The 144179-nt window shown below is 40.7% G+C and overlaps 1 protein-coding gene across 1 annotated transcript; it reads right to left on the bottom strand.

Moving 5' to 3' along the window:
• Positions 1-81508: 81508 nt before the first annotated feature.
• On the bottom strand, positions 81509-81931 carry LOC145049719 (uncharacterized). Its single transcript, XM_078998089.1, has one exon. The coding sequence runs from the start codon at positions 81929-81931 to the stop codon at positions 81509-81511; it is 423 nt and encodes a 140-aa protein (XP_078854215.1).
• Between the last annotated feature and the right edge of the window lie 62248 nt (positions 81932-144179).

Genomic DNA, 144179 nt, shown 5'->3' with positions numbered 1-144179 from the left:
TAAGACAAAATAAGGATGGAATTTTTATCCATCAAGAAAAATACACGAAGAATCTGCTCGAGAAGTTTGGAATGACAAACAGTTGAAAGCTTAGAGTGCCAATGGCAGTGGGAACAAGACTAACTCCTTCGTTAGATGCTCCTGCTGTTGATCTAACACTTTATCAAAGCATGATAGGGTCTTTATTGTACTTAACTGCAAGTAGGCCCGATATTATGTTTTCAGTTTGTAATTGTGCCAGGTATCAAGCAAATCCCAGAGAGCCCCACTTAACTGCAGTGAATAACATTTTTCGCTATCTTAAGGGGACAATTTCGTTAGGGCTCTGGTATCCTTCGAATTCGGGATTTTTCATTCAAGATTTTTCGGATGCTGGCCTAGGGGATGTACTTTGGATTGAAAAAGTACAAGTGGTGGATGTCAACTTTCGGATGGGAAGCTGGTGAGTTGGCAATCGAAGAAGCAAACTTGTGTTGCTATCTCCACTGCTGAAGCTGAATATATTTCGGATGCTGCCTGTACTTCTCAAATTATTTGGATCCAAAGTCAACCTCGTGATTATGCTATAAATATGAAAAAGAATCCCTTGTACTGTGATTCTCAAACTGCGATTCGCATTTGTCACAATCCTGTACAACACTCAAAGACAAAACACATTGCTCTTCGATATCACTTTATAAAAGATCATGTAGTAGAAGGGAATATCGAAGTACATTTTTTTAAGACTACTGAACAACTTGCTGATATTTTTACTAAAGCTCTTGATGAAAAATCATTTGTGAGTATTTTAGCAGGTTTAGGAATGCTCGATGCGAATTCAGTGCCAAATAATATCACTCAAGGATGAAAGAAGTTTGTCAAGTAAAGAAATGTTCATTCAGCAGATCTGAGTCGGAATCATTCATAAGTTACTGTGCGTTAAGTGGCTTCACTATGTTTCACATTCGCATTTTGGGTAACTTGAATTCGTTTTACTTCTTTTCTTTAAAGCATTGAGAAAACACGGAAAAAAAAACAACAACAAAATACAAAAACAACAAAAAGATTTTCTTTTGCTTTGTCTTTCATTTTCTAAAAATATAAAATTCCAAAAAGATTTTCTTAAATTTGTATTATTTTCTTAAATTTGTTTTGATTTTTTTTGTTTGAAAAATATAAAATCACAATAATATTTTTGTTTCTTTTCAAAAATATAAAAACACAAAAAGATTTTTGTTCTTTTAATTTTGTTCTTTTAGATTTGTGTTTTTCAGTACTAGTGGAGCAAAATTCGAAGAGGCCATGCTTAGGTTTCTATGGGAAGGTATCATTTCTTTGAACTATATAGTAGTTAGGGTGTCCCTAGAAGCACGCTGTTGCATGTCGACCTAAGCCTCAAATGAATCTATGTGTATCAAACGAAAGCCTTAATGAAATTTTCATACGAAAGTTTCTTCCCAATTAGGATCACATTCGCATAAGTCTAACAAGATACCTTACTCTTCTCACATGAGTTAAGAGTATTCTGTTTGGTCCAAAAATAACAGAGGTACATTCGATCTAACAACTAATCTGTTTCATCACAAAATTTCTTAACACGACGCACACACGACGACACATGTCCTTGAGGTCACTTGATCAAAACAATCATGATTTAGACATGTCATCAATCTGCGTTAATGATCTTATTTCATGAGTCCGTGAAGTAAGTAAAACCCAAAACCTTCACACATTAAGGAATTGACGGGGAACCATGTTCCAGAATTATACGAAACATTTGTTTTTGTACCTGGTATTTCATATACTCCAAATCATATTCATTCGTATGAGTGATCCTGATCAAATGTTCGAAGCCCAGGATGTTTGTTTCCCAACAGGATCCAACACTTAATTTTTTTTATATGAATATGATTTCCGTGTGAGTATATATCTGAATCCATTGTCACTTTTCAAAATAATCCAAAGCAATCTTGTCCCCGATCAAAACGATCAAACAAGTAATTTCGGTTACAATTACTCACCTTATGTTTAGGTTGATATGTAACGAAATTCGCATAACCACCAAATTAAGCCTATAAAAGAAGCCCTTCGATACTTCTCTACACGTAGTCGATTGTATATCACAGGAACACACAAAAGCAATTGATTACCTCTCTTGGTAATTAACGAAGTAAACTTTGCCCGGGGTTTCACTACTTCGTGTCAATAAAATTTGACATCATAGAATTCCAATTTTTTTTTTTTAAATTGCTTCTTATCTCATTCGTTTGAATCACATGCACTCACGAAATCCTTGAGGTTCTAAGTACTACCAACTTAGGCTGAAAATTTCACAAGTCTGGCATATGATTTCATTTAACATCCCATAAACGAAAGAGCCTAACCTCGAAAACGAAGTGTCCGTTTTTTTTAACAGCTGTGATCGTGAAGGGTTTAAAGTAACCGTTGGCCCTAGTTTCAAGGCATTTAATAGGGCATGATCATTACAACGGCTAGTGATTACGAGCATTCAGGAACACATAACCTAGTCTATAATTCTTTAACGGTTCAACTTTGGGGAAATATATAAAAAAGGGAATTTTTCACTGCAATCTTTACGCTATTCATAACTCTCAGACGAACAAAAACCCTAGAATTCTTCTCTCAAGATGTTCCCAATTTTTCAACAATTGCAGCCAATCAATCCAACACTAAAGACATTGTCTCACAACCTCTGATGAAAATCCAAAGGACAAATTATCAGGTTGAAGCTGTTGTGTCAACATATCCAGAGGAGTTGAAGATGTTAATTGTTGCACTGAAATGATCACCTTTAGCCACGGTGATGTTTAACTCTTTTTCTGTTCTGATGACCTGGTTATCAATGGCGGCTTCCACAACGTCATACAAAAAAGCAACATACATCATCACTTTCAACTTGGTGGATGATAGAAGGGTTCGATTGACAAAGTCAATGTTCATTAGTTACTTGGAGATTCCTAACTCAACGTCCCTCTTCAAACCTCACAATGCACAGATTGTTCATATGTTCAATGAGATGGGGCATCAACCACAGTTGGACAAAATCAGTGATTTCCGAAAGTCAGGCTTGCCTTGTATGTGAAATTTTCTCTTTAGAATTTTCCTCAGGTGTTTAACAGGTCGAAGTGTAGGTCTTGACAGAGGTAGGATGGAAGTATATGGTATGGTCATGGGATTATATTACGATCTAAGTGTCGATTATAGGACTCAATTATGGAAGGAATTTATTAAGAGCCTTTAAAATACGACTGTTGAAAAGGGGATTTCGTGTGCTCGTTATTGGATCTTGATTCTTCAAAAAGTTTATGAAAAAGCAGGCATACAGGTTCCTGAAGGTGCAGAGGTTGCAGAATTTACCAAGTACCAATGCCCTAAGGTAGTGGAGGATGATGAAAATATCTTTATGAAGATTGTGAGAATTCCTGATACATGCTTCGCAAAGTAAATTCTTCTGATGAGGTGCTCATCAGATATATGAAGTCTATCAATCCAGATGTTCAAACTGGAGTTTTGTTAAATGTTGAAGGTGAGTCTTCCAAGCAAGCTAAGAAGTCAAAAAATGAGGAGCAAACAAAGACTGAATTAACTAAGTCTTCAGTAGGGGAAGATATTCAGAAGGTGGCTGGATCTGACAAGCCTGCGAAGGAACTTATGCCTTCAAAATCAGCTGTTTTAAAGAAGCTTCGCAAAATGTCTCACAAGCAGACTTCTTCTGATGATTCTCCAACCATTCTCAAAACACAAGTGAATAGTAAGGGAATTGTTATTAGAGAAATTCCTGCACCTACTTCTCCAATGTCCAAGAAAAAGCGAGCTCATGATGTTACGAAGCACATTACTGAGAAATTGTATAAGAAAAGGAAGCTTGTTGTTCGCGGTGGCTCTTCAGAAGATGAAGTTGCTCCTGAAACTCCGATTGTTTCGACTTCAACAATGGTAACAACTTAACTTATATCTTCAAATATAACTTCGCATGTTTTTACCACAACCAAATTTTCCACTCGAAGTAGTCTCTATTGAATCATTTTATGAGGAGGTACCTACTTCTGATATGGTTGTCAACGTATCAGATACGGGAGCACCTATCACGAGTGTCGAAACATCATTACCTATTATTTTGTCCACTTCGTTACCGATCTTATCTGAAAGCCTAAATACTTCGTTACCACCATTTCCCATTCTAAACACATGTGTTACAACTTCACCCATATTTGATCATGTTTTGAAACATCCTTTCACGACTCTATTCCCATCTCAATCCCCTGAGGATCCTCAACCAATAACTTCTCAAGCTCATTCCGATGATGAAACAGAAGGAGGTGGTTTCGAAGGAACATTTGAAGAACTTCATTTTGATTCAGAGGAGGAGGAGATACCTGACCACATGCTTATGTCGGGTAAACAATTTAAAATCCTGAATCGCAAGTTAAATACCATCCTTCAGCCACAAGCTGACTCTGGTGCGAAGCATTCGCTTTTTGGTACGGTGGTTGATGCGATGATAAAAGCAGCTGAAAGAAGACTTCTTAAGAAGATAGATGGTCATGATCAAAACAATGAGCTTCAGCTTAAAGCTCAAGGGAAAAACTTTGATGGTGCCTTACATGAACTGAAAAATGTTACAAAAGAACGCCATGTTCTTTTTGTCCAAGATGTCAAGAAAGTAAGGGAGGACGTGAACTTGAAAGTCGAAGAATTGAAGCAAGAGAATGCAAAAGAGCTTTAACAGCTTACTTCACAAAATTCGATAGTGCAAATATGTGTTGATATTGTGGCTGATGCAGTCACAAAGTTTGTTAAAGACTATCAATCAACTGCGCCAACTATCGAAGCGAAGAGCAAAGATGACAAGTGTCACACCCCCGAACCAGACGGCGGAAACGTCCGGGGGCTGTCGTGACTCAATTGAATACCATAACATTGAATATATATGAAACATAACAACATTTGTCACCGTGCATTAATATAGTACAACCAGTAGCGTTTACATGTCATACATTGTTTAAACATTACATTCCCAAAAATAAATTGTTCGATTCGTACACCAATACACTGCAAGCCATCACTAAATATGATTTCCTTTGGTTCACTGGTTCCCTGAGAATACAAGTATTTTGAAAAACGTCAACATATGAAATGTTGGTGAGTTCATAAGTAGTGTTTGAAATCCAATGTTTGTATTGTTTGAAAACCACCAGAAAATCCGATATTTTCTGAAATGAAAAGCCTTCGAAAATGTTTGTGAAGATCCATAGGTATGCTTGTTTGTTTCTATACTTAAAAAAAAATTGTTCGTTAAAATTGTATGCATTTCAAATCTGTATGTATTGAAAACCCTAGGAAAACCCGATGTTAATTCCTTGAATTACATGAAGTTACATTGAAACCATTGCATAGCGTATAGTGTCAGTCCCAGGCGACGTTGGATTATTTTTGAGCATGATTAATTACTACAAACCCGCATTACACAAACGCCCAGTTTATAGCTATACTAACGATCCCGAAGGCGTCGTCCGTACTAATCACGTTATCCAGCCGGCCTGACTACGTGTAGTCCCACATCCGAAGAGAAAGAGGACACGAAGACCTCGATGACTCCATTAACCGGTTGGGGATAAAAATGTACGAGGGTTCCCCGACCCGCCTCGCAAAATGTAGACTTTACTAGCAATACCAAAGGACCCTTGGGGACCAGTAGTATACAAGCCATTGAAAGTCCCTCTACGTTGTGCCAAGTCGGTGAAACCCAACACTTCGTAGAAAAAATAAATGTCTTCGGGCCTTAAGATCAGGTCATTGGGCTAGCTAGGCCCAACAAACAAGATTTTACACTTTTGGGGCCCAAAGATGGTGCGTAGATGTCTGTGCACACTCGCATGTAAGTTGAGTTCCCAAACGTTATTTGTATGAATCGTAGTGTCGTCGTGTTAGTAGTTTCGGATTTTCATTGGTTCGAGACCGAACCAATTCGTTTTACAACGATTTTGGTATTGTAGTGTATTGTATTTCGTCGATAGTCGCGGTACCATTATTTGGTCAAATTGCATGCATTGAATTAGTCTTGAAAATTTTCTGTTTTCAGCCCCTCCTTGTTTGTAAAATTTACTTTTTTCAACCCTTTACTTAAATACTTTCCGGTTTGGTCCTTAAATTTTCTTGACATTTTAACACCAAAAATTATTGAAATTAATATTTTTCAGCATATTTATCAATGAAAACAGTTTAAGTCCCTGAAATTTCAGTTTTCTCGGTTATAACCCTTCTTTTTCGCAACTTTGACAATTTTGGCCCAAATTGTAAGATTTTTGCAACTTTGGTCCTTTTTAAATTTAAAAAGCATTTTAAACCTTTGAAAAGGATTTGGAACACTTATAGTCCACTGTTTTACAGAAAAAGATAGTTTTGGCCCTCCAAAACAGAAAAATTCGCATAATGGGCCTCATTGGGCCGAAAATGTCATTTTTAGCCCATTAAGCTTGAAATTTATGTTTTTAATCCTCTAATTGAGTAAATTTCCAGAAATTGTTTTATTGAAACTGTTTTGACACACCTCATCCATCAGAATTCGTGATATGTCAATTTGGGCCCTTAATTTTGTATTTTTCACATTTTAGGCCCAAAATTTGTGTTTTTAACCCAAAGAAAATTGTTACTAAACCACTTAACCATTTTTCTTGAAACACTTTGTATTTAGAAATATATTTGAAGCTAAAATCATTTAACACAAGATATATCTCGGTTTTGAGGGGTTTTATGGCTAGATCCAACATTATAACACACAAATGCATACATAAAAAGTCGAAGGAGGAGAAGAACGCTGAAATTGATGCTGAGATAGAGAAACAAAGGCATATTCAAAGCATTCTGAGGCTAAGAGAAAATGACCCACCAACAATGATGTTGGGGAATGTAAATGCTCCACAAATAATGATTGATAGTTAGGTTATATTTTCCCTTTATTGTATTTATGGTGTAAATACTCTCCCTCCTATATAAAGGGAGAGTTGGGCATTTTTAAGTTATGCGACAACCCGATATTTCAACTCTTTGTAATGACCTAAAAAGTCAAGTAATGTAACCAATTTTGAGTTAATAAAATTAACTTTGATAATAAAATGTCCAAAAAGTTCTATTTAAATTCCTTCTATGTTTAAATGTCATTAAACCATGATCATACGTAAAAAGAGCGCCCAAATCCGACTTTGTATATTGAAGTTAAGATTTTTCCAAGTTCGGCTTAGCATCAGACAACTAAAAACTCGAATCAGAGATCGAGCGACTTTTGGCCGGAATGACCTAAATGAGAATCGAAGGTCTCGACAATGGTATTTCAGCGGTGAAAAGTCTGGCAAAAACCGACGTCAGATAAAGAAGTTAGGAATTTTTAAAGAAATTCCTTTATCACGTCATTTTATAATTAAATAATAAAAATAATTTCAAAATTTGCCAACAGAATCTAAACGAAAGTTGTAGAGCGTAGTCTCACCTACGCGTGGATATAAAGAACATCGAAAACGGAGTTCATATGAAGGAGATATGAATTTTAGAAGTTTATTTAAAATAAATATAAATTTAAACATAAAGTCTTGGTAATATCCGAAGGGGAGTCAGCAGATAGGACCGGAGTACGCCCTGCGTACCCTCGTACGCCCCGCGTACTCGAATCAAGGGCCTCAGATCGTCCACATCGCCCCTACTCCTCTATGCTCTCCCATCCGAAGTGCGTAAGCGATGACGTCCCAGTACGCGCTGCGTACCCTCGTACACCCAGCGTACCGAGGCGGTTCAGCACCCCTATAAAAGGGATGCGAGGGTTTCCGAAAAACTTGCCCATTTCTTCTCTTTTCTCTTACGTTTTGCCTCGTTTTCCGTGCCCGTTCAAACCCAAAGCTCTGGTCTTTTTGCTCAAGTTCTGAGGGTCGATTTTACTCCCGAGATTCCTGAGAATCCCGAGAAAAATCCGTTTCCCAAGACGAAACTCTGCCCGGTTTTCCATCTCGCTATCTTTAAACTTTCAAGTGAGTTCATACCCCTTTAATCAACCTTTGAAATGATTTTTAAATGTTTTAAATACTTATGGGGGGATACAAGTTAAAGACTTATAGTTATTGCTTCAATCACACGTGGTTGCATTAATCACATGTGATTAATAACTAGGGAAACCAGTGATTTTATCACTGTTCAAACTGTCTATCAAACTGTTTTACTTCAAAATGTTTTACAAACCCTTTTACTTTTCAGACTTATTTACAAATGTGATTCAAACAAATGTTCCTTATACTTAAACTGTTTTATCAAACCTATGCCTTCAAATTGTTTTATAGATTGACATCAAGTCGATCTTTTCTTAAAATAATACTTATGTTTCAAATGTCTTACAAAAACTTATTTATGCTTTTATATTATAAATTGCATGCCCATATATGTATAGATGTATAAATAATGTTTAAAGGGCTTAGGAAGGCCATCCGCCCTATTTCCTTTTTCTCGATTTGGATGTGGTCTGGTGGGATTTCGGGTGACCATCCGAAGGTCGTTTCAATATTAATTATATATCAAATATACATATATAGACATAAAAGTACTTCCATATTCATACGTACTAGACACACCATTAGTAAGTTACCATCGGGGTAACCCAGGATCATACCATTACAACTGCTAGATCAATGAGTCAGTTCATTCATGAGTCCATATACAACTATACTATGAGAACATATACAACTATACTAGGAAGAGAACATATACAACTATACTAGAACGAGAAACATTACCCTTACATTAATACGTTAACAATTGTGATCCACTGTATCGGAGCATGCCTTAAATGTCATGGCCCGAGTTGTAGCCAGAATTCTCTTGGAGGGAGAGCGTGAGTTTGCATATAGATCTATACTGGATTGACTATCCTACACCTTGCTGCTAGCTACAGCCGGACCTGCAGGTCTGCGGGTGCCAAACGTCATTCCATTATTACGACCATTCGTATGTCGTTGTTACCAGTCGATAGCATGGTGCAATTATCACATTTTACCTTAATATAAATCCGGTTTAAGGTAGTTAGTACAGCAGTAGTTACTATAAAACTATGCTACAGTACTACAATGATTTACCCATTACATATTTTTAGTGATAACCTCACTTGAACTTTAATGTACAAACTATATTTTGTTAAAAGATAGTTGCACTTGGGAAATTACACACTTTTACAACAAACGAACATACAAAACAGTTAAGCCTTGGTAGAAGGCTACTTTAATAGAAAATATAGGTTTTTCTGAGAGATTCAAACTTTTACAAACTCTTACATACATTTTACAAACTTATACTTGAGACACGTTCAAACGTTTTTGATAACAAACACCGACACAAAAATACTTATGAACTCACCAGCTTAATTCTGATAAACTCTTTCAAAATAACTTGTATTCTCAGGTCATCAGTAGACAGGTACCGATGCCAGCTTTTGAGAAGATGGAGCGCATTCAAGACTCATCATATTATTATTTTGATTTACCTTATATTTTTGGTGTCTAAAACTGTACAGAACACACTTGTATTAAAATTATATATTTAATGCAATGGATGATGTTGTTTGCTTATTTACATTTACTGTGTTGTGATACTTTACATGACGTCCTCCGCCCCAGAACGTTTCCGCCGTTCTTGGTTTTGGGGTGTGACAAATTAGCTAGCTCATTTTCTCATTTTTCTTAGAAGAGTTACAATTCTCAAAATGTAATTCTAGAGAGAGAAAGTGGTGGGTTCTCCCCACCTAGGGAGAGTTTCTCTCCCATCATGTTCTTCATGCTTCATCAATAGTATTATCTCTTATTCTTAGTTTATTTTTATGAACTCATATTATGTTCTTCGTGTTCATACTTCCAAAAACACGATTAATCTCGAGATATCTTTCTTCCGCATTCACCGTTCATTATAAAAATGGGTCTCTACAATTGGTATCAGAGTCGTACCTTGAAGATCTCACGATTAGTTCAAGGGAACGACTCCCGTTCGGTGATTATCTTGTAATTTTTCGGTGTTTCTGCAAGAAAAAAAATTTCGGGTTGCAAACCGGAATTTTTTTATGATGTTCTTTCTTATTTCTATCTTTTGGGTGATTCTATCTTTGAAAAAATAAAAGTTGTTGCTGCTGATCGTTCTATTATTGCTGGAAAAATTGATGTTCTTCATGTTCTAAGTATTTTTCTGTTGAAGAATTGAAGCAAATGGGAAGAGAAATTATTTTTGTGGTCTCCAATTTGTTGAAGAATTTGCTCCAGGCATTTTATTTATGCCTTGGAAATGAGAAGACACAATTATGGGCTTATTTTCATTGAAGTGGTGCTCTTTTTTTTTTACCCAACAGCTTGAAATCTTCTTGAGGTATGAAGACTTTTACTCTTCCTGTAGATCCTTAATTGAAGAACATTGGACGTAAATTGAGTTTGTGAAAAGCATATTGTCCTTTTTGCTCTTTTGGGTAAAGAGTAATTCACTTATATTTGCCTTCCCAAGCAAAAACCATGTGACATAGTCCAATCCTATCACCTTTTGTCCCCTAAAAACCCCCTGTACACTCCTCTTTTTGCCTTCTCAAGACCCACTTGTTGACTTAAATGCTTTATAAAAAGATTCCCTTAGTAAAATATGAATAAATGGCCTTTGCGGTACCATTTTTCATGAAAAAAGAGCATTTTTCATCACCTGTTCAACCCCTTCCGGACCCCCAAACCGTAGCCAAAAACTGCCTACCGGAGTCCCCTTAGAAGCCTACCCGCAACCCTTCTCAGCCTTTGATCCGAGGTCCTCAATGTCCCTATCCGCAGCCTCGGTCAGTAGCCTGAGAACCGTAACCAAAAACCTTCAGTTTCCCTCGGTTCGGATCGCTTCTTACTTCTAACCGAAGTCTTCCATCGGACCGCAGCTTCGGATTCCCTTCTTGGCTCGGACCGCACACACTCCTACTGCAGTTCGAACCGTGGCTAGCTTACCTCCTTGGCACCGCATCGCAGCTACTGCAGTCATGCCTTTCATGCGTCCGCACCCAAGCCAGCTCCATCTGTAGCCTACTCGTCCGCACTCAACCCTTCATCCGCAATGCACCTCGACTAACCATGACTCCACCCAACCACAACCAGCCTAGCCTCCCACCGCACCTAGCCTACACCCACAACCAGACCACTCCTACTGCAATCACCCTCCATAAGCAGACTTCAGATCTCCCTTCTCCACCTCTCTCCAACGACCCCCCTTCTCCTTTCCTCCCTCCTCCTTCTCATCCTCCCTCCTTCTTCCTTCTTTTTCCTCCCCTCCCCTCCTTTTTTTTTCCTTTTTTTTAAAACCCTTTTTTTTCTTGTATATTTTTTTATTATTCAGATTTTTTTTACATTATTTTTTTTAATTAATTAATCTTTTTTCAGCCAAATTTTTTTTAGCCAATTTTTTTTAACACCATTTTTTCTATTTAGCCATTTTTTTATTAAAATCAATTTTTTTAACACCAATTTTCGCCACCACCTACCCATGGATTGTCACATTGGTTACTTCATGCCGATTATTATTATTGGAAGAATATTCCTATCGCAGTCGGACTTCATATTATCTTTTTGTGATGCTTGCACCGCAACGACGATTGATCAAAAAAGTTGTTTCGCATTCTTCACTTTATGGGATATTATGACTTGACGCTCTTGATTTTTGGTTGACGAATCATGTATCTTGAGCATGTGGACTTTATTCTCTATTGAAGACCACTTCAAGTGTTCCGGCACCGCATTTTGGATATTTGGATATATTTTTGGCACAACAGATTTTCTCAGCACAGTTTCAGCAACTATGTCACCCGCTTTCTCATGACCGCAAGAGTATTTATTTTACTCTTTCTCATTTCTTATTGAGACCCTTCATACATCTAGGGAGAGCTTCTCTTAGCTCTTGGTATCCGACACTCTCCATCCGGTGATTTGTTGATTTTTGATATCCGGTCATTGGTTATCAAAAATAGGGAGAGAATATCATCCGGATTTGGTTATTATTGTTTGAGTTTAGATTCTTGAATACTTCTGAAGACGATTATTTATTTAGTGATGCGATGTCGCACTTATTTTTGGTCTTTACGAATCAAATTTTTGGCATTACTCGATGTTTTCCGATTCAGATTATTTATTATTCGGACTCTACCACAGGATGATTTTGTGTTCGCATCTGGTTCAGTTTTTACGGTTTCACGGGTTTGGATTTATGGTATGTTGAAGACGAAGATTATTTTAGCGATGTGACGTGGCACTTATTTTTGATCCTTGGATCAAATTTTTGGCATTGCTGGACCATGTTTTTGGACTCACATTATTTTTATCCGGACTACATTTTATGGATGCTTCACATTTTTAGCAGGTTATTCTTTAAAGAATTTTTGGTGTATTATGATTCAAGAACTCGAGATGTTTTTCAGACTTTTGAAGACGAAGTGTTTCTTTTATTGGATCTTCTACTTGCTCATGGTGACCTCCTTATTCGGGTGATTATGACTGGTTTGAAGATTTGGATCTTATTTTTTCTGCTTCATTGGTTGTGCTTTGAAGCTGAAGACCTTCATTTCAGAGATTCATGGCCAGCTTCAAACTTCACAGACACTTCAGAGTTTCAGAGATATTTCAGCACTTGATTCCATTTTATTACCACACTTGCTAGTCGGATTACTGTATTATAGCCTTGTATCACTTATTATATCTCTCATCATCTGTAAGCATTTAGGGAGAGAATGTTGGGGCATGTAAATGCTCCATAAATAATGAGTGATAGTTAGGTTATATTTTTCCTTTATTGTATTTATGGTGTAAATACTCTCCCTCCTATATAAAGGGAGAGTTGGTCATTTTTAAAGTTAGCTAGCTCATTTTCTCATTTTTCTTAGAAGAGTTACAATTTTCAAAATGTAATTCTAGAGAGCAGCAAGTGGTGGGTTCTCCCCACCTACGGAGAGTTTCTCTCCCACCATGTTCTTCATGCTTCATCAATAGTATTCTCTCTTATTCTTAGTTTATTTTTATGAACTCATATTATGTTCTTCGTGTTCATACTTCCAAAAACACGATTAATCTCGAGATATCTTTCTTCCGTATTCACCGTTCGTTATAAAAATGGGTCTCTACAAATGAACAAAGGAGATCCTGCAAAGTTATACTCATTCGAAACAATTGAATCCAGAGTATTGGGGAACCACATGTATGCATTTGAGAAAAAGCCAAGGAGAAGCTATGCCACTTCAAACTCAGACATGTGCCGACTTCCCAATTAATGAAATGATGTTTATCACTGCATAGTACAAGGTCAGTGAAAGATTCAAGGATCCTGACGAGTAAACATACTTGAAAATTCGATTTCATGTTGTACTTGGGAAAAATCAAGATGAAGTTTGGTCCCTAGTAAAGATAAAAAGACTCACGGCTATCAAGAAAGATGTAATGTTCGAGAATCTGCTTCAGAACTTTCGTTACTTTGTGGTTCGAACAGACAATAAACCATTTGATTTTTCAATTGCTGACTTTCCTTTGATGAATCTCAATGATCTCATTCAAGTGGCCCTAATTTTCAAGGATATGGAAGAAACCCAACTGAAGGAAACTGATTTAGATGTGTTTAGACTTGGTTTGGGGCATATCAAGATATTCATAGATAATTACTATGATTGCTTCGCCTTAACTGATGAAGAGCTTGCTTCAGGTCTTGGAAGAAAGGTTAATGTTTCTATGGAACCTACGAAGCCTCAACAGGAGTTGATGAAATATGTTGATGGTGAAATTTGTCTCAAACCATTTGGCATGGTATTCGTAGGGAAAGACACAAAGGGAAAGGCAAAGAGATTCTTGTTTCAAGTTGCTGAGATCGAAAGATATACAACTTCACAATATACGGACTTTATTGTTCGTATGAATAACTACACAAGGAACAATGATGGAGACAAGAAGGAACTGAAGAAGATAATCACTTGGTACTCAGAAATTCGAAGGACAATGCACTCAGTTGCTCGAGTTCTCACTAATTGAGTGACTTCGACTGTTTACAAAGGGGGAGAATGTTGAGTCATTTAGTTGTAAAAGTTGAAGCATTGTCTATTCTATTTCGCATGTTTTATTTACTAAGTCATTTTATGTCAAAGCCTAATGTCTAGACTTAATATTTTTTGTAGACTCATGATTCCTATAAATAAGGGCTGAGGATAGAAGTAGAGAAAGAGTATTTCTGCTTATTTTTTAATCAGTATTGTATTAGAATTCTCTATTCAATATAAACTTGCTGATTAATATTTACATTTGGTGTTCATATCATTCATTACTCATTCATCTAGATCATGATTGCTTACTAAATCTCGATTACAATTCTCATCAAATTCAAGAATGGATATCCAGAATGGAAGCTATGGTGAAACAAGCTCAAACTCTTCAAGGTGGTGTTGGTCCATCTCAGCCACCTAACGCTGAGAACCATGACTCCAACGATGATGGCACCGCAATCGATATTAGTTCAAGTCTGATGTTTGGACTTGATGATCTAGATATTGATGAAAGAGATCAGCCTGCTCACTCAGATGACTTTGTGATGATCTTTGATGAAGAAGAAGAGTCAAGTGGATCCTAACATTCCACCTCAAAGCCCAAGGAGAAAAAGAAAAAGAAGAAGATGGTTGTATCCCGAAAAGAATTTCTCTCCCTACAATCTAAGGTCGACCATATTATGGCCGCAGTGACAACTCCTCAACCGCAACAATCAGAAATTGTTGGACCGCAGTCCCTGGCAGAGCGTGTGGAAAGGTTAGAAGCCAGAGAACGTCTGGCTGCAGAGATAATCTCATTGAAGGTTGAGATAGGTATTTGAGCCCTTAACAATGCTCATACTGCGGATCATAAATAATTCCTTTCAACTGCTGAAACTCTTACCCAAGAAGTGACAATAATCAAAGAAGAGATCAAGTCCACTCTTGACCATCAAGCTACGAACTCTCAAAATCTTTTCCAAGAAACACACAATGCATATGAATCCGCCCTGGTTGTGCTTCAATTAAGCATCAATAGCCTGATACGTTCTCTCACGGCTAACTCCAGTATAGACGAGATCTTGCGGTTAACCAAAGAAATTTACAACTCGCTGTTCATTGTTAACGTTCCTTCCAATGCTCAAATCTCTGACCTGATCAAGTCTCAGTTTGATCAAAAAATTTCTAAGATTGATGGCCTCAGACAGTCGTTTGAGGAGCCAAATTGTTACTTCCTCAAAAGGGAGAAGTGAACACTTGGATCCTCAATAACATCAATCTACAATAGTAATTCCTATTCCAAACTTTGGTCTATCCCACTTTGGTACATCTCAGCAAAGGATCAAAACTCAACAACCATGTGACAACCCGAAGTTATTCCGTCGCCGTAACCCGTTCCGCCCGTAAAACCCGTCTTTATCAATTCATTCCGATTTCATTTTTGGGCTAAGTTATTTAAATTTGTATGTTTATTATAATCTCTTGAGTGTCCAAACTCCTTAGAAACTCATGTAAATGGCCCAAATTATTAATTTGAAAATTTTTAGAATCGGTCCCACCGGGTTACGACAACTTAATTGGGTGCGACCAAAAGCCCCGTTTAACGTCGGTATCGGGTAAAATTCCACCGTGTCCCAAACCCGAACCATATATAAAGTTGATTAAGCTTCATTTGAATATTTTTCACTCTCTCTCTAACCTCTCTCCTCAAATCCAATCTAAAGGATCCAAAATCATCAAATTCAGGCTCCAAATCACCAAGGTAACTACCCTAACTCATAGATTAGCATCTTTAACCTTCAATTTTGAGTTCAAATCATGGAATAGGACCATAAACATGTGTTTACAGCCCTGTAACATTCTTGGGCCATGAACACATATAAGTGGGGTTTTTGAGCCTTAAAACCCTTCCAATCCACCTTTGGAGCTTAGATATGGCTTATAGACTTAATGGAATGGACTTAGAACACCTTAAACTCATTATTAGAGGAGTAAACATGAGCTTACTGCCCAAGAACATGCTTGGGCCGTAAACACCCATTCATGGATAGTAAACTCCTTCTAAGGTGTTAAATTGCCACTTACACACCTCCTAAGCCTTGAACTAAAATCAAGAAGCAACCACAAACGAATTAGAAGCCTTAAACTTGATGAAAACCCTTCCTTTAGGAGTTCACGGCCGTAAACCCCCCATGAATGGGTTCCTGGGCCGTAAACTCCTATAAATGGGTTAAATGGTGCCCTAAATTCACCCCTTGGCTTGTAAAATGACTTGAAATCATATGTGATTGACTTAGGACCACCAAAACACTTTGTGAATGGGTACATAAGAGTTTATGGACGTAAACTTCTCAAATGGTCCTTAAAATGCCCAAACCACTTTCCAATGCCTTAGAACCCAAACTAGCATCACCCCTCACTTGATACAAGACCATTTAGCACCCTAGAACACCCCACCATGAGTTTACGGCCGTAAACTCATGGGGAGTGAGTCATTAGGGCCGAAAACTGTCTTGAGAGTTTACTCTTGAAGATTAAACTCCATATCCAAGCTATATGTGTCCATAGATATCACCCGGGTCCCTCCAAACACTTGTAATGAAGTGTTTTCGCGACTAGAAGTGTATATCCCCAAATAATTAATAATTCAAAGCCTAATTAGATAAAAATGTGTATCTTTTCATAATACATAGGAATCTTATGCGTTTGCAAGCCCCGAACTGACGTTTAGGATCCAAACCGACGCGTTCCTCAACCGGTGAGTTCATACCCCTACCTTTTTTTCGGTGTTTTTCAAATGTTTTCAGGGGGGAATACAAGCAAAAATTACAAGGAAATCTTGTACTTAAACTTATTATTTTCAGTTCAAATGTTTCATAAATTGTATGCTTTTATTATCAAAAATCGTATTAACCAATGGTTTGAATTGCAGAGTAAATTTTCAGACTAAATGTAGATTCTTTTATAAAGTGTTATAATCTATATTACATATTATAATTTGCAAAGGAATCATACTAATCATAAATTAAGATTAATACTAATAAAATACGCCCTAGAATAGTAACAGAATGAATACGAAAGTACGACTAGGAACATAACGAATACGAAAGTACAACTAGGAACAGAACGAATACGAAACGAATAGGATAGAACGAATATGAAAGTACAGTTAGGATAGGACGAATACAAAAGTACTGTTAGGATAGAACGAATACGAAAGTGCCATTAGGATAGAACGAATACGAATATGAAATAACGCCTTTGGATGATGCCAAGACTTCGGAAATACAGTTAGTGTACGCCTTGAGTGTCACCAGAGTTTCGGAAATAATTTTGAATGTACGCCTCTGGACATCGACTGAGTTTCGAAAACACACACCTTTGGATGTCGACAGAGTTTCGGAGATACGTCTAATGTACTCTTTTGGAAGTCACCAGAACATCGAATATACAGTTAATGTACGTTTCTGAGTGCATCCAAATATTCGAAAATACAACTTAGTATAGTAGATAATCGACATTCGAGTGTAGGATAACAAAGATATCAGAATACCTAACTGATACTATAAGTATGGTAGATACTAGTACATCGAAATCTAAACTAAGAACTAACCACAACGCTTAGGAAAATATGGGATTTTTCTGGGATAACATAACAACTCGTAAATGAATTAAGTAACGAATGGATAACTAAACTGTTTTTATATAAGAAAACATGAGATTTTCTTGAATAACGTCTTTTTCAGAAAACCAAAGGAAACTCATTCTTTTCAAAACTAAACCGCTTATGAACTCACCAGCTTTATGCTAATTTTCAAACTGCTTGTATTCTCAGGTCAGCATTAGACAGGTACACCTCCATCTTTTGGAGAAGACGGAGCGTTTAGAAGACTCGTCTTTACTTTTGTTCATATCATATATGTGTATAACACTTGTATAACTTTACTTTCAAACAAATGTAGATTATTCTATGTAATGTAATGTTTTGTGTTTACTATGCTTACTATGTACATTGGTTGCGATATTCATGATATCCTCCGCCCCGGAACGTTTCCGCCCTAGGTTTCGGGGTGTGACAAACCAACACTGCAACCTTCACCACAACAGACAACTATGGTTTATTCTCCACTTAACCAATAAACCCCACCAACTACGGTTCCAAACAAGCCTCCAACTTTAGTACAATCTCATCACTTTCCACCGCAACTATTGGGAATAAAACCCTAATTGTGATTTGATGAACAAGATGCGGAAAATAAGATCAAACATAAATATGAAGATATGTCGAATGATCACTCGATTTATTCAATTATGAGGAACATATTACACTTTAAGGAATAAGAATCTAACTCTTCAAGAAACCTCACAACGTGGCGGCTGCATTTTTCCTCACTTTTAACCCTAATAATGAATAATACATGACTATTTAATGGGAAAAGACAAGTCTTGGGCTTTTAACCTACACTTGATTAAGGGGGGCCATTGACATTATCCATGGAGTACTTTGAAACCCTACAATCCCCCCTCAAAGTATGGAGCGGATGAAAATGCTTCAACTTCCAAAACAAGCATCTAGCAAATAAGAAATGATCTTGCAACGAGGAGTATTTGAAGCAATCCATGAATCTTGATTCTTTAGTAGTCTTCAAAAACGAGCTCTAGGATATTTAAACCAAGCACTGAAGTAATGTCTTTAAAATTCATTTTCGAATGTAATCCCAAAAATCTTCAATAAAGCCAAACCCACCATAAAAACCCATTTCATAACAAAGAAACCGAATCACTTCTTGTCTTTGAAGAGCTCCCCCTCCAACTCACAATGATCTTCAAATAAGCTAATGATATAAGCCAACAAAAATTATCATGTAACAATCCAAATTTTAAGATTCGTAACGCCACTTGATCGAGAAAATACTAGAAGTCAGAGATATAACATATACTTAGAAGAGCTCGATGAAGAACTGCTACTGTAAAGGATACTTTTCCATAAAAGCTTTAGAAGAGCTCGATGAAGAACTGCTACTATAAAAGCTACCTTCATAATTCTACCACAAGCTTTATCAAAAATCTTTAAATTTGAAAAGTCACAAATTCAATTTCGAATGGCCATACCAAATTCTCCACCAATTTATAATAAAAAACATGATTATAAAGCCTTAAATTGGTCATGAGAATGATCTTGAACGGATAAATAATTACTATGCTCCCGCGTGACAAAATGATATACACAATGAAGTATAAAATCCCCAAAAGTCGTGAAAATTTTTCGTTATCACGAACAACGACTTTACGAACTGCCAAGACTTGATGGAATCTTTATTTTGCTGTTCATGAAAAAAATATGTGTGTTGAAAAATCCAAAACTGTTCACCAGCCCTCAAATTTGTAAACTTTTCGAAAAATGGGCTGAAATTGTCAATTTGAAGAAATTTTGGGACTGAAAGTGTAACTCTGCATGGATTTCCCTTTTAATAGTAACAATTTCTGGGAATGGTCCAAAACTGCCAAGTCATGAAAAGTATAGGGACTAGATCGTCAAATTCTTGAAGTTGCAGGGACCAAGTGTGAAACTTTGAGTTATCTTCTTCCTTATTTAGACTTTGACTAAAAGAACACGACTACATCATGCTCCAGTCTTTCAATGGCGACCAAACGAGATGCGAAACCTCAAAATGTTCGTAAACGAAATCCAAAAATATGAATTTCATCTACTTTCGTTCCGAGCACACCAAACCAAAGCGAATCCAAGTTCGTTCCAAGTCCGTTGATACAAAAATGAAACGGAGCATCACGATGCGAACAAAAGCGAAACCTTAGCCAAACAGAATCCAATCACATGTTCACTTTCCCCTCTTTATTTCCAAGGCTAACAAACGAACCCAAGTTCGTTCCAAGTTCGTTTTAAGCACAATCCTTCATACCGAGCCCTGATTTCTGAATGCCAAGTATCACACCCAAAGCGAACCAATTTCAAACATGGACTGAATCACAGGTTCGCTTGTGAATCATAGTCAACGAATGTTTGTGGGTGAAGAACGAGCCTAGTTTCATTCGTTCGCAGTCTGGCATTCACAAATCATCAATTTTGACTTTTTGATTTTGACCATTGTTCATACAGATGAGATCGATTCGTTCTTCATCCAGATGAGAACGAACCTAGTTTCGATTTTCATAGCAATTTTGACTTAACAGTTTGACCAATGTTTAACCTAATAGAAATTTGATTCGTTCGCATTCAAACTAATTTCCTTGGTTCGCAGTGAGATCGTTCGTACCATGAGATACACAAATTTGTTTTTGACCTTTTCCTTAACTGGCAATTGCAAACTTATGATCATAATATTCCGATTAACCCCAATCATTCCAGACGCAGGCTTGTTTCCAATTGCATTCGCAGGAGAAACAATCATTCCAATTTTGATAATCAGCTTTGACCATTAAAATCAAAACTCAGTTTTGTTCATCCAATCTTCGTCTCTTCATCACTGATGGACGAAATACCAATATAACATCCATCCAATCACTCTTTCAAAATCGATTTGCAGATTCAGTTAGTTAGACAACCTTGATACAATCATTGATGTCTGTTCTTGATGTTCGTCAAAGCACTCATGATCAATGACCCACGAAAGTCGTTTTTCAAATCAATCTATTGTAACAAATAGGGCATTCAACCATAATATTGTACAACAACTAACTCGATTTATCAAGTATTGATGACTAAATGAATCAAAAATGAGAAAAACTCTACAAAACAAACTCGATAATTAAATCGATTGCAAGAGTTTGTAATCGAACCTATGGAAAACACAAACTTAATTCTGAATCGATTAAAATACAGGAACATTTAATCGACATGTAGATGAACACATCATTTGAATAAAGAGTTTGATTTTTGAATCCAGACTTTGCGATATCAACACTGATATAATTTCTCGATGATGAATAGTGGATGAAAGATTGGGCTAGAGAGAAAAGAATGAACAAAAAAAGAATCAGATCTAAGGCCCAAAAACTAATGGATTTAATTCACGAAACGAACAATTTATTTTAGACAAGCAATGATCAGATGTGGCTAAGAGAATGAATAGACACAACAAGAAAAATAAATATCCCAGATGAATAGAGAAATACTATAAACCTTCATGAGCAGTAGAACGAACAAGAACTTTGATTCCATACCGCCAAAACACCGATAATCTTCAATAACTCGTGCAGAAAATCATCAAATCAAGAACCCATACTTCAAAAATCAATAGATCTTCAAAGACCCGCTCTGGTACCACTTGTTGGGAATAAAACCCTAATTGTGATTTGATAAACAAGATGCGGAAAATAAGAACAAACATAAATATGAAGATATGTCGAATGATCACTCGATTCATTCAATTATGAGGAACATATTACAATTTAAGGAATAAGAATCTAACTCTACAAGAAACCTCACAATGTGGCGGCTACATTTTGCCTCACTCTTAATCCTAATAATGAATAATACATGACTATTTATAGGGAAAAGACAGGTCATGGGCTTTTAACCTACACTTCATCAAGGGGGCCCATTGACATCATCCATGGAGTACTTTGAAACCCTATAGCAACAACAACACTCACTGCATCAAGAAGGTCAACATCCATCTCCTTGTTAAGAAACTCCACAACAGTTCAAGAATCTGGAACAAACTATGTCTTCCGAACACTCCAATGACTCTCCTGCCACTCTTCAAATGAAACAAGACTGGAGATCTGCAAAGTTTGCAAAACATATATGGATAGACCATGGCTTTGACACGACTGTGGATGAAACCATAATTAACTTCTGGGTTAATCCTACAAGAAGATTGCTCGATGAAGACTTTAGGCCACTCCTGACATATACAGAACCCCCTTCGAATGGATATTGGGATATCCTGATTTCTCCCAATGCCAAATTCTTCACTTTCTTTGAACCCTTCGACCGTAGTCTTCCTGATGACCAAAGGCCGCCTCTTGAATTTGAACGATTATACAGATTCCACGCCAAGCATGGATCTACCTTTGAAAGCATACGATCTAATGATACACCCTCCGCAATCAAGAGTCACAAGATAAGGAGATTCATGAAGACATAATTCATCCAGTACACATTGACAAGAAGAAGCGATGATTACATTAGGACACAAGCAAATTTTCCCTGCATGAACCCTGAGGAAGTATTTTTGATCGCTAGGTTATTTCAGATCAAGTCGGAGAAACATCCGAAGATGAAAATTAAGAGACATGAGTAAGAGACTAATTGGATTGAAACAAGCACCTCGTAGATGAAACAAGCACCTCGTAGATGGAATCTTTGTTTCGATGAGAAAGTCAAATAGTTTGGTTTCTCAAGGAGCGAAGATGAGTCATGTGTATATGTCAAGGCTAGTGGAAGTATAGTTAGCTTTTTGGTACTGTATGTGGATGAAATACTACTCATAGGTAATGACATCCCAACTCTGCAGGAAGTGAAGTCATGGCTTGAGAAGTGTTTCGCTATGAAGGACCTTGGAGAAGCTGCCTATATCCTAGGGATAAGAATTTTGAGAGACATGAGTAAGAGACTAATTGGACTTAGTTAGAGTACCTACTTGGATAATGTGTTGAGTAGGTTCATCATGCAGGATTCCAAGAAAGGAGAGTTACCGATCCAGAGCAATGGCAAACTGAGTTAGACTCAAAGCCTGAGTACCGATGCTGAGATAGAAGAGGTGAGTCGAGTACCATATGCTTCCGCTGTAGGCTCGATCATGTATGCTATCACTTGTACTTGTCCTGATGTGGCCTTTTCTTTGAGCATGGTGAACAGATATCAGGGGAACCCTGGCAAGGCTCACTGGACTGCGGTAAAGAACATTCTCAAGTACATGCAGAGGACTAAGGACACGGTCCTTACCCTCAATGGGAGTGATGACTTGAGAGTAGTAGGGTATAGTCATGCTAGCTTCCAGACTGATAGGGATAATTTTCGATCCCAATCAGGCTGGGTCTTTACCTTATACGGAGGAGCAATTACCTGGAAAAGTTCCAAGCAGGAGACAGTAGCTAATTCAACTTGCAAATCAGAGTACATAGCAGCAGACGAGGCAACAAAGGAGGCAATATTGCTGAAGAAGGACTCCTCGTGGCAAAGAGGGTATCATCAGATGAGAACCCAAAAGATCCCCTCACGAAGGGACTGGGTAGGGTTAAGCATCTTCAACATGCAAGGCGTATTGGGCTAAAGGATGATATTAGTTTTACAAATAAGATAGCTTTTGAAATTTGTAAAGTGAAATTGACATTTGATGATAAAGAAAAGTTGTTGTTTATTTATAAGTAAAGTGTTGCTATCTTCTGTCAATCGTTTACTATCATTTCGTTTTTTCATGTTTTGACTTCCAGAATAATTATGTTATGGTATGTCATATTATTCAAACCATCCACAGTCAATCATACTGTTAGGTCAAAGTTATGGTTTATACTTTGCTTTTCTAGACAACTGTATTTTTCTATAGTTTAATAGTGTCTGTAGCTTGTTGTGTGGATGTGTACGGCCGAACACGTGTGTACGACCATACGCCCTGTGTACGACTATACACGTGTGTGCGGCTATACACTCATGTACTGCTGGGAGTGCTATAAATAGAGGAGTGCAGGGCTAGACAAGGAGTGGAGCATATTGTAGAGAGAGAAAGTTAGAGAGAAGAATAGTGTGTGAGAAAGAATCATATGTGTTGGAGCATCACTCATATCATTAAATACATCATAGATTCAAGTTATTCTTCTTCTCCTTCTCTTATATCTTAATCTGACATCATCCAATTAATTGGGATTCTGCACCATCAATTGGATCTGATTGATACACAAGCAGATTGGGGAGTTATAATTGTTATCAGATCTTGGAGTGTATCAACCAATTATGTTAGATATAGAGCTTACATGATCTTATTTTTGAAAGATTTTTGCGTTTTTGGATAGATATGGGCAAAATAAGGTGGGTTTGTTCCTCGTGTTTTTCCTAAAAACGAGTTTTTGATCGAGTTTTGGAGCAAAAAGGGTGAAAACGTCGTTTTTTCTTCGCATCTGTTGAAGTTATGCGGCTGGTTGAAGGTGTACGGCCTGAAGTGTGTGGCTCGGAGTGTATGGATCGGCAGTTTGCGGCTTGGACGTGTGTGGCTCGGATGTGTACGGCTTCGCGGGTTAGGCTCGACAACATCCGTCTCGCACGCGCATCTAATAAAAATTAAGAAGCGTTTTGAGGGTGCCGGGAATCGAACTCGTGTCTCTTCCAAACTCAACCAGCTCCCCTTCCAATTCATCTAGGTTGTGAGATGATATCCTGCTTTCGTTTTTAATTCTTAAGGATTCGCTTTCTCGGTTCCTCTTTCGCATTTTTGACACTTTTAACCTCAAAATCAATTTCTTCTTAATTTTAAATTTCATTTTCAATCCAAAAATTTTAATTTTTGACTTTTTCCTTAAAATTTGACTTTGACTTGGAAGTTTGACCTTTGACTTTTTCCTTAAAATTTAAAAATCAATGTCAATGAAATTTCCTTGGAGAATTTATGTGAACATTATGAATTATTATGAAAAGAGAACGAGGAACTAAAAGACAAAGGATACCAACTTAGGAAAGGCCAGAAACCATTGAAATAACAACTAGAGGGCAAAACTAAGGACTTCAGGAAATTACAGGCAGAGTATAGTGACAAGTGTGTCCATTATAAATATCTTCAGAAAGAACTTGCTGCTGTCATTGAGGAACTTGAAAAATGGAAAATACATTTTGAAAATGCCGATTTCAACTTTAAAAAATTCGATGTGTCAATTGACAAAGTGGCAACAATGATTGAAAAACTAATGAAATGGTAGGACCAAAAGCATGTAGGAATAGGTTATGAGGGTGTCCCTCCCCCATTCAATCACAACTACATTGCCAAACCTTTGACTCAGGAAGAGATTGAACGAGAACTATTTATGGTATACGGTAAACAAGTTGCTGAACAGGCAACTGAGGGTGTTGAGATGAAAGATACTAATGATTCTACTTCCTGTGCAGGTAAAGTAGTAGAGGATGAGAACAAGGAAAAAACTATTGAACAATCCAATGACTCCTTGAACTCTGAATCTGTTGCTTCTAATTCTGTTACTCCTAACAAGCCCGCTGTTGAGAAATATAGACCATCAACACAAGTTAAACAGAGTGCATGTTGCAATTGTGCTTGTAGGAAAAACAAGAGACAATGCATGGATACGCCACCTCGGGCAGGAAGAAACAACTTCCCAGTGAAGAAAAGGACATGTTTTCACTGTGGCACACCTGGTCACATTGCAAAAATTGTTTTAATCGTGCATACGTTTCTTACTACGCACAAGGCTGGCAGAACGCGCAAAGTGGGAGATTCTACAAAAGAACTCATCCGAGGCCAAGTTTAAACAATGATGACTGGAATGCGCAGAAGGCCAAGAATCAAACCCACAAGGCCTAGAATCCAACTCCCAAGAATAAGAAAGGAATGGCAGCCAAGAAGTCTAATCCAATAGATGCTCCAGTGAAATCAAGACGAGTTAGGTCAAAGTCAACTCGACGATCGGTTTCAAGTTCAAAATCAAGTACCAAGGCACCCATCGGATCGAAAAATAAATGGGTTAAACCCGACTATAGATGGCTTTCAAAGGCTCAATCTCCCAAATCACCTAATGAATCTAATATTTCTTCATCTTCTGTTTGTGATAAACAGGATATGTCATGGGAGAGAGTACCGTGAAAGGATGAAAAATGTCAACCCAGTTTCAAAATCGACTGCGTTCCAAAGACCAACTGATCATGCTCTATGTCGGAGCAGCTATGGAGGCATATCATCAGACTTCGGTTTGTTGGTAGTGCCTGTTCCAGGCACATGATAGGGGACATCTCTCAAATGTACAACACTCAGAACATTGTTTGAGAGTATATGTCCTTTGTGGGAAAGGAAGAAAGGAGGGGATCACTCATGGGTTTTGTGCTTAACAATGTGAAAATTTTTCGGATCTGTTCTGAGATTATGTGTGCTGTTCTCAGACCTTCTGGATGCAAATTCAATCAGTGACTTACGGTTTGAGTTTTCTTCTTAATACTCTTGAGTTTCACTTTAATTGATTCATTTTAAAGACAATTTTCTTTATTTTCCTATAGTTTTTCATTAGTTTTGTTTATCGGGAAGTGATATCAAGAAAGTGATAACGGATAGTCTAAACCAGTGTAAGGGACTGAATCTGAATGGTCTAGACTCTGTGTTCAATGTGCTGGTAGGCACGAAGGATTTGACAGTATGGATTTAGATAGGATTGTTTGGACTGACCATACGATTCTTGGGTAGATTGATCCATGAGATAAACACGGTAACCTACGGGTTACACTAAATTAATATGCTTCTAGAACTGTGGCTTAACTTTTCCTTGATGTACGGACTTATGTCCTTAATGCTGGTTCTGATAGGGTACATGGGGGGTTATGATAAAGTAGGTCTGTAGGAAATTATTTTCTTGCTTTATATCTGTCAGTTGTATGTTGTTTCCTCTACGTGATTGGAAAAGATCCGACCTAGATTGCAACATATGCAACTCTAATTCTATGCACCTCCTTATCTATGAAATTCTTTCTATCCATTAGCCATATGTTGTCCCCTCTGCGTGATCGGAAGATCCGACCTGGGACACATCATATGCAACATTCTACCTCTCAATCCCTCTATATCTGTTAGTCATATGTTATCCCCTCTGCGTGATTGAAAGAGATCCGACCTGGGACACAACATATGCATCTATCTCTAAATATGTCTTCCTCTTTAATAATTGTTTACTCACCTAAAGTAAGGAGTTCTTTGGAAGTTCTTGATAACTAGGGTATATCAGGAAGTGGGGAACACGTTCTAGTGCAACTAAAATTGAACCATTTAAAAGGTTGTGTGTAGATATCGCTGCTTAGTATAAGTAGACAACAATACCAGTGGTCATTGTCAACTAAATGGTATATTTGAAAAGTTTGTCACATATTCTTCGTGTTTAAGTGGACCAAAATACCGGCAATTGACCAGATCTATTCATGAAGGTGAAGGTTCTGATAAACAAAGTTAAGACTGTCTCACAACTTTGATCCCAAATATTTTTGTTTTTGTTAAATTTGTTCATAGTTTTCCTCTATGTAAAAAATTTAGGGGGAGAATTAAAAATTTCAAAAATCAAACAAAAATCAGAAAAATAAAAAATCCAAAAATAGTGTTATTTCTGTTTTATTTCTTGTTCAGAAAAATCAGAAAATACAAAAAAATATTTTTGTTTATGTTTTATTTTTTTTTCCAGAAAATATGAAAAATCCAAAAATAGTTTGTGCTAAATTTTCTTTTAGTTTTGTTTTGTCTTGAAAAGTGAATTCAGATGTAGATGAGACTCATGGAGACTGTATCGATATTTTTTGAGCCGAGGCTTCATCCGTGAGCATCGAAGAATTCTCATTCGAAGGAGCAAGAAATGAAGATTATTCTTCCAACATTCAATCCTTCAACCCCAGACGCAAGGTCAAGTTGTACTTGAAGATTATGTGACAGATTGCATTGAAGCCTCCTCAATCAATTTGCTACTATCTATGAACCTGCTAAAGTGATCCAGAAGATTTGTTCTCTCTGATATTCTCTCTGTAGATTCTCAAGCTGAAAGCGCTGTCTTTCAAAATCTTTTCAAGAAGCCTACTCACCCAATGTGCGTTTAATGTCAAATTCTGAAGAAAATCCCAACTACTCAAGATGAAGTCATTTATTGAAGATTCATATGTTCATCTTAATGCTGTGAAGAAATTGAAGATTAATGCTGAATCCAAGCTCCCAATGAAGATTAACAAGAAAATCCAGTTACCTTTTTAGGGGGAGTTTGTTGGGTCAGTTAGAAAAGAAAGCTATAAACCAAGGGGGAGATTTCTGGGTTAAAGTTATGGTTTATACTTTGAATTTCTAGACAACTGTATTTTTCTATAGTGTAATAGTGTTTGTAGCTTGTTGTGTGGCTATGTACGGCCGGACACGTATGTACGGCCGTACACCCTGTGTACGGCTGTACACGTGTGTGCGGCTAGGAATGCTACAAATGGAGGAGTGCATGTGAGGAGTGCAAGGCTAGATAATGAGTGGAGCATATTATAGAGAGAGAAAGTTAGAGAGAATAATAGTGTGTGAGAGAGAATCTTATGTGTTGGACCATCATTCATATCATTGAATACATCATAGATTCAAGTTATTCTTCTTCTCATTCTCTTCTATTTTGATCTGACATCATCCAATTGATTGGGATTCCACACCATCAATTGGATCTGATTGATACACAAGCAGATTGGGGACTTACACATACTTTGGAAGTAGGTAATGAGGCAAGACTATCATGAAGGGTCTGCAGTTTGTGTGGGACTAAGGGGCTGCAGTGTTCATGAGTACTCCTAAAATAGCGATTCGACTATTAGATTCAACCCACGCTCACTTGTATCACTTCATGGAATTTATCTCAAGTGATCGTGAGACGTTAACATCAAATATGTCTTCAAACCTAGAGATATGAGTTGTTGACTATGAGTTGGTTATACATTGATTGTACGAAAACACATTGGTAACTCGATGTTATAAAATGTACCTTTGTGTATGATTCAACAAGTAGTAGAACAAGCATATGAGTCAATGTTTATCTGCTCCTTCTAGTCCTTGGAGGATTAGAAGCGATATTGTTGGGCCCCTCGATGATTTTTGTTGACCTATGTACCCGGCCAGGTTAGAACTAAATTAATGTGTTCGATTAAGTTCTATGTCAAACAAATCGGAAATTAGGACACAAACTGCCGGACAATAAGTACGACATTGTTCCATGTATTTGTCCGGCTGATATCTTAAGAGCAGAGGATTATATGATCACTTATCTTAAATGGCATGTCATCTTAGTTCCGCGAGACTTTAAAAGAGCAACGATTGTTGATCGGTTTCTGAAGTCATACTTGCATTTATAGTTATTAGACTTATCCAAGTGGGAGACTGTTGGATAACGTGTCTAAGTCCATAACTATTTCTGGTATTTACTTGACTCGGTTGGCATGGTCCATTTGGGTTGCATGGCATCATGACACTTGGATAGACAAAATGAGAAAATGACACTTATGGTTTATTAATATATTATAAGTTCTAATATATTAATAATATTATTTAACTAGTATTGATCAAGAATTAATTTGGTGATCAAAAAGAGACTAATTAAATATATGGGGTTGATTGTGTAAATCATCCATTCTTATATAGTGGGCTAATGATCCATGTTTATTGAATTGGGCTAAAACCCATAGGGTGCTCTATGGATGGTCCATGGAGGTTAAAACCCATGGATCATGGAGGAAATGAAAAGCCATGTCAATTAGGGTTTACATGGTGTAATCCTACTTGTGACACAACTATAAAAGGACCCCATGGGCTACCAAAATCAGCACTAAGTAAAGAACAAAAGGGCTAGCCAATTTTGAGAGTGTGTGTACTTATCTCAAAGTTATTTCAAGAGTTGTGGTGTTGTGTGAAACACTTGAGGCATCACATTTGGGATGCTAGGCTCACAAAGTTCTTAAGGAATCCAAGCAACAAGAAAGGTAAGTTCTTCCACTAGCTTTTATGTTTCAAGTTCCCCATGCCATGCTAGTTATGTTAAGAACATTGGAAAAAATCAAATTTGCATGTATCTTAGTAAAACATAGATCCAAGGTTTCTAGGGTTGCATGTACACCTTAGGAGTGTTAAAATGCTCAAAACCCTATATATATAACTTGTACTAACGTTTGTTCAAGTGTTTCTCAATTTTTTTTTCTTAACACCAATTATTTTTTTAAAAACCAATTATTTTTTTAACATCAATTTTTGCCACAGCCCAACCTTGGATAGTCACTACTTCATGCCAATTATTTTGGAAGAATTTTATTCTTTCCATAAGGATTACTCCATACTGCAACTGGACTTCATATTATTCTTTGTGACGTTTGCACCGCAACGGCGCCTAATCAACAGAGTTGTTTCGCATTCTTCACTTTATGATATTTTCCTGTCTTGTCTCTCTTGATCTTCGGTTGATGAATCTTGTATCTTGACCATGTGGAGTTTATTTTTTGTTGAAGACCACTTCGATAGTTCCAACACCATAGTTTGGGTATATCGGTCAGCATAGTAGAGATTTTTTTTTCATGCAGAGTTATTCTCTTTTCTTTGGTATTTGTTCGAGCAGTTTTCAGAATCTGAATCACCCAACTACAGATGAACGCAAAGTATCTCTTTTACTCTCTTTCTCGTGTCTTATCAAGATCCTTCCTACATTTAGGGAGAGAAACTCTCCATCCCGATGATATATTTATTTTTGATATCCGGTCTTTGGTTATCAAATAGGGAGAGAATTTTATGATATCATCCGGATATGGTTTTTATGATTGTTTGAGTTTGGATTTTTGAAGACTTCTAAAGACGATGATTTATTTAGTGATTCGATGTGACACTTATTTTTGGTCTTCACAAATCAAATTTTTGGCATTAATTGATGTTTCCTGGTTCCATATTATTTATTATTCAGACTCCACCATAGGATGATTATTTTGTGTTTGCATCCGATTCAGATCTTATGATTTCTCGAGTTTGGATTTGTGATATTTTGAAGAAGAAGAATATTTTGGTGATGTGACGTGGCACTTATTTTTGATCTTCTGATCAAATTTTTGGCATTGCTAGACCATGTCTTTGGACTCACATTATTTATTGTCCAAACTTCATTTTTCGGATGATTCACATTTTTAGTAGGTTATTCTTTGAAGATTTGGTGTATTATGATTCGAGAACTAGATATGTTTTTTAGAATTTTTGAAGCCAAAATGTTTCCTTTATTGGATCTTCTACTTGCTCATGGTCAGTTTCAGAGACATTTCAGCATTTGGTTTTCATTATGTTTCATTTTATTAGCACACTTGCTAGTTAGATTACTGTATTATAGCCTTTTATCACTTCATATGTATCCATAATCATTTGTAAGCATTTAGGCAGAGAATGTTGGAGCATGGAAATGCTCTAAAAATAATGAGTGATAGTTAGCTTATTTATTTCCCTTTAATGTATTATTGGTATTTCTCTTTCTCCTATATATAGTGAGAGATGGTCATTGTAAAAAAAAAGTGTGCACAATGTAGCTTTTCTAGTGAGAGAAAAATTGGTGGGATCTTTCCCACCTAGGGAGAGTTTTCTCTCCCACCAATGTTCTTCATGTGTAATATTTTATCTCTCTTTTCTATTCTATGGAATTTCTCATCATATGTTCTTCATGTTCTTCATTTTTATATCCGTTAAATCTCGAGATATTATTCTTCCGCATCTACCGATCGTCAAAATGGGTTTCAACAATAGTAATCTTTGCGAAGATACATCTGGGCCTTGACGCAAGAAATGATTTGAAGGTTCGTACAAGGTTTTTCGCCATAGATAACGAGAGATTCGTTACTTGGCAGATTAAGATGAATGGCTTTTCCACAACATAGGATACCAGCACGATGAAGACTTAACAAATCTATGTCCATGATAATGTCGAAGCTTTTAACTGACACGGGCATAAGGTCAATTCGGAAAGAATGGTTGTTTAGAGTAAGTGTGCATTCTATGTTTATGTCATTTGTGCTCTCAGTCTTTCCGTTTTCCATCTCTAATGCAAATGTGTCGTTTAATGTTTGGGGATTTTGTTTTAGTAGATGTTTGAATTTATGGCTCATAAAGCTTTTCTCCGCACCACTATAAAAAAGAATGCATGCGTAAGAATTGTTGAGCAGAAACATACTGGTAACCACGGTAGGGTCTGCTATCACTTCCTCATGGCTAATTGCCAAAAATCTTCCTACACCACCAACATTCTTTGTCTTTGGGCAGTTTCTCTTGAAGTGCCTAATTTCGCCACATTCATAACAAGCTTTACTTACTCCCGTGGCGGGGACTTCATAGATGGGTTGTGATGGCGCTATACAGAAGTGGGCAATGTGCCCCTTCTTGTTGCAGTTTCTACAGTGCATTTCCTTGCAAACTCCTATATGATGGAAGTTGCACTTATTGCACTTTGGCGAAGTTCCAACATATCGACTCGGGGTTGCTGGAGTAGCAGAAACAGTGGTAGGAGTAGAAGTAGGGACAACAGCGGGAACAATAGCAGTATGAATTGCCACAGTTTGTTGCTTCTTAGAAGGCTCTTGTGATGATTTCCCCTTTTGTTTATTCCAAAACTTCTTTTTGCTGCCTCTTTCTTTAGGCTTTTCAGAAACGACTGGCATGGAGCCTTGATGAACTCCATGATCTATAAGCGTCTGAGCCAGACACTTGACACTATCGAATGTAAGTGGATTGGCGGCAATAACGTTTCCTTGAGTCGGGGGATTTAACCCCCATATATATCTCTCCACCTTCTAACTCTCCGAGGTGACCATCCCGGGGCACAGTAAAGCCAGGTCATTGAATCTGGCAGTATAAGCAGGAATATCAGAGTCCTTGAAGTCTTCCCAGCTCATGGCATTGGCGACTGAGAGAGATAATGACTTGACATAGCCGTTCCACCAAGAAAAGGCTCTATCCAAGAAAGTGCATGCTACAAATTTTAATTTGCTTGTTTCAGGGCATGCACAAATTTCAAACACTAATTCAGTTTTCTCGAACCAGCGTGTCAGAGCAATGACACCTTCGGTGCCATCAAAGGATTTGGGTTTTGCATTCGTGAAGTCTTTATATGAACACTCCCTAGGGTGTCCAACACTTTCCCCGTGATTAGAGTTGTGTGCACTACTACCGGCTCCACTAGTACCACTGGCGTTAATTTGCGTCATGGCGGCAACCACTACGGTAGTTACTGCTGCTTGGAAGATAATAAGATCATATTGTGGAGGTGGTGGCAGTGGTGGAATTGGTGGATTGTTGTTGAAACGCCTATTTGATTTGTGTGGGGACATCTTTTTCTTCAAAGTTTAAAGAGGAAAAGATTTTAAGCTCTTTATAGTAGTTACATGTCAGGTGTTATTGAACAAGATATATCTTAGTTCTAAACGCATCATATCCTGACTTTCATAGTGTTCAGTGATTTACAATAGAAGTCTACTAATATAAGTAAACAATCGTTGATGCCATTATACCAACACTTGTAGCAAATTTGTATAGTGTTTCCATACCAGGTCTCTCTAAAATTACAATAAGTAATCATAGATTACCATAAGTAACTAAAATGTAATCACAAAGTCATGAAATAGGTGTTAACTAAAATGCTTGTCATTTTCTTTGATATATTTGATACATAGTGTTTTGGAAAATTTGACCTTGATACTTGTCTATAATACATCAAAGTTTAATGGAAAAATCTTGACAGCATTACGATTCCCTGAAATAGTGTAAACACCTAGACACAGGGTTGAGTTTATATGTAGATAAGGTAGTATCTAACGCATATTCGCAGTCCTAGTTTTTGTGTGGACAAGTGTGAATGGATTGTCATTGATAATGACTTTACTCGATGGCCCTAGTATTCCTTTCTGCTCGGGGCATTTGCTACTAGATTGGCCTTGCGTGGATGATAGAAAATCTCATACTCGTAGTCATTTAGTAGTTCTAGTTACATTCCTACAATTTATATGCACATATATAAATTTCGCACTTTTTTGGACTATTGTCGATGTTTCTGCTAACATTCCTGAGATGGAGTTATGGTATTGGGTAGAAGTAGGTTTTGATGACTATTAAGTTTGTCCATCCTAGTACTATTCTCGCCCAAGCACGCTTAACTATGAACTTCCGTTGGGATCTGGTGCATTAGCGCTGGTATGATCGCACCCTATAGGTCCACGAAAAAGGCACCATTCAACCACAATGTTTAAAAAAGGGAGATGATAAGGAGTCTTTAGAAATGGCTATATGTCGTGAGTTATCTAACTAAGTTTATCTTAGTTCTAAGTGTATCGTGTTCTGATTTTTATGGTGTTCTGAAAACAATTCATAATGAAAGTCTATATATAATTAATTTATGAATTTTTAGTAGTACTGTTCCAAATGAAATCCTATAACTTGATCCATACCAGGTTCTTCCTACCACCACTTGATGTACACTTAGTTATATATAATTAAGACTTAATACACCTTCGAATCTAATGGTTCTGCCCTAAGCCCACAACAAAACAAGGAACATGATCTAAGGCGGACACACCATTTCTGATTCAATAGACTCTTAACTATATATAACTTTATTGTATGCACCATGTAATGGTAGACTAACCCTTAGTAACGACAAACATTGTTATGAATCTAGTGGTAGTGCTCCCAATGAAATAATATGCATGCCCATTTCATTAAGATGATTCCAGTATATATAGTTTTAGGGAAAATTTGACATTGATGCAGGTCTAAATCACATCAATGCAAGGAAAAGTTATGACAGCAAATAAATCCCTCGACTAGTGTAATCACTAAATCGCAGGGTTCAGCCTACACATGGAGGAGAGTAGCACCAAAGCATTTATAGCTTTGACAACATTAGAAATGGAAGTGTCATGCTCCTTGACAAAGGTTGCCAACAGAGCCTTGATTGCAGCTTCAGAGTATGCCTCACTTGGATTAGAAGAGGAAGAAGAAAGCAATTGGTCAAGCTTGTCATTCAAATTATTTAAATGCCTCTTTGTGACAGGAGCTTCATCATCATCATCATCATCGCTCTGAACTCGATATGGGCTAATACACATAATCAAACTCCATTTCTGCTCTTCCAAGAACAGTGTCAGATTCATGTAAGGGGTGGGGATAGAGGTTTTGAGGTAATTGGGGGTTCAAATTCTGAAGTAGGTGCCGCCACATCAGATACGTTGACACGAACTTGAGGTTCGATTGTATTAGTAGTGGTTATGGTAACTTCGGTGAATAAAGGGGTGGGAATTGGAATTTAGGTTGTAGTTGAGGATGAGATGGGAGGAGGGCACAAAGCAATGGTAATAGGAACCGATTGTGTAGGAGAAGGAGGAGATGAGGTTCGGTTACCTTCATAAGCTGGTGAGGGTAGAGGCGAATTACCTCGAAGCGAACTCTCGTGCTGAGAAACATCATCATCACTAAACTCTGGTTCGGGTTGTTGGTCAGATAGAATGTAGTCAGAATCACTTGAAGAAGGAGCCTTCGACTTGTGTGCCTTCTTCTTGGTCTTGCATTTCTTTGGAGAAGAAGGAGCTGCTTGTTCAGACTTTCGCTTCTTGGGAGTAGAAACTTTAGAGGATTGACCTTCCTTCTCCACTTTTCTTTCAGGCTTCTTTACTGGGTTTGCTGGTTTATCTGTTGCGTCTAGCGAGCTTTACATTTCGGGAGTAAGCTGCCTTGGTCCTGAAGGAGGTTGCTTCTTGTACTCATTCATCAATTTGCTTTCATTGGAAACACACCTGTACGTGGATTCCGGAACCGAACCAATAAACATAAACTTCGCTGGATCAAAAACTATTATCTTCATCGTGTGGAAGGTAGCAATAGATGACATCAATGAGTCCTCCATTGTTGGAACACTAAGCTTCTTTATCGCCCATTGAGTAACAAGATTCCAAAACCTAGCGTAAGAGATTTCAGAGTAGCGAGAAGTAGAAATGAGACTTTGAACCAGTTGAGACCATAAGATAGACCCAAAGTCCATGTTGACCCCATGGTAAACACCGTAGGGAAGGGTCATGAACGCCTTGCTCGCCCCATCAAACACTGCAACCCTCTCCGAAAAACCCTTGAAGAGGAGGGTAACAAGACCATTCCACTGAGGAGGAAGGCATGATTTCTTGAACTTTGTGACAGTGGTGAGAACCTCAGTGTTCCCCATATCATAGAACATTCTGAAGAGTTGAGTGATGGTAATGGAATCAGGGTTGATCATGGAGTCGTCGATAGCAATCCTTAGCAACAAGCAAAATCTAGCTTTTGAAATCGACGACTATTAATTTAAGATTTCAAAGAAAATTCTCTCCTTGTCCTTATCGTAGACAACAGTTGAGTAGACCTGAGAAAGTAGCAACATGGGAACATACTCCACCTTAGTTAGGGCAACTACAAGTGGTGAATATTTGAGGCATTCAACCACTTGCAGCATGTAGGGATCATTCTAGAAAGGTGAGAGATCAACGCTGAAGTTTTGATTTGTTTTAATGGTGAGAAGAGAGGACTGGGCACCGTGTTCATGAATAGAAGAGGAATTCGCCATTGATGAACCTTAAAGAAAAAGATGAACAGTAGAGAGAGAATTCGCTGTATAGTGCTTGAGAGGATTTGTAAATCGTAAGAGCATAAAAGGAAGTTGAGAATTCCCTTTATACGATTACCAGGAGAGAGAAAAAATCGGAGGGATGATTGTACGATCCGCTGATGTAACAACTGAAAAAGCGCAATTTGACAATTGTTACCCCGAAAAGTGTGTCAAGCGTGTCAGGCGGCGTGAGAAAGGAAACGATTCAAATTCACGTGACTTTAAAATCTTATCCTTTCATCTTCTCTTGAATTTTAAAAGGATCCAAATTCCCGTTGAAATGTCGTGTCATCCTTTCGCTTCATATGAAATTGCCCTTCGCTCCCAACATAGTGTACCACTTCTGCATATTGCACGGAATGATGTATCTGAGAAATAGAAATTAGTACCACGATCAATACTTGTGGAAAATCATAAAGATCTTCGTGTAAGAGTGTTCCAAAGAAAAAGAAATAAAGAAAATAATTTGTGGGATTTAAGTGATGTAAATTAAGACACAAAACTGTGGATCTCGGGCACGAATCTCTTCCTTCAAAGTCTAGAGAGACTTAGAAGTGTATGTGCGGTTTTCTATTGAAATACGATCAAATGCTTATTAAGAAACATTGAAAGGCATCTTTTAGTTATATGGCTAATAGGGTGGCTTTCGCTTCATTCAAACAACGAAACTTGATATAAGACTGAAAGTTTAATGAAGTACTTGTGAGACCAATGTACTCTATAAAACAAGTAGGTTTGATCAATTTTTTGTGACTTGATGATTTTTTTAGAAATCTCAAAAACAAAAATAAATTGGATCATATGGGTAGAAAAGCATTGGTGTCAGACAATTTCATAAAGATCGCACAAAAATTAAAAAGAGATTTCTTGGTACCTTCCACTAAAGTGGTTTCGTTAATACTTGGGTGAAAACTAGAACGTTTGATTGTTCACCGTCAATACGTTATAGGTATTGGATTTTGGGTTTCACTTAGCATGTGGTGAAACGAAGCTAAGATCATTAACACAAATGTTGTGTAACCATAAACCTCAGTGGTAAATTCTGAGAGTCTGAAGGGTTACGATTATTTACCGAAGTGTGATGGAGAAAAGTGATAAGGAGGTTAAAGAACCGAAAGTACCTCGGCGATATAGTAAGGACTGAGTAGATAACTCTTAACTCAATGTGAGACGAGTAAGGTAGCTCATGACATAAGTGATTTTATCAGCCTGATTGTAACAACGTAAATTTTCAAAACAATTTTTTTCATTTCAAAATATCATAAAATTCATATGTAATATCAAAATCCATATATCAACATCATCTCGATAAACAAATCCCAAGATCTCAGTGTAAATAAAACTCCATCTGTGTGTACGGTCATGTCGACGCCTTCCAGCGATCCTCATTGGTACCTAAAACACATAACACACAACACAGTAAGCATAAATTCTTAGTGAGTTCCCCAAAATACCACAACACATACGCCACTCGAGGCTATAGTACGAACCTCGAGTCGATGTGTCTCAATGGGACCCTCTAGTCCCGTAGCTCGTTGGACCCTCTGGTCCAGTCATAGCTCGTTGGACCTTTCAGTCCGGTCTGTATAGTTGGACCCTTCGGTCCGGTCGATATTGTTGGACCCTCCGGTCCGGTCTATACAACACAAAGCATACATATATCACAATGCACATAATCTCATACATACACATAACACACAAGACCCTCCGGTCTACACATAGATATCACTCTAGGTAATGTATAGTGAGAAGACTCACCTCGGGTAACTCGGATAATCTCATACACAAAAATATTGCTCTAGCCCCTGCCTAATCATATACACAATATCCTCAAATAAATAATGGCTCTCAAAGGCTAGATTAAATCCCTTTCTATAATCCCACAGAAGGGAAAAATACCACTTTACCCCTCCTTGACCCAAAAGTCCAAATATTGACTAAAACCCTGAAAGTCAATGAAAGTCAACAAGGGGCAATATGCGGCGCGTACCAGCTCTTGTACGTAGAGGCTCTTGTACGCGGAGTGTACTCCGACGATCCAGAAATGGGGTCTCAGACCTTTACGCTGCATGTATTGAGATTTACGCCCAGCGTAAGTGTCAGTTTCATGCATTTATGGATTTTTGGTCTTAAACGGTTAAGACATATACTCAAACTCCAGATCCGACTTTTCTAAGGTCACTTAATCCATAAAGTTGAAACCTTTAAGCCTTTGCATGGATGTAAAGGTCACCAATCACTCTAAACACCTTTCCTCTTTCCTCATTAAGCCAATATATCATGCATGGCATAATATTTACGTCCAAGATTGGATTTTTATGAACCTACAACTCATATTACTCTGAAATATGGCAGATCTAAGCTTATGGAGACCATTTGCTCATAAAGTCTCCACCTTGGGACCAAAAACCCTAAAAATTGGTCCATGAAGCATAAATCAAAAATAACAAGGAAAGCTTTGATCTTTTTACCTCTAAAAGAAGCTCCAACCTTTGTAGAACTTGGATCTAATCTTGTCCACCAACTTCTAGCTCCTATAATGGCCTCCTCTTCTCCTTCACCACCTTGAAATGGCACTTTAAAGCTTAAGAACACACACACAAGCTTATAATGGGTCTTTTCTCTCTTTGGGTTTCAATCACTGAAGTATGGTAGCTAGGGTAAAGGTCTTATTGTTCCTTTTATAGTGCACAAGCCACAATTAGGGTTTGCATCTGGGCCTGTTATGCCCATCGTAACCCTGGGTACATCAAGCATACCTAGGCGAGTCCACGTCCAATGTAAGCGCATGAGTACGCACAACGTACTCTTCAGTACACCCAGCATACTCAATGGCCATATTTTCCCTTTAGGGGCTACACTTGACAACTTGGAAAGGAAGAAGGGTTAAATAGATATACCTGAATTTCGGGATGTTACACTGATTAGGAAGACTTGATTTATGTATATCAAATCAGTAAGGATTCACTTGAAGTCTTTGAGGCTTTGGTCAACATACATCAGCATGCTTCTAGGGACACTTAGCTAGTACGAAGATAAAGAGATTTATACTTGTCCCAGCTCCATCATTTGAATTGTCCGTCATACCTTTCAGCAATATTTTTGATATTTTGATTTTGATAATAAACAATAAATACAAAACAAAAAAAATATTTTTGGATTTTTTGAATTTTCTGAAAAAAGAAATAAAAACAAAAAAATATATATTTGAATTTTACGAAATAAAATGAATTGGGAGAAGATATACAAAGTGTACATAGTATACAATCGAAACTTCACCTAGAAGTAGTGAAGCGAAATGGACCGAGCGTTCGGTTCATTTCGGTTCCCAAAAAATCCGAAGCCGAAATAGACCGAGCGTTCACTTTATTTCTCTTGTCCAATTTTAATGAGGCGAAAAGGGTTTCGGTACAGATTCAGCTTCCATCATTCCTAAGCATTGGAGTATTTTATTAAAACTAACTTCATGTAAGGCTTTCGTGAAGATGTTAGCTAGTTGATCAACAAATCTAACAAAGTGGATTTCCACATTACCATCTTCAATGTGATCTTTGATGAAGTGGTATCTTAGTGCTATATGCTTTGTTTTGGAGTGTTGCACTGGATTGTGACATATCCGAATAGCGCTTTCTGAGTCACAATATAGTGGAATCTTCTTCATGTTTAGGCCATAGTCTCTAAGCTGACTTTGTATCCAGATGACATGTGAAGTACAAGATGTTGCAGCTATGTATTCAGCCTCTGCTGTGGAAAGAGACACACATGTTTGCTTCTTAGATTGCCAGCTAACGAGTTTTCCATCAAGGAATTGACACCCGCCAACTGTGCTCTTTCTGTCTAAACCGCATCCTCCAAGATCAGCATCAGAGAATGCTTGAACAAAGAAGCCAAATTTCGCCAGGTACCAAAGATCGAGAGATGAGGTTCACTTCAAATACTGGAAGTTATTTTTCACAGCCACCATATGAGGTTCTCGTGGATTAGCTTGGAACTTGGCACAATAGCAGACTATTAAATATAATATCTGGTCTACTAGCTATTAAATCCATAAGAGATCCTATCATTTGACGATAGAGTGTCATATCAGCAGTCAGTTTCTCCAGAGATGGTAATAGCTTCATTCTAAATTCCATTGGAACCTTCACTTTAGAATCTCCCAACACACCGAACTTTGCTAGTAGAGTCTTCATATAAGCCTCCTGATTAATGAATATACCTTCAGGTCCCTGTCTTATGTTCAGTCCAAGGAAAAAGTTAATCGGACCCATTGAGCTTATCTCAAATTTAGTCTCCATCGACTTCTGAAATTCAGCTGTTAAGCTAGGATTCGTGGAACCGAAGATGATGTCATCGACATAAATTTGGATGATCATTAGGTGTTCACCTTCTTTCTTACGAAAGAAGGTTGGGTCAAACGAACCTTGTTTGAATTTAGAGTTTCATACCAGGCTCTTGGGGCTTTTTTCAGACTGTAAACTGCCTTGTCCAGAATGTAGCAATGATTGGGAAACTTCTCGTTTATAAACCCAGGTGGTTGCTTAACATACATTCTCTCTTCTAGTTCTCCATTCAAGAACTCACATTTGACGTCCATTTGAAAACTTCGGAATTCTTGTGAGCAATGTATGTCAGAAAGATCCGAACGGATTCTAACCTTGCAACAGGAGCGAAGGTTTCTTCGTAATCTATACCTTCTTCTTGACAATATCCCTTAACTACCAGCCTTGCCTTGTTGCGTATCACATTCCCTTCTTTATCCATCTTGTTCCTGAATACCCATTTCAATCCAACCACAGATGCATCCTTTGGTGCGGGAATCAGCCTCCGGACTCGATTTCGCTCAAACTCATTGAGTTCATCTTGCATAGCCTGTACCCAATCTGAGTGATCAAGTGCAATATTCACTATTTTCAGCTTAATCTTGGAAACAAACGAATTAAACATGCAAAATTCTAACTGAGAGAATAAAGTAGTTTGCTTTGTTTTTTTAAGTTGAGAGCGTGTGAGAACTCCCTCAGATGATTCGCTAATAACTTGGGTTTTTGGATGATCGCGTGTCCATTTTACTAGTGGAGGATAATTTGGATCATAAGCAGGATCCAATTCAACATTTATTTCTTCTTCGAATTTTGATTGAGAATCTTCGTCATTTGTATTGTTATTCTCCCCATCGAATAACGAAACAGTTTCAACATCCGGTTCCGACTTCTCCCCCTCGATTGGACTTTCATGGGTCATTTTGAAGATGGGTTCTCCCCCTGGAATGGCAAGTTAGGTCGCTTTGGTGTGGATGATCTCTCCCCCTCAAATGTGATGCGGTAATTTGTGGGTTCGCTTGGACCTTTAGATTCGTTTGGTCCCTGAGATTGGCTAGAATGAGTTTCGCTTTCCATGGCTTTTGCCTCTTCACTGATTATCTTCTTTAGATCGTTGATCTTATTATTTGTTGCTTTATCTTCAGAGAGAATGGATTTCTATGGTTCATCAAAGATCAATATGTATTCGTCAAACAAATTTGATATAGGAGTTGTGACTTGGCCTTCTGAGGAAGAATTTCTTCTAGTGGAGTTTCACTTGATTGAAGTTTCTTCACGTAATTGTCATCGAATGTGACGTAGTAGGTTTCTTCAATCTTTTTTGACCTTTTATTCAGAACCCTATATGCCTTGGAGGTAAGAGAGTAGCCAAGAAAGATCCCTTCGTCAGCCTTCACATCAAACTTGTTTCGGTTCTCTTTAGAATTAAAGATAAAACACCTGGAACTGAAAACATGGAAAAATTTAATGTTAGGCTTACAATTATGCAGTATTTCATAGAATGTAATGGAAAATCTCTTATTGAGGAATGTTCGATTCTGGGTATAGCAGGCAGCTGCAATTGCATCAGCCCAGAAGTAAAAAGGTAGAGAAGCGAAACTGAGGATGGTTCGGGCCGCCTCACACAACGAATGGTTTCGCCTTTCAACTACGCCATTTTTTTGTGGAGTATAGGGAGTAGAGAAGTTGTGAGATACTCCTTTTTCAGGAATAAATTCTTCAAACTCTTGGTTTTTGAATTCCAACACATTGTCACTGCGGACATTTTTAACCACCTTTTGTAGTTGAAGCTCCACTTGCTTAATAAAGTTCTTAAGATTTGGAGTCGCCTCTGATTTCTGTTTAAGAAAGAAAACCCAGGTGATGCATGAAAAATCATCAACTATAACGAGAATGTACTTACTACCACCAATGCTTTCTATGGCCGAAGGACCACATATATCGATGTGTAGAAGCTCAAGAGGTTCGATGATCTTTGTGTTGACAATTTTGGGATGACTTTTTCAGCTTTGATTTCCCATTTCACATGCAACACATAGATGTTCCTTGTCAAACTTTAGAAGTGGCAGTCCTCGCACATGATCACCAAGAGCTAACTTGTTGATGTCTTTGAAGTTAAGGTGCGAAATTCGTCGATTCCACAACCAGCTTTCATCAGAATGAGCTTTCGTTAGAAGACATATAGTAGGCCTTCCACGTATCATGTTTAGATTTAATGGATACATTTCGCCTTTACGTTGTGATTTCAGCATATGTCACAACTGGAAATTTTGTGTCATGTAATCTATACATTCAAGCTAATGTGAATCAAAAACTTCAATCAAATACATCATACAAGTACTACAAATAGTCATCAAACAATTGGGAACACTAGAAGTTCTTATTTAGGTCCATTTTGGACTAGAACTTCCTTATTGGACCTAATGGACCAATAAACTTCCAATTTGACTATCTTGGGTTTAGAACCCTAAATGGGCTCTAATTGGACCCACATCTAATTTATTTCAACATTTTGGGCCATATTGGGCCTAGAATGAAATGAATTGAAAGCTTTGATCCATGAATACCCTAAACTAGTTCAACAAAAATGGAAAAATCATACTACATTCTTTTAGGTATAAAACACACCCTAACTAACTCTAATTTTGGGCTTAAGGGAAAAAGCCCAAAATTTTCTTTTCCCTTTCAAATTCTCGGCCCACGGCCCAAGCCCAAGGAGAAATGGAAGAGTTGACTATTTGCTTGCCACCTCATTATTACCCAACATGTTTCCATGCACCTTAGTCCATATCTCCATGCATATCACTTCAAAAGTCATTTCTTCTTCTCTTCTCTCTCACTCTCGGCCACAAGCACACACACACACCACAAAAATCTCTCAAAACCCTCTCAAGAACACTCAAGAACATCCCTCCCTCTCCACTCAAAAATCTCGAGTTTTAGGAAGCATTCAAGAGGAAATTTCCACAAAATTCTTCATCTAAGGTAAGATTATGCTTGGACCTATGACTTAGATTCTTTTTGTTATCAAAATCCTTTCCTAATCCATGCAAAAATCATGATCTTACCTCTTAGAAGCATACCAAACTCGAGATCTACCAAGGAAAGGTGCTAAGGCCAAAAATCATCAAGTTTTCCTCCATCTTTTCTTCCAAAAACCGAAACCACACCCAAGGTGAGCTTCATACCCCCTATTTTCTGTTTTTATGAGTTTTTTTTTGGGGGGGGGGGAATACAAGTGAAAGTGTAGATCTATATGTGTTTTGTATGCCTTGTGTGATTTCCATGCTTATATGTATGCATTTGTGTGTTATAATGTTGGATCTAGCCATAAAACCCCTCAAAACCGAGATATATCTTGTGTTAAATGATTTTAGCTTCAAATATATTTCTAAATACAAAGTGTTTCAAGAAAAATGGTTAAGTGGTTTAGTAACAATTTTCTTTGGGTTAAAAACACAAATTTTGGGCCTAAAATGTGGAAAAATACAAAATTAAGGGCCCAAATTGACATATCACGAATTCTGATGGATGAGGTGTGCCAAAACAGTTTCAATAAAACAATTTCTGGAAATTTACTCATTTAGAGGATTAAAAACACAAATTTCAAGCTTAATGGGCTAAAAATGACATTTTCGGCCCAATGAGGCCCATTATGCGAGATTTTCTGTTTTGGAGGGTCAAAACTGTATTTTTCTGTAAAACAGTGGACTATAATTGTTCCAAGTCCTTTTCAAAGGTTTAAAATGCTTTTAAATTTAAAAAGGACCAAAATTGCAAAAATCTTACAATTTGGGCCAAAATTGTCAAAGTTGCGAAAAAGAAGGGTTATAACCGAGAAAATTGCATTTTCTGGGACTTAAACTGTTTTCTATGAAAAATATGCTGAAAAATATTAATTTCAATAATTTTTGGTGTTAAAATGTCAAGAAAATTGATTTAAGGACCAAACCGGAAAGTATTCAATTAAAGGGGTGAAAAAGTAAATTTTACAAACAATGAGGGGCTGAAACGGAAAAATTTCAAGGCTAATTCAATACATGCAATTTGATCAAACAATGGTACCGCGACTATCGACGAAATACAATACACTACAATACCAAAATCGTTGTGAAACGAATTGGTTCGGTCTCGAACCAATGAAAATCCGAAACTACTAACACGACGACACTACGATTCATACAAATAACGTTTGGGAACTCAATTTACATGCGAGTGTGCACAGACGTCTACGCACCATCTTTGGGCCCCAAAAGTGTAAAATCTTGTTTGTTGGGCCTAGCTAGCCCAATGACCTGATCTTAAGGCCCGAAGACATTTTTTTTCTACGAAGTGTTGGGTTTCACCGACTTGGCACAACGTAGAGGGACTTTCAATGGCTTGTATACTACTGGTCCCCAAGGGTCCTTTGGTATTGCTAGTAAAGTCTACATTTTGCGAGGCGGGTCGGGGACCCCTCGTACACATTTTATCCCCAACCGGCTATTAGAGTCATCGAGGTCTTCGTGCCCTCTTTCTCTTCGGATGTGGGACGACACATAGTCAGGGCGGCTGGATAACGTGATTAGTACAGACGACGCCTTCGGGATTGTTAGTATAGCTATAAACTGGGCGTTTGTGTAATGCGGGTTTGTAGTAATTAATCATGCTAAAAAATAATCCAACGTCGCCTGGGACTGACACTATACGCTATGCAATGGTTTCAATGTAACTTCATGTAATTCAAGGAATTAGGAAAACATCGGGTTTTCCTAGGGTTTTCAATACATACAGATTTGAAATGCATACAACTTCAATGAACAATTTTTTTTTACAAGTATAGAAACAAACAAGCATACCTATGGATCTTCACAAACGTTTTCAAAAGCTTTTTCTTTTCAGAAAATATCGGATTTTCTGGTGGTTTTCAAACAATACAAACATTGGATTTCAAACACTACTTATGAACTCACCAACATTTCATATGTTGACGTTTTTCAAAATACTTGTATTCTCAGGGAACCAGTGAACCAAAGGAAATCGTATTCAGTGATGGCTTGCAGTGTATTGGTGTACGAATCGAACAATTTATTTTTGGGAATGTAATGTTTAAACAATATACTTCATGTAAATTCTACTGGTTGTACTATATTAATGCATGGTGACGAATGTTGTTATGTTTCATATATTCAATGTTATGGTATTCAATTGAGTCACGACAGCCCCCGGACGTTTCCGCCGTCTGGTTCGGGGGTGTGACAGCATAACCGTCTTAGTTTTCTTCTCAATGATCTTTGATCCTTCATCATCAAACGAGACCTTCAAGCCAGTCCCTACAACCAATTGCGAGACACTGATGAGATTGTGTTGCAATCCTTCCATGTATACCACCTTTCGAATCGAAAAATCCCCTTTTATGATCATTCCATAGCCTTTTATTGTGCCATATGAGTTGTTACCATATTTGACACATCCACCATCTTTTAGAGCCCGAAACTCCCTCATCTCTTCCCTTTTTCCTGTCGTGTGACGCGAGCAGCCACTATCTATGTACCATTCGTCGTCGAACTGCTCGTCACTGATAACCTGCAAAAATCAAGCAAATTTAGGAACCCAAAGTTGCTTGGGTCCACGTGAGTCTTTTACAAAACAGGGAATAGCAATTGAAAGATCAACCATATAAGTTCTTTTTATTAGAGTGGTTTTATCTTTCCTTTTGATGGTAAAGACCTTGATTTTGTTATCTTTTGGTTTGTTTAGGTCAGGTTGAGTATTTTTATTTTGATTCTTAACAAACTTGTTTTCGTGTTTCCTAGGGTTAGTTGACGTCTTCTTTGTTTGCGTTTTGTCTTCAGAGACGAGCTTCCCTTTTCCCTTGCCATCCTTGACATCCTTGTTAGGATTCTGCTTTGGTCGAGAATGAGGAGGATGGCATTTAGGACCGAAGTTGGCTTTCGGTTCTTGCCACCACTTGATCTGGGACCGAAACTTCTTTTTTGGTTCATCTTACTGCAAGATTGGCAATGAGTGCATGGACCAGAATTATCCTTTGATCCTGATTTCGCCTTGAGTGTTGACTCCTTTTCTGTCCGAACATAATTGGAGTTTTGGGATTGCCAAAACTGCTTCCTTTCATTGAGATTCTTTTGATATCTCCTGTTTCGCTGGCGTTTCTGTTCTGCCAGTTGCTTTTGAGATTTGTGAATATTTGCTTTTGGCCTTGGTTTTTCTGTGTGAGTTTCGCTCTTTATTGAAGAGGATTCGCTTGCAACCTTTTCCGGTTTGCCAGGACTCTCTTTAGTACCACTTGTGCTTGGTACTTCAAAGCTTGTAGGCTTATTGAGTGGTTTTGCCACATATCTGCCTTTAACCCGCCATGTGGTTCTCTCTGATAGACCAACAGTCTCATCTGCATTGTCGATTGGAGCAGACCAAAAATGATCATCACAGCCACCGACGTTGTCTTTGTTCACCAAGGCTGTGAGTTCAGCTGTCTTTTTCTGAGTGACCCCTGTTGTGGTGTAAACCTAATTAGGTACAGTTTGTATCTTTTGATATACCATAGCCTTCTGTTTTAGAATCTTGGACTTATCTTGGGACATTCGAGCGAACTCAACCGAATTTTCAGATATCAGACCTTTGGTAGGTTCGGTTTCGCTTTTGACAAACTCTGAACAGTCAACTTCATCCTCTACGGATGAAAGGTCAAAGTATATCGTCTGGGCTAGGCAATACATGTATAGATGAGTTAGGGCATTTGAGATTGTTATTTGGAGTCTTTTTGGTATTTTTGGTGTTTTCGATCTAGGAAGGTTCTCGGTTAGGGTGTGACCGAAAACTTGTTTTCGGTCATGTAACATCCAGATTCCCAGGTATATTATGTTATTCTTTTATATTGAATTTTGGAGAGAAACTCGACGAGTAGGAGCCCCGACTCGCCGATTTGGATCGCGTTTGGAGTGGTCTGATTAATGAGGGACTCGGTGAGTCCATGAGTGGACTCGGCGGTCCACGCTGTTTAATGAAATCCTAATTTCTCGGGTTTGCACCCTATTTAAAGGCCTTTATGGCCATCATTTGTGGCCACCAGTCCATTCAAAGAAACCCTAGAGTGATGGAGCATTTTGAGAGAGAAAAGAAGCCATTCTTGACCTTTGTGATGTTGTTTAGCAAGAAGAAAGAGGTTCTAGCCAAGGGAAAGCAAAGGAGGTTGCTAATATGAGGATTTTAAGCTAAGACCATTTCATTTGAGGTATTACTTCGACTCTTCTTCTGTTTTGGGAAGGATTTATGGTTTTAGGGTTTCTTGTGCCTTTGTCTAAGTCGATTGGAGGTCTAAATAGACCCTTCTGGTGATGAGACTTTAGATCTGGATCCATAGAGGTACAGAGAGCCTTATCCTTCAACCTTTATGAAGAACAATGGAGGTCATGACCTTGGGTTAAGGTATTTGGGGCTAAATCATCATATGTGGTCATATGGTTGTTGCATGTGCATCAAGATTGAGACTTTACGTGATTATAGTGCTTGAAAAAGGCATATCTATGGATTAGAGGAACAGATCTGACCTTGGAAGGTCATTTGAGTGTGTGCATGGCATGTACTCGTCGAGTCCATGAGAGGACTCGACGAGTTGAGTCGGGTTGCCCCGCGACTCGCGATCTATGACGACCCATGGAAATTAGGGTTGAATCAGTGAGTCAAGAGAGAACCAGGGGCGAAGAGGACAAGCGCGTACTTGCCGATTCACCTTAGTCCACTCGGCGAGTAGGGTCAGCTGTGATCGTTGACTTTCGTTGACTTTTAGGATTTCAGTCAACAGTTGGACTTTTGAGTCGAGGAGGGTTAAAATGGTCCTTTACCCTTCTAAAGGATCATAGAAGGGGTTTAATCTAGCCTTTGAGAGCTGTTATTTATTAAGGATATTTGTATGCGATTAGGCGGGGGCTAGACCAGTAGTTTCGTGTGGGAGATCATCCAAGATACCCTAGGTGAGTCTTCTCACTATACATTACCTAGTGTGGTAACCATGAACAGACCGGAGGGTCTTATATGTTATGTTCTATTTGTGTATATGCGTTTGTGATATATGTATGCTATGTGATATAGACCGGTCCGGATGGTCCAATGATATAGACCGGGCCGGAGGGTCCAACGAGACAGACCGGGTCGGAGGGCCCAACGATATGGAACTGGAGGGTTCTGCTGAGACACATCGACCAGAGGGTCATATTGTAGCCTTGAGTGGCTTATGTGTTGTATGTGGTATTTTGGGGAACTCACTAAGTATTTTTACTTACCGTGTTGTGTGAAATGTGTTTCAGGTACCAGCGAGGATCGCGGGAAGGCGCCAGCTTGATTGTACACATTGCTGGAGTATTTTGATGAGATTCTGGGGAAATGTTTTGGATACTTATATTTTGAGCTCGATGTTTATGATTTGAGATACATTTTGATTTTTATTATGAATTATTATGATTTTGAAAAGTGAAAAATTGGTTGAATTTTTACGGCGTTACAAGTTGGTATCAGAGCCTTGGTTTGAGGGATTCGAATTCACCTGCGGATGTATTTGAACTCAAACTGGGGATTTGAGAACAATTATATAAAACAAACATTTTTTCTAAAGGTGAAGGAATATGAAAGAGATGGAAAGAAGCAGTGTGTACAATCAGCAAGCGCCCGAACAGTGATTTCCCAAAATACCCTTACATTTTATATTATGAGATATTATGTGATGAGTTATACATGCTAGAGTAGGCTACGTAATCATATTAGGACTAGTGTGGCCTGAGTTGTGATGCCTTAGCCTAGGAGATTTCTGCTGCTAAGAGAGTACTTGTGAGTTAGTAGGTAGCTATGAGGAGCTTATGAGAGGCTGATTAGGGTATAGCCGGTATGTGGGATGCTTGTGATTTGGAACTCTGGGGAGAAGACTGGGAGTGAGTATTGATACGATGTGGAAGGTAGTATAGGGCCCGTACTACTGGAAACATCAGATTGGTAATCAGTCCGAATAAGATTCCTTAGGAAACCAAAGAATCAAGTAAGGTGAGTGATCGAGTGTGAGTGATCTCGATTGAGTCTCTGATTGTCCTGTGATTATATTTCAGAGACAGCATGGTGGTTACGAGACGACATGATGGGAACACTGGTACCAGTGGTACCAGTGATGAGGAGATTCGGAGGATCATTCATGAAGAGGTAGCTGCGGCAATTCGGGCGGAGATTCCCGAGATGTTTGGGTCTATTAGGACCACATTGATTGAGACGTTTGACGAGCGTTATGTTGCTTTGACTGATGTTGCTGTTGCTGCAACCACTGTAGTTGTTGCTGCTGCGAGACCCCAGGGTGGTGATTTGTTGCTGTACCGAGAGTTCAGCAAGACGAAACCACTAGAGTTCGATGGTACGCAGGATCTGATCGCTGCGATGAGGTGGATTTCAGACATTGAGGGATGTTTCTATACGTGTTCGTGTCCGAAGCACTTGAGCGTTCGGTTCGGGCTGAACCAGCTTCGCTTGGGGGCGAAGGACTGGTGGAAGTTTGTGACGGCGGACTTTTCGATGGCAGAGCTGACTGCAGTGACCTGGGAGAGGTTTACTGCGATGTTCCGTGATGAGTAAGTTCCCCCGGTTGAGAGGGAACGTCTAGCCCAGGAGTTTCTGACCCTCAAGCAGGGGACTAAGTCGGTGACAGTGATTACGAGGATGTTCCATGAGCGGGCGTTGTTTTGCCCTGAGCAGGTGTCTATCGAGCAGGCTCGTATGAGCCATTATCTGAGCATACTGAGGAGGGATATCTGTGAGTTCGTGGCAAACTCGACTTACTGGACATTTGCTGAGCCCCAGGCAAATGCCCGAAAGAGGGAGATCGAGCTAGAGACTCAGGAGAGGGAGGAGGTTGAGTCTTAGAGGGGTGATCGGCGACCGGCACCGTCGTACGCCCGCTGATTTGAGGTTTGGTGGTCCGAAGGGCCGCACTTGTGGGAAGTGCGGCAAGAGCCATGATGGAGTGTGCAAGACGGGGGTGTGTTACAAGTGTGGGAAGGAAGGTCACTATGCGAGGGATTGCCCTAAGGGGTTCTCAGTTTGCTTTCATTACAACCAGACCGGCTATCGGAAGGCCGAGTTTCCCCAGCTTCAGAGATTAGCGCAGGGATCTGCACCTGCTGCTCGAGTTACTGAGACCTGGCCAGTGAAGGCCGAAGCACCAAAGGCTAGGGGGAGAGCCTTCCAGTTGACTGCGGAGGAGATCCACGCAGCGGCTGACATTGTGGCAAGTATGTATTCTTTCATGTATTTAATTTTATGTTGAGATATTATGCTAATATTATGATACGCATAGGTACTTTTCTTGTGAGTTTTGTACCTGCCTTGGTGTTATTTGACTTGGGTGCGAGTCGGTCTTTTGTATCTTTGGCTTTCAGTCAGCACATCATTATTAGTAGAGAGACGTTGAGTCGGCCTCTAAGAGTTTCCATAGCTGACGAGAGAACGGTGTATGCCACAGAGGTGATTCGAGGTTGTGTACTCGATATTTTCGGAGTGGAGTTTCCGATTAACTTAGTCCCTATCGTGATGGGAGATGTTTGTCATTGTGGGAAAGGACTGGTTGAGCAGATTTGGAGCGGTCATCGACTGCGAGCGATAGCTGGTGACCATACGAGACCCAAGTGGGGGAGTTCTTAGGGTGTACAGCGAGGGTACACATTCTGGGTCAACATTTTGTTCAGCCGCTAGACCGAGACAGAGTCTACAGGAGGGTTGTAAGGGATTTGTAGCGTATGTGATGGATACGAGGGTTGATTCAGAGAGATTGAGTTCAGTTGATGAGGTTCCGGTAGTGCGTGAGTTCCCGGATGTATTTTCGGAGGAGTTACCGGGTGTGCCTCCCGAGAGGCAGGTTGAGTTCAGTATCGATTTGGTTCCGGGGGCTACGCCTATCGCCTTGCGCCTCTAGAGATGCGGGAGTTATCCTCACAGTTTTAGGAGCTGCTGGGGAAGGGGTTTATTCGGCCGAGCAGTTCGCCGTGGGGAGCACCTATCCTTTTTGTTAAGAAAAAGGATGGTTCACGTCGGATGTGCATTGATTACCGGGAGTTGAACAAGTTGAAGGTCAAGAACCGTTACCCGTTGCCGAGGATCGACGATTTGTTCGATCAGTTACAGGGAGCATCTTGGTTCTCCAAGATTGATTTGAGGTCTAGATATCATCAAGTGAGGGTGCGAGATGAGTATATCCAGAAGACAACGTTCGGGACTCGTTACGGGCATTATGAGTTCGTGGTGATGCCTTTCGGGCTCACCAATGCACCGGCGGTGCTCATGGACCTCATGAATAGAGTGTGCCGACCGATGTTGGATCGCTCGGTGATCGTGTTCATCGACGACATATTGGTGTATTCAAGATCCAGAGAGAGAAAAAATCGGAGGGATGAAAAATCGGAGGGATGATTGTACGATCCACTGATGTAACACCTAAAAAAGCGCAATTTGACAATTGTTACCCCGAAAAGTGTGTCAAGCGTGTCAGGCGGCGTGAGAAAGGAAACGATTCAAATTCACGTGACTTTAAAATCTTATCCTTTCATCTTCTCTTGAATTTTAAAACGATCCAAATTCCCGTTGAAATGTCGTGTCATCCTTTCGCTCCCAACATAGTGTACCACTTCTGCATATTGAACGGAATGATGTATCTGAGAAATAGAAATTAGTACCATGATCAATACTTGTGGAAAATCATAAAGATCTTCATGTAAGAGTGTTCCAAAGAAAAAGAAATAAAGAAAATAATTTGTGGGATTTAAGTGATGTAAATTAAGACACAAAACTGTGGATCTCGGGCACGAATCTCTTCCTTCAAAGTCTAGAGAGACTTAGAAGTGTCTGTGCGGTTTTCTATTGAAATACGATCAAATGCTTATTAAGAAACATTGAAAGGCATCTTTTAGTTATATGGCTAATAGGGTGGCTTTCGCTTCATTCAAACAACGAAACTTGATATAAGACTGAAAGTTTAATGAAGTACTTGTGAGACCAATGTACTCTATAAAACAAGTAGGTTTGATCAATTTTTTGTGACTTGATGATTTTTTTAGAAATCTCAAAAACAAAAATAAATTGGATCATATGGGTAGAAAAGCATTGGTGTCAGACAATTTCATAAAGATCGCACAAAAATTAAAAAGAGATTTCTTGGTACCTTCCACTAAAGTGGTTTCGTTAATACTTGGGTGAAAACTAGAACGTTTGATTGTTCACCGTCAATACGTTATAGGTATTGGATTTTGGGTTTCACTTAACATGTGGTGAAACGAAGCTAAGATCATTAACACAAATGTTGTGTAACCATAAACCTCAGTGGTAAATTCTGAGAGTCTGAAGGGTTACGATTATTTACCGAAGTGTGATGGAGAAAAGAGATAAGGAGGTTAAAGAACCGAAAGTACCTCGGCTATATAGTAAGGACTGAGTAGATAACTCTTAACTCAATGTGAGACGAGTAAGGTAGCTCATGACATAAGTGATTTTATCAGCCTGATTGTAACAACGTAAATTTTCAAAACAATTTTTTTCATTTCAAATTATCATAAAATTCATATGTAATATCAAAATCCATATATCAACATCATCTCGATAAACAAATCCCAAGATCTCAGTGTAAATAAAACTCCATCTGTGTGTGTACGGTCATGTCGACGCCTTCCAGCGATCCTCATTGGTACCTAAAACACATAACACACAACACAGTAAGCATAAATGCTTAGTGAGTTCCCCAAAATACCACAACACATACGCCACTCGAGGCTATAGTACGAACCTCGAGTCGATGTGTCTCAATGGGACCCTCTAGTCACGTAGCTCGTTGGACCCTCTGGTCCAATGATAGCTCGTTGGACCTTTCAGTCCGGTCTGTATCGTTGGACCCTTCGGTCCGGTCGATATTGTTGGACCCTCCGGTCCGGTCTATACAACACAAAGCATACATATATCACAATGCACATAATCTCATACATACACATAACACACAAGACCCTCCGGTCTACACATAGATATCACTCTAGGTAATGTATAGTGAGAAGACTCACCTCGGGTAACTCGGATAATCTCATACACAAATATATTGCTCTAGCCCCTGCCTAATCATATACACAATATCCTCAAATAAATAATGGCTCTCAAAGGCTAGATTAAATCCCTTTCTATAATCCCACATAAGGGAAAAATACCACTTTACCCCTCCTTGACCCAAAAGTCCAAATATTGACTAAAACCCTGAAAGTCAAAGATTGGATTTTTATGAACCTACAACTCATATTACTCTGAAATATGGCAGATCTAAGCTTATGGAGACCATTTGCTCATAAAGTCTCCACCTTGGGACCAAAAACCCTAAAAATTGGTCCATGAAGCATAAATCAAAAATAACAAGGAAAGCTTTGATCTTTTTACCTCTAAAAGAAGCTCCAACCTTTGTAGAACTTGGATCTAATCTTGTCCACCAACTTCTAGCTCCTATAATGGCCTCCTCTTCTCCACCACCTTGAAATGGCACTTTAAAGCTTAAGAACACACACACAAGCTTATAATGGGTCTTTTCTCTCTTTGGGTTTCAATCACTGAAGTATGGTAGCTAGGGTAAAGGTCTTATTGTTCCTTTTATAGTGCACAAGCCACAATTAGGGTTTGCATCTGGGCCTGCTATGCCCATCGTAACCCTGGGTACATCCAGCATACCTAGGCGAGTCCATGTCCAATGTAAGCGCATGAGTACGCGCAACGTACTCTTCAGTACACCCAGCGTACTCAATGGCCATATTTTCCCTTTAGGGGCTACACTTGACAACTTGGAAAGGAAAAAGGGTTAAATAGATATACCTGAATTTTGGGATGTTACACTGATTAGGAAGACTTGATTTATGTATATCAAATCAGTAAGGATTCACTTGAAGTCTTTGAGGCTTTGGTCAACATACATCAGCATGCTTCTAGGGACACTTAGCTAGTACGAAGATAAAGAGATTTATACTTGTCCCAGCTCCATCATTTGAATTGTCCGTGATACCTTTCAGCAATATTTTTGATATTTTGATTTTGATAATAAACAATAAATACGAAACAAAAAAAAATATTTTTGGATTTTATGAATTTTCTGAAAAAAGAAATAAAAACAAAAAAATATATATATTTGAATTTTATGAAATAAAATGAATTGGGAGAAGATATACAAAGTGTACATAGTATACAATCGAAACTTCACCTAGAAGTAGTGAAGCGAAATGGACCGAGCGTTCGGTTCATTTCGGTTCCCAAAAACTCCGAAGCCGAAATAGACCGAGCGTTCACTTTATTTCTCTTGTCCAATTTTAATGAGGCGAAAAGGGTTTCGGTACAGATTCAGCTTCCATCATTCCTAAGCATTGCAGTATTTTATTAAAACTAACTTCATGTAAGGCTTTCGTGAAGATGTTAGCTAGTTGATCAACAAATCTAACAAAGTGGATTTCCACATTACCATCTTCAATGTGATCTTTGATGAAGTGGTATCTTAGTGCTATATGCTTTGTTTTGGAGTGTTGCACTGGATTGTGACATATCCGAATAGCGCTTTCTGAGTCACAATATAGTGGAATCTTCTTCATGTTTAGGCCATAGTCTCTAAGCTGACTTTGTATCCAGATGACATGTGAAGTACAAGATGTTGCAGCTATGTATTCAGCCTCTGCTGTGGAAAGAGACACACATGTTTGCTTCTTAGATTGCCAGCTAACGAGTTTTCCATCAAGGAATTGACACCCGCCAGCTGTGCTCTTTCGGTCTAAACCGCATCCTCCAAGATCAGCATCAGAGAATGCTTGAACAAAGAAGCCAAATTTTGCCGGGTACTAAAGATCGAGAGATGAGGTTCACTTCAAATACTGGAAGTTATTTTTCACAGCCACCATATGAGGTTCTCGTGGATTAGCTTGGAACTTGGCACAATAGCAGACTATTAAATATAATATCTGGTCTACTAGCTATTAAATCCATAAGAGATCCTATCATTTGACGATAGAGTGTCATATCAGCAGTCAGTTTCTCCAGAGATGGTAATAGCTTCATTCCAAATTCCATTGGAACCTTCACTTTAGAATCTCCCAACACACCGAACTTTGCTAGTAGAGTCTTCATATAAGCCTCCTGATTAATGAATATACCTTCGGGTCCCTCTCTTATGTTCAGTCCAAGGAAAAAGTTAATCGGACCCATTGAGCTTATCTCAAATTTAGTCTCCATCGACTTCTGAAATTCAGCTGTTAAGCTAGGATTCGTGGAACCGAAGATGATGTCATCGACATAAATTTGGATGATCATTAGGTGTTCACCTTCTTTCTTACGAAAGAAGGTTGGCTCAAACGAACCTTGTTTGAATTTAGAGTTTCATACCAGGCTCTCGGGGCTTTTTTCAGACTGTAAACTGCCTTGTCCAGAATGTAGCAATGATTGGGAAACTTCTCGTTTATAAACCCAGGTGGTTGCTTAACGTACATTCTCTCTTCTAGTTCTCCATTCAAGAACGCACATTTGACGTCCATTTGAAAACTTCAGAATTCTTGTGAGCAATGTATGTCAGAAAGATCCGAACGGATTCTAACCTTGCAACAGGAGCGAAGGTTTCTTCGTAATCTATACCTTCTTCTTGACAATATCCCTTAACTACCAGCCTTGCCTTGTTGCGTATCACATTCCCTTCTTTATCCATCTTGTTCCTGAATACCCATTTCAATCCAACCACAGATGCATCCTTTGGTGCGGGAATCAGCCTCCGGACTCGATTTCGCTCAAACTCATTGAGTTCATCTTGCATAGCCTGTACCCAATCTGAGTGATCAAGTGCAATATTCACTATTTTCAGCTTAATCTTGGAAACAAACGAATTAAACGTGCAGAATTCTAATTGGGAGAATAAAGTAGTTTGCTTTGTTTTTTTAAGTTGAGAGCGTGTGAGAACTCCCTCAGATGATTCGCTAATAACTTGGGTTTTTGGATGATCGCGTGTCCATTTTACTAGTGGAGGATAATTTGGATCATAAGCAGGATCCAATTCAACATTTATTTCTTCTTCGAATTTTGATTGAGAATCTTCATCATTTGTATTGTTATTCTCCCCATCGAATAACGAAACAGTTTCAACATCCGGTTCCGACTTCTCCCCCTCGATTGGACTTTCATGGGTCATTTTGAAGATGGGTTCTCCCCCTGGAATGGCAAGTTAGGTCGCTTTGGTGTGGATGATCTCTCCCCCTCAAATGTGATGCGGTAATTTGTGGGTTCGCTTGGACCTTTAGATTCGTTTGGTCCTTGAGATTGGCTAGAATGAGTTTCGCTTTCCATGGCTTTTGCCTCTTCACTGATTATCTTCTTTAGATCGTTGATCTTATTATTTGCTGCTTTATCTTCAGAGAGAATGGATTTATATGGTTCATCAAAGATCAATATGTATTCGTCAAACAAATTTGATATAGGAGCTGTGACTTGGCCTTCTGAGGAAGAATTTCATCTAGTGGAGTTTCACTTGATTGAAGTTTCTTCACGTAATTGTCATCGAATGTGACGTAGTAGGTTTCTTCAATCTTTTTTGACCTTTTATTCAGAACCCTATATGCCTTGGAGGTAAGAGAGTAGCCAAGAAAGATCCCTTCGTCAGCCTTCACATCAAACTTGTTTCGGTTCTCTTTAGAATTAAAGATAAAACACCTGGAACTGAAAACATGGAAAAATTTAATGTTAGGCTTACAATTATGCAGTATTTCATAGAATGTAATGGAAAATCTCTTATTGAGGAATGTTCGATTCTGGGTATAGCAGGCAGCTGCAATTGCATTAACCCAGAAGTACAAAGGTAGAGAAGCGAAACTGAGGATGGTTCGGGCCACCTCACACAACGAATGGTTTCGCCTTTCAACTACGCCATTTTTTTGTGGAGTATAAGGAGTAGAGAAGTTGTGAGATACTCCTTTTTCAGGAAGAAATTCTTCAAACTCTTGGTATTTGAATTCCAACACATTGTCATTGCGGACATTTTTAACCACCTTTTGTAGTTGAAGCTCCACTTGCTTAATAAATTTCTTAAGATTTGGAGTCGCCTCTGATTTCTGTTTAAGAAAGAAAACCCAGGTGATGCATGAAAAATCATCAACTATAACAAGAATGTACTTACTACCACCAATGCTTTCTATGGCCGAAGGACCACATATATCGATGTGTAGAAGCTCAAGAGGTTCGATGATCTTTGTGTTGACAATTGTGGGATGACTCTTTCAGCTTTGATTTCCCATTTCACATGCAACACATAGATGTTCCTTGTCAAACTTTAGAAGTGGCAGTCCTCGCACATGATCACCAAGAGCTAACTTGTTGATGTCTTTGAAGTTAAGGTGCGAAATTCGTCGATGCCACAACCAGCTTTCATCAGAATGAGCTTTCGTTAGAAGACATACAGTAGGCCTTCCACGTATCGGGTTCAGATTTAATGGATACATTTCGCCTTTACGTTGTGATTTCAGCAAAACCGTCTTAGTTTTCTTCTCAATGATCTTTGATCCTTCATCATCAAACGAGACCTTCAAGCCAGTCCCTACAACCAATTGCGAGACACTGATGAGATTGTGTTGCAATCCTTCCATGTATACCACCTTTCGAATCGAAAAATCCCCTTTTATGATCATTCCATAGCCTTTTATTGTGCCATATGAGTTGTTACCATATTTGAGACATCCACCATCTTTTAGAGCCCGAAACTCCCTCATCTCTTCCCTTCTTCCTGTCATGTGACGCGAGCAGCCACTATCTATGTACCATTCGTCGTCGAACTGCTCGTCACTGATAACCTGTAAAAATCAAGCATATTTAGGAACCCAAAGTTGCTTGGGTCCATGTGAGTCTTTTACAAAACAGGGAATAGCAATTGAAAGATCAACCATATAAGTTCTTTTTATTAGAGTGGTTTTATCTTTCCTTTTGATGGTAAAGACCTTGATTTTGTTATCTTTTGGTTTGTTTAGGTCAGGTTGAGTATTTTTATTTTGATTCTTAACAAACTTGTTTTCGTGTTTCCTAGGGTTAGTTGACGTCTTCTTTGTTTGCGTTTTGTCTTCAGAGACGAGCTTCCCTTTTCCCTTGCCATCCTTGACATCCTTGTTAGGATTCTGCTTTGGTCGAGAATGAGGAGGATGGCATTTAGGACCGAAGTTGGCTTTCGGTTCTTGCCACCACTTGATCTGGGACCGAAACTTCTTTTTTGGTTCATCTTACTGCAAGATTGGCAATGAGTGCATGGACCAGAATTATCCTTTGATCCTGATTTCGCCTTGAGTGTTGACTCCTTTTCTGTGCGAACATAATTGGAGTTTTGGGATTGCCAAAACTGCTTCCTTTCGTTGAGATTCTTTTGATATCTCCTGTTTCGCTGGCGTTTCTGTTCTGCCAGTTGCTTTTGAGATTTGTGAATATTTGCTTTTGGCCTTGGTTTTTCTGTGTGAGTTTCGCTCTTTATTGAAGAGGATTCGCTTGCAACCTTTTCCGGTTTGCCAGGACTCTCTTTAGTACCACTTGTGCTTGGTACTTCAAAGCTTGTAGGCTTATTGAGTGGTTTTGCCACATATCTGCCTTTAACCCGCCATGTGGTTCTCTCTGATAGACCAACAGTCTCATCTGCATTGTCGATTGGAGCAGACCAAAAATGATCATCACAGCCACCGACGTTGTCTTTGTTCACCAAGGCTGTGAGTTCAGCTGTCTTTTTCTGAGTGACCCCTGTTGTGGTGTAAACCTAATTAGGTACAGTTTGTATCTTTTGATATACCATAGCCTTCTGTTTTAGAATCTTGGACTTATCTTGGGACATTTGAGCGAACTCAACCGAATTTTCAGATATCAGACCTTTGGTAGGTTCGGTTTCGCTTTTGACAAACTCTGAACAGTCAACTTCATCCTCTACGGATGAAAGGTCAAAGTATATCGTCTGGGCTAGGCAATACATGTATAGATGAGTTAGGGCATTTGAGATTGTTATTTGGAGTCTTTTTGGTATTTTTGGTGTTTTCGGTCTAGGAAGGTTCTCGGTTAGGGTGTGACCGAAAACTTGTTTTCGGTCATGTAACATCCAGATTCCCAGGTATATTATGTTATTCTTTTATATTGAATTTTGGAGAGAAACTCGACGAGTAGGAGCCCCGACTCGCCGATTTGGATCGCGTTTGGAGTGGTCTGATTAATGAGGGACTCGGTGAGTCCATGAGTGGACTCGGCGAGTCCACGCTGTTTAATGAAATCCTAATTTCTCGGGTTTGCACCCTATTTAAAGGCCCTTATGGCCGTCATTTGTGGCCACCAGTCCATTTAGAGAAACCCTAGAGTGATGGAGCATTTTAAGAGAGAAAAGAAGCCATTCTTGACCTTTGTGATGTTGTTTAGCAAGAAGAAGGAGGTTCTAGTCAAGGGAAAGCAAAGTTGGTTGCTAATATGAGGATTTTAAGCTAAGACCATTTCATTTGAGGTATTACTTCGACTCTTCTTCTGTTTTGGGAAGGATTTATGGTTTTAGGGTTTCTTGTGCCTTTGTCTAAGTCGAGTGGAGGTCTAAATAGACCTTTCTGGTGATGAGACTTTAGATCTGGATCCATAGAGGTCCAGAGAGCCTTATCCTTCAACCTTTATGAAGAACAATGGAGGTCATGACCTTGGGTTAAGGTATTTGGGGCTAAATCATCATATGTGGTCATATGGTTGTTGCATGTGCATCAAGATTGAGACTTTACGTGATTATAGTGCTTGAAAAAGGCATATATATGGATTAGAGGAACAGATCTGACCTTGGAAGGTCATTTGAGTGTGTGCATGGCATGTACTCGTCGAGTCCATGAGAGGACTCGATGAGTTGAGTCGGGTTGCCCCGCGACTCGCGATCTATGACGACCCATGGAAATTAGGGTTGAATCAGTGAGTCAAGAGAGAACCAGGGGCGAAGAGGACAAGCGCGTACTTGCCGATTCACCTTAGTCCACTCGGCGAGTAGGGTCAGCTGTGATCGTTGACTTTCGTTGACTTTTAGGATTTCAGTCAACAGTTGGACTTTTGAGTCGAGGAGGGTTAAAATGGTCCTTTACCCTTCTAAAGGATCATAGAAGGGGTTTAATCTAGCCTTTGAGAGCTGTTATTTATTGAGGATATTTGTATGCGATTAGGCGGGGGCTAGACCAGTAGTTTCGTGTGCGAGATCATCCAAGATACCCTAGGTGAGTCTTCTCACTATACATTACCTAGTGTGGTAACCATGAACAGACCGGAGGGTCTTATATGTTATGTTCTATTTGTGTATATGCGTTTGTGATATATGTATGCTATGTGATATAGACCGGTCCGGATGGTCCAATGATATAGACCGGGCCGGAGGGTCCAACGAGACAGACCGGGTCGGAGGGCCCAACGATATGGAACTGGAGGGTTCTGCTGAGACACATCGACCAGAGGGTCATATTGTAGCCTTGAGTGGCTGATGTGTTGTATGTGGTATTTTGGGGAACTCACTAAGTATTTTTACTTACCGTGTTGTGTGAAATGTGTTTCAGGTACCAGCGAGGATCGCGGGAAGGCGCCAGCTTGATTGTACACATTGCTGGAGTATTTTGATGAGATTCTGGGGAAATGTTTTGGATACTTATATTTTGAGCTCGATGTTTATGATTTGAGATACATTTTGATTTTTATTATGAATTATTATGATTTTGAAAAGTGAAAAAGTGGTTGAATTTTTACGGCGTTACAAGTTGGTATCAGAGCCTTGGTTTGAGGGATTCGAATTCACCTGCGGATGTATTTGAACTCAAACTGGGGATTTGAGAAAAATTATATAAAACAAACATTTTTTCTAAAGGTGAAGGAATATGAAAGAGATGGAAAGAAGCAGTGTGTACAATCAGCAAGCGCCCGAACAGTGATTTCCCAAAATACCCTTACATTTTATATTATGAGATATTATGTGATGAGTTATACATGCTAGAGTAGGCTACGTAATCATATTAGGACTAGTGTGGCCTGAGTTGTGATGCCTTAGCCTAGGAGATTTCTGCTGCTAAGAGAGTACTTGTGAGTTAGTAGGTAGCTATGAGGAGCTTATGAGAGGCTGATTAGGGTAATCAGTCCGAATAAGATTCCTTAGGAAACCAAAGAATCAAGTAAGGTGAGTGATCGAGTGTGAGTGATCTCGATTGAGTCTCTGATTGTCCTGTGATTATATTTCAGAGACAGCATGGTGGTTACGAGACGACATGATGGGAACACTGGTACCAGTGGTACCAGTGATGAGGAGATTCGGAGGATCATTCATGAAGAAGTAGCTGCGGATATTCGGGCGGAGATTCCCGAGATGTTTGGGTCTATTAGGACCACATTGATTGATACGTTTGACGAGCGTTATGTTGCTTTGACTGATGTTGCTGTTGCTGCAACCACTGTAGTTGTTGCTGCTGCGAGACCCCAGGGTGGTGATTCGTTGGTGTACCGAGAGTTCAGCAAGACGAAACCACTAGAGTTCGATGGTACGCAGGATCTGATCGCTGCGATGAGGTGGATTTCAGACATTGAGGGATGTTTCTATACGTGTTCGTGTCCGAAGCACTTGAGCGTTCGGTTCGGGCTGAACCAGCTTCGCTTGGGGGCGAAGGACTGGTGGAAGTTTGTGACGGCGGACTTTTCGATGGCAGAGCTAACTGCAGTGACCTGGGAGAGGTTTACTGCGATGTTCCGTGATGAGTAAGTTCCCCCGGTTGAGAGGGAATGTCTAGCCCAGGAGTTTCTGACCCTCAAGCAGGGGACTAAGTCGGTGACAGTGATTACGAGGATGTTCCATGAGCGGGCGTTGTTTTTCCCTGAGCAGGTGTCTATCGAGCAGGCTCGTATGAGCCATTATCTGAGCATACTGAGGAGGGATATCTGTGAGTTCGTGGCGAACTCGACTTACTGGACATTTGCTGAGCCCCAGGCAAATGCCCGAAAGAGGGAGATCGAGCTAGAGACTCAGGAGAGGGAGGAGGTTGAGTCTTAGAGGGGTGATCGGCGACCGGCACCGTCGTACGCCCGCTGATTCGAGGTTTGGTGGTCCGAAGGGCCGTACTTGTGGGAAGTGCGGCATGAGCCATGTTGGAGTGTGCAAGACGGGGGTGTGTTACAAGTGTGGGAAGGAAGGTCACTATGCGAGGGATTGCCCTAAGGGGTTCTCAGTTTGCTTTCATTGCAACCAGATCGGCTATCGGAAGGCCGAGTGCCCCCAGCTTCAGAGATTAGCGCAGGGATCTGCACCTGCTGCTCGAGTTACTGAGACCTGGCCAGTGAAGGCCGAAGCACCAAAGGCTAGGGGGAGAGCCTTCCAGTTGACTGCGGAGGAGATCCACGCAGCGGCTGACATTGTGGCAAGTATGTATTCTTTCATGTATTGAATTTTATGTTGAGATATTGTGCTAATATTATGATACGCATAGGTACTTTTCTTGTGAGTTTTGTACCTGCCTTGGTGTTATTTGACTCGGGTGCGAGTCGTTCTTTTGTATCTTTGGCTTTCAGTCAGCACATCAGTATTAGTAGAGAGACGTTGAGTCGGCCTCTAAGAGTTTCCATAGCTGACGAGAGAACTGTTGGATAAGGTGTCTAAGTCCATAACTATTTCGGGCTTGTACTTGACCCGACCCGGCATGGTCCATTTGGGTTGCATGGCACCATGCAATTGGATAGACTAAATGAGAGAAATAACACTTGGAGATTATTAATATATTATAAGTTCTAATATATTAATAATATTATTTAATTAGTTGATCAAAGAATTAACTTGGAATTAATTAAGTGATCAAAGGATAACTAATTAAATATATGGGTTGATTATGTAAATCATCCATATCTTGTATAGTGGGCTAAGAGGCTCCATGGATTATCAAGTTGGGTTCTACCCATAGGATGCTCCATGGATGCTCCATGGGAGTTACAAACCCATGGGTCATGGAAATGAAGAGTCATGACACATTAGGGTTTACATGGTGTAACCCTAGATGTGCCAACACTATATAAGAGTCCCATTCTCCACAAAATTGGCTACACAAGTTGAACACTAAGAAACTAGAGGGCTTGGCGGATTTTGAGAAGTGTGTGTTATCTCAAGAGTCTTTCCAAGAGCATTTGGTGTTGTGTGAAGCATTTGAGGCATCACACTTGGGGTGCTAGGCTCACAAGGTTTCAAGGAACACAAGCAACAACAAGGTAAGTTATTCTATCTATGATTCAAGTTAAAATTGTTCCCCATGTATGCTAGATAGGAATATAACCTTGGAATTCAACTTTGCATGATAATTAGACAAACGTAGATCCAAGGTTATTAGGGTTGCATGTACACTTAGGAAGTGTTAGAATGCTCAAAACCCATCAGTGGTATCAGAGCCTAGGCTTGTTTGTTTGTTATTTGTGCTTAAAAGTTGAAGAAAGTCGAAAATCTTGTTGTCTGACTGATGGACTCGGCGAGTCCATGGGGAGGACTCGTCGAGTTCATGTGTATCTTCAACCTACTCGGCGAGTAGGTTTATGCACTCGGCGAGTAGGGTCGACAGAGTGCAGAATTTCGACTTGAGTTGCTGGAAATGGATTAGAATCATTACCCTAAAATGTTTTGGTACTTGAAAACTTGTTTTAGAAGGTGTAATGTCTTTTCTAACTCATTTACAACAACTAGTTATCAAAATTACAAAGATTAAATGTGATTTTGATTCTTGAAAGTGTTCATATTCATATTCTTGTTCTTATGATGTTTAGATGATCATAGGATTTATTTGTAACCTATGTGGTAGATTAATTCATGATCATAATGTGTTTTAATGGAGTCCATAACTTGTCCTCAAGTTATGGAAAACCAAAAGTCTCTTGGATTAAAAACCATTAAAGGAACACAAGAGTTAGGAAAAATGAAAAGTCCTCATTTTATTACTCTATTAAACTCATAAGTTACAAGAAATGAAAAGTTTTGAAAGTTTACAAAACTTGCCCTCAAGTTTTGGAACAAGTAAAGTTAAGTTAAAACTTTAGTTCCAACCCCTAGAATTTTAAAAGTTAAAATTCAACCCTTATACTTATATTATTATGATTTAATAATTATATATATATGGATAAGAACAAAGTCGTCTTACCGCTAGTACGCCTCATTCACGAAGCCGGTCTATAAGGTGGGTATAAGGTTGTTGCCTATAAAATGGTGACTTAATGGGTGTCCACTCTCACCCACCGCTTGCTTGATCGGTGGAGGGTCGTTAGCCGAACGGGTAAGACAAGGACTTATTAATTCTCATTCAAAGTATGATGAATATTATAAAGTAACTAAATGTTTTATTAAATTCCCAATCTTAGTTACTTTAGGAAAAATGTGAATAAGGTGCTATTCCATGAAATTACACTTTACACTTTGATTAAGTCGTTGGTGGAGCGTGTGTGGTTAACCGGCACACTAACTTGGACTTAACAAGGTAGGTAAAGGGTGACTTAGGGTTTATTATAGTATCGATGGAGCGTGTGTGGTTAACCGGCACATCGATTGAGTGATAAACTTTAAGGGTACCAAGTGATTTGCATGGTTACTTCACACCTCGTTTTGTGATCCTCGGTATCCCAGTCATAAAACTTGGAGGGCACACTCGAGATTGAAACATGCCTTTGAAAAGTTCATTGAATCTCAAAGAATCTAGGAATTTCTAAGAACCATTCAAAAACCTAATACTAAAATATTGCGGTTTTCGTGGTGGAAATTGGTGAATCGTCATTCACCTACCTTTCAAATATGATATAGCTTAGATTACGGCATACCTCTTCTAAGTTATATTATATTGTGATTGGATCCTACCCTTAATATTACATTTGGGTGTTTTATTAAGGACTCTCTTATATCTAAACTAATCTTGTCCTCTTTCCTTCAGATGTCTTTCAACAATGCTTCTGGCTCTAATCCTAATGGCTCCTTTACCCTTATGAACTTGTGTGGGAAAGTCACCTTTGATGGATCCAACTTCAATGAGTGGATCAGAAACATCAGGATGATTACCCGCTACGAGGACAAAGAATATGTCCTTGACAAGGAGCTTATGGAGATTGATGAGTCCACTGCAACTCCTCAGGAGATCGCTGAATTTCGGGCACATGAAAGGGATGCTACGAAAGTGGCTTGCATCATGACGGCCACGATGACAGCGGAACTCCAAAAGTCTTATGAGGATTTCTACCCTTATGACATGCACCAAGATTTGATGGAAAGATACCATCAAAGTGCAAGACAAGAGAGGTATGAAATCATCTGCTCCATGATAACAACCATGATGAATGACGGGGAATCCGTCACGAGCCACATGCAGAAAATGCAAAGGTATGTGGATCGTTTGTTGAAGCTTAATGTGAACTTCCCGGAGGATCTTGCAATAGATATTATTTTGCATTCCTTACCATCGTGCTATGATCAATTCCGCATGACATATCACATGAACAAGGAATAAGTCACCCTCAGCAAACTTCAGGGACTTCTCAAGACCGCAGAATCAGGTCTTAAGGGGAAGTCGGTTGCTATCACTCCTACTCAAAACTCTACTCCGGTTTTGGCAATCGGGAAAAGTCAAGGGAGGAAGAGAAAGAGCTCTTCTAAGGGTACCAAGGTTCGGACCCTTGATGGCTCTTCTTCAAGTGGAACCAAGAAAGGTTTCATTACTCCTTCTTCTGACCCAAGAGAGGCTGAATGCTTCTATTGCCATGAAAAAGCTCATTGGAAGCGGAACTGCCCAAAATACCAGCAAGATGTGAATGATGGGAAAGTTAAACCCAACCATGCAGGTATTTACACTATCATTTCTAATAACTCACCCCATTCTAATTCTTGGGTCCTTGATACCGGTTGTGGTATTCATATTTGTTGTGACTTGCAGGGACTAAGAAGAAGTGAGGATGTGGAGCAAGGAAGGATAAACTTGATCATGGGGAATAGGAAAGCTATACCTGTTACCAAGATTGGAGTTTATACTTTATCGCTAAGTAGTGGGTTTAGTTTAGATTTGAATAAGTGTTGTTATTCGCCAGGAATGGCAAGAAATATTATTTCCTTTCATGCTTTGTACAAACAAGGGTTTACCTTTTCATTTAATAATGAAGTTGGTTCTATTGATGCTTTCTTTAATAATGTTCTTTATTTTAAAGCATTACCTTGTGATGGTGTGTATGAAGCTGTATCTGTTGTTGATAACTTAGGAAATAATGTTTTGTGTATTGATTCTACTAATAATAACTTGGATAAAGCATCTTTATGGCATTGTCGTCTTGGACATATAAGCAAGAAACGCATAGGCCAACTCCAAAAGGATGGAGTCTTGGAGTCGTTTGACCTAAAGTCAGATGATAGTTGCGAATCATGCTTACTTGGAAAAATGACAAAGTCACCCTTCACAGGTTCGTGTGAGAGGGGTGAAGGTTTGTTGGACCTTATACACACGGATGTGTGTGGACCATTCAAACATGCCACAAGGGATGCTAATCGTTATTATTTGACTTTTACTGATGATTATAGTAGATATGGATATGTCTACTTGATCAAGCATAAGTCAGAGACTTTCGAGAGGTTTAAGGAATTTAAACAGGAAGTCGAGAATCAATTGGGCAGGAACATTAAGATGCTTCGATCCGATCGTGGAGGTGAGTATCTTAGTTCAGAGTTCCTCGACTATCTAAGGGAATGTGGGATAGTCTCACAATTGACACCTCCCAGGACACCACAGTTGAATGGTGTGGCTGAGAGGCGTAATCGAACCTTGTTAGATATGGTTCGTTCCATGATGAGTCGAGCTACGCTACCAATCTCATTCTGGGGGTATGCCTTTGAGACTGTCGCCCATATTCTTAATCTAGTCCCTACAAAGAAAGTTGCCAAAACTCCTCACGAGATGTGGACTGGTAAAGTACCTAAACTAGACCACATCAAGATTTGGGGTTGCGAAGCTTTCGTGAGACGCGAGACTCATGATAAGCTCGAACCTCGAAGCGAGAGGTGTATTTTCATCGGTTACCCACAGCGATCCTTTGGTTACCTCTTCTACAGACCTAGTGACAATGTGGTCTTTGTAGCAAGAAGAGGCGTCTTTCGAGAAAGAGAGTTTATAAGCCAAGGAGACAGTGGGAGGCAAATTGATCTTGAAGAAATTCAAGAATCAAGCGGTGAAGGAACTTCAAACTCTAGCCCTCAACCTGAGGAGGAAACTCCTGTTGAGCCAATTGACAAATCTGTACCTCTGAGACGTTCCACGAGAGTTAGGAGTGCACCTGAGCATTACTATGGATTCCATATTACTGCAGAAGGTGAGACACTTATTAGTGATGAAACACTAGTAAGTCAAGATGACCCTAACAGCTACGAGGAAGCCATGGCAGGCCCCGAGTCTGCTAAATGGAAAGAGGCTATGGATAGCGAGATACAATCCATGTATGACAATCAAGTTTGGAACTTGGTTGAAAATGTACCAGGTCGTAAGACAGTAGGGTGCAAATGGGTCTTCAAGAAGAAGACCAACATGGATGGTAAAGTACACACTTATAAGGCTAGACTGGTTGCAAAGGCTTCTCTCAAATTCCTGGAGTGGATTATGATGAGACCTTTTCTCCGGTAGCCAAGATTAAGTCTATTCGGGTTCTGTTAGCCATAGCTGCATTTCATGACTATGAAATATGGCAGATGGATGTCAAAACCGCTTTCCTTAATAGAAAGTTGGCTGAAGATGTTTACATGAGTCAGCCAGAGGGTTTTGTCAGCAACGAGTACCCTAATAGAGTGTGTAAGCTTGAGAAATCCATTTATGGATTGAAGCAAGCACCTCGCAGATGGAATCTTTGCTTTGATGAAAAGGTCAAGGAATTTGGCTTTTCTAGGAGTGAAGATGAATCTTGTGTGTATGTCAAGGCTAGTGGGAGTATAGTTAGCTTTTTGGTATTGTATGTGGATGACATACTACTCATAGGAAACGACGTTCCAACCCTACAGGAAGTAAAGTCCTGGCTTGGAAGTGTTTCGCTATGAAGGACCTTAGTGAAGCTGCCTATATTCTAGGGATAAGAATCTTGAGAGATCGGAGTAAAAGACTAATTGGACTTAGTCAGAGTACCTACTTGGATAAGGTGCTGAAGAGATTCAGCATGCAGGATTCCAAGAAAGGAGAGTTACCCATCCAGAGTAACACCAAATTGAGTAAGACACAAAGCCCTAGCACTGAGGCTGAGATAGCAGAAATGAGTCGAACACCTTACGCTTCGGCTGTAGGATCGATCATGTATGCTATGACGTGTACTCGACCCGATGTAGCTTTTGCCTTGAGCATGGTTAGCAGGTATCAGGCGAACCCTGGCAAGGCACACTGGACTGCGGTAAAGTATATCCTCAAGTACCTACGAAGGACTAAGGACTGGGTCCTTACCCTCGGTGGGAGTGATGAATTGAGAGTTGTTGGGTATAGTGATGCTAGCTTCCAGACTGATAAGGAAAATTTCCGCTCTCAGTCGGGCTGGGTCTTTACCCTAAACGGAGGAGCAATTTCTTGGAAGAGTTCCAAGCAAGAGACAGTGGCAAATTCTACTTGTGAATCAGAGTATATTGCAGCTAGTGAAGCAGCAAAGGAGGCGATATGGCTGAAGAACTTCATTGGAGACCTTGGAGTTGTACCAGCTATTAAAGAGCCAATGGAAATTTTCTGTGATAGTGAAAGTGCTGTTGCCTTAGCCAAGGAACCAAGGGATCACGGGAGATCCAGACACATCGACAGAAAATACCATTTCATCAGACATCGGATCGAAGAAGGACTCCTCGTGGCAAAGAGGGTATCATCGGATGAGAACCCAGCAGATCCCCTCACGAAGGGACTGAGTAGGGTTAAGCATCTTCAGCATGCTCGGAGCATAGGGCTGAAGGATGATATAAGTTTTAGTAGTTAGATAACCCGGAAATTTGTAAAGTGTAATTGACATTTGATGATGAATAAAAGGTGTTTTATTTATGAGTAAAGTGTTGCTATCTCTTGTCAATCGTTTACTATATTTCTTTTGCATGTTTTGACTTCTAGAATAATTTTGTTTGGTATAACATATTATTCAAACCTCCACAGTCGGTCATATGTTGGAAGTAGATATGAATCAAGACTGTCATGTTTGGTTGTAGAGGTCTTGGACAAGGCTACAACAATCATGAGTGCTCATGAGTTCTGAGCATTGGACTCAACCCACGCTCACTGGAATCACTTCATGGAATTCTATCTCGAGTGATCGTGAGACGGTAATATCATATAAGTCTTCAAACCTAGAGATATGATTTGTTACTTACAAGTTGGTTATGCATTGACTGTACGAAACCGCATTGGTAACTCGGTGTTATAAAACGTACTTTTGTGTGTAATTCAATAAGTGGTAGAACAAACATATGAGTCGAAGTTTATCTGTTCCTTCTTGGATTAGAAGCTGGTATCTGGGCCCCTCGATGATTTTGTTTTGACCCATGTACCGGGCCCGGTCAGAACTAAGTTGATGTGTTCAATTAAGTTCTATGTCAAACAAATCGGAAATCGGGAAACAAATGCTGGACAATAAGCAAGACATGTTCCATGTATTTGTCCGGCTGATATCTAGAACAGAGGATTATATGATCACTTATCTTAAATGGCGTATCATCATCTTCTCAGTTCCGAGAGACCTTGAAAGAGCTACGATTGCCGGTCGGTTCCTGAAGTACTAGAGATATAGTTATTAGACTTATCCAAGTGGGAGACTGTTGGATAAGGTGTCTAAGTCCATAACTATTTCGGGCTTGTACTTGACCCGACCCGGCATGGTCCATTTGGGTTGCATGGCACCATGCAATTGGATAGACTAAATGAGAGAAATAACACTTGGAGATTATTAATATATTATAAGTTCTAATATATTAATAATATTATTTAATTAGTTGATCAAAGAATTAATTTGGAATTAATTAAGTGATCAAAGGATAGCTAATTAAATATATGGGTTGATTATGTAAATCATCCATATCGCCGTGGGGAGCACCTATCCTTTTTGTTAAGAAAAAGGATGGTTCACGTCGGATGTGCATTGATTACCGGGAGTTGAACAAGTTGAAGGTCAAGAACCGTTACCCGTTGCCGAGGATCGACGATTTGTTCGATCAGTTACAGGGAGCATCTTGGTTCTCCAAGATTGATTTGAGGTCTGGATATCATCAAGTGAGGGTGCGAGATGAGTATATCCAGAAGACAACGTTCGGGACTCGTTACGGGCATTATGAGTTCGTGGTGATGCCTTTCGGGCTCACCAATGCACCGGCGGTGCTCATGAACCTCATGAATAGAGTGTGCCGACCGATGTTGGATCACTCGGTGATCGTGTTCATCGACGACATATTGGTGTATGCAAGATCCAGAGAGCAGCATGCAGAGCATTTGAGAGAAATCCTCGGGGTTTTGAGATCGGAGAGGCTTTATGCCAAATTCTCCAAGTGTGATTTATGGTTACGAGAGGTCCAGCTCCTACGGCACCTCGTTAACCAGAAGGGGATACTGGTTGATCCAGCCAAGATCGAGGCGGTGACGAGTTGGGAGGTGTCGAGGTCACCTACAGAGATCAGGAGTTTCCTAGGATTGGCAGGCTATTACCGGAGATTTATCAGGGATTTCTCCAAGATCGTCGTGCCACTCACCAAGTTGACCCGGAAGGGTGTTGCTTTTTCATGGGACCGAGAGCAGCAAGCCTCCTTCGAGACACTTCGCCAGCGACTATGCGAAGCCCTGGTGTTAGCCCTTCCGGAGGGAATGGAGGATTTTGTGGTGTACTGTGATGCATCGATATCCGGGTTGGGAGCAGTGCTTATGCAGAGGGGGCATGTGATAGCATATGCATCGAGGCAGCTGAAGCCTCATGAGTCGAGGTATACCACCCACAACCTGGAGCTGGGGGGCTGTGGTGTTCGCCCTCAAGATTTGGCGCCACTATCTGTATAGGGTTCGGTGTACCGTATACACGGACCACAAGAGTCTGAAGTACTTGATGGATCAGGCCAACCTGAATATGCGCCAGAGGAGATGGTTGGATGTTGTAAAGGATTATGATTGTGAAATCCTGTACCACCCGGGCAAGGCTAATGTGGTAGCCGACGCTATGAGCCGTTGGGCGGAGAGCGCCCCGATACGAGACGTGTGTATGAGGTGGACAGTGATGACTGCAGTGTTGGACACCATTCGAGGGGCCCAGACTGGGGCCATTAGACCGGAGAACCATAAGAGAGAGCGGGTTATTGGTCAGGTATCGGATTTCGTTATCGATAGTCGGGAACTTATGACTTTTTAGGGCCAGATTTGGGTACCGTTTATGGGCGGGGTTCTCGATTCATCCCTCGGCCACTAAGATGTTTTTGGACCTAAAAAGGGATTATTGGTGGCCATGTATGAAGAGAGATATCACATGGTTCGTGGAGATGTGCTTGACTTGTCCCAGGGTTAAGGCCGAGCACCAGCATCCACATGGTAAGTTGCAGCCATTGGAGATTCCCAAGTGGAAGTGGGAGCAAGTTACCATGGATTTTATCAGCAAATTGCCAAGGACTGCTAGACGTGTCGACGTAATTTGGGTGATCGTGGACAGATTGACGAAGAGCGCACACTTTCTTGCTATCAGTGAGAGCTCTTCTACTGAGAGGCTGGCAGAGTTGTATGTGAGGGAGGTGGTATCGCGGCACAGAGTTCCGATCTTGATTGTTTCAGATCGAGATGTGTGATTTACTTCCAGGTTTTGGAAGAGTTTCACGAGGAGTTGGGTACGAGGCTGCACTTCAGTACGGCATACCACCCACAGACTGATGGGTAGAGTGAGCGGACGATTCAGATGCTCGAGGACATGCTCCGAGCATGGGTATTGGATTTCGGCAGGAATTGGGACACATACTTGCCCTTGGCAGAGTTTTCCTACAATAAAAGCCATCATTCGAGTATTGGTATGCCACCCTTTGAGCTGTTGTATGGGAGGAGGTATCGGACCCCCATTTACTGGGGAGAGGTAGGGTGGCGTGTGATAGGTAGTACGGAGATCGTGCTTCAGACGACGGAGCAGATACAGATGGTCAGAGAAAGGGTTGTTGACTGCTCAGAGTCGTCAGAAAAGTTATGCAGATAGACGACGATCCGAGCTCGAGTTTGAAGTCGGTGACTTCGTACTCCTGAAGGTATCTCCTTGGAAAGGAGTGATCCGATTCAGGAAGAGAGGCAAGTTGGGGCCTTGGTATATTGGTCCGTTCAGGGTGACCGCCAGGGTGGGCAGATTAGCGTATCGTTTGGAGCTACCTGCGAAATTGAGTCGGATTCATGATACCTTCCACGTATCTCGGTTGAGCAAGTGTATCGCCGATGAGTCGGCAGTGGTTCCCCTAGAGGACATTCAGGTGGATGCGAGTCTGAACTATGTTGAGAGGCCGATCGCGGTTCGGGATCGGAGGATCAAGATTTTGAGAAACAAGGAGGTGTCATTAGTTCAGGTCCAGTGGCAACATCGGAAGGGGTCCGAGCTGACTTGGGATCCGGAGTTAGAGATGCGTGAGCAGTACCCAGAGTTATTTGCTGAGAGAGACTTCGAGGGCGAAGTCTAATTCTAGTGGGGGAGAATTGTAACATCCGTATTCCCAGGTATATTATGTTATTCTTTTATATTGAATTTTGGAGAGAAACTCGGCGAGTAGGAGCCCCGACTCGCCGAGTTGGATCACGTTCGGAGTGGTCTGATTAATGAGGGACTCAGCGAGTCCATGAGTGGACTCGGTGAGTCCACGCTGTTTAATGAAACCCTAATTTCTCGGGTTTGCGCCCTATTTAAAGGCCCTTGTGGCCGTCATTTGTGGCCACCAGTCCATTGAGAGAAACCGTAGAGTGCTAGAGCGTTTTGAGAGAGAAAAGAAGTCATTCCTGACCTTTGTGGTGTTGTCTAGCAAGAAGAAGGAGTTCTAGCCAAGGGAAAGCAAAGGAGGTTGCTAATCTGAGGATTTGAAGATAAGACCATTTCATTTGAGGTATTACTTTGACTCTTCTTCTGTTTTGGGAAGGATTTATGGTTTTAGGGTTTCTTGTGCCTTTCTCTAAGTCGATTAGAGGTCCAAATAGTCCCTGCTGGTGATGAGACTTTAGATCTGGATCCATAGACGTCCAGAGAGCCTTATTCTTCAAGCTTTATGAAGAACAATGGAGGTCATGACCTTGGGTTAAGGTATTTGGGGCTAAATCATCATATATGGTCATATGGTTGTTGCATGTGCATCAAGATTGAGACTTTACGTGTTTATAGTGCTTGAAAAAAGGTAGATCTATGGATTAGAGGAACAGATATGACCTCAGAAGGTCGTTTGAGTGTGTGCATGGCATGTACTCGCCGAGTCCATGAGAGGACTCGACGAGTTGAGTCGGGTTGCCCCGCGACTCGCGGTCTATGACGACCCATGGAAATTAGGGTTGACTCAGTGAGTCAAGAGAGAACCAGGGGCGAAGAGGACAGGCGCGTACTCGTCGATTCCCCTTAGTCCACTCGGCGAGTAGGGTCAGCTGTGATCGTTGACTTTTGTTGACTTTTAGGATTTTGGTCAACAATTGGACTTTTGAGTCGAGGAGGGGTAAAATGGTCTTTTACCCTTCTGAAGGATCATAGAAGGGGTTTAATCTAGACTTTGAGAGCTGTTATTTATTGAGGATATTTTGTATGTGATTAGGCGGGGGCTAGACAAGTAGTTTCGTGTGCAAGATCATCCGAGATACCCAATGTGAGTCTTCTTACTATACATTACCTAGTGTGGTAACCATGAACAGACCGGAGGGTCTTATATGTTATGTGCTATTTGTGTATATGTGTTTGTGATATATGTATGCCATGTGATATAGACCGGTCCGGATGGTCCAATGATATAGACCGGGCCGGAGGGTCCAACGAGACAGACCGGGTCGGAGGGCCCAACGATATGGAACTGGAGGGTTCTGCTGAGACACATCGACCAGAGGGTCATATTGTAGCCTTGAGTGGCTTATGTGTTGTATGTGGTATTTTGGGGAACTCACTAAGTATTTTTACTTACCGTGTTGTGTGAAATGTGTTTCAGGTACCAGCGAGGATCGCGGGAAGGCACCAGCTTGATTGTACACATTGCTGGAGTATTTTGATGAGATTCTGGGGAAATGTTTTGGATACTTATATTTTGAGTTGGATGTTTATGATTTGAGATACATTTTGATTTTTATTATGAATTATTATGATTTTGAAAAGTGAAAAATTGGTTGAATTTTTACGGTGTTACAGGTCAATGTTGGTATAAATAGGTTGTCAAGTTGTCTTTTGTTTGTAGTTGTTCACTGTGAGGTTTTCGTTCCTTTGAGTTGTATCAGACGGTTTATAGCTATAATCATATGCAAGCTCAATTTCAAGCATTCTTCTACTCATCTTGTTCTTAATTTCATTTGCTTGATTGATCATTGGTAAAGACCCTTCCATCAAGGACCTTACAATTGGTATCAGAGCTTCAAACTGATGTCAATTAAGCTCCTTATTCAGTTCTCGGCTTCACAACATTTGTTCATCACGTTCTTGGTCACAAAAAGCTTGTTTTTGCTCAAATTTTGAAGATCAGATTGGAGTTTACATTGTGTGGAATCAAGATCTGTTTGGAATTCAACTTTTTGGTTAAATTCTTACAGTTTTCGGCTTGATCTTCTTTAACCGAAAACTCATACTCAACCGAATTCACTTTGATAAGTGGTTTTTTGAAGCTTTAATTGGTATTCTCATTGAGTGGAAATCAAATCAGATCGAAAAACGAAGCTCTTCATTGAAATCTGTGAAGTTTTCGGTCTAATCTTCATAAACCGAAAACTACTCGTCAACCGAAATCTCTTGAGCCTTCACCAACCGCAAACCTCATTTCTTCAGAAACCAAAAGCGCGAAACCAAAAACTTTATCTTTTCCTCTCAAACCGAATTCATCCAATCACACCTTGTTTTCGGTCAAGGTTCTTCAACCGAAAACCCATTGTTCTTTGATCTTTTGGTTTATTTTTCAAGTTAATTTTTGTTAAACATTTAAAAAAAATTAAAAATTTTAAAAATAATTATATATATATATATATATATATATATATATATATATATATATATATATATATATATATATATATGGAATCTCAAAACATGTCTGCTCATCATGAATTGGATGCCATTATGGGTACCACTTCTCAAATTCCCCGATTGTTATCAGCAGAAGGATTTCCTGAATGGAAATATCAAATTGAAAAATACATCAAGATGAAGGATTTTAAAATTTGGAGAAGTATTCTGAGAGGTCCAATCCATATGACAACAACATTGGAAGATGGCACTATAATTGATAAGCAAGTTGAGAACTACACCGATGATGATTTCGAGAAAGTCGAGGAACATGAAAAGGCTCTTGCCACACTTACTATGGCATTATTCCCAGAAATTGCTCAAGGTTTCTGTATGTACACTTCAGCAAAGGAATTATGGGAAGCATTGATCGAAGTATACGAAGGAAATGAAGACATGAAACAAAGTCGCCAAGACATGTTGCGACAAAAGTTCAACATGTTTAACTATGTCTTGGGGGAATCTCTTGAGAATCAATTGCAAAGGTTTATCACACTTACCACCGAGATGAGCTCTGCTGGGGTTATGGTTACAAAATCTGAGATCAACAAGAAGCTGCTGAATTCTTTACCAAAATCTTGGGATATGAATGTCTCAGTGATAAAGAAGACCAATGATTTGAACCGTTTGAGTTTGGCTGAAACAATGGCGATCATTAAGGCTTGCGATCTCGATGATAAGCAAAGAGAGATTAATCAAGTTAATTCATACTCTTCTGTAAATCTTGGAATCCAAACCACCAACAACACTTCTTTTTCAAGTTTCTCTACTCCTCAAGTTCAACCCTATGTGACTTATCAACCCACTTCATACGTCTTCCCATCAATGCAAAACATTCAAGTTTCTCAACCTCAATCTTCTCTTCAACAAGCTGGTTCTGTTGTTGGTTCATCCTCAAATACACCCATTCAGGCTCATGGAAATAATCCTCAATCTTCATCATTGAAAGAAAAAGGAGAAAATTTGGCCCTCGCCACTGGACTAGTAAACTGTTACAATGCTTTTGTGGCCGGTGAACTTTCCCCACAATTATTAGTTGCTGACCTAGATCAAATCCATCCAGAGGATGTGGAGGAGATGGAAATGACATGGCAAATGGCTATGGCTGTTTTTAGGGCAAAACAATTCTCTAAGAAAACTGGGAAGAACAACTGGAGTGTAAACTTTGACAAGAAAGTGGGGTTCAACAAAGGAAAGTTGAGGTGTTATAACTGCCATGAACCTGGACACTTTGCCCGAGAACGTCCAAAACCAGACCGAAGAGAGAATTATGAGCGAGTTATTGTGCCAGTGAACAACAACAGGGGATCCTCTGCAAACAATCAAACTGCAAACTTGGCTATGGTGGCTCAATCCTTTGATTGGGAAGACCAGATTCAGGCTCTGAATATTTCAGGACCTGAAAATGCACATCTTGCCCAGATCAAGGATGATGTAGAAGAAGAAGCATAGAAGGATCCTGAATAGGAAATGATGAATCTTCAATTTTCATTCATGGTGCAAACCACTCCAGAGCCTGCCAAACCCGAGGTCAGTGAAAAGAGTTGCTTTTAATCTTGTATGAAAACTGTTAAATTCTTATGTGACCAAATTGAATTAATTAAGAGAGAGAGTGAGGACCTTAAGTATGAAGGCTATACTCTTAGGAAAAATCAAAAACCTTTGAAAATTCAATTAGAGAACAAAACAAAAGATTTTAAGAAATTGCAAGAGGATTACAGCAACAAGTGTGAGAATTATGATCATCTCAAAAGAAAACTTGTTGTTGTAACCGCTGAACTTGACGCATTGAAAAACCGATTTGAAAATGCTGGATTTCATTTTAAAAAATTCGTGGGTCAAGTGAAATAGTTGCAAAAATGATCGAGGAACAAATGCAGTGGAAGGACATTACTTGTGGTAACCAGAGAAAAGTAGGATTAGGATTTGAGAGTGTCCCTCCTCCCTTCAATCATAATTACACTGCTATTCCTCTATCTCAAGAAGAAATTGACAGAGAGCCTTTCTTAGTTTATGGGAAGCCAACCTATGAACAAGCAACACGGTCTGATGATAAAATTTTGGATACTAACATTTCTACCTTAAGTGCAGATGTGTCAGTAGCTCAGGGGGAGCAAGAAGTTGAAAAGTCAGAGTCGAATAATTCTATGTCTAAATTTGGTGTTGAATTCTGTGATGAGTCTATGTTAAACTCAAAAACTAATGTCTTTATTTCTGGTGGTGTGTTGTTTCAGACTGATAATTTTGAAAATTATGATGTTGTTTCTGATAAAGTTGCTAAATCTGATTCGAGTGCTTCTACATCTTTTACGTTTGCTACACAATCTAGTACTTGTTCTTGCAAATGTGAAAATGCTAGAAAAGATAATAAAAGCCAGAAATCTGACAAAAGCAGTACCAAGTCCAATGAGAATAAACAAATTTGCTTCAATTGTGGTACTCCTAGTCATATTGCCCGAAAGTGTCTCAATCTGATGTTTATGCATTACTTGTCATAAAGAGGAGAGAATGAGTCTAGAGGATGGTCTTTAATTAGAAAGTCCTCAAGAACTCGCTCTCGAGATGATGACTGGAAAGCAAATCAAAACAAGAAAATGGCAATTTTTCATAAGAACAAACAGGTTTTTAATAAAATCACAAACAGTTTGCCAAAATCGACCAAAGCTAAGCCAGAGTCGATTTCGTTAAAATGCAGGTCTAGTTCTTCAACTTCTTCAAGTAGAAAATCCAGCTGCTCAAAGAAAACTGAAGAGAAAATTGTTTCAAAACCTAAATATCAATGGGTGCCAAAATTAAAATCTAATCAGTCATCATCATCCTCTGTATCTGCTGTAAATGAGAGTTCAAATTCAGGAAAATCAAAAGATAAATATGTGAAAGTTAAGGGTCAACCCAGGACTGTAATCACTTGGGTCCCTAAATCTAAATAATTTTGCTCATCGTGCAAGGACATTTGCGGAGGAATGTCGTCAGACCCTGGTATGTCGACAACGGCTGCTCCCGACACATGACAGGAGATATCTCCCAACTTCATAACATTCAGACCTTTAATGGGGGATATGTCTCCTTCGTGGGCGGAGAGGGCGGAAAAATCACGCAAAAAGGAATGGTGACCAATGCGGTGCTTTGTTTTGAGAACGTCAACTATGCTCCTCAGTTAAAGCACAGCTTATTGAGTGTTTCACAAATCTGCGACAACGGTTATTCGACACACTTCACCGATAAGGAATGTCTAATCTTAAAGCCTGACATTGTCATCCCAGAGGAGTGGATTCTCGTCAAATCAAGGTGGGATGGGAATACCTACATTATTGACATGAACAGCAACATACCCGCTGAAGTCACTTGTTTATTTTCAAAGGTCTCAGAACAAAACGCTATGATGTGGCATCGTCGACTTGGCCATGCAAATGCAAAGAATCTGAACCATCTTGCCAAAAACGAAATGGTCCGTGGTCTACCCGTCAGAGACTTCATCACTTTTGAAAATTGTGTGTCATGTGCTCAAGGCAAACATCATCGAAAGCTACATCTGGCAAAGCAGGTCAACTCCATTAGCCAGGTGCTCCAATTGTTGCACATGGACTTGTTTGGTCCGGTCAACGTCCTCAGCATCAACCGAAATTCGTACTGTCTTGTTTTCATAGATGACTTCTCTCGCTTCACGTAGGTCTTCTTTCTATCCAAAAAAGCTAGGATCGCTGACCTTATCAAGAAGTTCATTGTAATGATCGAGAACCAAACCAACCACCGAGTGAAAGCTCTACGCACAGATAATGGAACAGAATTCAAGAATGTTGTTCTTGATCATTTTTGCTCTGAGAAGGGTATTGTGCGTCAGTTTTTTCTGTTCGGACACCACAACATAATGGTTGTGCTGAGCAGAGGAATCGAACGTTACAAGACGCAGCAAGGACGATGCTATGTGATTCTAAACATCCAGTTTTCTTTTGGGCAGAGGCAATCAACACTGCTTGCTACGTTCAAAATCGTGTCCTGATCAACAAAGCCCAGATTGAAACTCCGTATGAGATTCTATATGGACACAAGCCATCTGTCATCCATTTCATAGTATTTGGTTGCCCTTGCACCCTTCTTCACTTGGAGTCCAACCCAAAGTTCAATGTAAAAGCTGATGACTGCTATTTCGTTGGATACGCTGCTCATACTACTTACAAGGTATACAATAAGAAGACAAAGAAAATCATGGAATCTTTTGATGTACGCTGGATGGAAGAGAATGAAACGGACGCTAGGGTGGGTCCTGATTGGCTGTTTGACTACACATCATTATTCGAATCTTTTTGTGTGTCTTCTAATAACCAAGTTGGGTCTACCTCTGGCTCGAAAAATATCATGGAAGACGATGACGAAGAGGTTGTTTACAGACCGCCATTGGTTTCTGCTACTGATCCCCCAGTGGAGTCATCTGTTCCAATCGCTTCTCTAGAGTCCTCAACTCAACAATCTGCTCCAGATACTAATGTTACTCCTCTAACTCTAGTTGAAAGAGAGTTCATGAACCAAGATGCTTCTGTTGTCACTCAAAATCTGATGGAACTTCTCTTTCCCGAACGAATCGATGATAAGTTTGTACCAAATCCAATAAACAAAACTATTTTATCTACCGTACATTCTTCTACGAATGAAGGAGCTATTAATATTCATAATACTTCTGTTTCACTCAATGACATCAGTCAAGATATACCCTCTCGTATACAGCATGATCATCCGATCGAAAGTGTCATTGGCCAGCTAGGCGAGGTGTTAGAACTGGAAGCCAGAGTAGAGACATCAGCACATGTCTCTATTCTTGCTTTATCTCTCAAATAGAGTCCAAGACTGTAGAAATGGATTTGAATGAGCCCAGCTGGGTGGATGTAATGCATGACGAGCTGAATCAGTTCGAAAATCTTGGGGTTTGGAAGTTGGTGGAATTGCCTAAAGGCAAGAAGTCTCTCGACACAAGATGGGTATTTCGAAATAAGCAGGACGATTCGGGTGTAATTGTCCGAAATAAGGCGAGATTGGTTGTCCGTGGGTTCAGACAAATAGAGGGTCTTGATTATACAGAAGTATATGCTCCGGTGGCACGCTTGGAGGCTATTCGTATCTTCCATACCTCCGGGCGAGGGTCTTGAACAGAGAATGTGAGCGTACGTCTCGAGGTTCCGGTGGTCCCTTGCTCCCTTTGTTGCTCTCCCCTGCTTTTCTTACTTCGTATCATGAATATCTCCTTAGGTTGGACCCCTTCGCGAGGTGTGTTTTTAGCGTTTTCAGCGTCAAATTTGGCACGCAAGCTTCGCGCTATTCCCACCAAGTCCCCTTTAAGCTGCTTCTCTTCCATTTCTTTTTTTAATACCGAACATTTAGTTGTATCATGCGTCTTACTTTTGTGGTACTCACAGTATCGGTTCTTTGGCGATTTGGTTGGTTGCTGCTTCTCTGACACCGTGTACACCTCCGAGCGACGGCCACGCCTGTCATCCTTGTCAAACGGTCGGAACCGTGCCTGTGGTCTTCTTGCTTGGCCGTAGTGCCTACTTACCCCTCGGAAATCCATTTGACCCGGGTTGTGGTGCCTGGCAATCATATCATTCAAGTAGGCCTATTTTGTTGCTTCGTCATCCTCTTGTCTCAAATATCGTTCCACCCTTTCCTTCAATTCGGCCCGTGTCAGAGGCTTCTTTCCCATGAGCTTTTGCGATAAAGGGCGTGGTAGAAGCCCCCACGTAAAGACGCCGGCTATGAGCTCCTCATCATGCCCCAGTACGTCTAACATGGCGTTTATGAACCTTGCGAAGTATTCCCGCACAATTTCGCCCTCCTTTTGCTTACAGCCTATGATTGAATGTGAGTCTCCCTTGTACTTGCGTAATTGCATAAAGTTGGTGAGAAAAAGATACTTAAGTTGGGCAAAATTGGAAATGCTGCCCGGTCGTAGCGTCTTGAACCATGTGCCGGCGTTGCCATCAAATGTAGTTGGGAAATACGTGCACCAAAACCTCTCATCAAGCTTTAATGACGTCATTGTCCATTCGTATGTGTCGATGTGGCTATCCGGGTCAGTGGTTCCGTTGTATGTCTTGATCGTCGGTAGTTTGGCTGTGTTTGGTATTTCATAGTCGAACAATTCTTTGACAAACGGAGACGTCACACTACGGGAAAGGCAATCGTGGCCTGGGATGGTGGACGCTCCTAGCTACTGGTATTGTGTGTTTAAGCCATATGGTGGCAGCGTATGATAGCCAGGGCTTGGTCCATAAAAGGGGTACGGCTGGAATGGTAGTTGGAGGGAGTAATTGGAGGGGAAAGGGTGTATAGGGGTCATAGGGCTGACCGTTGCTGTCTGCTGTAAGTTATTGTTGGCGGTGATGGTTGGTCCGGTCCATGTGCCGGCCAACGAAGAGATATGTGGCGTATAAGCTATCATGGTTTGCGCCAACGGTGACACTGAAAGCATTGAACTCTGTCTGCTCGTCACCTGGTAAGGCGGCATCGCTGTAAACAACAGTGGGATGTTGAAAACGTGGCCTAGTGGAAGCATTGCTGAGTGAGCCGATTGTGTTTGTTGCAAAGGCGGCATAAAGAACGGTGGCATCTGAAAGGACGTTGTTGGAAGTGGCCCCACCGAAGTTGTTCTTGGCTGGTGAATTGGCGCTTGTGGAGCACCTTTGGTGGTTACTGTAGAGCTTCCTTCGCCTGTAGCGGCCCTGCTGACCGCTGTAGACGGCGGTGGTTCGTCCAACACTCCCATGGGACGTATGGGACTAGCCTGTTGTCCCTCACTACCATTGGACGCCATTCACTTGTCACTTTCGTGCTTTTAGTTTGTGTTCTTAATCTCACAAACGGATGGCGCCAAATGATGCGACCTTGGCTTAGCCCGATTGATATTGTTCGCATGGATTCTTGGCTGCCTTTGCAAGATCACGAAGAAAGAAGGCTGTCAGCCGCTTTCTGGGAGGAGCTCCCGGAAGAATGCTCCGACGGTCAAGTTAGAGAGTGTTTAGGATCTTTGGGTGTGCGCTCTTAGAGAGTCCAGAGAGCTTACCTCGTAGGTCTGAGAGTGTATCCTTTTATACCTAGCTCCATTGCTTGATCCGTACCAGACAAGATCGCTTTTTGGGGAGACAGGATCAAGGGCACTGATTGGAGGGTCATGCGCCTTCAACCGTTAGGGAGCTCTTATTGGCTCTGACGGTAATGGCCTGATCCACCTGCTTGTCTCCTGACTGTATCTTTTGTCTCGGAGCTGGGAGCGTCCCTTGGCAGGCACGAGCCTTTCACTTGTGCGTTCTGCTCCCGGGGGCGCCAGCGGACGCTAAGCCTGTTGGGCCGAGCCCAGTTGGCGTGCGCGAGCCTTTCGCCTATGCATTCCATTCCCGGGGGCGCCAGCGGACGCTAAGCCTGCTGGGCTAGGCCCGGTTGGCGTGTCCGGCTCGTGCTTTTGCCGTGCTGCCCTAGGCACGTCATCATGGGTTGTGAGACGGAAGAGCAATAATGTTGAATACTACAAGAATTTTCATGATTTCGAATCTTGGACAAGAGTTGATCTCACTGAACTCGTTAACGCTCCGTTTGCGAATCCGTCAGGCAATTCTCAAGCAACTCACTTCAGGTTATTTCTGGAAGATCAGACAAAGAAAGGATTTCCTGTCATGAAGACTGCCAAGTCTATCATCAAGCTATACCCAGATGTTATTGATCCAAAGATAGATAGACCTTTCAGAACAGTGATGTGGCCTCCCACTAACCAAGTAAGGCAAGTTCCTGCACTACAAAACTTCAAAGATAGGTCACTTAAAAACATGCTCTTCTGGATTTATGATGAAACAACAGCTACCGCTATCATCAAACTTCCAAATGGTAGTTTCCGTCTCTATGACAAAAATGACCTCTGGTTTGATGATAGCGCACCAATCTCAATTGGCGTTCAATGAGTCAAATTTCTGCATGGTTTCGGTCTTTATTTTCAATTTATCATTTTCGTCCAAAAGGTTTTTAAGCATGTCCTTATGGTCTTTGAACGTAACGAAGGAGTCAATTTTGTGCAGACCAATCTCATAGGCGTCAAAGATTTCATCTGAAAAAACAATAGATTCATAGTTATAACCATCAATATCAACTTCGTCCTCCTTTAACTCTAGGAAGGGCAAAATTATTTTGTGAATCTTTTTGTCGATTTCACTGTCTAAATGCAATTGAGTGATATTAGTATATAAACGTTTAGCAATTAAGCAAAAAATGCTTCTTTGTTTCAAAAGCTTCAAGTTATCACATTGCAAATAAATAACTTCATCTTACGCCCTAACTAACTCCACCTCCTTCTGCTCTATCCAAATTCTTCTTTCCTCACTCTTTGAAGACACCCTGCTGATTTGATCAGTTAGGTTAGAATTTTCTAGGCGATTTTGTTTTAGACTACCACTTAAAGTAGAAAATTTTAATTTTAAATCATTTAGTTCCTTTTCATAGTTATTAACTGGTATTTTCAAAGACTCGAGGATAGATTGTACCCTCTGGATCAACTTATCACATTCGTTGATCTGTTCTCCCATTGGTTTGGTTGTGAAGCACTTGTCTTCTCTTTCCTTTGCTTCCTCACCTTCGCCCTCGGTTGTATAGCCTCTCATCTGTGACACTCCAGCAGTTACCATCAAAGATCTTCCACCAAGCTCAGAGTTTCCTTCCTTTGCCATAGAAGCTATGCATGCATGGGCTTGCAAACTTCTTCATCTTCAGAGTCTGTAGACCAGACTTCTACAGCACCGAACTCATTATCAACAATGTTTCCTGCACAATTAAAGCATTCATAGCATGGTTAGATGTTTTCTTCTTCTTTGTTTCCTCTAGCTTGTGTGAATGGTATGCTTCATCGTCTTCTCCTTCCTTCTTCTCAGCCAGCTTTCTCAACATGCAATCTTTGGCAAAGTGATTTTTGTTGTGGCAGAAATTGCAATCATAACCGGAGTCACCAACAAGCTTGTTCTCCTTCTTCACTTCTTAATGCGGAGGAGCGCTTTTAGGTTCCTCTTTCGCCTTTTCAGAGCTGTAGCTCCCCTACTAGTTTCGGTTCTTAGTGGTAGGGAACTTTTTGCGAGCAAACTTTTTTGGGATTGGAGACCAGTAATGTAACAACATAAATTTTCAAAACAATTTTTCATTTTTAAAACATACATTTACTCATAAAATATTGTCAAAAACATATTGTATCAAATGTTGTCATCACAAAACATCTCCCCAGAATCTCAAACATAAACTCCATAAGTGTATGTACGAATCATGTCGGCGCCTTCCCGCGCTCATCACTGGTACCTGAAACATATATCACAACAACTGTAAGCGTAAATGCTTAGTGAGTTCCCCAAAATACCGCATACAATAAACACGCCACTTGAGGCTATAATACGACCTTCCGGTCGATGTATCTCAGCGGGACCCTCCAGTCCCGTAGCTCGTTGGACCCTCTGGTCTGGTCATAGCTCGTTGGGCCCTCCGGCCCGGTCTGTATCGTTGGACCATTCGGTCTGGTCTATAACATCATACAACATACATATAACACATAGCACATAATCTCATACATAACACCTAAGACCCTCTGGTCTACACAATGTACCACTCCAGGTAACGTATAGTGAAAAGACTCACCTCGGTGTCTCGGTAAGTGTCTGACTCGGTAGAAATGTGATCTAGCCTCCGCCTAATCACATAAAGTAAATACTCTCATAAATACAACTGTACTCAACCCTAAAGGTCAACAAGGTCAACGGTCAAACTTTGACCAGACTCGTCGAGTGCACCAGGGCGACTCGGCGAGTCTACACGTGTCCACTGACTCTCTAAGTCCCTCTCTTGGCACGTAGAGTACTTCCCCTGACTCGACGAGTTCCACCTGGCATGAAACACGGGGCCACCCCAACTCAACTCGTCGAGTCTCAAGAACAACTCGGCGAGTTTCACCTTGAGCTCTAGTCCCCCTAGCTCACCCTGACTCACCGAGTTAATCCCCAACTCGGCAAGTCCACTCACTGAGTGATTTACGGGAAACCTTCATACTACTCGCCGAGTCTATTCTTCGGACTCAGCGAGTTCATGCCATGCACACACTCCATACAAATCCTGAGGTCATATCTGTTCCATATATTCATAGATCTGGTGTGACATCCCCACTTTCTCGGCCAGAAAAGACCGATTTCTTTATGCTTGGTTTTTAAAATCAGAGTAATCTTTTAAAGAAAACAGTTGCGGAATTTCTTCCCAAAATATGATAAAGATTTATCAAAGCATTTCTGTAAAGAAATGTATTTTTATTATATAACAAAATCACGGGATGTCATGTTCCGATACAGACACATAAGCATAAACAGAACTTACGTTATTTACACTAAAGATTTTACATCTCCTTTAATCTCTCCGTGAAATATATCTTCGTATCGATACCTGTGATAAAAAGAAAACTGAGTGGGTCAGGCTTGGGAGCCTGGTGAGCATATAGGGTTTTCAACCCACAATAATATAGTTATTATATTCAACCATCAAACAATCAACTCAATTACCCATCCCTATTATCTTTCTTAGGATTTTACCCTAGGAATTCAACTACCCGTCATTCATTCATTCCTAAGGATTGACCTAAGTAATTAGCACAAAATCCATTGCTACATAAGGCGCATCTACCAACATCATCCTTTAAGCGCCTCTGCCAGGATTACGTCATACACTATGAGGCGCGACTGCCAGGTTTATGACATTCTCTTTTAGGCGCATCTGCCGACATTATCTTATAAGCGCATCTGCCAAGATTATCCTATAAGCGCATCTGCTATTGTTATGACAATCTCTATTTGGCGCATCTGCTAAGATCACGACATTCACTACTTGGTGCATCTACCGATATTATTCTCAAGCGCATCTGTTAGTTTTATGACATTCTTTAATTGGTGCATCTACCAATATCATTCTTAATCATCTTTCATACCTCATCATTTTATCACATACCAACTATCTCATCTACCCATGTTTTACCCAACATATTTGTTGATATGGAATACATATACAGTTTAACTCATTTAAAAACGATATAAAACATTCATTCCATACTCATCTCAAATAAACAACATTATATAAACACACAGCACGTATTTTATAACAAATATTTCATATTTATGTATTGCAAGAAAGTAACCACACACTCTCCCAAACATATACTTAATACATTCAAACAATACTTGTATTATACCCGTGTTTATGAAAGGGAGTATACACCCACACATATAAACAACTTTATATTATACACATAGCACGTATTTTATAGAAAATACTTAATATTTATGTGTTAGAAGAAAGTAACTACACACTCACTTGATCAGAAGATAATCGGGCAGCACTACGGCTTGCAGAAGTAGTGTTTCTCCGTAGATCTGGAAGATCTTCACAAAAACCAGCTCCTCGCGGGAAGCGCTTCGGCTCGGGAATAACACTCTTCGGGATCCTCGGGGCTTCGGATCTTGCTTCGGGGCTCGGAAATATTACCGGGGCTTCGGGGTATAAACGGCACGCAAAACGAGGCAAAAACTAAAGAGAAGAAAGAGTTTGAACAAGAGAAAATGGCTGATTTCGAGTTCTATTTATAGGCTGAGGGTCTGGGATTACGCGGGGCATACTCGAGTTACGCAGGGTGTACTTTGACGTCATTGCGTGCGTCGGCTGGTGGCACTCGAGTATTGGTCAGACAAGTTGCATCCGACTGAGTACGCTGGGCGTACTCAAATTACGTTGGGCGTAATTTGACTCGTCGAACTTCTAAATTGCGTAACTTTCGCATACAAGCTCCGTTTTCGACGTTCTTTATATCCACGCGTAGGTGAGACTACGCTCTACAACTTTCGTTTAGACTCCGTTGGCTAATTTTGAATTTATTTTTATTATATTATTTTTAGTAGGCCGGGACTGGAAAACTCCGTTATAAATTCATAGTTTCTTCATCCGACGTCTATTTTCGCCTATATTTTTATCGTTTCACTACAATTGATGAGATCTTCAATTCTCATTTAGATTGTTTCGGCTAAAAACCGCTCGATCTCAAATCGAGTATTCGGGCTGCATACTGCTAAGCTGAAACTTAGAAAAATCATAACTTCCTCATACGAAGTCAGATTTGGACGTTCTTTTTATGCACGCTCACGGTTTAATGAAATCTACAACTTTCGTTTAGATCACTAAGGCTAAATATCGCTCTAACATAAATTCACTTTTTACGTCGCGCTGTGTCATGCTGGTTCTGTCGCGAAACTTCGACAGGTCATAACTTCTTCGTTATAACTCGGATTTCGGCGTTCTTTATATGCACAAAAACCTTGTAACATATACTATAACTTAGTTAAGATTATTCATTATAAATAATCTTTCATCAAAAATTCATTTTTGACGCCTATCGTCTCTAAATTGACTAGCTCTGATCTACGGGCGTTACAATTATCTCCCCCTTAGGATGATTACGTCCCGGAATCATCAACGAAAATAGAACTTGTATAATGATTCCATACGCTATATCTTCATCCTAGGTAATAACCATAAATTCTATGTTTCCTCGAAAGAGTATTTAACTCTATGGATTTCTTGATCACAAACGATACTCAATATTGCCTCTGCTTATCGTACTATGTTGTACTTTCAATCGCAACCTTCGAGCTACCAAATAAGTCGTTATTATGGACTCCTTCTTCTTCTCAGGATAAATACTTTCCTTTATCTATTGTAACAAACCGATGGGTCGTGCTCTACTGACCTCTCATCGAATGATTTAATGCTTAGACTCAGGTCTCTTAGAGTTAAATTTCAAAATGGAATATACCTTCCTTCATATTCTAATGCGATATAATCACATTTCAGCATGTAGCATTTCTGCCTACAAACTTCTTTTAACAACGAGTGCGACACTATCAATCACATTAACTTCAACCTTCTGACTTAAGTCAGATGTTACATCTAACTTGGTCCTCTAGACCACGTAACATACTCCTCGTAGTCGAACTCAAATTTAAACATGACCACTAGGGTCGGAACAAGAACCATCTTACTAGTCATTACTGAAACAATGGTAATGACATACCAGAATAAAATGGAATCAATCACTAGCTTCTTGGTAACCTTATGACTTTCCCTGATCCAAGTGTGAGTCCTGTGCTTCCGGTAGTATATGCATCTACTACCTTTCACACCTACTCATATTCGTCCCAAGTATTGTCCCGCAGTCGACCAAGTCACCATACAAGAAAATCAAACAATCATTCAACACATTAGTTAGCAAACTTGGGTTTATATTAATTCCTTGAAACGATTACACAAAAATTCAAGTTCACCCTATACTATGCCTCTAATAGGCTACAGACATGATACTTTTCATATCGCTACTTTATAACTTGATCTTTAGATATAAGATCCTTATTTCTGATTCCTTGCATTGCCATCTGCTTCATCAAGGATCATTTGAAATGCTCTTGCCTTTAGCTTTGGCGGCGCCTCTAGCCTTGCTGCTTGATTTTTCCTTGGGCAGTCTTGCTTGAAGTGCCCCTCTTCGTTACATTCATAACACACCTTTTTGTTGAAAATACATTCATCGGCGTAGTGCCCATGCTTTCCACACTTGAAACATGTCACCTCCGCACCACATTTTCCTGAGTGCTTCTTCTTGCACTTATCGCACCACCTTGCCTCATCCCTTCCTCCTCCTCCAGACTTCGAGAATTTTCTTTTCTCATTAGAGCCTGAAGTTCCTTCTAACTTTCTCTTCTCGCCAACTTCAACCTTACTATCAGTCCTCCCCTTGATCATATTCTCAACAGACTTGGCAGCCCAAATAGCTGCCTCTAGAGTAGGTGCCTAACGCAATGGCACTGCATACTCCCAAGGGAGTCGCTTTGCGTATCGGTGGACTTTTGTCAGTTCGTCTGGGACGATGCGCAAAGCAAACTCCATCTTTTCTGTGAAGGCATTAGTGTATTCATCCACTGACATGCTGCCTTTCTTCAATATCAGAAATTTGTTCTCCAACTCTAGCAGGTTTTGGGCCGAGCAAAACTTGCGCTTGAATTGCACCAAGAACTCTACCCAGGTCAGTTGCAGTGGATCATTAGGGCTTAGGATCTTCCCTAGAGTGTTCCACCATCGAACGGCTCCACCTCGGAACTGACGCACTGCATAGATAGTCTGCAACTTGCCTCTACAGCCACAAGTCATGAAGGCTAACTCCATTTCTGAGATCCAATCCATAACTCCAATTGGATCCTCCTTTCCATTGAAGGTCGATGGTTTGCAAGTTAGAAAGTCCTTGTACATGCATCCCATTCCATCATTCCTTCCATCATGGTTGTGTTGCCTAACTATTGGTGGGTTGGCTTGACCAACAGACCCACTGAAGTTTCCACCTTCCGAGTGCCCTTCATTTAATTTAGGCTCTTCCACATGAATTGATAGTTCTTCACGATTCTGTTGAAGCAACCGCCTAGTCTCCTCCATTTGACGATCCAACATCGTTTGAATCATCAATTGTACACCAGCCATTGTTATCGGCTCAGGTGCTGCTGCTACGACAGGTATTTGCTCAATCACGGGTGGTTGATTCCTGTTTTCATCAGCATTTCCAACTCCACTTCTTGTTCTCACCATTTTTTATCTACACACCGAATAAGGTGAAATTAGATCCTCATTCACGATAGATATTCAAATCGTCCTTATCACTCCGAAACGTTTATATGCAAGTTCTAATATCATAGCCATACGCTTAGAATCCTAAACACATAAGGTTTCCAGATCCGGTCGGCAACAAACCATAGATCCGAACAAATAATAGCATCAATATAGCTATCACACAAAACACTTTGCACATAAAAGCATTTTAGGCATCATTCCTAAAATAAACTAGTGCTTGTGTCAATTTAGGTGTACTACCTAACATATTTTAGACACACTCCTCACAATCATTACTTAGCATTCTAAGTTTAAGTCTAGAAATTTCCTACAAATTCCTAGTTCGCTTAAACTAATGCTCGGATACCAACTGTGACATCCCCAATTTCTCGGCCAGAAAAGACCGATTTGTTTATGCTTGGTTTTTAAAATCAGAGTAATCTTTTAAAGAAAACAGTTGCGGAATTTCTTCCCAAAATATGATAAAGATTTATCAAAGCATTTCTGTAAAGAAATGTATTTTTATTATATAACAAAATCTCGGGATGTCATGTTTCGATACAGACACATAAGCATAAACAGAACTTACATTATTTACACTAAAGATTTTACATCTCCTTTAATCTCTCCGTGAAATATATCTTCGTATCGATACCTGTGATACAAAGAAAACTGAGTGGGTCAGGCTTGGGAGCCTGGTGAGCATATAGGGTTTTCAACCCACAATAATATAGTTATTATATTCAACCATCAAACAATCAACTCAATTACCCATCCCTATTATCTTTCTTAGGATTTTACCCTAGGAATTCAACTACCCGTCATTCATTCATTCCTAAGGATTGACCTAAGTAATTAGCACAAAATCCATTGCTACATAAGGCGCATCTACCAACATCATCCTTTAAGCGCCTCTGCCAGGATTACGTCATACACTATGAGGCGCGACTGCCAGGTTTATGACATTCTCTTTTAGGCGCATCTGCTGACATTATCTTATAAGCGCATCTGCCAGGATTATCCTATAAGCGCATCTGCCAAGATTATCCTATAAGCGCATCTGCTATTGTTATGACAATCTCTATTTGGCGCATCTGCCAAGATCACGACATTCACTACTTGGTGCATCTACCGATATTATTCTCAAGCGCATCTGTTAGTTTTATGACATTCTTTAATTGGTGCATCTACCAATATCATTCTTAATCATCTTTCATACCTCATCATTTTATCACATACCAACTGTCTCATCTACCCATGTTCTAGCCAACATATTTGTAGATATGGAATACATATACAGTTTAACTCATTTAAAAACTATATAAAACATTCATTCCATACTCATCTCGAATAAACACCATTATATAAACACATAGCACGTATTTTATAACAAATATTTCATATTTATGTGTTGGAAGAAAGTAACCACACACTCTCCCAAACATATACTTAATACATTCAAACAATACTTGTATTATACCCGTGTTCATGAAAGGGACTATACACCCACACATATAAACAACTTTATATTATACACATAGCACGTATTTTATAGAAAATACTTAATATTTATGTGTCAGAAGAAAGTAACTACACACTCACTTGAGCAGAAGATAATCGGGCAGCACTACGACTTGCAGAAGTAGTGTTTCTCCGTAGATCTGGAAGATCTTCACAAAAACCGGCTCCTCGCGGGCAGCGCTTCGGCTCGGGAATAACGCTCTTTGGGATCCTCAGGGCTCCGGATCTTGCTTCGGGGCTCGGAAATATTACCGGGGCTTCGGGGTATAAACGGCATGCAAAACGAGGCAAAAACTAGAGAGAAGAAAGAGTTTGAATAAGAGAAAATGGATGATTTCGAGTTCTATTTATAGGCTGAGGGTCTGGGATTACGCGGGGCGTAATCTCAAATTATGCGGGGCGTACTCGAGTTACGCAGGGCGTACTTTGACGTCATTGTGTGCGTCGACTGGTGGCACTCGAGTATTGGTCAGACAAGTTGCATCCGACTGAGTACGTTGGGCATACTCAAATTACGCTGGGCGTAATTTGACTCGTCAAACTTCTAAATTGCATAACTTTCCCATACGAGCTTCGTTTTCGACGTTCTTTATATCCACGCGTAGGTGAGACTACGCTCTACAACTTTCGTTTAGACTCCGTTGGCTAATTTTGAATTTATTTTTATTAAATTATTTTTAGTAGGCCGGGACTGGAAAACTCCGTTATAAATTCATAGCTTCTTCATCCGACGTCCGTTTTCGCCTATATTTTTATCGTTTCACTACAATTGACGAGATCTTTGATTCTCATTTAGATTGTTTCGGCTAAAAACTGCTCAATCTCAAATCGAGTATTCAGGCTGCATACTGCTAAGCTGAAACTTAGAAAAATCATAACTTCCTCATACGAAGTCAGATTTGGACGTTCTTTTTATGCACGCTCACGGTTTAACGAACTCTACAACTTTCGTTTAGATCACTAAGGCTAAATATCGCTCTAACATAAATTCACTTTTTACGTCGCGCTGTGTCGTGTTGGTTCTGTCGCGAAACTTCGACAGGTCATAACTTCTTCGTTATAACTCGGATTTCGGCGTTCTTTATATGCACGAAAACCTTGTAACATATACTATAACTTAGTTAAGATTATTCATTCTAAATAATCTTTCATCAAAAATTCATTTTTGACGCCTATCGTCTCTAAATTGACTAGCCCTAATCTACGGGCGTTACGTCTGGCCTCCCCAAGCATGATAATCACATAAAGTTCGGACCTTGGCACTCATATAACATCTAAATGGTCCAAAATGGTGATTTAGCCCCAAAAATGACATCCCAAGCTCATGACTCCCAAAATGACTCATAAAGCTCCAAGGGTTAAGGCCTCTGGACCTCTTTGGGTCCAGATCCAGAACACAAACTCAAGAAGGGAACAAATGCTCCACTTAATCAACCTCTAAAAGGGTTAGAAAACCCTAACACTAAGAATCAACACCAAAACTGAAGAAGGTCCAAGAAAAATACCTCAATACAAACTCTATGAACTCAAAAACCACCAAAATCGCACCTCCTTCAACCTCCTCTTGCCTTGGTCACTTCCTTCTTCCAAAAACACCAACAAAAGGATCAAGAATGGCCTCTCCTTCCTCACAAACGCTCTAGATCTCTTAGGGTTTCTCTCTGGGGGTTGGTGGCCGCAAATGATGGCCCTAAGACCCTTTAAATAGGTCTCAAACCCTGGAAATTAGGGTTTCATTAAACAGCGTGGACTCATCGAGTCCACTCATGAACTCGCCGAGTCCAGCTGTGAACTCGCATGCGAATCCGCGACCCTACTCGGCGAGTTTAGACGCCAACTCCCCGAGTCTCCCCACAACACCCAAAAATAAAAGAACAAATTATAATACCTGGGAACCTGGATGTTACAATTCTCCCCCACTAGAATCAGACATCGCCCTCGAAGTCTCACTCTACAAACTACTCTGGATGCTGCTCCCGCATCTCATGCTCCGGTTCCCAAGTTAACTCTGACCCTTTCCGATGCTGCCACTGGACCTGCACCAGAGGTACCTCCTTGTTCCTCAAAACCGTGATCTTCCGATCCCTAATCGTCACCAGTCTCTCAACATAATTCAGGATCGCATCCACCTGAATATCTTCTAATGGCACCACTGCCGACTCGTCGGCTATACACTTTCGCAGCTGCGACACGTGGAAAGTGTCATGAATCTGACCCAACTTTGCCAACAACTACGAAAGATAGGCTACCCTGCCTACCCTCACGATCACTCTGAAAGGACCAATATATCAGGCGGCCCAACTTGCCCCTCTTCCTGAATCGGATCACTCCTTTCCATGGAGAGACCTTCAGGAGCACGAAGTCGCCAACCTGAAACTCGAGCTCGGACCGACGTCTGTCTGCATAACTCTTCTGACGACTCTGAGCGGTCAACAACCTCTGTCTGACCTGCTGGATCTGCTTTGTCGTCTGAAGCACAATCTCGGTACTACCCATCACACGCTGCCCTACCTCTCCCCAGCAAATAGGGGTCCGACACCTCCTCCCATACAGCAGCTCAAAGGGCGGCATGCCAATGCTCGAATGATGGTTGTTGTTGTAAGAAAACCCTGCCAAGGGAAAATACGTGCCCCAACTCCCACCAAAATCCAACACACATGCTCGGAGTATGTCCTCGAGCGTCTAGATCGTCCGCTCACTCTGCCCGTCAGTCTGTGGGTGGTATGCGGTACTAAAATGCAGCTTCATACCCAATTCCTCATGAAACTTCTTCCAGAATCGGGAAGTGCAACGTACATCTCGATCTGAGACAATCGAGATCGGCACTCCGTGCCGCAATACCACCTCTCTCACGTATATCTCTGCCAACCTCTCTGCGGAAGAGCTCTCACTGATGGCCAGAAAGTGAGCACTCTTCGTCAATCTATCCACAATCACCCAAATTGCATCAACACCCCTCACGGTCCTTGGCAATTTGGTGATGAAGTCCATGGTAATCTGTTCCCATTTCCACTCGGGAATCTCTAATGGCTGCAGCTTACCATGTGGACGCTGGTGCTCGGCCTTCACCCTGCGACAGGTCAAGCATCTCTCTACAAACCATGCGACATCCCTCTTCATACAGGGCCACCAATATTCCTTTTTCAAGTCCAAATACATCTTAGTGGCCCCGGGATGGATCGAGAATTTCGTTCGATGAGCCTCCTCCATCAAAATGTTACGCATTTCGCCCACAGACGGTACCCATATCCGACCCTGAATTATCATAAGCCCCCGACTATCGGTAACGAATTCCGATACCAGCCTGACAACTCGCTCTCTCTTTTGGCTTTCTAGCTTCACAGCCTCAGCCTGGGCCCCACGAATAGCATCCAACACTGGGGTCATCACTGTCAACCTCAAACAAACATCTCGCATTGGGGCGCCCTCCGCCCTACGGCTCAGTGCATCGGCTACAACATTAGCCTTGCCCGGGTGGTACAGGATCTCACAATCATAATCCTTGACCACGTCCAACCACCTCCTCTGGCGCATATTCAGGTTGGGCTGATCCATCAAATACTTCAAGCTCTTGTGGTCCATGTATATCGTACACCGAACCCCATACAGATAATGTTGCCAGATCATGAGAGCGAACACTACCACTCCCAGCTCCTGATCATGAGTTAGATATCTCGACTCATGAGGCTTAAGCTGCCTCGATGCATATGCTATCACATGTCCCCTCTGCATAAGCACCGCTCCTAATCCTGATATCGATGCATCACAATATACCACAAAATCCTCCATCCCTTCCGGAAGGGCTAACACTGGGGCTTCGCATAATTTCTGGCGAAGTGTCTCGAACGAGGTCTGCTGCTCTGGACCCCAAGAAAACGCAACACCCTTCTGGGTCAACTTGGTGAGTGGCACGACGATCTTGGAGAAATCCTTAATAAATCTCTGATAATAGTCGACCAAACCCAGAAAACTCCTGATCTCGGTTGGTGATCTCGGCACCTCCCACCTCATGACCGCCTTAATCTTGGTCGGATCGACCAATATCCCATTCTGGTTAACGAGATGCCCCAAAAACTGAACCTCTCGTAGCCATAACTCACATTTAGAGAACTTGGCATAAAGCCTCTCTGATCTCAGAACTCCGAGGATCTCCCTCAAATGCTCCTCATGCTGCTCTCTGGATCTCGAATACACCAATATGTCGTCGATGAACACGATCACCGAGCGATCCAACATTGGTCTGCACACCCTATTCATGGGATCCATGAACACCGCAGGTGCGTTGGTGAGTCCGAAAGGCATCACCACAAACTCGTAATGCCCATAACGAGTCCGGAATGTTGTCTTCTGGACGTCCTCCTCCCGCATCCTCACCTGATGATACCCATACCTCAAATCGATCTTGGAGAACCAAGACGCTCCCTGCAACTGATCGAACAAATCATCGATCCTCGGCAATGGGTAACGTTTCTTGACAGTTAGCTTATTCAACTCGCGATAATGAATGCACATCCGGTGTGAACCATCCTTCTTCTTGACAAAAAGAATAGGTGCCCCCCATGGCGAACTGCTCGGCCTGATAAACCCCTTCCCTAGCAGCTCCGCAAGCTACGAGGATAACTCCTGCATCTCTGGAGGCGCAAGTCAATAAGGTGCCTTGGCGATAGGCGCAGCTCCCGAGACCAATTCAATTCCGAACTCTACCTGCCTCTCTGAAGGCACACCCGGCAACTCCTATGGAAACACATCCGGAAACTCATGCACTATCGGGACCTCATCAACTGACCTCGGTCTCTCTAAATCAACCCTCGCATCCATCACATATGCCACAAATCCCTTACAGCCCTCCTGTAGACTCTGCCTTGCTCTAGCGGCCGGGCAAAATGCTGACCCTATACGTGTACCCTCGCCGTACACCATAAGAACTCCCCCACTAAGGTCTCGAATCGTCACTAATTGACGCTCGCAGTCTATCACAGCTCCATATCGGCTCAACCAATCCATACCCACTATAACACACACATCCCCCATCGCGGTCGGAACCAGATCTATCGGAAACTCCACACCAAAGATCTCAAGGACACATCCTCGAATCACATCCGAAGCATACACTGCTCGCTCATCAGCTATGGAAACTCGTAGAGGCCGATCCAGCGCCTCTCGACGGATACTAATATGCTGACTAAATGCTACGGAAACAAACGACCCACTCGCACCCGAGTCAAATAATACCAAAGTAGGCACAGAACTCACAAGAAAAGTACCTACGCATATCTTCAAATAAGCATAAAAACTCAACTCAAATAAAAGATGAATAGAGAATACATACCAACCACAACGTCGGGTGCCGCGCGGACCTCCTCCGCAGTCAACTGAAATGCTCTCCCACGAGCCTTTGGGGCCTCGGCCTTCACCGGCCAAACCTCGGTAGCCCTAGCAGCAGGTGCAGATCCCTGCGCTGACCCCTGAAGAAGTTACGGGCACTTGGCCTTCTGATGACCGATCTGGTTGCAATGAAAGCAAACCAAAAATCCCTTGCGGCAATCCTTCGCGATATGCCCCTCCTTCCCACACTTCTAGCATACTCCAGCCCTGCACAACCCCTCGTGACTCTTACCACACTTCCCACAAGTGCGACCCTTCGCGCCCCCAGATCTCGAATCAGCGGGTCTAGCCCGCTTGGCTGCCGGCTGAGACTGAGCCGGTCGCCGATCCTCCCTCTGTGAATCGGCCTCCTCCCTGGTCTGAGTCTCCAACTCAATATCCTTCTTCTCGGCATTTTCCTGGAGCTCAACAAATTTCCGGTAAGTCGAGTTCACCACGAACTCCTGAATATCTCTCCTTAGAACACTCAGATAACGGCTCATACAAGCCTGCTCAGAAGGCACCTGCTCAGGGCAAAACATAGCCCTCTCATGAAACTTCCTGGTGATCATTGCCACAGAATCAGTACCCTGCTTGAGGGTCAAGAACTCCTGAATCAACTGTTCCCTCTCCACCGGGGGAACATACTCCTCTCTGAACATAGTGATGAACCTCTCCCAGGTCACCTCAGAAATCTCAGCCAAAGTGAAGTTCGTCGTCACGAACTTCCACCAATCCTTCATTCCCAGGCGGAGCTGGTTCAAGGCGAACCGAACCCTCAAGTGCTCTAGGAAAGAGCACGTGTAAAAACATCCCTCAATGTCAGAGATCCATCTCATAGCGGCAATCGGGTCCTGCGTCCCATCGAACTCTGGTGGCTTTTGATGGGTTTTGAGCATTCTAACACTTCCTAAGTGTACATGCAACCCTAATAACCTTGGATCTATGTTTGTCTAATTATCATGCAAAGTTGAATTCCAAGGTTATATTCCTATCTAGCATACATGGGAAACAATTTTAACTTGAATCATAGATAGAATAACTTACCTTGTTGTTGCTTGTGTTCCTTGAAACCTTGTGAGCCTAGCACCCCAAGTGTGATGCCTCAAATGCTTCACACAACACCAAATGCTCTTGGAAAGACTCTTGAGATAACACACACTTCAAAATCGGCCAAGCCCTCTAGTTTCTTAGTGTTCAACTTGTGTTGCCAATTTTGTGGAGAATGGGACTCTTATATAGTGTTGGCACATCTAGGGTTACACCATGTAAACCCTAATGTGTCATGACTCTTCATTTCCATGACCCATGGGTTTGTAACTCCCATGGAGCATCCTATGGGTAGAACCCAACTTGATAATCCATGGAGCTTCTTAGCCCACTATACAAGATATGGATGATTTACATAATCAACCCATATATTTAATTAGTTATCCTTTGATCACTTAATTAATTCCAAATTAATTCTTTGATCAACTAATTAAATAATATTATTAATATATTAGAACTTATAATATATTAATAATCTCCAAGTGTTATTTCTCTCATTTAGTCTATCCAATTGCATGGTGCCATGCAACCCAAATGGACCATGCCGGGTCGGGTCAAGTACAAGCCCGAAATAGTTATGGACTTAGACACCTTATCCAACAGTCTCCCACTTGGATAAGTCTAATAACTATATCTCTAGTACTTCAGGAACCGACCGGCAATTGTAGCTCTTTCAAGGTCTCTCGGAACTGAGAAGATGATGATACGCCATTTAAGATAAGTGATCATATAATCCTCTGTTCTAGATATCAGCCGGACAAATACATGGAACATAGTCTTGCTTATTGTCCAGCATTTGTTTCCCGATTTCCGATTTGTTTGACATAGAACTTAATTGAACACATCAACTTAGTTCTGACCGGGCCCGGTACATGGGTCAAAACAAAATCATCGAGGGGCCCAGATACCAGCTTCTAATCCAAGAAGGAACAGATAAACTTCGACTCATATGTTTGTTCTACCACTCATTGAATTACACACAAAAGTACGTTTTATAACATCGAGTTACCAATGCGGTTTCGTACAGTCAATGCATAACCAACTTGTAAGTAACAAATCATATCTCTAGGTTTGAAGACTTATATGATATTACCGTCTCACGATCACTCGAGATAAAATTCCATGAAGTGATTCCAATGAGCGTGGGTTGTGTCCAATGCTCAGAACTTATGAGCACTCATGATTGTTGTAGCCTTGTCCAAGACCTCTACAACCAAACATGACAGTCTTGATTCATATCTACTTCCAACATAAGACCGAATGTGGAGGTTTGAATAATATGTAATACCAAACAAAATTATTCTGGAAGTCAAAACATGCAAAAGAAATATAGTAAATGATTGACAAGAGATAGCAACACTTTACTCATAAATAAAACACCTTTTATTCATCATCAAATGTCAATTACACTTTACAAATTTCCGGGTTATCTAACTACTAAAACTTATATCATCCTTCAGCCCTATGCTCCGAGCATGCTGAAGATGCTTAACCCTACTCAGTCCCTTCGTGAGGGGATCTGCTGGGTTCTCATCCGATGATACCCTCTTTGCCACGAGGTGTCCTTCTTCGATCTGATGTCTAATGAAATGGTATTTTCTGTCGATGTGTCTGGATCTCCCATGATCCCTTGGTTCCTTGGCTAAGGCAACAGCACTTTCACTATCACAGAAAATTTCCATTGGCTCTTTAATAGCTGGTACAACTCCAAGGTCTCCAATGAAGTTCTTCAGCCATATCGCCTCCTTTGCTGCTTCACTAGCTGCAATATACTCTGATTCACAAGTAGAATCTGCCACTGTCTCTTGCTTGGAACTCTTCCAAGAAATTGCTCCTCCGTTTAGGGTAAAGACCCAGCCCGACTGAGAGCGGAAATTATCCCTATCAGTCTGGAAGCTAGCATCACTATACCCAACAACTCTCAAGTCATCACTCCCACCGAGGGTAAGAACCGAGTCCTTAGTCCTCCGCAGGTACTTGAGGATATTCTTTACCGCAGTCCAGTGTGCCTTGCCAGGGTTCGCCTGATACCTGCTAACCATGCTCAAGGCAAAAGCTACATCGGGTCGAGTACACGTCATAGCATACATGATCGATCCTACAGCCGAAGCGTAAGGTGTTCGACTCATTTCTGCTATCTCAGCCTCAGTGCTAGGGCTTTGTGTCTTACTCAATCTGGTGTTACTCTGGATGGGTAACTCTCCTTTCTTGGAATCCTGCATGCTGAATCTCTTCAGCACCTTATCCAAGTAGGTACTCTGACTAAGTCCAATTAGTCTTTTACTCCGATCTCTCAAGATTCTTATCCCTAGAATATAGGCAGCTTCACCAAGGTCCTTCATAGCGAAACACTTCCAAGCCAGGACTTTACTTCCTGCAGGGTTGGAATGTCGTTTCCTATGAGTAGTATGTCATCACATACAATACCAAAAAGCTAACTATACTCCCACTAGCCTTGACATACACACAAGATTCATCTTCACTCCTAGAAAAGCCAAATTCCTTGACCTTTTCATCAAAGCAAAGATTCCATCTGCGAGGTGCTTGCTTCAATCCATAAATGGATTTCTCAAGCTTACACACTCTATTAGGGTACTCGTTGCTGACAAAACCCTCTGGCTGACTCATGTAAACATCTTCAGCCAACTTTCCATTAAGGAAAGCGGTTTTGACATCCATCTGCCATATTTCATAGTCATGAAATGCAGCTATGGCTAACAGAACCCGAATAGACTTAATCTTGGCTACCGGAGAAAAGGTCTCATCATAATCCACTCCAGGAATTTGAGAGAAGCCTTTGCAACCAGTCTAGCCTTATAAGTGTGTACTTTACCATCCATGTCGGTCTTCTTCTTGAAGACCCATTTGCACCCTACTGTCTTACGACCTGGTACATTTTCAACCAAGTTCCAAACTTGATTATCATACATGGATTGTATCTCGCTATCCATAGCCTCTTTCCATTTAGCAGACTCGGGGCCTGCCATGGCTTCCTCGTAGCTGTTAGGGTCATCTTGACTTACTAGTGTCTCATCATTAATAAGTGTCTCACCTTCTGTAGTAATATGGAATCCATATTAATGCTCAGGTGCACTCCTAACTCTCGTGGAACGTCTCAGAGGTACAGATTTGTCAATTGGCTCAACAGGAGTTTCCTCCTCAGGTTGAGGGCTAGAGTTTGAAGTTCCTTCACCGCTTGATTCTTGAATTTCTTCAAGATCAATTTGCCTCCCACTGTCTCCTTGGCTTATAAATTCTCTCTCTCGAAAGACTCCTCTTCTTGCTACAAAGACCACATTGTCACTAGGTCTGTAGAAGAGGTAACCAAAGGATCGCTGTGGGTAACTGATGAAAATACACCTCTCGCTTCGAGGTTCGAGCTTATCATGAGTCTCGCGTCTCACGAAAGCCTCGCAACCCCAAATCTTGATGTGGTCTAGTTTAGGTACTTTACCAGTCCACATCTCGTGAGGAGTTTTGGCAACTTTCTTTGTAGGGACTAGATTAAGAATATGGGCGGCAGTCTCTAAGGCATACCCCCAGAATGAGATTGGTAGCGTAGCTCGACTCATCATGGAACGAACCATATCTAACAAGGTTCGATTACGCCTCTCAGCCACACCATTCAACTGTGGTGTCATGGGAGGTGTCAATTGTGAGACTATCCCACATTCCCTTAGATACTCGAGGAACTCTGAACTAAGATACTCACCTCCACGATCGGATCGAAGCATCTTAATGTTCCTGCCCAATTGATTCTCGACTTCCTGTTTAAATTCCTTAAACCTCTCGAAAGTCTCTGACTTATGCTTGATCAAGTAGACATATCCATATCTACTATAATCATCAGTAAAAGTCAAATAATAACGATTAGCATCCCTTGTGGCTTGTTTAAATGGTCCACACACATCCGTGTGTATAAGGTCCAACAAACCTTCACCCCTCTCACACGAACCTGTGAAGGGTGACTTTGTCATTTTTCCAAGTAAGCATGATTCGCAACTATCATCTGACTTTAGGTCAAACGACTCCAAGACTCCATCCTTTTGGAGTTGGCCTATGCGTTTCTTGCTTATATGTCCAAGACGAAAATGCCATAATGACGCTTTATCCAAGTTATTATTAGTAGAATCAATACACAAAACATTATTTCCTAAGTTATCAACAACAGATACAGCTTCATACACACCATCACAAGGTAATGCTTTAAAATAAAGAACATTATTAAAGAAAGCATCAATAGAACCAACTTCATTATTAAATGAAAAGGTAAACCCTTGTTTGTACAAAGCATGGAAGGAAATAATATTTCTTGCCATTCCTGGCGAATAACAACACTTATTCAGATCTAAACTAAACCCACTACTTAGCGATAAAGTATAAACTCCAATCTTGGTAACAGGTATAGCTTTCCTATTCCCCATGATCAAGTTTATCCTTCCTTGCTCCACATCCTCACTTCTTCTTAGTCCCTGCAAGTCACAACAAATGTGAATACCACACCCGGTATCAAGGACCCAAGAATTAGAATGGGGTGAGTTATTAGAAATGATAGTGTAAATACCTGCATGGTTGGGTTTAACTTTCCCATCCTTTACATCTTGCTGGTATTTTGGGCAGTTCCGCTTCCAATGAGCTTTTTCATGGCAATAGAAGCATTCAGCCTCTTTTGGGTCAGAAGAAGGAGTAATGAAACCTTTCTTGGTTCCACTTGAAGAAGAGCCATCAAGGGTCCGAGCCTTGGTACCCTTCGAAGATCTCTTTCTCTTCCTCCATCGATTCTTCCCAATTGCCAAAACCGGAGTAGAGTTTTGAGTAGGAGTGATAGCAACCGACTTCCCCTTAAGACCTGATTCTGCGGTCTTGAGAAGTCCCTGAAGTTTGCTGAGGGTGACTTCTTCCTTGTTCATGTGATATGTCATGCGGAATTGATCATAGCACGATGGTAAGGAATGCAAAATAATATCTATTGCAAGATCCTCCGGGAAGTTCACATTAAGCTTCAGCAAACAATCCACATACCTTTGCATTTTCTGCATGTGGCTCGTGACGGATTCCCCGTCCTTCATCATGGTTGTTATCATGGAGCAGATGATTTCATACCTCTCTTGTCTTGCACTTTGATGGTATCTTTCCATCAAATCTTGGTGCATGTCATAAGGGTAGAAATCCTCATAAGACTTTTGGAGTTCCGCTGTCATCGTGGCCGTCATGATGCAAGCCACTTTCGTAGCATCCCTTTCATGTGCCCGAAATTCAGCGATCTCCTGAGGAGTTGCAGTGGACTCATCAATCTCCTTAAGCTCCTTGTCAAGGACATATTCTTTGTCCTCGTAGCGGGTAATCATCCTGATGTTTCTGATCCACTCATTGAAGTTGGATCCATCAAAGGTGACTTTCCCACACAAGTTCATAAGGGTAAAGGAGCCATTAGGATTAGAGCCAGAAGCATTGTTGAAAGACATCTGAAGGAAAGAGGACAAGATTAGTTTAGATATAAGAGAGTCCTTAATAAAACACCCAAATGTAGTATTAAGGCTAGGATCCAATCACAATATAATATAACCTAGAAAAGGTATGCCGTAATCTAAGCTATATCATATTTGAAAGGTAGGTGAATGACGATTCACCAATTTCCACCACGAAAACCGCAATATTTTAGTATTAGGTTTTTGAATGGTTCTTAGAAATTCCTAGATTCTTTGAGATTCAATGAACTTTTCAAAGGCATGTTTCAATCTCGAGTGTGCCCTCCAAGTTTTGTGACTGGGATACCGAGGATCACAAAACGAGGTGTGAAGTAACCATGCAAATCACTTGGTACCCTTAAAGTTTATCACTCAATCGATGTGCCGGTTAACCACACACGCTCCATCGATACTATAATAAACCCTAAGTCACCCTTTACCTACCTTGTTAAGTCCAAGTTAGTGTGCCGGTTAACCACACACGCTCCACCAACGACTTAATCAAAGTGTAAAGTGTAATTTCATGGAATAGCACCTTATTCACATTTTTCCTAAAGTAACTAAGATTGGGAATTTAATAAAACATTTAGTTACTTTATAATATTCATCATACTTTGAATGAGAATTAATAAGTCCTTGTCTTACCCGTTCGGCTAACGACCCTCCACCGATCAAGCAAGCGGTGGGTGAGAGTGGACACCCATTAAGTCACCATTTTATAGGCAACAACCTTATACCCACCTTATAGACCGGCTTCGTGAATGAGGCGTACTAGCGGTAAGACGACTTTGTTCTTATACATATATATATATATATATATATAATTATTAAATCATAATAATATAAGTATAAGGGTTGAATTTTAACTTTTAAAATTCTAGGGGTTGGAACTAAAGTTTTAACTTAACTTTACTTGTTCCAAAACTTGAGGGCAAGTTTTGTAAACTTTCAAAACTTTTCATTTCTTGTAACTTATGAGTTTAATAGAGTAATAAAATGAGGACTTTTCATTTTTCTAACTCTTGTGTTCTTTTAATGGTTTTTAATCCAAGAGACTTTTGGTTTTCCATAACTTGAGGACAAGTTATGGACTCCATTAAAACACATTATGATCATGAATTAATCTACCACATAGGTTACAAATAATTCCTATGATCATCTAAACATCATAAGAACAAGAATATGAATATGAACACTTTCAAGAATCAAAATCACATTTAATCTTTGTAATTTTGATAACTAGTTGTTGTAAATGAGTTAGAAAAGACATTACACCTTCTAAAACAAGTTTTCAAGTACCAAAACATTTTAGGGTAATGATTCTAATCCATTTCCAGCAACTCAAGTCGAAATTCTGCACTCTGTCGACCCTACTCGCCGAGTGCATAAACCTACTCGCCGAGTAGGTTGAAGATACACATGAACTCGACGAGTCCTCCCCATGGACTCACCGAGTCCATCAGTCAGACAGCAGAATTTTCGACTTTCTTCAACTTTTAAGCACAAATAACAAACAAACAAGCCTAGGCTCTGATACCACTGATGGGTTTTGAGCATTCTAACACTTCCTAAGTGTACATGCAACCCTAATAACCTTGGATCTATGTTTTTCTAATTATCATGCAAAGTTGAATTCCAAGGTTATATTCCTATCTAGCATACATGGGGAACAATTTTAACTTGAATCATAGATAGAATAACTTACCTTGTTGTTGCTTGTGTTCCTTGAAACCTTGTGAGCCTAGCACCCCAAGTGTGATGCCTCAAATGCTTCACACAACACCAAATGCTCTTGGAAAGACTCTTGAGATAACACACACTTCAAAATCGGCCAAGCCCTCTAGTTTCTTAGTGTTCAACTTGTGTTGCCAATTTTGTGGAGAATGGGACTCTTATATAGTGTTGGCACATCTAGGGTTACACCATGTAAACCCTAATGTGTCATGACTCTTCATTTCCATGACCCATGGGTTTGTAACTCCCATGGAGCATCCATGGAGCATCCTATGGGTAGAACCCAACTTGATAATCCATGGAGCTTCTTAGCCCACTATACAAGATATGGATGATTTAAATAATCAACCCATATATTTAATTAGTTATCCTTTGATCACTTAATTAATTCCAAATTAATTCTTTGATCAACTAATTAAATAATATTATTAATATATTAGAACTTATAATATATTAATAATCTCCAAGTGTTATTTCTCTCATTTAGTCTATCCAATTGCATGGTGCCATGCAACCCAAATGGAACATGCCGAGTCGGGTCAAGTACAAGCCCGAAATAGTTATGGACTTAGATACCTTATCCAACAGCTTTGTGTTGCTGAACTCCCGGAACAACAACGAGTCACCTCCCTGAAGTCTGGCAGCAGCAACAGCAGCAGTAGCTGCAGCTGCAACAGCCTCAGTCAGCGCTGCATACCGCTCATCAAAAGTCTCGATCAATGTGGTCTTGATGTCCCCAAACATCTCAGGAATCTCAGCCCAGATGGCAGCAGCCACCTCCTCATGAATCAATCGACGGATCTCCTCGTCGTTGACAGCACTGCTCTAAGGTGTGTGTCGAGTCCCAACCATGATGCCTCTGAAATACAGCAAAAATCTCAGAGACTCGATCGAGCATACACATACTCGATGACGCAACCCTACTTGTCCTCTGTTTTCCAAAAGATTCTTACTTGGAATGCCCACTGATCCGGTGTCTTCAGTAGTACGGGCCCAATAATACTGACCACACCGCATCAGCATTCACTCTAGGTCATCCTCCTTGGATCTTGGATTACAAGTACTCTATTCTCATGAGCTCCTAACTGCTATCTACTCGTTCACAAAGCATCTCAACAGCAGAAATCTCCTAGCCTAAGGCATCACAAATCAGACCAATCTAGTTCTAATATGTAAACCTAGCCTACTCTAGCATGCATAATGTATCATAACATATCTCATAACACATAATCCAAGGGTACTTTTGGGGATTCACCGTTCGGGCGTTGGCTGATCGTACACACGACTCTGCTCTGTTTGTCTCAAAACTCTTTTAGTCTTTTCAAAAATTTTACTTCATTATCAAAACTTTCCTCAAATCCTCAGTTTGAGTTCAGATATGCCCGAAGATGCATCTGAATCCCTCAAACCAAGGCTCTCATACCAACTTGTAACAATGTAAATTTTCAAAACAATTTTTCATTTTTAAAACATACATTTACTCATAAAATATTGTCAAAAACATATTGTATTAAATGTTGTCATCACAAAACATCTCCCCAGAATCTCAAACATAAACTCCATAAGTGTGTGTACGAATCATGCCGGCGCGTTCCCGCGCTCATAACTGGTCCCTGAAACACATATCACAACAACTGTAAGCATAAATGCTTAGTGAGTTCCTCAAAATACCGCATACAATAAACACGCCACTCAAGGCTATAATACCACCTTCCGGTCGATATGTCTCAGCGGGACCCTCCACTCCGGTAGCTCGTTGGACCCTCTCGTCCGGTCATAGCTCATTAGGCCCTCCGGCCTGGTCTGTATCGTTGGACCCTTCGGTCCGGTCTATAACATCATACAGCATACATATAACACATAGCACATAATCTCATACATAACACCTAAGACCCTCTGGTCTACACAATGTACCACTCCAGGTAACGTATGGTGAGAAGCCTCACCTCGGTGTCTCGGTAAGTGTCTAACTCGGTAGAAATGTGATCTAGCCTCCGCCTAATCACATAAAGTAAATACTCTCATAAATACAACTATACTCAACCCTAATGGTCAACAAGGTCAACGGTCAAACTTTGACCCGACTCGTCGAGTGCACTAGGGTGACTCGGCGAGTCTACACGTGTCCACTGACTCTCTAAGTCCCTCTCTTGGCACGTCGAGTACTTCCCCTGACTCGACGAGTTCCACCTGGCATGAAACGCGGGGCCACCCCGACTCAACTCGTCGAGTCTCAAGAACAACTCGGTGAGTTTGGCCTTGAACTCTAGTCCCCCTGGCTCACCCTGACTCACCGAGTTAATCCCCAACTCGGCAAGTCCACTCACTGAGTGATTTACGGGAAACCTTCATACTACTCGCCGAGTCTGTTCTTCGGACTCGGCGAGTTCATGCCATGCACACACTCCATACAACTCCTGAGGTCAGATCTGTTCCATATATTCATAGATCTAGCCTCCCCAAGCATGATAATCATGTAAAGTTCGGACCTTGGCACTCATATAACATCTAAATGGTCCAAAATGGTGATTTAGCCCCAAAAATGACATCCCAAGCTCATGGCTCCCAAAATGACTCATAAAGCTCCAACGGTTAAGGCCTCTGGACCTCTTTGGGTCCAGATCCAAAACAAAAACTCGAGAAGGGACCAAATGCTCCACTTAATCAACCTCTAAAAGGGTTAGAAAACCCTAACACTAAGAATCAACACCAAAACTAAAGAAGGTCCAAGAAAAATACCTCAATACAAACTCTATGAACTCAAAAACCACCAAAATCGCACCTCCTTCAACCTCATCTTGCCTTGGTCACTTCCTTCTTGCAAAAACACCCACAAAAGGATCAAGAATGGCCTCTCCTTCCTCACAAACGCTCTAGATCTCTTAGGATTTCTCTCTGGGGGTTGGTGGCCGCAAATGACGGCCCTAAGACCCTTTACCCTTTAAATAGGTCTCAAACCCTGGAAATTAGGGTTTCATTAAACAGCGTGGACTCGCCGAGTCCACTCATGAACTCGCCGAGTTCAGCTGTGAACTCGCATGCGAATCCGCGACCCTACTCGGCGAGTTTAGACGCCAACTCGCCGAGTCTCCCCACAACACCCAAAAAAAAAAGAACAAATTATAATACCTGGGAACCCGGATGTTACAATTAAAGCATATTCATCATTCGTCATATCACATTCAGAGAGATCCAACTCTTCTTCTTCTTCATCCACGTTCTTCCCTTTATAAAGAAGAGCCAACGATCCCATACCAGGGACCACATTCGTTTCCTTAGTCACAACGCTTTTGTGTGATTTGAGTATTCCCACAAGCTTTGCCAATGAATAGGATTTAAACTATTCATCGTGTTTTATAGTCGAAACCACCACCATCCATTCGGGTCTTAGGCCATTCATAAAAGTGACCTTCTGCTCAATCACTTATCTGCCAATTCCATGCTTGATCATTTTGCTAAGGAGATGATTAAAGCAATCAAAGGCCTGAATGAGTTTTTCTTCTGGCTTCTGCTTGAAATCACCAAACTCTGAGAGCAAAAGAGTTTATATTGAGTTCTCTAAATCTTCATCTGTAGAATACAACTTTTTAAGCATATCCCAGATTTGTTTCGCTGTTATGCATGTAATAACCAGACGAAAGGTATCTGATTGCAATGCAAATTAGATCATTCTCATAGCTTTAATGTTGTAAAGTAGATTGTCTTTCTCGTCTTTAGCAACATCTTTCAAGTCAATCATCAGCTTGTTGTACTCCTTTTGAGTCTTGATGACTCTTTTGGTTCCAGTATGAGAAAAAGGACCCACAATGATTGCTTCCCAAATTAGATAGCCATTGTCTTCTGAACCAAGAAGATAGCCTTCAAATTGATGCGTCCAAACTTCGTAATCTTGAGTATACAAGATTGGGATTCTTGTGGTAGATCCGATGCTGTTGCATATGTTGATGAGGTTGGTTTGTGAATCATCTAGAGACATGACGACCTATTTAGAATGTTTGTCAAGAATCAGACTTGTAAAGATTGAATAGGGTAATATCGAGATCTATGAACAACGTCAATGAAGGAATGACGGCTCAGCAGATTCAATAAAAGTGGAAACCCTAAGAAAAATTTTCAAACAGAAGATATGTGTATGATATACACAGCCTCCTGCTCTGATACCAATTGATGAGTTGAAAACTCTTTTAGGATTGATAAGATTCTTAGTAAATAAATCAAAAAGTAAACCAAAGTGCAAACACATAACGAATTAAACAGATGTCGAATGATTAAAACAACAACACCTCAAAAGAGCTCGATGAAGAACTTCTACTAAAGAGGTGTGCTAGGGTTACAGTACAATAAAAGAAATATTCAAGAAGCGTGTCTAATGTGATGCATGCATGCACCATAAATGTTAAACCCTAAAAACAAATACACGGTTTGGGCAATACACGGTTGGATAGGCCCAAACCGTGAATACATTGGACTAAACTAATGTAACCCAATGGTGCAACCCATAGACTCAACACGTCCCTTATGGTGGTTGAAACGAAGTCGATGCGCCTATAGTTCTGCCAACCTACGCTCGGCTGCGACCACTCTCTCTTCGAGTGTTGAGTGTCTATCCTGATACTACTTTGCCTTCGCCCGAGCGGCGATAAGGTCCTTAATGATTTGGTCTCTCAAATAGTAGTCTCTTTCCAAGTATCGAGTTTGTGAGATGGTAGCGTCTGTAGCAGTGCGCAGCTCCCGAACTCGATTCGCAGTCTCCCTATTTTCATCCACGATGTTCGTGATCTGTTGGGTCATCACTGGGAGGGCTCTGTCAGTCGGTACCCCATGGTTGAGTTCATAGTAACCTCGTTGGTCTCCAAATGGTGATCGATGTTGTTGCTGACGACTCCAACCCTCGATCACTGTTGCCCAACGGGGCACAGGTCTGATATTGTCAAAACGGTTTGCAGGAATCCTGGCTATGTACGGAGGGTTGATAACCTCCGGCTCCTCTTGTGACTCTTCTTCTTCTTCATATTCATCTTCAACCGTTATTATTTTGATTTTCACCTCTTTGGGTTCTTCCTCTTCATCTTCTTCGGGTTCCTCATTGGGATCTCCTTCAGGCTCTTCCTCAATCACCTCCTTGGGATCCTCTTCTGGTTCTTTTCCTAACCATCCACCATTTCCTGGGTTCGGAAAGTAGGAGTCTCCTGGTAAGTAGAATCTTGCTATGATGTCCGTGCGAGAACAGGAGGGTAAGCGGCATATAGTAGGCATATTCCTAGAAATACTTATAGGGGTTTGATCCTTATTAGTTACTTCTTTAATGACATGGTGCATACCAGTTACATATAACAAAAGATATGATAGACCCTCGAATAAGTGATCCTACCCTAAGACCACAACCAAACAAGGAACAGGAAGTAAAGCAATGATCATAGATTCCAAGTCTATGACATCTAAGTTATATACAACTTTGAGCGTATCCACTTAGTGATTATAGACCTACTAGTAAGGATCTGTTTAGTTCTCATATAATTTATAGTACCACAAAATACTCCTATAGTATTTTAAACATTATGTTTGGTTCTTAATGGTTTTCTTGGATGGGATTTTAGGCTTGTTGCTCACTACGACCATTCCCCGACATACATTAATAACACCTTGGATAAATATAGTTAATCAGGCTAAATTCATCCCAAGTCTGATTACATATCCCAACGTCTACTCGTAGTGTCCAACTCCTCATTTTACTTTTGTATCGTCCTAGATATGAAACTATACTAGCATGTATGCATGTACTCATACTTTTTAACAAGAAATTATTTCATTTCTAAAAGTATAGTTATTTGAAAATGTTTAATTAGAGACTTTTAGTCCCAATGCATTTATTGTTTGTATATCTTATGTGGATCGATATACTTAGTTCACTATAAACAATGCTCTGATACCAATCTGTCACACCCCTAAACCAAGGATGGCGGACTTCATGTATAGTATCATAACAACAAGTATAGTAGTGACCAAAGCAAATACAACCATCATAAATATAATTGAAAAAGTTACACCATAGTATGAGTTTACATGTTTCAAAATCACTTACACTATGATGGCAAAATGAACTGTCTGACGCCTTAGCGTCATATCCTTAAAAGTTGCATGTTACCTGTTTTACTGATTTCCTGAGAATACAAGTAGTTTTGAAAAAGTGTCAACAATTAACTTGGTGAGTTTATAAGCTTTTGGATGTAGAGTTTGAAAACCTTCGTTTGTAAATGTAATGTATACTCAAGAAAAATCCAATATTTTCCTTATAAAATGTTATGTAGTCTTAAATTCCAAGACCGAATGTATGTTTGTGTTTCGTACTTGTAACAATGTATGCAGTTTTAAATAGATAAAACCCCTCTTTTTAAAGTAGAATTTCCCGTAAACTTTAAATGTGTCGTTATATCCCTATGTGAGTCATTATAACCATACTATGACAGAGTAGACCTGTTGTGACATTCTTCAGGCATCGAAACTTTTATGCCATTTGTCACCCCGACCGGCCGTTTGGCTGTTGCAAGCAGCTTGGGTGTGGGTTGTCAATCCCAATATAGATCTATATATAACTATCATGCTCTCCCTACAAGAGACTCTGGTTACAACTTTCAGGAATTTTAACTCGTACTCTAAGAGTATAATGAAGTAATGTCTCACAATTTACGTTAACGAGTTTACGTGTTGTGTGAATGTAAAACCTTTTCCATGGTGGAATTGAATCCCCTTTATGTAGTATGTTTGTAATGTAAAATCCATAAACTATACCTATTATAGTTTATTGTACTTGTTCAAAGTGAGTGAAAACCCTTATCATGAATGACTAATTTCTGTTTATGATGTTAAACTAACAAGAAATACATTCATCATTTAGAAACTTATTGTTATACACTTTTCTCAACATGTTACAAAGTGTTATAAATATTGTAAGCTGTTTAACTAGTTTTTTTTAACTTTTCTGCGCTATTTATGAAAAATCACAGAAAAATCATACGAAGTCGAAAACTGAATCCATAAACTCCGAGAGTTTGGAAAATGTTTCTAGTTTGTGCATAATTTTTATTATGATTTTTAGTGATCTCTAACTTGTGTTAAAATGTTCATATTCACAGACTGGTCTGAATTCGTTTCAGAAATGATCAGTAGTTTTGAAAAAATCGCCATAAATTGCAGAAAAATCGTATGGAGATGTGTAACACCCCAAATTTCTAATGTTTAATGAATGGCCAAAAGTGTAAATTTAGGAAAGGTACTCGACGAGTGGGTTCGCTTACTCGCCGAGTCGGAGTGGGATTCTGTCGCGGTTTAAGTGGCCAACTCGCCGAGTCGACAGCTTGGACTCGACGAGTTAGTGCTGAAGACAGAAAACCCTAATCCCAGGGGTTATGCCCTATATAAAGCACATTATAACCCACCCTCAGCCTCTTTGCTACCCTTTTGAGATCCAGAAACCCTAAATCGTGAGTGAGAGCACTTGGAAGCAATTTGGAGCCTTGATAAGTGATTTTGGGTGGAAAGGGGCTTGAAGATCAAGAGGTTTGCTGCAAGGAGGGGTGTAGATCTGGGATCTATTTCAGTTGGAGCTTATATTGTAGGTACTAAACTGTTGCTTGGACTCTTTTGCATTTAGATCTATTATCATGCAAGATTTGGGGCATTTTTTGGTATGATTAAGAGTTATTTCGAGTTAGAGGCTTAGATCTGAGGTTGCTACTTCAGATCTAGGCTTGTGATGGTCCATAATGTCATAAAGTTTCAGTCATTGAGTTCTAGGTGAAGCCCCTTTGTCCAAAACCCAAGCCCTAGTGTGTTTTGGGCCTATATCTCCTTGGTTTCACATAAAGTTTGCAACCTTATGTGAGGGTTAGATTGTAGAAGGGTGGATATATGGATTGGAGCCCCTGCATGTCTCGAAAAGCCTCTGAATGGTTGGAGAACTGAAGAGACTCGGCGAGTCACATGAGTGGACTCGATGAGTTGTATGAACATGTGCATGGACTCAGCGAGTTGGAAGAACAACTCAGCGAGTCTGTTCTTGGACTCAGCGAGTCAGGTCGTAGAACCCCAACCACTTTTGGTTAAATCCTTGGATTAAGTGAGTCTGTCGGTGACTCAGTGAGTCGGACAGGATGAGACTCAGAGATTGTTGGACTCGGCGAGTCTTGGGGCGACTCGGCGAGTTATGTTGTGTTATGAGAGTTTTCCGCGAATGGGAACTTGGCGAGTCAATAGGTTGACTCGGTGAGTAGAATCAACCAGGAAGTTTGACTTTGACTGAGGAATTTGACTTTGACCAAGAGTTGACCAGTTTGACTTCCAAGGGTATTTTGGTAATTCTGGTATTTGTGGAATTGGCTCTTTGGTAATGTTCTGTGGTGAAGTTCGTGTCGGTGGTCGGAGCAGCTTGGTCTTATCTCTTTAGTCGACAATTGCAGGTGAGTTATCCTCACTATATCTACAGGGTCTACGGCACCAAGGTCGGTCCTTTATCAGGTGGAAATCCGGGTATTGTTTGTTACGTTATTGCTTTGCTAGACTTGCATCCTGGTATTTAGGACGGTGTTATGTTAGTGACCTGGTTAAGGTCGGTACCTGGTAATTAGGGTAATGTTATGTTAGTGACCTGGTTAAGATCGGTACCCGGTATATAGGGTAATGTTCTGCTAGTGACCGGTTAGGTCAGAATCCTGGTTAGGATGTTGATATGCTATGTGATCTGTTAGACTGTTTGTCTGGTTAAGGATTTGTTATGTGATTAATTGTTTTATATGCACATGGTTGTTTGACAGGGGTTGGGTTGAGGCGGGTCCTGCTTTATGCTGTAGGCCAACATACCCAGGGCGGATCGGATAATCCGAAGGCCCAACGAGTGGTCCGGATAGGCTGAAGGCCCCAAGAGGGCGAACCAGACGTGTCGAGGCTTGGAGAGTGGACCAGGTCGACTAAAGGCCCGGTGTGGGCAGACCAGTCATACTATAGACTTGATGTACATGGCTAGACTCGGAGGCTGGACCAGGTGGACTGAAGGCCCGGTGCGGGCGGACCAGTCACACAGTAGACCGGATGTGCATGGTGGTTATGTATTGTGATATGATATGAGAATGGTGATGTGTGGGTGGTATTTTGGGGGTAACTCACAAAGCTTTCGGGCTTATAGTTCAGTGTTTTGTTTCAGGTACTTCAGGAGATCGTGGCAAGGCGAAGGCATGATCGTACCGCTCCTCATGATTTATGATTTATGTGACATGGTTCTGGGGAAATACTCTGATGTTTAAACTATTTTGAAAACAAATGTATAAACTCAATGGTTTTGAATGAATTAAAATGTTTTAATTTGGCTCGATTTTGTGGTCGTTACAAGATGTGCAAGTAGTCATTAGAAAGGTATAAACCCGAACTACTTGCATATTAAACAGTTTTGAAAGATATTAAGTTTAAGATGGTAAAAACAGTCCGTGAATAGAACTCAAATTTTTTGTGAAAAGCTGAAGTATGAGTTTGAGTTATGTTAAGGTGATTTAACTTGTATTCCCCCCCCCCCCCCTAAAACTTGAAGAAAACATGAAAATAAAGGGGTATGAACTCACCTTGAGTGATTTCTTGGGATGGATGTTGAAGAAAAGAAGTTTCCAAGTCAAGAACACTTGGTAGATGCTTGAAGATTTGAAGATCCTAAGAACAAATATGATGATATTTGTATCAGAGATCCATGATTCGAGTGAAGGAGAGTAGAATATTCAAGAGTAGGGTGAAGATACTTACCAAGAGTGGATTAGAAGCTCAATATCATCCCTTGAATCTCGAGTTTTGAGAGATAGATAGATAGAGAGAGAGAGAGAGAGAGATGAAAAAGAGAGGTAAACTTGTTGTAGGTGAGAAGTGAAGCCTTGGAGGAGAGATAAGGGTTGTCCAAGATTTGATTTAGGGGAAACTTGTTGAAGAAGGTTGAGAGTACAAATAGTTGATTAGCTATAGGTGAATAGTGACATAAAAGTATGAATAGTAATCTGAAGGTGTCATAACTTTATGGGAAAAGTCAAAAGGGGTACCTTCTTGTACTTTAAATTTGTCTTCAATAGTAAGTGGGATTTTATCTTAGAAATCTTTGAGATATGGATATATTATGATTTTTGAGGGTTGAAAATGGTAAAATATGGATTTGGGTAAAAATCCCACGTTAAAATCATGAAAAACGGGCTTAAAATGCGAAAGTACTCGAAAACCGGGAAGAAAGAAGCGAATCTGTGAGGGTTCAGTTGGTGCGAGGTTCGATCCATGAGAACCGAGAGTAGGCTCGGTCCGAGAAGTCTCGCAAGCGAAGCTTGTCGAGTGGGAAACGAAAGCGAAGTGATCCGAGGACCGAAGGCGAGATGGACTGAGGACCAAAGGTTCGACCCTTAAGCGGGTTCGGTTCTTTAATAGGTTTCGGTCCTTTAAGAGGTTCAATTCCTTAAGAGCCTTCAGTCCTTAAGAGTAGTTTCGGTTCTTAGAGGGGTTTCAACCCTATATGGTTGTTTTTTCAAGTAATCTTCCCATTTCGAGTGGTTTTTGACTAAGTTAAGGGTCAGGATACCTCGGGAGAATATGTAATGTTTGAAAGAGATTTAAAGAGATTTCGTTTGTGACCTTTGTTTTTGTTTAGCCTCTTAATGCAAGTTTTGTAAACCCCGTTATGCCTCGTTATGAGTGTTATAAGCCCACGTAAGGTATGTAGTTGTGTTTTATCGAGTCGTTACATCACTTATTCTGATTAGGGCTTAGATTTCCTGAACACATGAAACCTCTAAGCAATACTTTGTATTAAGATGGTGCGTTGTACAATAGAAAATATATTGTAAACCCTAATATACAAGGGTTAGATGAGTTGACTGGTTTGACTTGTTGACTTTATTTGACTTTGTGACAACCCGAAGTTTGTTCCGTCATCGTAACCCATTCCGTCATTAAAAATTCGTTGTTTTTGAATTTTTTCCGTTTCATTTCTAAAATTAAGTCATTAGTTTTGAGTTTGCTATTATGACTTAATGGTTGTCCAAACACGTTAGAAACTCATGAAAACGCCCCAATCTAGTGATTTGAAAATTTTTAGTTTCAACCATATTGGGTTACGACAACTTAATCGGGTGTGACCAAAAGCCTCGCTTAACATCAGTATCGGGTAGAATTCCACCGTGTCCCAAACTTTAACCATATATAAAGTGGAATGAACCTCATTTGAAGCCTTTTCCACTCTCTCTCTCTCTACTCTCTCTCTCTCTCCTCCAATCTAAGCTCTAGGTCCAAAATCATCAAATTAAAGCTCCAAATCATCAAGGTAACTACCCTAACTCATAGTATAACATCTTTAGCCTTCAAATTCGTGATTAATATGTGAATTAGGACCATAAACATGTGTTTACGGCCCAGGAACATCCTTAGGCTGTGAACACATGTAAATGGGATTTTTGAGCCATAAAACCCTTTCAAACCATATTTGGAGCTTAGATATGACTTAGGGGCTTGCTAAACTGGACTTAGAACACCTTGAACTCATCATTTAGGGATTAAATGTGAGTTTACTGCCCAAGAACATTCTTGGGCCGTAAACACCAATTCATGGGGAGTAAACTCATTTTAAAGTGTTAAGATGACACTTAAACACACCATAAGCCTTGGAATAAAGTCTAGAAGCAACCAAAATCAAGTTAAGAGCCTTAAACATGCTAAAAACTACTCCCTTAGGAGTTCACGGCCATAAACCCCTCAAGGATGGGTTCATGGGTCGTAAACTCCTACAAATGAGTCAATTGATGCCCTAAATTCATCCCAAGGCTTATATAATGGCTTAGAAACTCTTGTAAATGACCTAGGACCACCAAAACATCAAAGGAAGGTGTGTGGAGAGCTTACAGCCGTAAACTCTTAGTTTACTGCCGTAAACTCCATTAGATGGTCCATATGTTGGTTTAATCCATTCCTATAACCTAGATTTGATCCTAGATAATTTTCCCAAGTGATATAAGACCAATTAGCACCATAAAACACCCCACCATGAGTTTACGGCCGTAAAATCATGGGGAGTGGGTCTTTAGGGCCGTAAACTCTCTTGAGAGTTTACTCTTGAAAAGTAAACTCCATATCCAAGCCATATACATCCATAGACACCACCCGGGTCACTCCAAACACTTGAATTGAAGTGTTTTGGCGTCTAGAAGTGTTTACTCTTAAATAATTAGTAGTTCAAAGCCTAATTAGATACAAAAGTGTATATTTTCCTATTACATAGGAACCTCGCACGCGTTCAAGCCCCGAACTGACGTTTAGCATTCTAGCCGACACATTCCTCGTTCGGTGAGTTCATACCCCTACACCTTTTTCCGTGTTTTTCAATGTTATCAGGGGGAATACAAGCAAAAGTACAAGGATATCTTGTACTCAAACTTATGATTTCATTTGATCTATTTCATATTTCGTATGCTTTTAACACGTATATAAAACTATAAGTAAGTATAAAAGTATTCATAATCTAAATTGCGAGTTCCATAACCATATTATAGACTGGATAAGGCTCGAAACAGGGGCCAGTATCTTTTTATGACTTTTGTCACCCTTGAACCTTTCGGTTCGACTGTAGCTAGCAGCCAGGTGCAGGGTTGTCAATCCAGTATAGATCTATACACTCAAGTCACGTTCTCCCTCCAAGAGATTCTGGTTACGGGGGTAGTCCTACACTCTCGTAAATAGGGGGAGTATTACAAGGACGTGTCTCCAATCTTAAGATTAATGAATTAAAGGATAATAAAACGGGAAATTCTATTTATTTAGTCCTTCACTCTCGTAACTAGGGGGAGTGTTATCAAGGACTTGTCTAAAGCTCTATGTTTAATGTTACTATTCCACCACTCTCGTATCTAGGGGGAGTGGTAAGGTTCTAAATTTAATGTTATTATTCCTTCACTCTCGTATCTACGGGGAGTGGTAAAGTTCTAAGTTTAATGTTATTATTCCTGCACTCTCGTATCTACGGGGAGTGGTAAAGTTCTAAGTTTAATGTTATTATTCCTGCACTCTCGTATCTACGGGGAGTTATATAAAGAACATTTTAAACTTTTAAGATTCATGCTTTTAACAAAAATGATATGGAAATTCATTTGTGAAATATAAAATATAACATTTTAAAATGAGTTTCACAAATAACATGACGGTTTACTCTGCAAGTTGAACGACTGGTTAATACAGTTTTCCATGTTAAAAGCATACGAAATATGAAATAGATCAAATGAAATCATAAGTTTGAGTACAAGCTATCCTTGTACTTTTGCTTGTATTCCCCCTGAAAACATTGAAAAATGCGGAAAAAGGTGTAGGGGTATGAACTCACCGGACGAGGAATGTGTCGGCTAGAATCATAAACGTCAGTTCGGGGCTTGAACGCGTGCGAGGTTCCTATGTAATATGAAAAGATACACATTTGTATCTAATTAGGCTTTGAACTACTAATTATTTAAGATTAAACACTTCTAGACGCGAAAACACTTCAATTCAAGTGTTTGGAGTGACCCGGGTGGCATCTACAAACGTATATGGCTTGGATATGGAGTTTACTTTTCAAGAAACTCTCAAGAGAGTTTACGGCCCTAAAGACCCACTCCCCATGAGTTTACGGCCGTAAACTCATGGTGGGGTGTTTTATGGTGCTAAATTGTCTTATATCACTTGGGAAAATTAGCTAGGATCAAATCTAGGGTATAGGAATGGATTAAACCAACATATAGACCATCTAATGGAGTTTACGGCAGTAAACTAAGATTTTACGGCCGTAAGCTCCCCCACACACCTTCCTTTGATGTTTTGGTGGTCCTGGGTCATTTACAAGAGTTTCTAAGCCATTATACAAGCCTTGGGATGAATTTAGGGGGTAAGTGCTTGACTTGCGCCAAGGTAAAAATTGAGTACCAGAAACCCTCGGGTCTGCTCCAGCAGCCTAAAATACCTGAATGGAAATGGGAGATGATTACCATGGATTTCATCATCCAGTTACCCAAAACTCCGAGTGGGTACGATACCATTTAGGTAATTGTCGATCGTTTAACAAAATCCGCTCACTTCATTCCGATCAATGAATCATTCAAGAGGGAAAGACTCGCCTGGATCTACATCCAGGAGGTAGTGCGACTACACGGTGTGCCTACGTCCATTATCTCCGACCGAGATAGCAGGTTTACCTCAAGGTTTTGGCTGTCCCTTCATAAACCTCTTGGAACCAAGCTGGATATGAGTACAACTTATCATCCTTAGACCGACGAACAGAGTGAGAGAACTATCCAAACCCTGGAAGACATGCTGAGAGCATGTGTCATTGATTTCGGAAAGTCGTGGGACACACATTTGCCTTTGATAGAGTTCTCATATAACAACAGTTACCACACCAGTATCAAGGCTGCCCCATTTGAGGCCTTGTACTGTCGCAATTGCAGATCCCCTATGTGCTGGGCCGAGGTAGGAGACACGCAGCTAGCTAAGAGTCGAGTCCCCGACAGTGCTCTCACTGGTCCTGGAATCATCCGCGAAACCACAGAGAAAATCATCTAGATTCGAGAACGATTGAAAGCTTCACGGGATAGACAGAAGAGTTACGCCGATATACGACGGAAACCTCTGGAGTTCCAGGTTGGAGACCATGTCCTGTTGAAGGTCTCGCCCTGGAAAGGCATGGGACGCTTCAGAAAGCGTGGGAAACTTAACCCGAGGTACATTGGACCTTTCGAGATCCTCTCCAGGATCGGTCCTAAAGCCTATAAACTCCAATTGCCTCAAGAGCTTAGTAACATCCACCCCGTCTTTCACGTCTTGAACCTTAAAAAGTGTTTATCCGATGAAACCCTCGTGATTCCTTTGGACGAAATCGAGATCAACGAAAACTTGAACTTCGTGGAGGAACCGATCGAAATCATGGATCGAGAGATCAAACGTACAAAGCAAAGCCGCATCCCAATAGTGAAGGTTCGCTGGAATGCCAAGCGGGGACCGGAATTCACTTGGGAGCGCGAAGACTCAATGAAACAGAAGTATCCGCATCTCTTTTCGAATCCATGATTGTATGTTAATTCTGAATTTCGGGATGAAATTCCCTCTAACGGGGGGCTAATGTGACAACCCGAAATTCTTTCCGTCATTGTAACTCGTTCCGTCAATAATATTCGTCGTTTTCAAATTGTTTCCGTTTCATTATTAAATTAAGTCATAAAATTTAAGTCGTTCATTATGACTTAATGGGTGCTCAAACACGTTAATAACACAAGAAAATATTCTAAATTAATAATTAGAGATTTTTTAGTTTCGACCATATCGGGTTACGACAACTTTATCGGGTGCAACCAAAAGCATCGTATAACATCGGTATCGGGTAGAATTCCACTGTGTCCCAAACTTGAAACATATTTAAAGTGCAAAAGTCTTCCATTTGAAGCTTTTGCACCCTCTCTCACTATTCTCTCTCTAAAAACTCATTTCTTGGCCAAAATCATCAAATTCAAGCTCCATTTCATCAAGGTAACCTTCCTAACTTGTTGTATAACCTTTCTAGCTTCCAAATCCGTGTTCAATCTATGAGTTAGGACCATAAACATGTGTTGACGGCCCTGGAACACTCTTGGGCCGTGAACACATATAAGTTGGGTTTTAGAGCCTAAAAACCCTCCCAAATCACTTATGGAGCTTGGATTCGACTTAAGGACTTAATGGGTTTGACTTAGAGCACCTTGAACTCAACTTTTGGGGAGTATACATGAGTTTACTGCCCAAGAACATGCTTGGGCTGTAAACTCCATATCATGGGCAGTAAACTCAATTTAAAGTGTTAAAGTGCCATTTAAACACATCAATAGCCTTGGATTAAAGTCTAGAACCAACCACAATCGATTTAGGGGCCTTAAACATGATCAAAACCTTCCTTATAGGATTTCACGGCTGTAAACCCCACAAGGATGGGTTCCTGGGCCGTAAACTCATATACACTAGTCAAATGATGCCCTAAATCCATTCTAAGGCTTGTAAAATTAGTTTGGATCACATGTGATTGATCTAAGGCCACCAAATCATTAAGAGAAGGAATGTATAGGAGCTTCTGGCCGTAAACTCCTAGTTTAGGGCCGTAAACTTCCTTTGGTGGTTTAACTCCTTCCTATGCCTTAAATTAAATCCTAGCAACTTTCCCCAAGTGATATTTGACCATTTAGCACCTTAAAACCCATCAACCATGAGTTCACATCCGTGAAATCATGTGGTCATGGTCTTAAGGCCGTAAACTCCCTAAGGAGTTTACTCTTGAAGAGCAAACTCATTATGTAAGCCCTATACGTCCGTAGATGTCACCCGGGTCACTCCAAACACTTGATTTGAAGTGTTTTCGCGTCTTGGAGTGTAAAATCATATCTATTTAGTGAATTAAAGTCTAATTAGATACATTTGTATATCATTCCATATTACATAGGAACCTTGCACGTTATCAAGCCCCGAACCGACGTCTAGCATCCAAATCGACTCGTTTCTCGACTGGTGAGTTTATACCCCTACACCTTTTTCAGTGTTTTTCAATGTTTTCAAAGGGGAATACAAGAAAACTATAAATATTTTCGAAACTTAAAACTGATGTAATTCTATAAATATCTGGAAAACTTTTAAATATCTATACCCCTTATGTATTATGCGGAGCATAAGGGATGTTTTATTGATTATAACTACATGGATTTCAGTAAAGGAAACAATCAAACTAATCAAATTATTATGGGAATAATTTGGGATCTTTAGTACTCGTTTTATGAATTCGGATTTCATGCAATGTTAATAGATAAACTATGTCTGATTCGGTTTATCTCTGTTTATTGTAAAGTATTATGCCATATAGTTTCTTTGTATTAAATCGTTTATACTTCATTATGTTCCAAAACGATTATGATATTTGATAGCAACCGAGTACACCGTGAATTATTTAATACTAGCTTGTGAGATTCGTCTTTATTAAACCCTTTGGGTTATCAGTAAATCCTCCCCGGAAGTGTAACCAGAGTCTCCTGGAGGGAGAGCGAGGAATTTGTGAATAGATCTATTCGGGACTAACAATCCCACACCTTAACTGCTAGCTATAGTTAGGCAGGCACGCCTGGGGTGACAAATTCTGGATAGCGTCCGACGTCTGACGAACGTCAAGGAGGTCTCGTTGTCATATCAACATGGTTACCCGACTCACAGTACGTATTAATATAAGTTTATTCACGGATTATTTTCATATCTATCTTTGATCTATAGTTCTTATATCTAGTGCAGGATGGTATTTCCCATGCTTTTCAATCTATAGTTCGTATATCTAGTGCGGGATGGTATTTCCCATGGTTTTCAATCTATAGTTCTTATATCTAGTACGGGATGGTATTTCCCATGGTTTTCAATCTATTGTTCTTATATCTAGTGCGGGAAGGTATTCCAATGGTTTTTATATCTAGTGCGGGAAGGTATTCCCATGGTTTTTATATCTAGTACATGACGGTAATCCCATGGCTTACAATCTATAGTTTTTGTGTATTAAAACTATCTTATATCTAGTACGGGATGGTATTCTCATGGTTTTCAATCAATATTTTTATGTATTAAAAATATCTACTGTTGTACTGGATGGTATTCCCAGTGGTTTTCAATATATAGTTTTATGTATTAAACTATACATTGTTGTATTTAACGGAAATTCAGAACTTCAACTATACTGTCTTTATAAGAAAATATGGGATTTTCTTGGATAACAACTTTTCAGAAAACTAAAGGAAACATGTTCATTTTTAGAAAACAAAACACTTATGAACTCACCAGTTTATGCTGATTTTCAAACTGCTTGTATTCTTAGGTCCGCATTAGACAGGTACCTCAACAATCCTTTTGGAGAAGATGGAGTTCGTAGAAGACACGTCTTTACTTTTGTTCATATATACATATGTATAACACTTGTTACTTTTGGCTTCAAACAAATGTAAATTCTAATATGTAATGTAATGGTTGTTTACTTTGCTTATTATGTACATTGGTTATGATACTTAACATGAAGTTACCTCCGCCCCGGAACGTTTCCGCCCTGGGTTTCGGGGTGTGACAGATTAATGTGACAACCCGAAGTTCGTTTGTAACGACCAAAAATTTCAACCAATTTAAAATTTTCAAAACCAACCCAATACCATTAAAGTTATTACAAAAAGGTTTTCAATACATTTCATTTTAAGTATTCCCAGAATCTCATCTCAATATAAACACGAGGAGCGGTACGATCACGCCTTCGCCTTGCCACGGTCTCCTGAAGAACCTGAAAAAACATTAAACCACAACTGTAAGCCCGAAAGCTTAGTGAGATACCCCCAAAATACCAACCACATATACCATACACGCATAACATGCCATAACATATCCGATCACAGAACAGCCATGCACTTCGGGTCTACTGTGGGACTGGTCCGCCGCACCGGCCAACAGTCCACCTGGTCCACCCTCCGAGTCTAGCCATATACCTCGAGTCTACAATGTGATTGGTCCGCCCGTACCGGGCCTTCAATCCACCTGGTCCACTCTCCAAATCTAACCATATACCTCGAGTCTACAGTGTGATTGGTCCGCCCGTACCGGGCCTTCAATCCACCTGGTCCACTCTCCGAATCTAACCACATACATCGAGTCTGCAGTGTGATTGGTCCGCCCGCACCGGTCCTTCAATCCACTTGGTCCACTCTCTGAGTCTACAGTATGACTGGTCCGCCCGCACCGGGCCTTCAGTCGGCCTGGTCCACTCTCCGAGCCTCGGCACGTCTGGTCCGCCCTCTTGGGGCCTACAGCCTATCCGGACCGCTCGCTGGGCCTTCGGGACAACCGGTCCGCCATGGGTATCTTGGCCTACAGAACAAAGCAGGACCCGCCTCAACCCAACTCCAGTCCAAACAACCATGTGCACATAAACAGACAATCATATAGCAATTCACAGTCAATAAGCAGATCAATAGATCACATAACATATCATCATCCTAACCAGGATACCGACCTAACCGGTCACTAGCATAGCATCACCCTATCTCTCAGGATACCGATCTCAATCAGGTCTCTAACATATACCATCCTAGCTATCAGGATGCAGACATATCAAAGCAACAACATAACAACAACTACCCGGATCTCAATCCGATAAGGGCCAGCCTTGGTGCCTTAGACCCTGTTGATATAGTGAGGATAACTCACCTCGAAATTGCCGACCGAACAGATAACCCAAGCTACTCTGATCACTGATACGATCTCCACCACTGGACAACCACCAAGGCACTGAACTCAAAACAATATCCAACAATTACCAAAACGCCCCTAGAAAACACTGGTCAACCCTTAGACAAGGTCAAAGTCAACCCCTGACTGACTCTACTCGCCGAGTCAACCCGATGACTCGCCGAGTCCCCAAGCTCAGAACTTCCCTCAATCCGCGACCTAACTCGCCGAGTCACCCCGAGACTCTCCGAGTCCAAAAACTCTGAGTGCACTCACACACAACTCACCGAGTCATCCCTTGACTCACCGATTCACGGCTCAACCAGAAAAGATTGGGACTCTTCGACAGGACTCGCCGAGTCCAAGAACAGACTCGTCGAGCCTAAGGCTATCTTCAACCTACTCACCGAGTTGTTCTACCAACTCGTCGAGTTCCAGGCCATCTTCATCCAACTCGTCGAGTCTACCCATGTGACTCGCCGGGTACCACCGGTCTGAATCCATCCAGAAGCATTCCAGTCCATGCAATTGATCCAAAACATAGATCTAGCCTCCTACAACCCATCCATCACGTAAAGTGGCAAACTTTACGTAAATCCAAAGAGATCTAGGCCTTTTACACTTTAGGGCTAGGATTTGGGACATGATAGCTTCACTACACACTCAAACACAGGGACTTTCAGGCATTCCATCCCTTCTCCATTCCAGATCTAAGGTAGCAACCTCAGATCTAACCTCTAAACTCCAAAACACCAAAAGATATGATCTCTAACACCCCCAAAATGAAGAATCTAGACAATAACAGCTCAAATAATGAAATGATACCTCAAAAGGAAGCTCCAAGAGAAGATTAACCCGAATCCTTTCAAAGCCCTTTGATCCAAGTCTCTTTTCCTTCAAGATCTCTTCAACAACCACCTCTCCAAGCTCCAATTCACTCAACAATGGGGTTTCCTCACGAAATTAGGGTTTTTGGAACTCAGGGGATGATAAGAAGGTTGGGGAGGAGGAAACATAATGTTCTTTATATAGGGCTCAACCTCCGGATTTAGGGCTTTCTCCATTCAGCGCCTACTCGCCGAGTCCATCTTACTGACTCGCCGAGTTGGCCACTTAACACGCGACCAAATCGCGACTCTACTCGCCGAGTTCATCCATGGACTCGCCGAGTTCCCCTTCCAATTTTACTCTTTTAGCCCTTCACCTATACTCTTGCTATTCCGGGATGTTACAATTCTCCCCCACTTACATTAGGCTTCGTCCTCGAAGCCTGCGGCAACTCAATTCCAGAAATACCCCCGCCACGCACCACCTGGCATTAACCCGACCAGGTTCCTCAAAACACAACCATAGAAACCAGAAGCTCACTTTCTCCTTTCTTACGGTGTCTTAACCACTGACTCAAGCCGGCCACTGACTTTACCCTCTGATAACACCACTCAACCATCGGGTACTACCCATGATGCAGCACGGCTCCAATTCACAATCATCACTCAACCCATATGAGCTAGAAAATAACTATGCACCACCGGATTCCCGATCCGAGTCCAACTCTAATCATTCTGTTGACAGAAAGACACATTCTTCAGAGCAACCCCCATGAGTTCTCTTCTCGCAATCACATACACATGATGAACTAGCTCTAGCACCCTCAGGTTGGGAAAACCCGATACACTAATGACATCTTCAAACATCCCCCCCAGGATGAACCACTACTACATACACAATTCCCTAATCAGAATCACACTGAGAGCCCAAGACTCCTTCCCTGCATCCCTTCCGAGCCTCTTGGCTCTACACCCGCGGAATTCCTTCCGCGACCACAGCAGACATCCCAAACCGGATGTGCTTCCATTCTACTGCCGCAAACACGCTGCTCAATAACCATACTCGGATCACTCTAATCATAACTCTGCTCTGCCGCTTTCACTTCCGTGAACTTGCACTCCCTCTCGGAGTTACACTCCTCTCTCTTTCCTTGCCAAAGAAAACCACTTGGCTGCCCTAACACTACCACAAGTGCCACGGCGCTCACCCAACGCTACACCACTCCTTCATAGTGTAACCGCTATCCATCCAACACACATACTCTGACTCTAATCGCAGGGACTCTCAAGCCCATGCACTATCTCAACTAATCCATATCACTACCCGGGGCCAGACCTTCTAATGCTATCACACTGCAACATACACAATCCATATCCTCAAACCGATCCAACAATACCTGCAGAGTCTTCAGCATGACTGGACCGCCTCACCAAGCCTTCAGCCAATCTGGACCACTCTCAGAACCTTCAGCCAATCTGGACCGCTCTCAGTGCCTTCAATTTAGTTGGACCGTTCTCCGAGCCTTTGGCCTGACTGGTACGCCTACCGTCCTTCAGTCTATTCGGACCGCTCAACTAACATTCATCATTCCGAGCTATCTCTCCGGGAAATCTTCCCGTGCATACTGTTCTAGCCCTCTATGGGTTCCGAACTCTATCTCCATCACACAACTCAATCCCGGCCTGATCCCAGACCCTCCACAAATAAGTACCCTAGGTCTGTATCCCGCCCCGCATGCCTACCACTTACTCATGCCAGCCTATGCTCTTGGCCGACAGAACACTGTTGAATCCCAGACAGCTCAACCATCTCACATACTCATCGATCATCCGGAGAATTTTCCAATTCTCCCCCACTTAGGGCACTGACTATCAACCATCGGTCGCTATCACCGACCTCCCAAAACAACCCTGCACAACACCACACCTACACGCGGACTGATTTCCCACTAGCCCTAGCAACCTTCACAAAATCACAATTCCACACTGATCCTCCTGCTCGAAAGAAACTCAATCTACAGCTAACCACTCCTCAGAAGGCAGAGGCTGCCCGACATTTAGACCAACGCCAGATTCCCACTAACAACCCCATGAATGATAACCAACGAAATTCCCAACACTAACCCATAATCATACCATAACTCTTATAAACAACAAATATCACACCAAGAACCGCACAAAGATACTAGCACATAAACAATACTCCACAATAATCATAAGATAACAAGACATCAAGGAAGAAACATACCCGCAGCTGCATCCAGCACTGCTCCGACCTCCTCTGCTGCAAGCTGAAAAGCACGACCCTGAGCCCTTGGGGGCTCCGCTCCACCCTGACCTCCACCCGTGATCCTCAAAGTGGCCGGTGCTGGAGCCTGCACCGGTCCTGCAGCGAGCTGTGGACAGTTGACCCTCAAATGTCCAACCTGATGACAATGGTAACAAATCCTCAAATCCCGAACCGGCACTGACTGCCAACAATCCCTCGCATAGTGCCCCTCTCTTTCGCACTTGCAGCATGCACCACCGGACCTACAAACTCCGGTGTGACCCCTAGAATCAACGGTCTTTGACCGTTTTGACGTCGGCTGCAATTGCACTGGAGCCTGCCTCAACTCAGGCATTTGCAACTCAATCTCTAACTCACGCCGCCTGGCGGCCTCCTGCAACTCCAACAAGGTCTCACACCTCTGTGTAGACACAAACTGTCTGATATCCCACTTGAGCATGCTCAGATATTGAGACATTTGAGCCTGCTCCGAAGCGAACTCAGGGCAGAACATCGCCCTCTCAGTGAACATCCTGGTGATCTCAGTCACCGACTCCGAATCCTGCTTCAGCTCAAGGAACTCCTGAGCCAATCTCTCCCTCTCAACTCGTGGAACATAGCGAGTGTTGAACATCTCCCTGAACTGATCCCATGAAACCGCAGCCCTCTGCGCATCTGAATATGACCCCGTGGTCAATCTCCACCAATCCTTCGCCCCGAGCCTCAACAGGTTCAGAGCACACCTCACCCTCTGATCAACAGGGCATGAACACGTGAAGAAAACCCCTCCACATCCGATAACCATCTCATAGCAACAATCGGGTCCTGAACCCCATCAAAGGTGGGAGGCTTCGTATTATCGAAGTCCCGATACTGAAAGCCCCGACCAGCTCCTCCCCCTGCCGCTGCTACAGCTGCTAGCCGCCGCGGCAGCCGTCTCTGTGAGAGCTGCATAGCGCTCATCAAAATACTCAACCATGGCGGTCTCGATCGGCCCAAACAGCTCCGGCAACTCAGCCCGGAACAACTCAGCAATCTCATCACGCAGGATATCACGAATCCTCACATCCAACTCGCATGTGCTCATCTGACCAATAACCTCGGGCGGTACCGACCCACCCGGGACTCCCTCTCCTACTCCCGATCCTGATCCGGATCCACTCCCAGCATGCCTCGGAATCTCCATACTGAAAAACACCACACAAAATCTCAGACTCTTCCCACTACCCCGGGAACCAACTCTCTCAACCCAACCCTAGAGGTCATGGTTTCCCTGATACGCGTATGGGTCCTGTGCTTTCAGTAGTACGGGGCCATACTACCTTCCACACCTACCCATATTTGTATGAAGTACTACCACAACACTCTAGTGAAAACATGCATTACAACTCTTAACCCTCACCACTAGAGGAACACTGAAAATCTCCCACAAGGAAACCCTAGGCTACAGGCATCACAAATCAGGCAACATTATCATGAAATCCTGAAGATCCCTAGCCTAGCACTAGCACGTTGTTCTAACAAAGCTCAAAACAAATATCATGTATGGTATTTTGGGGTTACTTACTGGCTCCGGCTGATCGTACCTCCGCGTCCTCCCTTACTCATTTTGAAAACCATTTTAAATACTCTTTTGAAAACTCTCCTCGATTTGAGACTGGAGTCACACGAATGTTCCTCCAATTCACTCAAACCAAGGCTCTGATACCAACTTGTAACGACCAAAAATTTCAACCAATTTAAAATTTTCAAAAACAACCCAATACCATTAAAGTTATTACAAAAAGGTTTTCAATACATTTCATTTTAATTATTCCTAGAATCTTATCTCAATATAAACACGAGGAGCGGTACGATCACGCCTTCGCCTTGCCACGGTCTCCTGAAGAACCTGAAAAACATTAAACCACAACTGTAAGCCCGAAAGCTTAGTGAGATACCCCCAAAATACCAACCGCATATACCATACACGCATAACATGCCATAACATATCCGATCACAGAACAGCCATGCACTTCGGGTCTACTGTGGGACTGGTCCGCCGCACCGGCCAACAGTCCACCTGGTCCACCCTCCGAGTCTAGCCATATACCTCGAGTCTACAGTGTGATTGGTCCGCCCGTACCGAGCCTTCAATCCACCTGGTCCACTCTCCGAATCTAACCATATACCTCGAGTCTACAGTGTGATTGGTCCGCCCGTACCGGGCCTTCAATCCACCTAGTCCACTCTCCGATTCTAACCACATACATCGAGTCTGCGGTATGATTGGTCCGCCCGCACCGGGCCTTCAATCCACCTGGTCCACTCTCTGAGTCTACAATATGACTGGTCCGCCTGTATCGGGCCTTCAGTCAACCTGGTCCACTCTCCGAGCCTCGGCACGTCTGGTCCGCCCTCTTGGGGCCTACAGCCTATCCGGACCGCTCGCTGGGCCTTCGGGACAACCGGTCCGCCCTGGGTATCTTGGCCTACAGCACAAAGCAGGACCCGCCTCAACCCAACTCCGGTCCAAACAACCATGTGCACATAAACAGATAATCATATAGCAATTCACAGTCAACAAGCAGATCAACAGATCACATAACCTATCATCATCCTAACCAGGATACCGACCTAACCGGTCACTAGCATAGCATCACCCTATCTCTCAGGATAACGATCTCAATCAAGTCTCTAACATATACCATCCTAGCTATCAGGATGCAGACATATCAAAGCAACAACATAACAACAACTACCCGGATCTCAATCCGATAAGGGCCGGCCTTGGTGCCTTAGACCCTGTTGATATAGTGAGGATAACTCACCTCGAAACTGCCGACCGAACAGATAACCCAAGCTGCTCCGATCACTGATACGATCTCCACCACTGGACAACCACCAAGGCACTGAACTCAAAACAATATCCAACAATTACCAAAACGCCCTTAGAAAACACTGGTCAACCCTTGGACAAGGTCAAAGTCAACCCCTGACTGACTCTACTCGCCGAGTCAACCCGATGACTCCCCGAGTCCCCAAGCTCAGAACTTCCCTCAATCCGCGACCTAACTCGCCGAGTCACCCCGAGACTCGCCGAGTCCAACAACTCTGAGTCCACTCACACACAACTCACCGAGTCATCCCTTGACTCACTGATTCACGGCTCAACCAGAAAAGATTGGGACTCTTCGACAAGACTCGCCGAGTCCAAGAATAGACTCGTCAAGCCTAAGGCTATCTTCAACCTACTCGCCGAGTTGTTCTTCCAACTCGTCGAGTTCCAGGCCATCTTCATCCAACTCGTCGAGTCTACCCATGTGACTCGCCGAGTACCACCGGTCTGAATCCATACAGAAGCATTCCAGGCCATGCAATTGATCCAAAACATAGATCTAGCCTCTTACAACCCATCCATCACGTATATAGGCAAACTTTACATGAATCCAACGAGATCTAAGCCTTTTATACTATAGGGCTAGGGTTTGGGACATGATAGCTTCACTACACACTCAAACACAGGGACTTTCAGGCATTCCATCCCTTCTCCATTCCAGATCTAAGGTAGCAACCTCAGATCTAACCTCTAAACTCCAAAACACCAAAAGATATGATCTCTAACACCCCCAAAATGAAGAATCTAGACAATAACAGCTCAAACAATGAAATGATACCTCAAAAGGAAGCTCCAAGAAAAGATTAACCCGAATCCTTGCAAAGCCCTTTGATCCAAGTCTCTTTTCCTTCAAGATCTCTTCAACAACCACCTCTCCAAGCTCCAATTCACTCAACAATGGGGTTTCTTCACGAAATTAGGGTTTCTGGAACTCAAGGGATGATAAGGAGGCTGGGGAGGAAACATAATGTTCTTTATATAGGGCTCAACCTCCGGATTTAGGGCTTTCTCCATTCAGCGCCTACTCGCCGAGTCCATCTTACTGACTCGCCGAGTCAGCCACTTAACACGCGACCAAGTTGCGACTCTACTCACCGAGTTCACCCATGGACTCGTCGAGTTCCCCATCCAATTTTACTCTTTTAGCCCTTCAACTATACTCTTGCTATTCCGGGATGTTACATCGTTCCGTCATCATAACCCGTTCCGTCATTAAAAATTCGTCGTTTTTGAATTGTTTCTGTTTCATTTCTAAAATTAAGTCATTAATTTTGAGTTTGCTATTATGACTTAATGGTTGTCCAAACACGTTAGAAACTCATGAAAACGCCCCAATTTAGTGATTTGAAAATTTTTAGTTTCAACCATATCGGGTTACGACAACTTAATCGGGTGCTAACATCAGTATCGGGTAGAATTCCAATGTGTCCCAAACTTTAACCATATATAAAATGGAATGAACCTCATTTGAAGCCTTTTCCACTCTCTCTCTCTACTCTCTCTCCTCCAATCTAAGCTCTAGGTCCAAAATCATCAAATTAGAGCTCCAAATCATCAAGGTAACTACCCTAACTCATAGTATAACATCTTTAGCCTTCAAATTCGTGATTAATATGGGAATTAGGACCATAAACATGTGTTTACGGCCCAGGAACATCCTTAGGCCATGAACACATGTAAATGGGGTTTTTGAGCCATAAAACCCTTCCAAACCATATTTGGAGCTTAGATATGACTTAGGGGCTTACTAAACTGGACTTAGAACACCTTGAACTCATCATTTAGGGATTAAATGTGAGTTTACTGCCCAAGAACATGCTTGGGCCGTAAACACCAATTCATGGGGAGTAAACTCATTTTAAAGTGTTAAGATGCCACTTAAACACACCATAAGCCTTGGAATAAAGTCTAGAAGCAACCACAATCAAGTTAAGAGCCTTAAACATGCTAAAAACTACTCCCTTAGGAGTTCATGGCCGTAAACCCCTCAAGGATGGGTTCATGGGCCATAAACTCCTACAAATGAGTCAATTGATGCCCTAAATTCATCCCAAGGCTTGTATAATGGCTTAGAAACTCTTGTAAATGACCTAGGACCACCAAAACATCAAAGGAAGGTGTGTGGGGGAGCTTACGGCCGTAAACTCTTAGTTTACTTCCGTAAACTCCATTAGATGGTCCATATGTTGGTTTAATCCATTCCTATACCCTAGATTTGATCCTAGCTAATTTTCCCAAGCGATATAAGACCATTTAGCACCATAAAACACCCCACCATGAGTTTGCGGCTGTAAACTCATGGGGATTGGGTCTTTAGGGCCGTAAAATCTCTTGAGAGTTTACTCTTGAAAAGTAAACTCCATATCCAAGCCATATACGTCCGTAGATGCCACCCGGGTGACTCCAAACACTTGAATTGAAGTGCTTTCGCGTCTAAAAGTGTTTACTCTTAAATAATTAGTAGTTCAAAGCCTAATTAGACATAGATGTGTATCTTTTCATATTACATAGGAACCTCGCACGCGTTCAAGCCCCGAACTGACGTTTAGCATTCTAGCCGACACATTCCTCGTCCGGTGAGTTCATACCACTACACCTTTTTCCGCGTTTTTCAATGTTTTCAATGGGGAATACAAGCAAAAGTACAAGAATAGCTTGTACTCAAACTTATGATTTCATTTGATCTATTTCATATTTCGTATGCTTTTAACATGGAAAACTGTATTAACCAATCGTTCAACTTGCAGAGTAAATCGTCATGTTCTTTGTGAAACTCGTTTTAAAATGTTATATTTTATATTTCACAAATGAATTTCCATATCATTGTTGTTAAAAGAAAGAATCTTAAAACTTTAAAATTTTCTTTATATAACTCCCCGTAGATATGAGAGTGCAGGAATAATAACATTAAACTTAGAACTTTACCACTCCCCGTAGATACGAGAGTGCAGGAATAATAACATTAAACTTAGAACTTTACCACTCCCCGTAGATACGAGAGTGAAGGAATAATAACATTAAATTTAGAACCTTACCACTCCCCCTAGATACGAGAGTGGTGGAATAGTAACATTAAACATAGAACTTTAGACAAGTCCTTGATAACACTCCCCCTAGTTACGAGAGTGAAGGACTAAATAAATAGAATTTCCCGTTTTATTATCCTATACTTCATTAATCTTAAGATTGGAGACACGTCCTTGTAACATTCCCCCTATTTACGAGAGTGTAGGACTACCCCCGTAACCAGAATCTCTTGGAGGGAGAACATGACTTGAGTGTATAGATCTATACGAGATTGACAACCCCGCACCTGGCTGCTAGCTATAGTCGAACCGAAAGGTTCAAGGGCGACAAAAGTCATAAAAAGATACTGGCCCCTGTTTCGAGCCTTATCCAGTCTATAGTATGGTTATGGAACTCGCAATTTAGATTATGAATACTTTTATACTTACTTATTAGTTTTATATAGGTGTTAAAACTAATGTACTTTTCAAGGATAAAGAGGTTTTCAGGAAACATTACACGAACACATAAAGTATGGTAGACATTTCTACATTACTTTCAGAAACCGTTAACTAACTTCAAACTTTTCGGAAAATAAGGGTTTTTCCTGGGATAACTGAACTGTTCTTAACAAGACCGTGTAACTAATGGATAACTAAACTTTAATTTTAAGGAAAATAAGGGTTTTTCCTGGGATAACAAACTGTACATAACCGGATCGTATAACAAATGGATAACTAAACTATACTTATAAGAAAATATGGGATTTTCTTGGATAACAAACTTTTTCGGAAAACCAAAGGAAACTTATACATTTTTAGAAAACAAACCTCTTATGAACTCACCAGCTTTATGCTGATTTTCAAACTGCTTGTATTCTTAGGTCCACATTAGACAGGTACCCGCGATCTTATGGAGAAGACGGAGCGCTTATCAGACTCGTCTTAACTTTTGTTCATATGATATATATGTATAACACTTGTAACACTTTGATTTCAAACAAATGTAATAATTCTATGTAATGTAATGTTTTGTGTTTACTACTCTTACTATGTACATTGGTTGCGATATTCATGATGTCCTCCGCCCCGGAACGTTTCCGCCTTCATTTTCGGGGTGTGACAGATTGGTATCAGAGCCCTTGTTTATAGTGAACTAGTATACCAAACCTTACATGGTATAAGACTATAAACACTAAGGGGCCTAAGTGCTCTGAACTAAAAGTATACCTTAAAATATAAATATTTTCAAAAGTATACAAGTATACCTAACCGTCGAAATCCGTAACTACAAGTAGAACAAAACATAAGTAAATGGGTGTTGTACGCTACGGTTAAACCTGGGCAGTTATGTAGTCGTGTCTTGGATCAATATAGCCTGACCAACTATATTCATTCGAGACACGGCCAACATGTGCTTGGGAGTGACTACGGTATGCGGCATGCCTAAAACTTACCCAATACCCAAACAACGAGCCGTCGTCACAGCGAATCATGAAATACTATGGGAGTATTTCTCGAGCCAAATCCGTTATAGAAATTCTCATCCCAGCGTTGTTCCTCAATCATTCTTTAGCGATAGTTTATCTGCTTTGATAACTCTTTCCTGATTTATCGCTTAATAGAGTTCTATATCTGTCTTAATGAGATATCCCCTGTTCCATATTTCTTGATTCAATTCAGAGGACTTACCATCCTCTCTTTCCTGATCTTTTTAGATCAAGATGCCTCCAAGAAAGAGACCCAGCTCAAAGAACAACAACAACCCTCGGCCACCACCTCCTCCCCAATTTGATCCCGTAATGTTCCAGGCAACTGTTGTTGCCGCAGTGGCAGCCACCATGTCTCAAATGAACCCCGGTGGTTCAGGAGGTGGTCCCCAGCCCCAAAACCAAGAAGGTATCCAGGGACACCGGAAGGAGTGTTCCTATAAGGAATTTATGAACACGAAACCCACATCTTTCGATGGCACTGGAGGTGTCATTGCCCTAACCCGATGGATTGAGAAAATCAAATCTATTTTCGAAATCTGTGCCTGCTCTGAATCAGATAAGGTGAAGTTCGCTGCCTGCACGTTCACCGATAAAGCCCTGACTTGGTGGAACGGCCGAGTAAAATCCCTAACCCTACCCGTAGCCAATGCCATGGGTTGGGAGGCCATGAAGGAATTTCGGCTTGCAGAGTACTGTCCTCGGGGCGAAATGCAGAAGCTAGAGCACGAACTCTGGAACCTAAAGATGAAGGGTTCCGATATCGCCACTTACACTTCAAGATTTGATGACCTGGCGCTACTCTGTCCGGGAATGGTTACCCCGAAGAGTAAGAAGACTGAGAGATTTATCTAGGGGTTGACCCAGCCAACTAAGGGAAATGTCTTGGCTGCGAAGCCAAACACCTATGACAGCGCCAAATGCCTAGCGCAAACCCTGATCGACCATAGCGAGGACTTAGAGGAAGCAGCCACCACTCCTGAGCCGACAGAGAGGAGCGGTGAGAAAAGAAAATTTTGGAAGAAGAAGAAAAGTCAGCCTTCGCAGGAGTCCTCGAAGAAGCAACAAAATGTAGCAGTTCATGCTGCTACTATCCATGTTGCTGCTGTTTCTGATTTAGGATCCACAGCTCAAACTCCTACCAGTAGGTATGCTCGTACCCTCCCTCCGTGTAACAAGTGCAACTATCATCACCTCACTTCCAGCCCATGTCGAGAGGTATTTTGTAACAGCTGTGGCAAGAAGGGTCACACTGCGAAAAATTGTAAGACACCAACACAATTAACCAATCAAGCTTCCGGAGCGGGAATCAGTCCAGCCTACTACGATTGCAGCGAAGTCGGGCATTTCAAGAGAAACAACCCCAAAACAGCAATAGCTGGCAACACCAGGAGAGTCCTAGCTATTGGACAAGTTGAGGCAGCCGCCGACCCCACCGTTGCCATAGGTATATTCCTTCTCGATAAATCTTATGCCTGTAATCCTTTTTCAATTCTAGTGTTGAAAGGAAATTTGTTAGTATTCATTCAAACACCTTCCTAAACTTAGTTCTTCGTTAGTAACCAAAACGTTTATCGTTGAGATAGCTAACAGTGAGAAAGAGAACGTTATCGACATATCCATAGGTTGTGTCCTTAATCAGGGTGACTATTCCTTTCCATTCGACATAATGCCAATTTTTCATGAAGAGCTTTGATATTATCATTGGCATGGATTGACTGAGTCCAATCATATTGATATTCTTGATTTCGAAAAGGCCATCCATCTCAGTCTCCCCTCTGACCTGACTCTCATGATCTACGGCAACAAACCTAATTTCAATTTTCGTATCAATCGAATTCCTGGAGCTAACCCTGTATCTAAATCTCAGTATCGATTAGCGCCATCAGAAATAAAGGAGCATTCCGGTCAGCTTAATGAGCTACTCAGCAAAGGGTTCATCAGGCCATGTTTCTCACCCCGAGGAGCCCCGGTATTGCTATTCCTTTCGAATTTGTATCGACTACCGTTAGCTGAATAAGTTAACCGTCAAAAACCGATAACCTTTTCTTCGAATAGAAGACCTCTTTGACCAACTTCAGAGAGCCAGCTACTTCTCATAGATAGAACTTAGGTCAAGGGACCATCAGCTACAAGTTCACATGAATGATATTTCCAAAATAGCATTCAGGACTTGATATGGTCACTACGAAGATGTAGTGATGCCCTTCGGTCTAACCATTTTCTTTAGTCACATAATAAGCGAAGAAGGCATGTTACATTTTGAAACGCGTAAAACTAAACCTGAGGTATATAGAACTTTTCGAAATCCTCAATAGGATCGATCCGTAGCCTACAAACTCCGACTACCCTCAGAACTTAGCAGCATCCATCCGGTATTCCACGTCTCTGTCCTTAAGAAGTGCCTACCCGATGAAACCCTAGTAACCCCCTTGATGAGACCGAAATCAACGAAAGTCTGAACCTCATGGTAGAACCAATCGAAATCATAGATCGAGAGATTAACGTACGAAACAAAGTCGTATCTCGATAAGTGAAGGACCCGAGTTCACTGGGGGTGCGTATTCCGATGAAACTGGAATATCTGTGTCTCTTTCCAAATCCTTGAATCGTATTTAAAGTTTGAATTTCGGGACGAAATTCCCTCTAACGGGGGGATAATGTGACAACACGAAGTTCGTTCCGTCATCGTAACCCGTTCCGTCATTAAAAATTCGTCGTTTTTGAATTGTTTCCGTTTCATTTCTAAAATTAAGTCATTAATTTTGAGTTTGCTATTATGACTTAATGGTTGTCCAAACACGTTAGAAACTCATGAAAACACCCCAATCTAGTGATTTGAAAAATTTTAGTTTCAACCATATCGGGTTACGACAACTTAATCGGGTGCGACCAAAAGCCTCGCTTAACATCAGTATCGGGTAGAATTCCACCGTGTCCTAAACTTTAACCATATATAAAGTGGAATGAACCTCATTTGAAGCCTTTCCCACACTCTCTCTCTCTCTCTCTCTCTAATCTCTCCTCCAATCTAAGCGCTAGGTCCAAAATCATCAAATTAAAGCTCCAAATCATCAAGGTAACTACCCTAACTCATAGTATAACATCTTTAACCTTCAAATTCATGATTAATATGCGAATTAGGACCATAAACATGTGTTTACAGCCCAGGAACATCCTTAGGCCGTGAGCACATGTAAATGGGGTTTTTGAGCCATAAAACCCTTCCAAACCATATTTGGAGCTTAGATATGACTTAGGGGCTTACTAAACTGGACTTAGAACACCTTGAACTCATCATTTATGTATTAAATGTGAGTTTACTGACCAAGAACATGCTTGTGCCGTAAACACCAATTCATGGGGAGTAAACTCATTTTAAAGTGTTAAGGTGCCACTTAAACACACCATAAGCCTTGGAATAAAGTCTAGAAGCAACCACAATCAAGTTAAGAGCCTTAAACATGCTAAAAACTACTCCCTTAGGAGTTCACGGCCGTAAACCCCTCAAGGATGGGTTCATGGGCCGTAAACTCCTACAAATGAGTCAATTGATGCCCTAAATTCATCCCAAGGCTTGTATAATGGCTTAGAAACTCTTGTAAATGACCTAGGACCACCAAAACATCAAAGGAAGGTGTGTGGGGGAGCTTACAGCCGTAAACTCTTAGTTTACTACCGTAAACTCCATTAGATGATCCATATGTTGGTTTAATCCATTCCTATACCCTAGATTTGATCCTAGCTAATTTTCCCAGGTGATATAAGACCATTTAGCACCATAAAACACCCCACCATGAGTTTACGGCTGTAAACTCACATGGATTGGGTCTTTAGGGCCATAAACTCTCTTGAGAGTTTACTCTTGAAAAGTAAACTCCATATCCAAGCCATATACGTCCACAGATGCCACTCGGGTCACTCCAAACACTTGAATTGAAGTGTTTTCGCGTCTAGAAGTGTTTACTCTTAAATAATTAGTAGTTCAAAGCCTAATTAGACATAGATGTGTATATTTTCATATTACATAGGAACCTCGCACGCTTTCAAGCCCCGAACTGACGTTTAGCATTCTAGCCAACACATTCCTCGTCCGGTGAGTTGATACCACTACATCTTTTTCCGCATTTTTCAATGTTTTCAGGGGGAATACAAGCAAAAGTACAAGGATAACTTGTACTCAAATTTATGATATCATTTGATCTATTTCATATTTCGTATACTTTTAACATGGAAAACTGTATTAACCAATCGTTCAACTTGCAGAGTAAACCGTCATGTTATTTGTGAAACTCGTTTTAAAATGTTATATTTTATATTTCACAAATGAATTTCCATATCATTGTTGTTAAAAGCATGAATCTTGAAACTTTAAAATGTTCTTTATATAACTCCCTGTAGATACGAGAGTGCAGGAATAATAACATTAAACTTAGAACTTTACCACTCCCCGTAGATATGAGAGTGCAGGAATAATAACATTAAACTTAGAACTTTACCACTCCCCGTAGATACGAGAGTGAAGGAATAATAACATTAAATTTAGAACCTTAACACTCCCCCTAGATACGAGAGTGGTGGAATAGTAACATTAAACATAGAACTTTAGACAAGTCCTTGATAACACTCCCCCTAGTTACGAGAGTGAAGGACTAAATAAATAGAATTTCCCATTTTATTATCCTTTAATTCATTAATCTTAAGATTGGAGACACGTCCTTGTAACACTCCCCCTATTTACGAGAGTGTAGGACTACCCCCGTAACCAGAATCTCTTGGAGGGAGAACGTGACTTGAGTGTACAGATCTATACAGGATTGACAACCCCGCACCTGGCTGCTAGCTACAGTCGAACCGAAAGGTTCAAGGGTGAAAAAAGTCATAAAAAGATATTGGCCCCTGTTTCGAGCCTTATCCAGTCTATAGTATGGTTATGGAACTCGCAATTTAGATTATGAATACTTTTATACTTACTTATTAGTTTTATATACGTGTTAAAACTAATGTACTTTTCAAGGATAAACAGGTTTTCAGGAAACATTACACGAACACATAAAGTATGGTAGACATTTCTACATTACTTTCAGAAACCGTTAACCAACTACAAACTTTTCGGAAAATAAGGGTTTTTCCTGGGATAACTGAATTGTTCTTAACAAGGCCGTGTAACTAATGGATAACTAAACTTTACTTTTAAGGAAAATAAGGGTTTTTCCTGGGATAACAAACTGTATATAACCGGATCATATAACAAACGGATAACTAAACTATACTTATAAGAAAATATGGGATTTTCTTGGATAACAAACTTTTTCGGAAAACCAAAGGAAACTTGTACATTTTCAGAAAACAAACCTCTTATGAACTCACCAGCTTTATGCTGATTTTCAAACTGCTTGTATTCTCAGGTCCATATTAGACAGGTACCCGCGATCTTATAGAGAAGATGGAGCGCTTATCAGACTCGTCTTAACTTTTGTTCATATGATATATATGTATAACACTTGTAACACTTTGATTTCAAAAAATGTAATAATTCTATGTAATGTAATGTTTTGTGTTTACTACGCTTACTATGTACATTGGTTGCGATATTCATGACGTCTTCTGCCCCAGAACGTTTTCGCCTTCGGTTTCGGGGTGTGACAGTCTTTGTCTTGACCAAAATTTGATGGTTGTCACAATAAAGTTGGGACCTTAGGGCTCTAGGGACCTCACAAGGTCCAGATCTGAGGTTTAAACCTCTGATAGCTTAGTATGCTCTAAGTCCCAAAATAAAATGTGATGAAAACCCTAATTTCTCAACTCATGAGATCTAACCAAATAAAGGGGAAAATTTCAAGCTTTTTACCTTCTTGAAGCTCTGAACGAAATGGCCGTAACCCCAACAGCTCCTTTTTGTTCCTTGTGGAACAAACTCCTCTTCCTCCTCAAAGATGCACTAAAGATCCTTCAATGTTAGCTTGGAGACTCTCTTAGCTCACTACACTCGTTTAGGGTTTCACACAGAAAGGTTAAGCAGCTGATGAGCCGCAAATGATGTTATAAGTGCTCTTATATAGGCCCCAAACCCTGGGATTTAGGGTTTCACTTCATAGCGTCTACTCGGCAAGTCGACTCTCTGACTCGTCGAGTAGATTATTAATCCTACATGGCACAACACAACTCTATTTGACGATTTGTAGCACCAAATAGTCGAGTTGCTCCATAGTCCTCAAAAATAAATAAATAAACAATATACCTGGAAGTCTAAATGTTACATAAATGGGTTTAGTTTGTCTTAAATTTTAAAGAATGGGTCTTTTTTTTGCTATAGATCTTAATAACATTGAAGATTAATGGTAGGTGAATCCCCCTCGGTTTGCAGTTGTTCTTGGACTGAACAGGATGGAGGGGGTAAAGTGTAAGGGTTGTAAGATGGGTGGATTGTGGAGTGGAAGAGTTTTAAAAGTTGTGAATGACCATAACTTTTGCCACCTTCCATCGTCCTTGACAACAAACACCACCTCCTTCTGCCTGTAACACAACATTAAACCATAATGTTCTTATTTGCATGCTCTTCGAATGGACTACATTACAATTCCTATGATGGAAATTGATAATATATAAACAGTCTCTTTCAGAAGTTGGTTTGATTGAGGAGTGCACACATGTGTTTATATTTGAATTTGACTTTAAAGTATTGAATGAGTTTTATGCTTCACATAATTATGCACAAATAACGTCAGGCCTAATTTTTCTCTTTTACTCGATTTGTAGGTAATGGAGGTGGAGAGTATGCAAAAGAGAATGGTCAAGCTAATATAAAGTCAACCCAAGTCTTGGAATGTACTTTTATGCTTATACATGTCTACTGAGATCTACTATATTAATTTACTTATTGTGTTGTTTGACTGTTCATGACTCGGTTGACCTATAATTAATGATGTGAAACAAATTTCTTTGAGATTAAATAATGTAACTGATTTATGATTCATTGTGATTCCTTTTGATTGTAGCTTATGTATGTGTGCACCCGTATTTTCATTTTCTTACAAATATAAATTTTGTTCAGGTCCATTTAAACTTATGCTTTTATATGAACGCAATTTTCGAATGTGCATGAGTTGAGAATTAAAAAGCTGGTGGCAGTAATTATTTTTCTGTAAGAAATGTTCATTTACAACGTTTTCTTTTAATAAGATATTTCATTATCAATTACTTATTTTCATTAAACTAATAAAATGGACAAGAAATATAGTGTTGGTTTACTTCTGACATAAGAAAGGACTCGCATTAAAGTGATATGTGAGGTTCCCTTTTGTTTAGTCTTTTATGTATGCATATGTCAGTAATTTCTTTTTTCCACCGTTATACAATGTTGTTCTACTTCTGAGTTTGTACTTGCATCGTGCTGAAAGGAAACAATTGGTCGAAAAGAAATTACTTACAGCCCCCACAATCACCTGCCACGACATCGCGAAATAATAGCCAGAACAATATATGACACCGGATAAAAACTATTCTGCCACCACATCTACGCACCTACCTAGAACCTATTCAACTAAAGAAACTATTTGGCGTCTGGTGTAATCATAAATGATTACACAGTGCCACCCGTTCCTTTCTCCTCCGCCACCATCCCCACCACCATAACCACCACCGCCACCACCACTACCACCACCTCTGACACAAGTCGACCCCACCATTGTCACCTCCATTACTTATACCACCGTCACCTCTGTCACCACCACCTCTTCTGCGACTAACTGTAATAATCATTTATGATTACTCAATTTGTGAACATACATATATGTATAATCATTTATGATTATGCATATACGTATAAACATGTATAATCCTGTATGATTATACATCGTGCCATATAATCATTTATGATTAGACATACGTCGTTGCTGCTAGTATGCTGGAGCATTAAAGCGGGAAATGCGAAATATGTGGCTGAGGTTTAATCTCAAGATCTCTACTTTTTTTAATCTCAAGTGATCCGTCCTATATATATATATATATATATATATATATATATATATATATATATATATATATATATATATATATATATATATATATATATATATATATATATATATATATATATATATTATCCAACCCGCCTATTTTTTCCCCTCTATAAATGAAGATGGTGATTTTGATATTACGTAGGAAGCATAACAGTTACAAATACAAATGAAAGGAACCTGATATTTTCCAAAATAGAAATGATATTTTTTTTCTTAATAAAGTATTAAGTACGTCACAGACACAAACCAAATGGACAGCCTACAACTTATGGTCAAAGGGCTGAATCCTGTAGTACTCAAAAGGAATAACATATCCTGCGTTGATAGTCTCCATCTCATACTTCAGAAATATGAACACAAATTGCACCCACACTTGCTCAAGAAAACTCAGCGGCCATGAAATTGGAGAGCTCTGAAACCTGCTCCATCCCATCCTCATCACCATCCATGCCATCATAATCACCGTATTCATACACTCCACCATCACATCCATCACAATTCTTTTTCTTGCTTTTGCTTCAATAACTAGTACCATAGCTCAAGGTGTTTATGGGATATATTTACAAGGTGCTGGGTTCGAATTTAACCGGCGTAGGTTAGTCGGAAACCCAAGTGGTTGGGAAATGTGGTGAAGAGTGGGAAGTATTTATAAAGAACCCAAAATGTTTGGTCTC

This window comes from Lactuca serriola, chromosome 5 (assembly GCF_051521515.1).
Source record: "Lactuca serriola cultivar US96UC23 chromosome 5, Lser_US96UC23_V15, whole genome shotgun sequence".
Taxonomy (NCBI): domain Eukaryota; kingdom Viridiplantae; phylum Streptophyta; class Magnoliopsida; order Asterales; family Asteraceae; genus Lactuca; species Lactuca serriola.
Note: the sequence above shows the minus strand (reverse complement) of the source record. Positions and strands in the feature narration are given on the sequence as shown.

Excerpts from the sequence above, each read along its gene's own strand:
- LOC145049719 (XM_078998089.1), bottom strand. The coding sequence starts at position 81,931 with ATGACGTCATTAAAGCTTGATGAGAGGTTTTGGTGCACGTATTTCCCA.